The sequence below is a fragment of the Capricornis sumatraensis genome, chromosome 2 (assembly GCF_032405125.1).
Source record: "Capricornis sumatraensis isolate serow.1 chromosome 2, serow.2, whole genome shotgun sequence".
In the NCBI taxonomy this organism is placed as follows: domain Eukaryota; kingdom Metazoa; phylum Chordata; class Mammalia; order Artiodactyla; family Bovidae; genus Capricornis; species Capricornis sumatraensis.
The window spans coordinates 134,574,083-134,693,806 of record NC_091070.1 but is presented as its reverse complement, the minus strand read 5'-3'; the positions used below and the strand labels follow the sequence as shown (position 1 = coordinate 134,693,806).

Here is a 119,724-nt window from a genome sequence, read left to right as displayed (position 1 = left end):
TTTATTTAATAGTTTGATAGTTCTAGAATATCTTTAAGTTGTTTAAATATATTTTTTTTATTGCTTTCAAGGCTGTATATTTTTCTATGTGATATTTGTTCTGCCATTTTATTTGGAAATAAACTCTTCATCTCTGGCTACTTACAGTGGAATCTAGACACAAACTATATATTTGTATCAGTTCTTCCCTATTTTGGAATAAGCTGCTAATAACTATATTTTTCATGTATCTTTTGCTTCTATAGCCTTGATTTATACGTGCATGGGAGTGTCCATGCTGTGCCACTCCAGTCATGTCTGACTCTGCAACCCTATGGATGGTAGCCTGTCAGGCTCCTCTGTCCATGGGATTCTCCAGGCAAGAATACTGCAGTGGGTTGCCATGCCCTCCTCTAGATCTTCCCGACTCAGGGATCCAAACTATGTCTCTGACGTCTGCTGCAGTGGCAGGCAGGTTCTTTACCACTAGCGCCACCTGGGAAGCCTGTTTTATATGTATCTACCATAAAATTTAGAATAATCTTTACATATTCATATTTCTGTCTTGTCCTTAGTTATATTTTTCATTTCTTCAAGTCAGAAATTTATCACCTCTTCAAACATGAGACAATCACGTTATTTTTTTCCTATCTTAAAAATACTAGTGTGCATTTTACTTTAATGCATCTGAACTTTATTATTTATATGGTGCGATACATTACTCTAGAGTAGATAACTTCCCTTCTAGTATCCCACTGCCCAAATAATTAATAGCCAATGAAGTCTTGCCACATTTTTGTATTGTTTCTCTTTTGTTGTAATTAAGCTGCTAAAGTAGGACATCTAAGCTACAGGAATTTCTGTTTTGTTTCATTCACTCAGCAAATATTTACTGAGCATCTACTATACTCCAGGCCCTGTTCTATGTGCTAAGGGTAAAGCAATGAACAAAACAAACATACCTGCACTCCTGGGGCCAACATTCTGGTAGAGGAATGAGGGGAAAGAGACAAACTTTTAAAATAGATGGTAGATGGATAGATAATAAGTAAGGTGGAAAAGGGCTTCCCAGGTGGCACTCGAGGTAAAGAACCCTTCTGCCAATGCAGGAGACATACGAGATACGGGTTCGATCCCTGGGTTGGGAAGGTCCCCTGGAGGAGGACATGGCAACCCACTCCAGTATTCTGCGTGGAGAATCCCATGGACAGAGGAGCCTGGAAGGCTACAGTCCATGAGGTTGCAAAGAGTCAGGCACGACTGAAGTGACTTAGCATGCACACCCAAGGTAGAAAAGAATAATAGGGAGGCTGACATTGCGGGGGCGGTGAAAGTTGAATTGTTAAAGTTAATTTATTTATTTTAATTGGAGGCTAATTACTTTACAGTATTGTAGTGGTTTTTGCCATACATTGATCTGAATCATCCATGGGTGTACATGTGTCCCCCATCCTAAACCCTCTTCCCACCTCCCTCCCCATCCCATCCCTCAGGGTTGACCCTGGGTGCCCTGTCTCATACATCGAACCTGGGCTGGCGATCTATTTCACATATGGTAATATACATGTTTCAATGCTATTCTCTCAAATCATCCCACCCTTGCCTTCTCCCACAGAGTTCAAAAGTCTGTTCTTTACATCTGTGTCTTTTTTGCTATCTTGCATATAGGGTCATCATTACCATCTTTCTAAATTCCATATATATGCATTAATATACTGTATTGATGTTTTTCTTTCTGACATACTTCACTCTGTATAATAGGCTCCAGTTTCATCCATCTCATTAGAACTGATTCAAATGTGTTCTTCTTAATAGCTGAGTAATACTCCATTGTGTATATGTACCACAGCTTTCTTATCCATTCATCTGCTGATGGACATCTAGGTTGCTTCCATGTCCTGGCTATTGTAAACAGTGCTGCAATGAACATTGGCGTACACATGTCTCTTTCAATTCTGGTTTCCTCTGTGTGTATGACCAGCAGTTGGATTGCTGGGTCATATGGCAGTTCTATTTCCAGTTTTTTAAGGAATCTCCACACTGTTCTCCATAGTGGCTGTACTAGTTTGCATTCCCACCAACAGTGTAAGAGGGTTCCCTTGAAGCTGAATTTTTCAATGGAGAGCTTAAAGACCTCACTGAGAAGATGACATCTGAGCTAAGACCTGAAGAGAGGGAGGGAATAGGCATGTAAATAGCTGAGGGAAAGAAGGTTCCAGCTGACAGAACAGCGGCTGTAAAGGAATGCCCAGTTCCCTGAGGAAGGTGCCTGATGTGGGGTGGCTGTCGTGCTAAGACAGACTGTGGGAGAGCAGTGGAGACGGCTCATGTGTTAGGAGGCCCACAACAGTGGCACCGGCAAGAGGTCATGGGGACTTCTGTCAGGCTGATGGAGGTGAGGCAGTGAAAGGGGGCAATTCTAGATCTATTTTTGACCTCTTAGATGTGGACGGTGGTGAAAAAGAAGGTCAAAGATGACTTCTGATATTTGGGGCAGACCACTGGAAGGGTGGTTTTGCCATTTACTTAGATGGAGCAAAATCAGTTTTGGATTTGGAGAAATATTTTGGACTTTGGAATTGGTCCTGTTTTAAGTTTAAGATGCTATACCAAGTGGAGATGTTCCACGATTTATTTTTTCTGTTTGGGGACCTAGGGTTTTGATAAATATTTTTTTTTGTAATGCATTTTAAATCTTACGAGAGTCCATATTTTTTCCCACTGTTCTCTAAGGTTGATATCAATTACTCAGCTTCTGTAAGAACTTTATAAAGCCTTTAACTACCACTGCATTAAGTCTATTAACACTGTCACATTTATCAGATTTGTTTTCAATAGTGATCTGGTATATCTCTCCATTGGTTCACATCCTCCTTTTCTTTTCCTGTTATGGTTTAATAATTTTCTTGGAATAAATCTTGTGGCTCAAAGAAAGTCCTCAAACTTATTTTTGGTTTGTGGTTATAAATGGGGTCTTTCTCCCGTTTTTGTTTTATGTTTTTATTAATATGCAGCTGTATTTCACTGACAGATGGAAATGCCATTGTTCTATGTGGGTTTCTTCTGGCTGTATCTTTGCTGAATTCATTTATTAATTCTAGTAATTTAGGGGTTGCTTTTCTTGGAACTTTCAGGTGTATAATCATGTCAACTATAAAAAGCATGCTTTTTATCCCTAAATTTATATGTCCTTCCCAAATAGCTATTTGGGGCTTCCCCACTGGCTCAGCTGGTAAAGAAATCTTTCTGCCAGTTCAGGAGACGTAAGAGATGTGGGTTCAATTCCTGGGTTGGGAATATCCTCTGGAGAAGGAAATGGCAACCCACTCCAGTATTCTTGCTTGGGAACTTCCATGGACAGAGGAGCCTGGTGAGCTACAGTTTATGGGTCACAAAAGAGTCGTAGATGACTTAGTGATTAAATACTGACAAAATTTTTCTTATAGGTCTTGAATAGTTATATTTATCTTATAACCCAGTCTTTAAATTTATTTTCCCCTCATAGAGAAGTCTATCTCCTTAACATGTAATATAAAAAATATGATCTTTTATTGTGCACTTATTTTTATTGCACAATAAATATGGACTTCCCTGGTGGCTTAGACGGTAAAGCTTCTGCCTGCAATGCGGGAGACCCAGGTTCAATCCCTGGGTCGGGAAGATCTCCTGGAGAAGGAAATGGCAACCCATTCCAATATTCTTGCCTGGAAAATCCCAGGGATGGAGGAGCCTGGTAGGGCTACAGTCCATGGGGTTGCAAGGAGTCGGACACGACTGAGCGACTTCACTTTCCTTTCACTTTATTTTTATTGCACCATTTTTTACTTCCCTCTTTTCTTTAACTTTGTGAAGAAACAGAGGCATCAACCTTTATGGTAATATTCTGACAGTCTTGAATTCCTTTTGAAATTATAGATTTTTAGGTGGGATTTGGCAGATATTTGAATGTGGGCAGTTTTTTTCCAATAGTGTCTCATTGACATGTGTTAACAAATCTGGGAAGTAGATATTATCAGCCTCGCTTTGTATACTTTGAGGCTCAGGGAGGTTAAGTGATAATGTTTTACACCTAGTAAGTGGTAGAACCATAATTAAATTGTATTAAATATTATATTACCAGTTGGTTTTACTTTGATTCATTAACCTTGCCTTTCAGCAATGTCTCAGGTGGATTACTTTTTCCTAAGGGTTTTTCTGTTTTGCAGACGTTTTCATCCCTGGCTGTGGTCTTTGCCTCTGGGCTCTGCTGATAAATAGTATCCAGACTCTTCCTTGCTCTTCAAAAAGAGAAGCTGGAAGCAGTCAGTCTCACCTGCTTATTGGCAGAGGGGAGGCTCAGATCCAAATGCGCCTCTCTCCAAAGTCATGAGGTAACCTCCATGACAGTGTTTCTGTAGAGGCAGTCTAGGGACCTTGCCTTAGACACAAGTGAAAAATTAACTGCACACCAGCAAAACAAATTCCCAGACCACATCCTGGACTGACTGAGTCAGAAACTCTGAGGATAGGTCCCAGGAATCCTAACTTAATCTTAACAGACTCCCCCAGGTGATTCTTACACACACTAAAATTTGAGAATCTCTGCCAAGTTTGGCAAGTATGCTTCCTATGTGAACACACGTAGAACGGCATGTCCTTGTGTAACCTTCTCCCTTGAGTACGGGCAGAATATGTGCCCTGCACCTAACCAATAGAAAATGGTAAAGGTGACGGGGTAGACACTCATGTGATTTATTACAGTATGTAAAACTATATCAGAGGAGAGAGATTCTCCTTACTTGAAGAGGTAAGTTGCCACGAGAAGAAACGTGGGTGACCTCTATATGCTAAGAACAGGCCCCAGATGACAGCAAGAAAATATGGACCTCGGTCCTACAATCACAGGAAGTGAATTCTGCCAATAACTATGTGGCTGAAAGAGGACTCCAAGCTCCACAGAAGAATGCAGCCCAAGCTCAAATCTTGATTGCAGCTTTGTGAAATCCTGAGCAAAAGATAAAGCAAAGCGACACCCAGACTCCTGACCCACAGAAACTACCAGATAATAAACGCGGATTGTTTAAGCTGCTAAGTTTGTGATACTTTCTCTGAACAGCAATAGAAAACTTCTACCCCTCTTTTCTAAAAATTTCAACATCTAACTCTCCTTTTATCACATTAGTTATAGACTTGGGGAGAAAGGCTATGAATAATTATCCATTTTTAATCTAAAGTGTATCTTTTAAAGTGGGTAATTCACCATCATATACTCCTTATAAAATTTAAAAGATCAACACCAAGTATTAGCAAGGATGTAGAACAACGGAAACTACACTGCAGGTAGGAATGGAAAATGATTCAATCATTTTGCAAAACTGGCATTTCTTAAGAAGTTAACATACATATACCATACAGTCCTGCCTTTCCACTTCAAGGTATTTACTAAAAAAAAAAAAAAATGAAGACATAACTGCATTCAAAGGCTTGTACATAAAGGTTCACGACAGCATTATTCACACAGTCGAGATCTGTAGACAACCCAAATGTTACCCAACAGTTGGCTACATAAACAGAATGTGGTACCACTGTAAGATAGAATACTATTCAGTAAGGTAAGGCAAGGTGAAGTTGCTCAGTCATGTCCGACTCTTTGCGACCCCACGGACTGTAGCTTACCAGGCTCCTCCATCCATGGGATTTTCCAGGCAAGAGTACTAGAGTAGGTTGCCATTTCCTTCTCCAGAGGATCTTCCCAACACAGGGATCGAACCCAGGTCTCCCACATTGTAGGCAGACACTTTACCATCTGAGCCACCAGGGAAGGCGCTATTCAGTAATGAGCTATCAATACACATAACAACATGAATGAATCTTGAATCATTATGCCATGTGCAAAAGCCAGATACAGGAGTACATATTGCATGATTCAGTTTATATCAAATACACACTAACCTCTAATGACAGAAAGCAGTTCAGTGGTTGTGAAGGACCGGGGAAGAGAGAGAGATGGACAGCAAAGTGTCATGGGGAATCTTTGGGGATGATGTAAATGTTCTGTATCTTGATCATGGTGATGTTTTCACAAGTGTATAAAATTCTCAAAACTCATAGAATTGTGCCTTTTAAATGGATGTAGTGTAACTGTACATAACTAATTCCTCAATAAAGTTGATAAGGAAAAAATAGATCCATGTGACACAAAATTCAAAAGGCACAAAAGGTGTAAAGCTAAGACTGTCCACCTTAGAGGCAGCCACTGGTACCAGTTTCCTTCTAGAGATATTTTTACTTGAGATAAACTGAAAACCTTTACATATCAGTACCTTTAAAAGAAAAATACTCTCTCATTTTTTAATAGTTGTATAGTTGTCCTTTTACGGATGTACCAGAATTTACTGAACCAGTTTCTAATGGAGGGAACCAGTTCTTAATTATTTCCAGTCTATTTATAAAGAAAACAACAATGAACTTATTAAATTGTTGGGTTAAAAAGTATGCAATTTTTTTTTAATTTTAAAGATATTGTTAAACTATCCTCCTTAGAGATTATATAGATATATATTTCCACCAGCAAGGAGAGTGCCTATTTTCTTCACACCTTTCTGGCACAGTTTGTAATCAGACTGTTCAATTTGACAGGTGAAAAATATATATCATTTTAACTTTACCTCGTATTTCTCTTATTATGAGTGAGGTTAATCTTTTCATTAAAAAAAAATATTTCTAGTGTCTTTTAACGGAGAAGGCAATGGCAAGCCACTCCAGTACTCTTGCCTGGAGAATCTCATGGACGGAGGAGCTTGGTAGGCTGCAGTCCATAGGGTCGCTACTAGTCGGACACAACTGAGCGACTTCACTTTCACTTTTCACTTTCACGCATTGGAGAAGGAAATGGCAACCCACTCCAGTGTTCTTGCCTGGAGAGTCCCGGGGACGGCGGAGTCTGGTGGGCTGCCGCCTATGGGGTCGCGCAGAGTCGGACACGACGGAAGCGACTTAGCAGCAGCAGCAGTGTCTCTTAAAGTCACATTTTTGTGAACGACTTCTTCATATCTGCATACTTTTCTATAGCACTGTTGGCCTTTTCCGTATTGTCTTCTAGTAGTTCTTTATATGGGCTTCCCTGGCGGCTCAGATGGTGAAGACTCAGCCTGCAATGCACAGACCCAGGTTCAATCCCTTGTCTGGGAAGATCCTCTGGAGAAGGGAATAGTTACCTACTCTAGTATTCTTGCCTGGAGAATTCCATGATCTTGACTCAGATTCCCTAGGAAACTGGGGCTGAGACAAAGTTCCCATTCTCATGCTTTACTGGGAGTGCAATCCTATGAGAGTGAGAGTGACGGGGGAAATGGAAGTGAGGCGGGAAAGCAAATACAAGGTGGTATAGCATAGAGCTCCCACAGCTGCACGAGGAAACAGTTGCTCAGTTACGAGAATGCTGGGTGGAGGGAAGGTAGAAACGGGGATGGGAAGTTTATTCATATCTGTCATTTCCTCATCCCCTATCTGTAGTCTCTCATAGTTCAACATTTGCTCACAAGGCATCACGGCCCTGAACTTCGGGTTGCATCACCCAGAATAGCTGGTGGGGAAGCCAAGTTCCATGTCCCATAGAATGATGCTCAACCTGAATCCAAAAGAGGGGGGAATTACATCTTTCAGATCTGGGCACCAATGCAACTGCGGTTCTAGTCCAGGCTTCATCCTGGTGGAGGACAAGTTAGGCAGTGTGTTGGGGATAAGGTAACAAAGGCAGTGGCCAGACACTTCACTGAGCAAGAAACTGAGGTCCTGCAGGAGCAGGTAGATCTGAACAATTCTGGAGGGAACTGGAGAAAAACAAAACAAAAAAATATATATACATATATGTACGCATACACTATAATTTTGTATATTAATGAATATGTAATTCCCTCCAGAATTGTTCAGATCTACCTGTAATATCCAAAAATAATAATTATCTGTATTTTATATTAATAACATATAACTATATATTATATACTATTATATTAAAAGGATATTATATGTTGTCCTTTTTGCTAATATTAAGTTTCAGATATACCCTCATCCCAGTTTGCTATTTTACTTTGACCATTTATGGTGATTTTTTTTTTTGTCATGTAGAAATGTTTGGTTTTCATGTGACTAAATTTATCAACGCTTTCTATTATCAACAAACAGCTTTAGCTGTTTTGTACTGTAGGATCATGAAAAGGAAGACACAAACTCTCTCATGTTTTCCTCTAGCGCTTCTAGGATCTCAGTTTTAAAAGATTAAATATCTCTGATTCATCTTGATTTTATTTTGGTATATAGACATAGAATATGGATCAAATTAATTTTTTTCCAAATGGCCAATAGTTGATATAAAAGGATGCCTTTACCATGTATTAAATTTCCTTATTTCTGAATATCTATTATTGAATCTTTTACCTACAGAGTCTGAAGTGCAGTAGATCAAAAAAAAGATTCATGAGAGGAGAATCATGCAATTGGACAGCTAGACTTGGTCCTGCACTGTTACTCACTCTAAAAGAGGCAACAGGGGACAAACAGGCAGTTAAAACATAATTAATACTGCATTTTGTAATCCTGTGGTCAATGCTTCATCTCCCTCATTTACCAGATGTTGCTGGCTGTGGAGACATTGCCCCATCTTGACATACTGTGGCTTGAATTATAGCTTCTTCCTCTGGAGAATATCATAAAATATAAATGCAGTTTGAGATGGCCATTTTTATCTGGCAGGGTCTGTGGAATATCCTGAAAGGTGCTTAAAGTGCCAAAAGACTGGGGTGAATAGGAAAAAGAAGAAAAAAAAAAAAAACACTGAAGAAACTAGACCTCTGAAACAACCCTTGGCATATAGCATCAACGATTCCTTGTGCGCCCCAACGCAATATTAATGTTGAGTTATTTGCAGTCTATCCCTCTGGGCTAGACTGTAAGTTTCTTAGGGACACATACTGGATGGAGACTTGCCTGTGTTTAATCCCAGGGCTAAGCTTAAAGCCTGAAACACAGTAGTTGCTTAAAACATGTTTGGGGAATGAAGGAAATAAAGAGCAGGATAATGAATCAATTCAAACCACCTCCTTTGAAAGCTTTATCTGACACCAACACTACTCCCTTCAACCTGACCTGGATTCCGAGGTCCTAGTATGCCCTTTCACTTAATCATTGATTTCCCGACTTATCCACTTGTCTGTCTTCTCCATGACAGTGTGAACTCTTTTTTGTTAATTGAACTATAGTTGATTTACAATATTTTGTTAGTTTCAGGTATACAGCAAAGTGACTCAGATATTTATATATATAGAAAATTTTGGATTATTTTATAGATTATTAAGATATTGAATATAGTTCCCTGTGCTATGCGGTCAGTCCTTGTTGTTTATTTTATATGTAGTAGTGCGTATCTGTTAAACTCAGACTCCTAATTTATCCCTCTCCCCCTTTTGTAATGGCAGGTTTGCTTTCTATGTCTTGAGTCTCTTTCTGTTTTGTAAATCAGTTCATTAGTACCATCTTAGATTCCACATGTAAGTGTTATCCTATAGTACTCGCCTTCCTCTGTCTGACTTACTTCACCCAGTATGATAGTCTCTATCAACGTGGTCCATCCATGTTACTGAAGAGTGTGAACTCTTTAGAGACATGGACTCTTCTTCAGTTTCACATCCCTATAGCATCTAGTGAACACTCACCAAACATCTGCGCAATGGATGAATGGATTGCAGTTACAGAGGCAAATTATTAGAGAAGGCCTGCAAGTTATTAGGGGTAGCTCGTGTCTCTGGTTTTCAGGTCTGGAGAAGAGATGTCTTCCCAGAAGAGACAATATGGTTGAGAAGAAAGAGTCTATGCTTCAGAGAAAGAAGACTTAAATTCTGATTCCAACTCTGGCCACATTGGACAAGGTGCTTTTTTGTTCTGAGCTTCAGTTTCCTGCACTGTAAACTAGAAATAATTAGGACTGAAGATAAAGTTTGGAACGTTCCCCCACAGGGCATGGCATGCAGCAGGCCCACTATAATAGCTGGGCTACTGCTATTGTTATTAATCTCTACTATTATTGTTAATAAGTGGTGTAAAGGAAATACAGAGGAAGCTGTTAAACTTAGTTTCAGATAGCTTTGAAGGAGAGAGTTTGGGCATAGCTTGGAGTATGGCAGAGGGGCCTCCAGTTACCATCAAAGACACCTACTCTGTCAGGCACTCCACATGTGTCATTTCATTAAATCCTTGCAACAAACCTTAACATCAGTGGTATCATCCCAACTGTCAAAGTGAGGAAACTTAATCACAGAGCATTTCCCTGAGTTTCAAAGTCACAGAGCTAATAAGTGATTAAACTTAATACTTATCCTATTCTTAATAAGCCAGGAGCTGAGAATGTTCTGGGAATAAAACCTAGATTAGAGAACTCAAGAACCTAGATATTGAGTTAAGCTGGGCTAAGGTCTTAAGTAAGATTACAAGGCTACACATACTTATTTTTTCATTACCCTGAAACTTCTCACCCCTACTGTTATTAAAGATGCCTTAGCATTTTTAAATAACTGAGCTTGTGCTGAACCACATGGACTGCATTTAGTGTGGGAAGCTGGTCCTTAGAAAAAAATCTCTATGTACCTATGCCTTTAGCAGCAGAAAGTTACCAGTGGTTTTAGGAAAGCTGCCTTTTAAGGAACGGCCCTGGGCCTGGCTTATCACATGAAGAGAGACGTTCATTGGTTTGCATTTCCCGAGCACACATCAGATGTTTGCCTTAGCATACCACACACTCTCAAAGGGCACAGAACATGGAGACTCACCCCAGGCATGGTTGTCACATAGCATCATCTCGCTGCAGCTTCTCTGACCCCCTCTCTGGTGTATCTGCAGTATCTGACCTCATCTTGGTTATATACTGCTCTTCAGCATCAGTTCCCACGCATCGCCTGCCATTGTTGTGCAAGCCTTCTCTCCACCAACCAGATGGTCTTAAATGTGCTCTGACCACCCTCCGCCCAGTTCCCAATAAGTTGCAGAGTGCTTGATAGGTATTCCAAAAATATGCTCTGAACTGAGAGGTTCACTGAACAAGAGGACATGAGCAATGTCTCCTCTTGGCATCAGTTTTATGTGGCGTCAGTATTCAGGAGGGGTGGAGGGGGTTGTGGAGCAGGGGTAACTTCTTTAAAACCTCTCTGTTTGTATATATATCTCCCCTACAGAGAGTCCTGCTGAAAATAAACATACCCTCCCCTGTGTGTCTCCACCACAGGCGGGTCATAAGACATGGATAAGAACTGGCTTCTCTAGAGGAGCTTTTCCAAAGGATAGCATCTATTTACTCAGCAAATATTTGCTGAGCAAAATGGGAGGAGGAATGGCATTCCAGGGAGAGGAACAGTTTGAACAAAGCTAAAAATGAGGGAAAGCCAGGTGTATGTATGGGGTCCAGTGAGCAGAGAAATTCAGATGATAAAATCTGAAAGGCAGGAGGGAACTGATCAAGAAGAGCTTTGAATTCTTGGCAAAAGAGTTTGGGCTTATTTCAACAGGCAAGAGGGAGTCAAAGAAAGATTTTGAGCAAGAGATGGACAGAATCAAAGCAGCTCATTAGGAAAATCAATTTGACAGTAGTGGCTAAAATGAACTGAGATGAAGAATAATTATATAAAGCAGTCAGCAATGATAGAGTACTTACTATGTATCCAGCACCATGCCAGCCCTTTGTATACATTGTCTCATTCAATAAAAGTAATAGCGCATTTAAGATTCTGTGCCTGGCATGTGGTGTCTTCCAATCCTCATCATCACCCTGGGAGTTGAGTATTACCACCTCAATTTTACAGATGATGCTTGACCTCAAAGTAAGGATGTTAAGAATATTACGTTCAAGGTCAAAAACGGAGATAGTGGCAAAGCCAGGATTTAGGGTCAGATCGGGTCTGATTTCAAAGCTGACTTTTTTTTTTTTTTTTTTTGAGCTACAATGCATGCAAGAATCTAGTTCCCCGATTAAGCATCAAATCCGTGGCCCCTGGAGTAGAAGCAAAAGTCTTAACACTGGACCACCAGGAAAGTCTCCTGAAGCTGACTGTTATGGGAGGGAAATGTTAGGAAATAATTGTAAAAGTCCAAACAAGTGGTGATGAACTGGGGGAGGGGCAGAAGGTAAGGCAAAGCGGAGATGGATGCACAGCTGAATTCTGAATGCATAACAGATGCGACACGGCAACTGACAAGACGATTGGAAAGATAGAGTAGCCAAAGAGGCCCCAAGGTTTGGAGCGTGGGTAACCAACAGAAAGGTGGCACTATAATGAAAATCAAGAAAAGAGCAAATAAAGTAAGTTAAAAGGACTTAAAATATGCTGAAATATGTTGATGGCATTATCAAGTACAGGTATCTTGCAAGGATTTGGGAAAATTACCCTATTCCTTACATGCTATTTCTCATTTATAATTTCTAATTCTTTCCTTTGAAAAAATTCTTTATCGTTTAAAATATACATAATATAAAAGTTACACTTTAACCATTTTAAGAGTCCTTTCTTTTTTAAATTAACATAAACTGACTGCTGGTTTCTGGTCTAGCATGCAAGGAGCTTGGAAGTCATCACTCCATCATAATACCAAGTAAAAATCTGGACAAATTGGAAAATCAACAACTCTTCTTAGATCCATCAGAGAAATGAGGTCCCAGGGCAAACTGCAGATCTCCCCAGATTGGGGAGACAGACTGACAGACACAGAGCATCACTACTTCCCAAAGCAGGAACTTCTGTGAAAACCAGTATTGGGGTAGAACAACCTACACTGTAATTAATTAATTGCTAGACGCTCAGGATGGACAAGTATGAGAGCTTAAAACTCCAGGAGGTCCAATCAGGGGAGATTCCTCACACTTCTGTGAGTTTTAGCTATAGGAACTCTACTAGGCTCTCATGAGAGCCCTCGTGATTCTGGCAGGGGAAGGGGAAAATGACCATATTGAAATAAGCTAGCAAATTCTTTCTGTTCCTCTTAACAAGGCCTGCTCTCAAGAGGAACTGCTTTATCCAACTTATTCGGCCCAACTTATTGGAGTTTTATCACAGCTTAATCAACCTGGGGGAAGGGAAATACTCGATTCCACCCACTCTAGACATTCTATTCCACCAAAGGGGAGAGAAAACTGAGAATCACATATGCAATTCACAATCCAGGGGCACAGACTCACTAACAGCCCAAGTCCTAGTCATAGGAGTACAGAATGCTTACCCTGCCCCCCACACCTTACCTCACAACGCTAAAGGCCTTTTTACCAGTGTGCCTTTTATCCAGTACATCATGGCAGGCTTTCAACCAATTTTTTTTTTAAAGTTGCAAGGCATGCTAAGAGGCAAAAAACACAGTTTGAAGGGACAGAGCATACATAAAAACAAGATTCAGATATGGCAGGAAAGTTGGAATTATCAGACCAGAAATTTAAAACAACTATGACTAATATGCTAAGTGCTCTAATGGGAAAAGTAGACAACATTCAGTAACAGATGGATAATGTAAGCAGAGAGATGGAAAGTCTAAGATAGAATCAAAAAGAAACGCTAGAGATAAAAAAAAATACAGTAACAGAAATAAAGAATGCCTTTGATGGATTTGTTAGTAGACTGGATATGGCTGAGGAAAAAAACCTCTGAGTTTGAGGATATGCCAATAGCAGCTCTCAAACTGAAAAACAAAGAGAAAAAAAAAATGCTGAAAAAAATGGAACAGAATATCCAAGAACTGCGAGACAACTACAAAAGGAGTAACGTTTGTACAATGGGAATCCTAGAAGAAGAAAAGGAGAAAATAACAGGAAATATCTGAAGCAAATCACAGCTGAGAACTTGCCCCGAATTACTGACAAGACACCAAACCACGGATCAGGAAGCTCAGAGTACACAGAACAGGATAGACGCCAATAAATAAATAACCCTACACCTAAATATGTTATATCCAAACTGCATAAAATCAGAAAGGAATAGAAAGTCTTGAAAGAAGCCAGAGGAAAACTCCACTACACCTACAGAGGAACAAAAATAAGAATTAATTTGACTTTTCAGAAACCATGCAAACCAAGTGTAGACAGAAAAAAATCAACCTAGAGTTCTATACCTTGTGAACTTATCTTTCAAAAATGAAGGAAAAATAAAAGCTTTCTCAAACAAACAGAAATTGAGGAAATCTGTTCTGGTAGATCTGACTTGCAAGAAATGCTAATTTCTTCAGAGACAAGGAAAACTCCATCAGTCAGAAACTCAGATCTCCATAGAGAAAGGGAGAACATTAAAGAAGAACTAAATGGAAGTAAAATTAAAACTTTTATTTTTCTATTCTTAATTGATCTGATAGATAATAATTTGTTCAGAGGGAGGAATTAGGAATACTTGTTATTAGAAGATACAGCACTATTTCTGCAGTGGTGTAGTGTTATCTGAAAATGGACTTGGATTAGCTGTAAATGCATATTACAGATTCTAGGGTACATTAAAAAAAGGTTTAAAAGATCTATAATTGGGGACCTCCCTGGTGTCCCAGTGGCTAAGACTCCATGCTCCCAATGCAGGGGGCCTGGGTTAGATCCGTGTTCAGGGAACTAGCTCCCACATGCCACAACGAAAAGACTGTGCAGGCCACAAGGATGACAGATCTCATGTGCCTCAACTGTCACCTGGTGAGCCACATAATAAATACTTGTTTTAAAATATGTATAATTGGCATGCTAAGAAAAGAAAGAAAAATGGAAATATAAACATGGATCAATTAAAACTACAAAAGCCAGAAAACAAGTAAAAGAAATAAGAACAAAAAATAAGGGTAATGAGTAGAAAATAGTAACAAATATGGTAGATATTAGTCTAACTATATCCATAATCCAGAGAAGGCAATGGCAACCCACTCCAGTACCCTTGCCTGGAAAATCCCATGGACAGAGAAGCCTGGTAGGCTGTAGTCCATGGGGTCACGAAGAGTTGGACACTTACTGAGCGACTTCACTTTCACTCTTCACTTTCACTCTTCACTTTCATGCATTGGAGAAGGAAATGGCAATCCACTCCAGTGTTCTTGCCTGGAGAATCCCAGGGACGGCGGAGCCTGGTTGGGCTGCCATCTCTGGGGTCGCAGAGTTGGACACGACTGAAACGACTTAGCAGCAGCAGCATATCCATAATCACTTTAAACTGTTAATAATCTACCAAGTAAAAGATACAGATTGTCAGAGTGGATAAAAAACCAAGACCCAGTTACTATGTGGTCTATAAGAAACACTTTAGATATACAGGTTCTATATAAATATGATTAAAACTAAAGGGATGGGGAAAGATATACTCTGCTAACAATAATTAACAGAGTAGGAGGGACTTCTTTCACTCAGCATAATGCCTCAGAGATTCATCAAGATTGTTTCCTATATCAATAGTTTCTTTGTTTTTAATCCATTGGATGAACTATAGTTTTTTTTAGTTTTTTTTTTTTTAATCCATTTACTTACTGAAAAATATTTAGATTGTTTCAGTTTTGGCAATTGTGAATAAGGGTGATATAAATATTCCTGTACAGGTTTTCATAGGAACATAAATTTTCATTTCTTTAGGGTAACCACCTATGAGTGCAATTGCTGGTTCATATGGTAATCTGTGTTTCATTTAAAAAGAATTTGTCCAGTTGTCTTCCAGTACGGCTGCATCATTTTGCATTCATACCAACAATGTGTTGGAACAACATTCCACTGTATGAGAGCACCCATACAATGGACTTGGTATTGTCAGCAAGCACTTGGTATCCGTATTTTTATTTTAGCCATTCTAACATGTGTTGTGCAATTTCATGGAGGTTTTAATATGCATTTTCCTAATGATTAATGATGTTGAACATCATCTCATGTGCTTATTTGCTTTATTTATCCTCTTTAGCAAAATGTTTAAGTCTTTTACTCATTTTATTGAATCATTTGCCTTCTTATTGTCAAGTAAGAAACATTTGAGAATTCTTTAGATATTTTACACATCTATTGTTGGACATACAATTTGCAAATATTTTCCCCTAGTCTGTAACTTGTCTTTTCATTTTCCTTAATTGCTTCTTTTATAGCAAAAGTTTTTAACTTTGATGAGGTCCACTGTATCCATATTTTCTTTTTGGACCATGCTTTTCTTGTCAAGTCTTAGAGCTCTTTGCCTAACTTCAGGCCATGAAGATTTTCTTCTGTTTTTTATCTGAAAGTTTTATAGTTTACATTTAAGTTCATGATCCATTCTGAGTTAATTTTTATATAAGGTGTGAAGTCTGCTTTTCCTCATATGGATGTCCAACTGCTACAACACAGTTTGTTGAAAAAAAAGCTATCCTTTCTGCAATGAATTGTCTTTGCACCTTTGTAAAATATCCATTGACCATATTTATGTGTTTACTTCCTAAAGTCTCTATTCTGTTTCACTGATCTATGGGTCTCTTCTGTTGCCAATATCACAGTGTTTTGAATACTGTAGCTATGAAGTAAGTCTCAAAATCAGGCCAAATCTGTATTTCTTTCAAAACTGTTTTAGCTATTCTGGTTCTTTTGCTGTTCTGTATAAATTTTAGAATCAGATTGTGTATCTATCTACCAAAAATCCTCTGAAGTTTTGATTAGAATTTAGCTAAATCTACTTATCAATTTGGAGAGAATTAAATCTATATAGTGAGTCTTCTAATCCCTGAATACGGTATGTTGCTCCACTATTTAACTCTTGCTCAATTGCTTTCATCAGTGGTTTATCGTTTTTGGCACATAGATCTTATACATGTCTTAAGAGATTTATATGAAAATATTTCATCTTACTTAAGCTATTATAAATGATATTGGTTTTAACATTTTTTATTTCCAAATTTTATTTCTAGTATATAGAAATATGACTGATTTTTATGTATTGACCTTGCTTTCTACAATCTTGTTAAACTCACTTATTAGTTCTAGGTGATCTTTGTGTGTGTGTATGCAAATTCTTTGCGAATAGGGACAGTTATATTTCTTCCTTTGCAATTCACATTCCTTTCATATCCTTTCTAAAATCATACCCGGATTTTTAATTCTGTCAAATGCTTCGTGTGCATCAACTGCTATCATCATGTTGCTTCTTCGCTTTGGGTAGTGGGATGGGCTGGTTAATCGAACATTTAATGGGGCAGCATAACCTGATTGAGAAATTAGTTATATCTGGTTTTCTTGGTTGTGGACTCTTTAGAAAAGAATGTGAAGTATTTTTCCCACATCCTCCCAGGACGACAGCTGGGACTTCCAGTCCTGGAGGTCACAGAGGATTAGGGCTAGTTTTCCAACTGGGAAATGGGAGTAGCCTTACCTGTGGGGGGCACTGATTTCTGGTACCTGAGAAGAGGGTGGGGGATCATGAGCATGGCAGAAGTTGAGATCCAGCCGGAACACACACAGCCTCCAGCCTCTCAAGATGGGAAAAGCTGATATGAAGCTGGCCATGATGGGAGGCAGGAAGAAAGACCCCTAAGTGGTCAGCTGTTGGGAGAGGACTCTGTGAGTGGGCGGCCCAGCAGTCGGACTGGAGAAGCAGTGCCCACAGACAGAAAGCATCAGCATTCAACACCAGGTTCAAGGAACAGAGTCACCAAGGCTGTCTCCACTGAACGAGGACCAGCTTCCCCAGTCCTACAAGATCAGGCTCTTGGTGTGCTTGTTTAGGGAATTTTTTTTTTTTTTTAACCCAGTGAGCCAACAGATGGCTATCACCCTAATATGATACTAAAATTCTCAACAACTGTAATGGTGCTGGGGACCTGATTAAATAAACTTGGAAAAATAAAGAATATTGGCCTTTCTTTCCTATCCAGTCACATGGGGCTATTCATTCTTTGCTTACATGCAACATCATGAGGAACACTTGCTGTTAAGTCATTCGTGTCCAACTTTTTGCGACCCCATGGACTGTAGCCTGCCAGGCTCTTCTGTCCATGAGATTTCTCAGGCAAGAATACTAGAGTGGGTTGCCACTTCATTCCTTAGGATATCTTTCCGATCCGGGGATCGAACCTGCCTCTCCTGTTTGGCAGGTGGATTCTTTACTGTTGAGCCACCTTGGAAGCCCAAGTGGCTAAATTTTTGTTTTCATCCTTGCTAAGAGGTGGCAAGCTTGCTGGGTCAGTCAGCTCATGGATTAAGCTCCTTGGACTAAGGGACCTGTACTGGACCAAGACAGATAAGGGTGAGGGAACCTGGTTCTAGTCCTCACTGTATCACTAATGTATCTTACAGCTCCCAAACAAGTTTCTTCAACCTCTCTGTGCCTCTGTGTTCTGGTCTATACATTTCTCAGAACCAACACACTTTTGCCTCTTGGGAGCCCTCAGCCTGCAGCAAGGGGGGACAAACACACTGGTAAGCTAGATGACACACGCATGGAAGCTGGGAACATCTCAGTACTCTCCCATGTGCTCCAGTCCAGACTGTGGGCCATGTTCCAGAACATACTCTGAAGTTTCGCACTCCTATGTGTTGGCTCTTGCTGTTCCTTCCATCCAGAATGAATGCCCCTCATTTCTGCCTTTTGAAATCCTACTCAGTCTTTGAGATTCAACAAAAACAACTCTCCTCCACAAGTCTGCACCCACTCCTTACGCAGAAAACCATTTTTCTCCTCCTGCAGGCATCATGTGCCTCTGGCTGTAGTCACGGGGAACAATTTACAAGCTCCCTGAAGGCAGAGGCTGAACCTCATTCATCTCTACATCCCCTACAGGACCCAGCCTAGGATTCTGCAAGTTATGGTGAAGCCAAATGTTTGTGGAACTAAATTTGGGACCTGGGCCTAGGCTTGGATGAAGTTTCAGGCTATTTCAGGCCCTGAAATGGGTGGGGTAGTGAGAGGAAGGCTGGGGATGGGAGATGAAAGTTCTGAGCAGGAACGTGGCCTGGACCTTACTCACTGGAAGGGCCTCTCTGCCCTCCTTCTGTCCCTACCCCGCCCCCCATGCCTCCTCGCTCAGCCCCTACAGGAGCAGGGAAACACTGTGTACTTGGGACTCTCCTCTATCAGCTCCTTGGGCCCCTGAGGACCCTCGCCCCACCCACACCTTCCCTGGTCTCTGTAAACAGGGCAAAGGCCTGAGCGGGTCTGTAGGAAACGGTTAGGGTCCTATGGAGCCAGGCCAATGTCCACACGCCTGGATTCTGGCTTGGGCCCTGCTCTTCGTCTTGGTCTGAAACGTTGTGTTGACCCTTTGTCCGACTCTGTTTGGAGTGTGGAAGTGACATGAGCTCATGATGGAGGCTGAGAGTCTTTCCTCACTGCTGCAGAATGGGACAAATGCTCAGGGTGGGGATGAGGGAGGTTAACTCTTTTCCTGGGAAGAGGCGAGGCCTTCGTTGGGGAAGGTGGGGCCTCCAACCCCCAAAGGGCTGCCAAGGCAGAGCACCTGTGCATCGTGAAGCAGAAGGGATGTTTTTAACGTCTGGACAGGCAGGCTCAAGAGACAGCCTTGGGAATCCAGGTCTGCCAGAGGGAGGCCCAGGAGGATGAAATGGTTAATGGTTTGTTGAAAAACAGGGAGAGTCCCTCCTCCAGGGGCCCAGCTGGCTGCAAAGCCAGGAGCAGAGGCTCCAAGGGTGATGCAATGGGGCCCGCCCTGCACACCAGAGAGGGTGAGGAAGGCGAGTTCCCACCCAGCAGCAGCCTCCACACAGCAGCTGACCACTTTGTCTCCTCCAGCTCCAACAAACTGGCCACAGGCAGGATCTTTGGGGTGAACGGGGGCAAGACCCTGGCCACTTGAGATTTGGGAAGTTGCAGCTTCCACCTGTCCCACCAGTCTCAGTAGCACCTTTCCAATCAAGGCAGATGCCTCTACTAGCTCCCAGCAGGGTGTCTAATTGACCTGGCAAGGAGCAGGTAGCGGGCAGTGGGTGGGGAGGCGGTACGTGTGACAGGCACAGATAGGCCCTGGCGCGCCTGCTCTCTACACACTGGCACCTCCACCAGCCCAGTCTCCATTGCCTTGGGAAAGGATATCTGTCAGGGAGACAGTGTTCTAGAAGCTTCTAAAAGACTCAGGGCAACTCCAAGGGTTGGTAAGTCAATCTGAACTCGGGCTCGACTGCTGTCCTCCTCCCCACCCTGGGGTCTGGCAGCATCTCAGAGACATGGAGAAGATGACTTCTACTTCTAGGAAGGACTCGGAGGGTGGGACAAAGGGAGAGAGTAAAGAGGAGGGCTCCTCTCTCAGAAGGAACCCAGATTTGGAATCCAGATTTGGTGACCACGGCCTGCTATTGACTCTAAGCCCCATGAGGACAGGAAGTGGGTCTGTCTTGCTGACTCCGGGCTCCCTGGCACCTAGCAGAGTTGGCGATCAATAAATAACTGACTGGCAGAGACATGGGCAGAGGCTGAAGGCCAAAGCCAGTTTCACAATTTCTGGAGTCTGCCTTTTCGGTAAACTCCTCACCATAAACACACACACACAGAAAAGTACACAAGGCAGCACAAGAATCATCAGAACCGACTCCTTGAACATTGTTTACAATTACTGGATGACTTCTCAGCCTTAATTTTTATGAGCTTCAGCTCCAGAAACTGAAAAAAGATATATCAGACTCTCTGGTCCAACCTAGAAAAAAGTACCTGTGGAAGCCTGGAGAGGCTGCTAGACACACAGTAGCCAGACCCGGAGCCAAGTTGAGCCAGAGAAGTGACAGCTGCTCTCGGCTGGAGCAGGTCCGGCCCTCCTTTTCAAGGAAGTACAATCCCAGTGTAAACAAGTCCTCAGGATCAGCAGTAACAGTCCTTTTCTGCAGCCAGCAGGTTTCTGTTTATTCCTGTCATTCTGGGAAGCAGGGCACAGAGAGAGTTCCAAATTCTCAACAGTAACTCCATTCCCATCCAGGTTTTTAGCCTGGACCCACATCTTAATAACTGACATTTGCACAATACATGCAACTTGTTCAAAGCTCTTTGATATTTATTATTTTGCCGGACTGGGTCATCACAAGCCCTAGATGGAGAGCTATCATCCTGCTTTGCATGAGGAAGCAGAGACCAGGAAAAACACAGGATTCCAGTGGCCAACTTGGTAGTCGAGTCAAGACTGGAGGCTGCACCTCCAGTCTGCCTGGATGCCCAGCTTCCCTGCACACCATGCAGCCTCCACATGAGTCAGCCCTCATGAGTTCCAGGCAGTGGAACTCACATGCCCTTACGGCCAAAGTGGGACTTCTCCCAGGCCCTGTTTACAGCCAGGACAATTGACCCCACTGCTTAACATTTTTCCTCCTTCTCTCCAGCAGGACCTGGTGCTGTGACCCTGGCTTGTCGGCTTTGCTTGAAAGCCATTCCCATACTGTTCCTACCCTGACACACACTCTGTTTATATTGCACTGAGTTGGAAAGAACTCTAAGAACAAGAGGATAACGGTTAAGCAAACTCCTATGGCAATATGACGGCACCCTTGGGAAGCACTGACAATGATAAGTATGTAAACAATCTCAGTATGTGGTAATGTGTTTTTGAAATACTATAATTTGACCAAAACGGAATGACATGTACATACCGATCACAGGTATGCAAAAGCACACTTCTGCAAACTGAGAAGAACTGCAAGTGAACTTAAGGAGAGCTAGAGATTTTCATCTTCATAGGTTTTTCTTTCCTCTAAAGATTATGTTCAAAGTGAGCATAAATAGTAAAATAAATAATACATATGATCATCATAAGCAGAAGAGGAGGAGGAGCCTTTCTCCTTGGCCTTAGTCCTCGGAGAGTCTTCCCAACAGGGCTGGCATTGCAGAGAAGAGCAGGAAGGAGGCGAGAAGAGGGAAACGGAATTGAGGGAAGTAGGAGAAAGGCCCACCAGGGGATCCAGTGCCCAGAGCCACAGAGGTACAGCCTGCAGTCTTGCCCCAGGTGTCCCCGCAGGGCCAGCAGGACAGACCAGCAATCCGAAGCCATATTCCCAGGGCACCTTTCACATCACTTACTACACCTATGGTGCCTCCCAGGGTTGCACAATCAGGCAGCTCTGGGACAGAAGGAAGACAGCTAAACTGGGGCCAGTACCACAGGAGGTGAAGGGGCCCTAGGGAGAGCACAGCCCTGCTCTGGAGTATGCCAGACCAGCAGGGAGCAGGCAGGTGTGAAGGGTGCCACCCTAGGATCGCTGGGGCCTCTGGGATATGCATGCACTGCACACAAATTTAAAACTCAAACGGCTCAAGTTCACTCCTTATCTCAGCAGTCTCTCCATCTGACCTGCTTCTCCTCCTCCTCGAGTTCACCACCACCCACCCACAGCTCACCAGGCTCCGCAGGATCTTGCTCTCACAGCGGCTCTCATTCCACCCAGCCCTGCCCCTATGCCCCACCCACACTGAAATCTTTACAGTTCTCCTAATATGCCAGGATGCCTCAGGGCCCTGCCTTTTCTCAGGCTATTCCTTCAGCCTGAGATACCTTCGCTGGCTTATCCAGCTGCTTATCTGTCAAGAGTCAGCTGGAGCAGCATCTTCTGTATAAAGCCTTTCCTGCTCACCCTCCCATTCTCCACCCACCATCACTCCCAGGTAGGGATCGGCACTTCACTTGTCTCTGTGGTCCCAGCATCTAGTACTGCTCTGAGCACATCTTCAGCAGTCATGGTGTGTGTGTGTCAGCTGCTCGGTAGTGCCTGACACTTTGTGACTCCATGGACTGTAGCCCGTCAGGCTCCTCCGTCCATGGGATTCTCCAAGCAAGAATGCTGGAGTGGGTAGCTATTTCCTTCTCCAGGGAATCTTCCCAACCCAGGGATCGAACCAGGGTCTCCTGCATTGCAGGCAGATTCTTTACCATCTGAGCCACCAGGGAAGCCCAGCATTCACTGTAGATTTTATGAATTAAAAAAAAAATGAATGCACATGGAGTGTAATTTAGGGGGGTAGACAGAAGAATGAATTTGAGTAAGCAGTCCCAGCCCACCTGTGGTGGGCCACCATGCTTGTGGTGACAGCATCTCCTAGTTCACCTCTCTCTCCTCAGACTGCTCCTTTCTAGAGCATGGGCCCCCTCTGATTTCTACACCCTTTGGAGACTACTTCCCTCCACCACACACAACAAGTGTACCTGTCCTTGGGTCCCTGCTGTCCTCAAACCTGGGGTCCCCATAGCATCTGCCGTGTCTGTGTGGTTGGTGCAGTTCAGGGGAGTAAGCCCTGACTCACCCACCTGACTCAGCATAGAGGCTCAGTGCAGAGAGCTGGGTGGGTAGGCTGGTGGCCAGACCCAGGGCCAGGTTGGGTAGGATGTTTATTTGTTTCATGCATAAGCAGTCACAGCCATGGCCTTGTGGGGCCCTCTGGGGGAGGGAGGAGAGAGCGTGCAACGGCTCTCACCAGTGTCATGTCATCACACTCTAACTGGGTGAACGCTTTGATCTGCAGCCCATACCTGGCGGGTGGGATGGTAACTGCCCATGTCCTCTGCAGAGGGCTGGTTTCCAGGAATGCCCTTGGTGGCTCTCGCCTGACATAAGCCACCTAGGCCTACTGCCTTTCCACCCGGGCAAGGCGTGCTGGGTCCCCACCTTCAGTGCAAGCACTCTGACTCGCCTCGGCCAGCCTCCCCAGCCTCCCTTTGGGCCGGGCACTCGGGTAAGTGAAGTCACGTCTGTTGATCTTCCTGTGGCTCAGACTGCAAAGTTACTGCTTTCTCTAGGTCTGGCCCTGTTGTCACCATTGTCCACAGCAGCAGCAGGCAATTCTGTGAGTCTAGTATCAGAGAAAACCTGTTACTTTGGTTCAGGCAGAAATAAAAAAGAGGCTGAACTCCAGTCCCCAGCCAGCTCTCTAGCAGCCCGAACATTAACATGCATGGCAGAGCTGGGGCTGACAGACAAAGCTCTCAGACAACAGGAGTTTTAAAAAATCAAATCCAAAAGACACCTATGCTTTTTTCTTTTTTTTTTTTTCAAATAAGCTAACCTAAGTCACATGCTTTCCTATTCATGGGATATGGAGTTTTCACCTCTGTTCTAGCTGGCTCTGTCTCTGTTCTCTAAGGAGACAGCTCTGATCCCTGGATGCTGCCAACAGTTTGGGCAAACTCACACGATGAAAGCCATATAGCCAAAGAGTCCTGGGTGGGCAGGCATAGCTCCTGGCCCCAGCTGAGAAATAAGAAGAAAAGTGCCAGTCTGGCACCCTTATGGATCAATCTCGTATTCTGCTCCCCAATCTCTTTGTCCCTTCTGCTACACGAACACTTCTGAGAGGGAAGTCGAGGGGCCTGAAAGAGTGGGCATAGGCGGGATTTCCCTGGTGGTCCAGTGGTTAAGACTCTGCTTTCACTGTAGGGGGCTTGAGTTTGATTCCTACTCAGGGAACTAAGATCCTACAGGCGGGATGGGGCAGCCGGAAAGAAAAAAATGTATTTACACCATCTGAAACTAACAGAACATTGTAAATCAACTACATTTGAGTTTAATTTTTTTTAATTAAAAAGAGTGGGCAGAGGAGAGAATCCTAAAATGAAGATTTGCAGAAGTGCATCCTTCCAGACACTTCCACAACCTATTTCAAACAGGCAACCTCAAGGGGCTGGGCGGTTGGAACATGGGATTCTCTGACTAAGACTTCTGAGGCCCCAGAAGCAAGTATTTCACACTCTTCCCAACATTTTGTAAACCAGTGGGGAAAACGTTACTTCAGGCCACAACTTCTTTCTTCAGAGTTGAGCTGCTGGGTCTCTGAGGTGGGAGGAAGGTGGGATGGGAGGAATTTAGGAAAAAGGCCCTGGGAAGTCTTGAACACTCAGCAGAGTAGAGAGGGATCTGGCTTCCCGGTCAATCATAGAGGGAAGGGTGAGGCGGAGGGATGGGAAGGGAGGAACAGGAGGAAGGGGGATGAGACAGGCAATGGCCTAGGGAGCTTTGTGGGGTGGTGGGGCTAATGAGAAGTCCCGGGTGGCGAGATGGCCAAAATAACTCTTCAGAACATTTCAGAAATGTGACTTCAAATTGTTTGTGATGTGATGTAACCTCTCCCTTGTGGCCCACAAAACTTCATTAGAAGTTCTGCTACACGTTACAGCATTATTTTTGTGGTTGTTTTGGAATAGGGGTGGGAGTTGAAAGGAGAAGGACTGTTATCCACATTTGAATTGACAAGCAGGAACTAAAGAAACAGCCACGAAGATCAGAATAGTGACTAAAACTTCAGACGAGGCAGAAAACTAGAGCCAGAGGTAACCTTGAAAATCTCTGTCCCCCGAGTAATTCACAGAAATCGGGGAGGGGGGAGCATTGGACTTTCCACAGGACGTGGAAGTTTGAGCCAATGTCATTTGAATGTCAAAGGACAAGCAACCTCAGCTGACACTGCCTCACCAGCTGGACTAAGCCTTTAGAAACAAAAAACGTGTTACACACATCTGTACTATCCAGGGCCTTGGCACAGGGGTAGCACATAGCCAGGCCCATAAAAGCATGTGAATAGTTCATGAATGCCCTAGTGCTGCCCTGGAAGCTGGCAGAGCCAAACGCTTGGGGGTAGGGGGATGGAGGGGCACGTCGACTTCTTTTCCTCTCCCCCACCCCTTTTCCTCTCCCACCCTCTTAACCATCTTTAGCCCTATCCCATCAGCTCCGCGACATGAAGAACTTGTAAACAAGCAAGGCCCAGCGGAGACGGTGGTGGAGGAGGTCACAAAGTGTTGCGCAGAAACCACACTGCTCTGGTTCTGTTCTGCCCACTCTTACGGTGTCAAAGAGGCAAACGCTGCCTCTTGGGAAGGAGATTCTGGTTCAAAGAGCCTGACCATGGGGCAGTGAGCTAGTGGGCTACCTAGGGCGCCGGAAGCTTCCTAGGACTGGCTGTAGGCTGTGTTGTGTAAGGCTTTGGTACTCGTTCCCAAGCATCCCTACACCCTTCTGAGGCCTCCCCTGGCATCCCGCAGTCCAAAGGCCCTCCAGCACCGCGGCAACCTTGCGGGAACCGCGGGCTGCTCGCAAGGTAATGGCGCCACCTGGCGGCATACAAGGGTGCGACTCACCCCTGGAGCTTCCCTTCACCCGCGAACGAGGAAGAAAAGGTGGCTCCCGCGGCCCAGTCCAACGTGGTGACGTCATGACAGAGCGCCGTTCTCCCCGCCTCTCCCCCCGCCCGCTGGGAGCTGCCAGTACTCGACGTGGCGTCACCGCCCTCTACCCTTACTTTGCGTCCGTGTTTGCGTGCGGCGGAGGTGGCGGCGCGGGCCGGTCAGAGCTCCGCGTTGCTGCTTCTGGTGCTCCTGTCGCCGCTGTCGCTGTCCGGCTGTCCTGGACCGCGGAGCAGAGGAGGCGCGGGCCACAGCACCTCAGCACCCGACGCGGCTTGGCGCGGGGCCCGGCGGGAGGGTGGGCGAGCGCGTGTCGGAGGGCGCCGCGCGGGCAGGCGGGCGGGCGCCCGTGAGGGAAGGAGGCGGGGGCGGCGGGTCAGCCGCGGGCCCGGCCGGCCGGGGGATGTCTATGCCTGACGCGATGCCGCTGCCCGGTGTCGGGGAGGAGCTGAAGCAGGCCAAGGAGATTGAGGACGCCGAGAAATACTCCTTCATGGCCACCGTCACCAAGGCGCCCAAGAAGGTGCGGGGGCTCTGGGTGGCGGCGGGGGTCCGGGTGGGGGCCCCGAGGAAGGGGCGCGAGCCATCCCCGGCCCCGGGCTCCAGCTAGTTTGGGACTTAAGGGGCGAGGTTTCAGGGACCCAGGACTACGGAGGTGGTGTGAAGGGTGGAGAGTGAGCGGCCCCAGGCCTATCCCGAGCTGGAAAGGCCGACCCTGACCTCACTTTCCTTTGTCCCTTGGCCCAAGTCCTCCGGGATCTTTTCGAAACCCGGCAGGGCCAGGCCTTAAATTTGCGGTCGGCTTATCCTAGATGAAGGGCCTCAGAGACGGGAGTGGGAGAGAGGTGAGCGAAGTCTGCTGACCCCAGTGACCAGCCCCAGGGGATGAGGGTGTACAGGAACTCTCCCCTCAGGTGAGAGGGTAAATCTGATAGTGCTTCTTTGGGAGCAGTGGCCAGCTTATCCAACAACTGCGTGTGATCTTGGAGGCAAGATGGGGAAAAAAAAATTGCGTGGAGCTGGCTAGCTCTTTTATGCAGGTGAAAAGCATGAGGGCAGCATGAAATTGAAGACTAATTTTCATTTTCTGTGGTCGTCTGGTTGCTTGGACACATGTAAGAAATTAACATTTTGAGGTTGGTGACAGCAGACACCATCATGGATACAGGTTGATCGTAGAGTCGTGTGAATAGATGACTTCGGCATCCCTTGAGAAAGGAGCTTGGGTGGGTTGGAGGGGTGGGTGGTGAGGAGCGATTGCTCATTCTTTACTGCACTTACTGAGGCAGAACAGGTTTAGTCTATTATGCTGTGGGTTGAGCTCAGAGAACATCCTTCTAATTCTTTTACTTTGGAAGATTAAATGGCAGCCTTTGGAAGTATTAATCTAACCAGCCCTCTGAGTGGTGGAATTGGGATCCTTGGTGCTTTCTGAGTGATTGCTGCCAACCACATTTTGATTTTCTACATCACTGGCACCAGTTAACGGAGAACAAGAGAACCTTAGCAGAGAGGTGACCTTTCTGAAACCAGTAAGAACCTGGGTAAATATTTCCCTCCTCTATAAAGACAGAGTTTCAAGGCTGTCCCCACCTGCAGTGTTTGATGGGATGCACTGCTGGTGTAAGCTGCACAAAGCAAGATTTGTAGATAGTGACAGTCCTTCAGGCTGTGGGAGAGATGATTTTTTTGTTTGTTTTTTCTTTTAAGGAAATTAACCTGCCACTCCATAAATCTAATACAGGATTGAAAAGAGAGGTCACCATTGTGTACTGTAGCTCTGTCTTCCCACAAAATTTAGATCTTACCCAACAGAATGCCTTATAAAACCTTGCAGAAGATCCCTTGATTCTAAGAAGTCTGATTAATCTTATTATTAGTGCTCTCAGTTCAGCTGACTGCTTTGTTGGAGCAGTAACCCTTTGTAATCTGCACTGCTGCTAAGTCACTGCAGTTGTGTCCGACTCTGTGCGACCCCATAGACGGCAGCCCACCAGGCTCCCCCGTCCCTGGGATTCTCCAGGCAAGAACACTGGAGTGGGTTGCCATTTCCTTCTCCAATGCATGAAAGTGAAAAGTGAAAGTGAAGTCGCTCAGTGGTGTCTGACTCTTAGCGACCTCATGGACTGTAGCCTACCAGGCTCCTCTGTCCATGGGATTTTCCAGGCAAGAGTACTGGAGTGGGGTGCCACTGCCTTCTCCATTGTAATCTGCACTAGGTGGAGACAAAGTGTACATAAGCAGACTGTGTAAGGATAGGACTTGTGATGAGTTAGGGAGAAGAATGGGAACACCCTGGTACCCTCATTCCCCAAACTCTTCCTCTCCGCATAGCCTTTTGTCGGCCTAATGGCTTCAGGGATTAGGCCTCTTTATTCTTACTTGCCTTTATTTTAGTAAGGTTTTATTCCTGCAGGTGCCACTAGTAATAAAACAAAAGTTTGTATTGTAGACTGTAAATTCCATAAAGGCGGAAACGTGTGTTCACCATTGTATCCATTGTGCCCCAGCTCTGTACCAAGCATATAGTAGGTATTCAAATAGTAATTGCCCATCTGGCTGGCTAACTGGTAATTGAGATGTCTGTGTGGCTGCCTACCAGGAATAAATAACTCTTTCCCCCCTTTTTTTCCAAGGAGGAATGTTGCTAATGTGTATCACTGTCAGGCCAAGTACTAATGATTTTAGAGATTCATATTCCATTAGCTCAAAGGAGTGGTCTCTGCCAGGAATGTGGGAAGACCCTGTTGTAAGTCTCCATTTGCTGGTAAATGTACCCCTGTGTTTCTTATTAATCTTGCTCTTTCTGAGCTTTGTTGTTTAGTGTTTGCACAGCACTTTCTATTAAAGTGCTTTATGATGACTAATTACCCTTCCCCTAGTGATGATAAAAAAGGCCTTTATTTAGTTAATGGGTTCGTTGAGGACTAGTCAAGGTCACATAGCAAGTCCTAAGTAAACTGTTTTTTCATCACTTTAGCTGAACTGGACATTATGACTTAGGTCACTTTTGTACTTCTGCCATGTGTTGATAATGTTAGAAAGCGTGAGCAAAGTAAGAGAAAAAATTTTATCTTGGCATGCATTGAATGGTGTGAGAAAAGGCCTCTTCAAATAGTGCCGTCCTTTGCCTGTGAGAATTCAGCATGGCTCTCGACCAGCTAATCCTTGGATCATTCTAAGCCTGAGGCCCCTTGGGAAATGAGGACATTTCTGGCCAGCCAGAGGCTATAGGTTACTTCAGGGTGACCCTGATGGTCCTCAGTCAGATCAGATTCCTGTGTAACTTGTGAAGTTTTATTCACTTTGGGGAAGTTTGGGTGTCCTTCCATTAAGTGCATAAATAGCAAGATTCTAAAACTAATCACAAGTTACTCATTTTTGTATGCCGTGAGAGCTACCACAGTACTGTGTAGATAATATGACTCCACGGTCCTATTCAAAGCTTGATCTGAGTATCAGAAAGCCAGCTAAATGGGTCCCAACTTGAGCAAATGAGCTTCTGTGCCTCAATTTCCTTATCTGCCAAATCAGTGCTTTGTTTTTAGAACATGTGCAGATAGGTATATGTTGGGAGTAAGCAAAAATGATTTTTAAAAAAATATATTAGTGTACTTACACTCTCTGTCTTTAATGAGCATTTGAAATGACTTACAACACAGGACACATACAGTATAAATGAGGAGCCCAAACTATAGAAAAAAGGGAAAAAAATGTTGTTAACCCTGAGGGCTAAGACAATTGATGAGGCTGGCTGATCATCACACGCAACCCTAAGCTTCCTAGGAGCTGGAGAATGAATCAGAGTTACAGTCTCATTAGCAGACATGGGAAATAATCTATACCAATTCCTCAGGGAGGCAACTTCTGCTGACACTGAAGTTCTAAAGGATATTTTCATGTGATAGTATTAATAGCTATAGTATGATTCGTGTGTGAAGTCTTGTTCACCAGCTGTCACTGGTGATTTCAGATGGAATTGCCAGGAGAATTTGGGTGAGAAAAGGAGACCTAGAGTTGTAAGGTCCATGTACATTGTATCACAGCTGAAGAGGGTCCTTGTTTAATGTTGGCAGTTATCAGTCAAACTGAACAAGTCAGCCAGTTCTCCATCTTCGCTGGGTATTCATCCCTCTTTTTCTGCTACTTTGTATTGCAGTGGTAATATTTGTCCTTGGGCCTTTGGAAATTAAGATCGTGTCAAATTGGGTTGTTGGTTTTTTTTAATTTCCCCCCATAGTGTAAACCCAAGTTTGTTGATGAAGCCTCCTGAGATAGACATGTTTCTTTGGAAGGCCTGTTAGAACACCTGTACTTCTGAACGTATAGAGTGACTCTCTAGAGTGAAACATTAGGCATTTGACTAGGATCTATACAGTCAAACCTTACCACCAACATAGTAAGGAAGAAGAGAAAAAGAACACAACAGAACTACTTTTGCTTGTAGGATATTCTTTGTAGGATGTATTTGAATAAAACATATGTGGAACTAATTCATCAGAAGGGTCAGCTGAGACTTAAGGAAGCATACCAGATAGAGACCCAGTAAGGAATGCTTAGACATGTAACCTATTAGGTGAAATCCAGGATGATTTTTTTTTTAATCAGGATTTTGTTGTGGCTAATTCTTGGTGCAGTTTTATAAAATTCACACCAGCACTACTTAGATTCACTTAGATTGGCATTTCCTATCCTCTCCACATCATTAGTGTCTGTTACTTCTCTTTAGAATGACCGCTGTTTTAGTGCCAGTCTTTGAACAGGAGTCAGAGGTATAAGAAGATCCTATCTCTTTTAGATTTCTCCACAGATACTGGTTACCTCTCCTTTCCTTATTGGATTCTGTTCAGTTTGTCAGGCACAGATTTCGTATTACTTTGTTGTAAGTCCCTTTAGATTTTCAGCTTGTAACAGAAGTCTGTCCATTGCCTACATTCCTTGCTGTCAGTGTTATAAATCTGTACCTTTTGTTTCTTGAGGAGGGTGTCCTCTGGCTCCAGCATGTTACCCAGTATAATATTCTTGTAAAATTGTTTGTAAAAGATATTTTGATACATAGAATCATGTCGATCTTTAGTTGCCTGTGACTCCTAAAAGTTTATTCTGTCACCTCAAGTAGTTATAATCTGTAAATAAACACTTAAATGCTCTCTTGAAGCTGTTACTTAAAGGAACTAGCCAGTAAAGGAGAATCATGTATACCTGACTGTTCCTCAAGTTTGGAAATTTGAATATTAAAATTTTATAACGAAAGGCCACCCTTATACTGGATATAATAATTCAGAATACATCACATTGAGGTGGGTCAGAAGCACACCCCTCCTGCATGAAGAACAATCCGTTCACCTAGACTAGAATTTTTTTCCTGAAATCCAAGAATCCAAAGTTAAAGACAGAGTCTTACCACAAATTTTCCTTCCAACTCTTGTCAGTGCTATCAGTGCCTTGAATGTGGTAATTATTTAAAAATTCACCTCGATTTCTATTCACATGAATTCTGTTCTGATTCCATATTTCCATTTATCTCATTCAGGTAGTTCTCTTGCAATCCCACTTTGGTTTCGCTGTTACATAAGACCTCTTAATGTCCCCCTTTCTGTTTCTAAAACTGTGAGGAGTAGTACAATGTAAGTTAAACACTTGATTTTGCAGTAAAGTTTGCCTCCAGAATCTACCACCTTGAAATTGTGTGACCTTTGGCCAACTTGGGTGGCTTAACCTGTTTGAACCTTCGTTGTTTTTTTTCAACCTTGAAATGAGGAATAATGATAGTACTACAGGATAGTTGAGATTAGCATTTAATGAAGACTAATTAGTGTATTTATCCCAGCCTGCTATTCAACGAGTTCCTTCTTACACAAAAGTACCCTGCTTTATATGGAATTTCAAAATGCTCTCAAAGAGCCAAAACAAAGATGTTTCTATTGGAATATCTTTCAACAGGAAATTTCCCTGACAAAAGTGTTATTTTATGTAGAGCTTATTCCTGTTGAACACTAGACTGTTTGAGTTCCGGGAGGTACATAGACTGACAGTAGGAGAGCTTGTAACGGAAATGAGGTAGGTTCTACCTGACCACTCCCCCACCTCCTTCCTGTAACACACAGTGTACCTATAGAATATGGGTGTTTCTCAGACATGGGCCTAGCTGAGTCCAGGAGTTTATTTCCTCAACCTGCAATCAATAGTTTGGGAGTCTTCCCAAACTAGAATCCTTGAATCACATGAAGCAATTCCAAAGGCTCTTCTGAGCTGTAACCTTAGCTTTGTGTATACAGTCCCCTTCAGATCCCATCCCTATGTACCCCAGCTCCCTCCAAACCCACTCAGGTTCTGTTTCTCTCTCCTCTAACAGCCTGCTCTTCATTATGTGTAACTGATTTTCTCTTGCAGAAATGTGTGGCCTTTACTCCACAGCAATTACGGACCTAGGGTGGCTCACCCTTTGCCTTTGTTGACAGTCAAACGGGTTTCATTTTTGTTCCTATCTCTGTTCAGTTTTTCTAAAACAATTCAGTCAAGTACCTTAATCTCAGAATGTATATAGTGATTAGTACTGCTTAGTAATGTACAATGGGGTTAATCATTTACTACCCAAACGGGACACAAAGTAAAAAAGTGTAATGAACTGCTGGTAAAAGGTAGTATTTGTGATGTTGGGTAGAGACTGAGAAAGGACTTTGACAAAACCACAGATCTAGGGCTGCAAAGCTTGTTTCTGCTTTCTTATCTTAAAAGCCCCAGTGCCTCAGCTAATGTGCCTCTGTACTTAATTTCTCGGGCTTAATGGGCTTAAAGTGTTCTCCTTTACCAGCCCAAACCAGTTCAGTTCTTTTAAAATGGGCACCCTGTTCTTAGTTTTGTGCTAGCAGGGAGGTTTAAACAGGAAGGATTTGGGACTGCTCACTGTTCCATGCTGTTCATCTTGGACCTGCCTCAAGTTTAGTTCTTTACAATCTGAAGAACTGCCCGGCTCGAGCAAGCCCTGTTATTTCCGTGTTTGTCTCTTCTTTCCTGAACCTGTGTGTGTGCAATGGCATCAGTGGGATCCACTGTGCCTTTGTGCTCAAGGTACCAAGGAAAATGCTCACGTGCTGATCTGCAGTGTGCACAGCTCTGTGAGGTAGATGGTGAGCTGGTGAGTAGCAGAATGAAGGGACTGCAGGCTGGAGCAGATGAGTGTAACCATGTTTCTTTCATTTTGGTCTCCCTAATGAAGCTGTTCATATCTCTGAGCTTGGAGCAGTGTTAGGATTTTGGAAGTTCTGTTTTTCATAAATGGCTCCACCTCTTTTAGTACTTTTTAATTGTATTAAGGTGAACCTTTGGAGTATAGATTTCCATGGGCATAAAGGAAATCACTATGTCCCTTTACCCCAGGACTGGCTTGACTGCAAGTCAAAGTTTCGGGGCTATGACCTACTCCTATTATGGTTCGAGGATCCTGAGGTCAGAAGAGAGACCTGTCAGGAAAAATTAAGAGGACCGATTCTTCTCTGCCTCCTTTGACCACTCTGCACTGTTGCCTTACTCAGAGGCTTTAAGGGAAACCTTTTGGGGCTCTCATGATGGTTAGCTTTATTTTGGGCATGTAGAAAAGAGCTTTTTGCTTTGAATTCTCAAAATGCAGCATCCTGTCTCTAACTTCAAAAGAGGTCAATTAGTAGACAGATTTGTGTGAAAGCTAGATAAATAGGTTTCTCTTTTGCCAGTTTGAGGGAATGCTCAAACCAGTGAAGTAATCACTGGATTAGAGACTCTAGAACAGTGATTCCTATCTTTTTGAGTCATGGATCCCTTTAGAAATCTTACAAAAATCACTGTTCTTTCTTCAGCAAAATTCCAGAGCACAAAGACTTATTTATGCTTTCAGAGAATTTATGGGACTCCCTGAAACTCATCTCTGGATCCTGGCTTTAAAAACGTTGATTTAGAAGGACAGGGCTCTAAGCCATGGTATCTTTCTCCATTACAGATTCAGAAACAGCTGAGATTAAATTTCCAGGCTCGCAGTTTGTCCTTGGAACAAAGCTGAGGTTGTTCGTGTTCTTTTCACCCCCCTCTTTGGGATGCTCCTCAGCTTCCTAAGAGACTTATTATCAATGCCTTGAGGGTTCAACTCAGGAACTTGTGCGCACTGAAACCAGCATTTCAGTAACTTTGGGGGGTTTTGTACCTTCTCAGCCCCATTGCCCTCAAATGAACTTTTGATACCCCGAGAGCTCTAGAGTTCATTCCATAGGAGTATTTAGAATAGGGGGCTCACATCTTTAGGCTGCGTATCAAAACTCAATAAAATAATTTGCTCCACTGTGTATCTCAGAAGTAAGTTTGCTTTCAGTGTAGTACTTTTCAGACTGTTTTCAGTACTGACTTGATACCCGAATCTTTTCATTTGATTTCTATAGACCAACTCTATTAAGGACAAGGACCATATCCCATGACATATGTATAGTATGAAGGGCTTGATACCCCACAGTGTCAATAATTGTTTACTAAGTGAAATATTGTAAGAAGATTGTCCCTAGGAGAAAGTGGGTTGGACTCTCTTGGTGACTTTGGCTTACTTTCCCCTTCAGCTGGCCAGTGTTGTTTTTCTTGAACCCCTCTAAGGTGAATAATAATGGAGTACCAAGAACTGCAGGTAAGAAATTGATGGGAATTTCCGAAAGCTTAGTAATGCCAGAAATAGGTAAGAGAATCTTTGGAGCTAAGATGATGAGAACCACAAGACAGTAGGCTAGAAGCTTAGAGGTGTCCTTAGACATAATGGGAAAGGTGATTTGAATTTCCCACCAAGTTTTGAACGCTTAGCATTAGAAACACTGCCCAGAGAATACCAGTTGAAACTGGTATTCTGGTTTACTACTCTTGATTTAAGCTTACTCTTAGGGTCCTTGAGATCTGGGGGCCAATGATGAGTTGAACAGTTTCATTTTGGAGTCTGTGTTGGAATCCTAAAAGTAATAAACAACATCTCTGCCTGGCAGTGCTGAGCAAACTTGTGATTCTTCTCATTCTGCAATCCTGACTGCCCCTTCTGCACCAAAGGCTGAGCTCTGTGCTCAAAAGCTGTATGTGCCCTTGTTTTTTTTTTTGGCCCTTGTTTTTGAAACACACCTTCTTCAAAGTCACAGTCTTCAGGGAGCTGGGCCAGTGCTTGCCGTAATCAAGAACTTGGACTCTGGTTGGCACTGAAAATTCTGTGTAGGTTGTTTTTCTATAGTAGGTAACCCAGGCAGGATTCAGGGGAATGGAAGACCTCCAGAATTTTTCAGCTTTAAAAGTAGAAGTCTGTGCTTTGTAGAGGTGGCAAATGTTCACTTGTTCCGGTAACTAATTCAGTTTCCTATGGGTGGCCAGGTGGTATCCAGCCTCCAATACAATACTTGTTTCTAGTGTCCAGAGTACCAGACATCTTTGCAAGCAAAGCAAGAAGATTCCCAGTGTTCAGCTCTTATGGAGAATAGCCCAGCTGGCTTGTCATACTGAACTAGATGAATTGTGAATGTTAATTATACTGATCAATACGGTGACCTTGGTAACAGGCTTGTAGCTGCTGTAGAATCTGTTTACTTCGGGTTTGTAACAGAAAAGAGACCAAGCTGGTTGGGAACATGGTGTTTTAAGTGTAAGTCCCAGCACGAAGCATACTGGACAGACTGACCCTATCACACCCCTTCCCCGGAATTTCCCGGAGGGAAGCATTACGCTGGTGATGGTTTCTGTTCTTTTTGCCAGTTGAGAATGATCAAGGTTGGCAGAGGCTTGGTATTTAGTGTGGTGGGGTAAAGGGTGTTTACAAATCATGAAGGTTAAAGAGAACACCCATGTTGAGGGGCACCTCCTTTCTCTACCTTGTTTGTAATTAGGAGTGGAGAATTGATGGGATTAATTTCAACCTTTACTTTCAGGAAGAGGAACCTCTTCTATTTGGAGAGTAGAGGGTTCAGAATTCTGCACATTCTTTTCTGACTCCACAGGGAGGGGATTAGCTGAGCACTGGGCATGTTTGGAATGAGAATACCTTGCCAATTTTTACTGAATTTGGACCAACCCATTGTAAAAATACAGTCTCTCTTCCTTAGACAGGCTCTTTGTCATGTTCTGCTAAACTCTGTGGATCCATCTAATGGATTGTCCACAGCTGACAGATGGAGTTGGTATTAAAAGCAGATTTTCTATTTCCTTGGCCTTATTTATTTCTGAAGAATACTGTCTAACTCATTTGTTCCCTGTGTTCCTTGAGTCACTTTATCAAGAGCCTGCTAAACTCCACGTGCCTATGTTTGGTTTTTCAGATCCTGCTTAGATTGTCTCAGATCAGTCCTTCTTATGCAGTAGGAAGGAATAAAAGGTATCAGTCACCTAGGGAGGTTTGTTTTTTTTTTCCAAAATATTCATTACCTATTCATTACTGGAGCCTTAGCCTAAACCTACTTAATCAGAATGGGGAGGGGATGTGAAAGTAAGGGGCAAGTGGAGAATGGGGTGGGATGTGGATTTTGGTACAGTTTCCTCAGCTAAACTTGAGAGATCCCAGACTTAGAACACTCTTAGATTATCTAGCAAGGCTAGTCAAAATTTTGAAATCTGATAGTTGGGTGATAATGCAGCTACCACCTATCTTGGATGACTTTAACCTTGAGGGAAATCTTGTGCCCCATGTGAGAGGTCCTGAAAACAGCCTCTACTTGCTCTTCTTTCCCAAGGTGTACAGAGTAAGCCATAACCAGAAATCCTGCCACCCTGTCCGCTCAAGGTGGAGGACCTCCTGTGTCCCCAGACCTGTGCCGGCCACTTAGGTTACATCGGTGAACAAGACAAGCATCCCTGTCTGTCCTGTGGCATTCACATTCTTCTGAGGTTATTACTTGGGTCACATGAGTCTGGTGTAGTGGTTCTAACAATTTGGAGTTTAGAGCCCTATCAGAGCTATGCTTATCTTCCAGGAAAATTACATATATGTTAACAGTTCGCATATAAGGGGGAGTTGGCAGCCTGAAGCCCATCCATGGACTCCAGGCTGAAAACCTTGCCTGGAATTGAGAATGTCATGATTGGGATAAAGCAAGGCCAGGAGTTCGGGTGTTTGGACATTTTTTTTCTCCTAACAAGACTGGGTTGTGGTTTCTTCATCTATATAGCCAAGGCAGTTTGCCAAGAACTCAAGGGTACCTCTAGAAAAAGTATAAGGAATGGCTGGAACTCCACGAAACCAATAGCATTTCTAGAAGTGCAGAGAATGATTTTGACTCTCCATCTGCATTCCCACCTCTAGCTTCTGGTTGGCTGAGCTTCTTGGACTCAGTAGGTTAAAAATCAGGTCAGAGTATAAGATTTCCTTAACATGGTTATTTATATTGTGAATTCCTGGACTGAGGGTGATAGTAAAATTATACGAGAGGACGTTTTCATGAAATTCTGGCTTCAAAACATAGAAAAATCACCGGAGTTGATTGAGAGGCTGAGGCTATAGCCAAAGAGTAAAGATTGGAGAAAGATGGTAGAAGAAGAAGGAGGGTACAGCTCAGAAAGACAGTTAACTAAGCTGGGAAGCCAGGTAGTCAGGAGAGCAGCTTCCTCCTTAAGCCAGAGTGAATGGATTTGAGACTCAGACAAAAGATTAATCCTTTTTAGCCCTCAAGGGGCCTGTCACTATTGTTTTATTATCAAATAGAACTCAAGATAAAAAGGGGAGGGCAGATAAAGTTTGGCTGTTTTGATACAAATAACTAGAAAAGTTGGTGTTTGACTTGCATGAATGGCCAAACCATTGCCCAGTGTTAGTACAATGTGTAACATACTACAGAAATGTGAATGAAATTTCATTTGGGCAATAGGAGAAAGAATTACATAAGAAAAGACACAGCCAGATTTAGAGATTGGAACACAGTGCACTGCGGAACCCTGAGCCAATTCTCCCTTAACTGCCATGGAATCTGACCTTCAGTATAGACACAGGCCAAGACCTCTTTAAGGTGGTCTTTACAGGGATATTCTTGTTTCTAAGGGAAACTTTGCAGACCCACATTGAGGGATTGCTGAATAAGTGCTGTATTCAAGGCCCTTCAGGCCAAACTTCTGTAAATTCGGAGAACAGAGGTCACAGTCCTTCCCAGAGGAGCCGGGAGACTCTAAATGGTTCCAGTTGTAACTGCTCTAGCATATGGAAAAAACAGTTCTGCTGTGAAAACCTTACAACCTGCTATTTAACATAAAAGACATCTCATTGTTTGCTTAATGATGCATTGAAGCCAAAGCTACCTAATCTAGTGGAATATAATCATACTAGCAGTTGTCTTTGTTTTCTATTTTTAAAGAAACCCTTTAAAATGATCAAAGGAATTTCAGACCTCACTTCCTGCATCTGTTTAGATTTGTTTTGAGGTTCTATTCAGCTTAGGAAGCTTTATAGTTAAAACCTGCTCTTCAGTTTTTAGAAAAATTCTATTCTTAAAAACCATATAGCCAAGATTTTTTAATTTATTCATTAAATGAGTACTTTAAATAATGTCTCCCATGGCTATGAAACCAAGATCCAATAATCACATATCATGTCAAGTAAGTCCAGAATACTTCAATAAAATTAATAACCTTACAGGAGCTTTCTGTTACTTGTAGAGTTAGAGAAGTGGTACCAGAAAATGGGAAAGCATCAATGACAAAATGTATTTTTATTTAAAATTTTTACTGGGAGGTCCCCAAACTTATTGTAGCTCATTTTGAATTGGGAAAATACAACCTCACTTGGTCTTTCAGATATGTTTACAAGGTGAGTTGAGGTGGGTGTTATTTGAGTGGTATGCCACAGTTGAGAAAAGAACCTAGTAGAATGTTTTCAATTTTAGAACATGTGCTCTAAATACACTAAGTGTTGGTCTGTGAAAGAAACGTCCTCCCATCTGTATTCTACACAGGATAAATCTTAACACTGATAAAATCCAAATTTAAATAAAGTATATTCTCTTTTGCATGTTTCAAAGCATGGTCATATCTTATGAAAATAGCTAGCAGGTTTCCAAAATGATACCCCAAAAATTATTATTCAGTTTTTACCATACCAAACTGAAAATCTGCTTGTATAAATAAATACAGGTGGAGTTCTAAAATTGCTTTTGATTCTGATGCTAAACTCTGAGGTCATTTCTTTCATCCTAGTAAAGTGTCAGGATTGGGTCGTCTGGAAGTGTGTATCGGAGTGGAGCTTTTTGCTTCCACAATGTTTGGGCTTAATTTGTCTCCTCACCCTTTCCAAGTCTAAGGAGTGGTATCTCTCAATGGCAATTCATAGGCAACTTTAAAATGTTTTCTTTGCATTGTTTCACTTCTCCAAAGTCAGTCTGGACTTTGGAACTGAAAGTTCTTTTCCCATCCCAAAGCTTACCATGTTCATCTGGTATCGTAAGTTCAGAAAGCAGTAGTTCAGTAGTGGAGTGTTCTGTAAGCTAACTCTTTGGAAATAAAGGGAAAGTTGCCGCTTTCCCTAGATTATTCCAAAGAACGATAATAGAACCGTTTGGGGAGGGGTTTTTTCTTTTTGGGTTTTTTTTTTTTTGGTGCGTTTTTTGATTTGTTGCTTTTTACTCTTTGAGTTTATGTTCTTGTTTTAATCTTAATGTTGGTAGCAGATTGCCTTGACCAAGGCATTTAACCACTGTCCCTGTTCTGTTTTGTCATCTGTAAAGGGTAGATCCAACAGCCAAAGGATTCCAAAATGTTTCGAAAATACAGATCCTCTATAAGAGAAATCTTAGTCATATGCCACTAATTTTGAAAGTTAGTGAAAGTTAAGTTGCTCCGTCATGTCCGACTCTTTGTGACCCCGTGGACTGTAGCCCACCAGGCTCCTCCGTCCATGGGATTCTCCAGGCAAGAATACTGGAGTGGGTTGCCATTTCCTCCTCCAGGGGATCTTCCTGACCCAGGGATCGAACCCAGGTCTCCTGCATTGCGGGCAGACGCTTTACCCTCTGAGCCACCAGGGAAGCCCCAGTTGTGAAGCAGGTGCTTAAACTAGAAAGGCATAGAAATCCTGGCATTCCAAACCTTGGTTTTCACAGTACTATTAAATGTGAATTTCAAATTTCTAATCAGCTGTAAGTAAAAGTTCTAATTGAGTGCTCTCGGGTGGTTTTACTTGTTCTTTGTATGTCAAGATTTAAACAAACATGGTGTGAAAAGACATTTAGATGAATGTTATTCTAGCAGTGTTACTGTTAAAATTTGCTGAATAACTTTTCCTTTGCAAAAGTTGATTTTGACTTTTCATTTACTATACAGCCCAAAGCAAGAGACCTTTATCCTTGTGCATCTGACCGCTTTACTCATTAGAGAAGGGCTAGTCAGGAAGTCATAGATCAGGAAAACCCAGACTTTTGTCGTCTGGTCTGGGAGGCAGAGAGTGGAGGGGGATTGTACTGTATTCATTCTGGAGCAACAGGTATCTCTCATGTTTCAGTAGCTCCAAAGAAGTTGCAGCCGACAGTTTCTTTTCAGCCAGCTTCTTTCTTATAGGCTATCTAAGGTCATGATTTTAAGCTAAGATTTTTAACTAAAATTGAACATAAACACCTCAAGTAAGAAAGTCAAGAAGGATGGCAAATACTGCCTCTCTACAATTAAAAATACAATTATGTTTTTAATGTGACTGATTATCTTTATAGATTCTTGTCCATGTGTTGCTGTCTCTATTCTCCCTCTAGAAGGTTAATATTATGTATTTTATTTTTAAGAGCTGGGAAACTGAAGCTTGTGCTGCTTATCTTTAAAGGGTATCACCTTGTCCATTGAACTTGAAAATTTCCAGTCTAACTACTGAATGGATTCTGAAAGGTCCCATTGACCCACTCATCTTTGGAAACAATACCTGTTACTACATAGTTAGTATTTAATGTTAGGTCTTTAAAGTCAGATTGTTATTTAATATTGAGTTTTGATGGCTTTTTCCTTCCTTGATGGGAAGCAGTAAATGGTGACTAAAAAAAAGTCTCATTAACCCTTGTTGAGTATTAGTTCAGGGTTCTGGAAACTGATTCTTTTTAGAATCAGCTGTTACTTATTTGGAGTTACTTGTATTTCTTCTGCCATATCACAGGTGGGATTCACTCATTCAGATGAACATGTGAAGAGGACTTGTTTAAGTTCCTGAAATGCCACTGACTTTAAACTTTATTTAAGCTAGACTTCCAAATCAAGGAAGGAATGATTAATCTTGTTCCAACTTGATAGGCTAAGAAATTACACAGATGACATTTATTCAGTCTATGTGGCTTTCCTTCCAAAATGCCCAACTCCATCTTCCTTCTAGAGCTGTCCACTGATTACTTGCTTTCGGTGTTAACTCTTTTTTCTGATAGCGATTTGTTTGAAGAATACAGATTTACCTAATTTGTAAGCAGTTGACAAGTTTTCATCTTAAAGAACATTCCAGCATACTTTGCAGTAAGGTTTGCCAGTTTAACATCTTGTACGTGCGTATGCATGCTCAGTTGTGTCCAACTCTTTGCGACCCCATGGACTGTAGCCCACCAGGCTTCTCTGTCCCTGGGATTTTTCCCAACAAGAGTACTTGTATGAGTTGCCATTTCCTCCTCCAAGGATCTTCCCAACCCAAAGATTGAACCCACAACTCCTGCCTTGCAGGCAGATTCTTTACCACTTGAGCCATCACGGAAGCTCCCTAACATCTTGTGAGCTTTCCTTAAAATCAATATTGGCACCAAAGAGCAAATTAAGGCTGATGACTTTTGATTACAACATATACTATTTGTGTATGTAACCAGACTTGGTCTTTCCGAGCATTCAAGAATTGTTGGTTCTTGTGCTCTATGAACCAATACAAATGATTTCCAAGTTAAAAAAAAAAAAAGGTGCAGAATATTTTAGCATGCTACATTTTCAGAAAATGTAGGAAAAAAGAGAAGGAAAATAAGAGCATAAATTCATATTTGCTTTCCCCATGTCAAAAATGTACATAAGTATAAACCAGAAACTAATAGAGGAGAGTGGAACAGAGTTGGGGAGATGAGAATGGAAATGAGACTTCCCTGAGTATATCTTTTAAATTTGAGGTGTATTTCATATGTCAAAAATAAAATTAGAGAAGACAAAGGAAACCTTAAAATTGTGTATAAAAAAAAAAAATGAACCTAGCTACATATCTGGGAGATTACACAGTCACCTAGAAAAAAAGTACTTTGCTTATGCAATACTCTTTGTGAAATAATTCCTTTTTTGTATGAAATATATCCTAAGGACAAAAAGAACTCCAAGGGAAATATTGACACTTCACTGCAAAGATTATTGTTAATGATAATATTAGTCTTGTAATTTTGAAATTATTTTATGTACATTATAGGCTAAAGCAAATAAGTAAATATTTTATTGCTATTCAAAGTCAGGATTGTCACCAAAGAGAAAAGATATAAATAGGAAAATTAGAAGTTTAAAAAATGAGTGTTAAATTTGAAATAGAATTACTGATATGAATTCATGAGTAAAACCAAAAGATTAATTTTTCTCTCTACTGCAAGAACCTAGAAGCACAGACACCTCTCATAGCAATGGGCAGACCTTGTATCCAGATTTTAGTTTCTAAATACCTTTTCCCTCTGAAAGAAGTGAGGACTCCTTGGAGAAATGATTGATTCTAGATTGGAAGCAGAGAAAGAACAAGATGAGCCTGATATATCTTATGTCAGAAAGAGAGGAGTCATTTAAAGGTGATCACGTCAGAAGAAAAGTCAGCTTAAAGAAAGTTCCCACTGGCCTAGTTTGGGACAATTGGAGCGTTCAGTGCACTCATGCAATTGAGTGTAACATAGATAAATAAAAATATGGATGACAAGTTAAAAAAAAAGAAAAAATTTTCTTTGTGAAAGAATGCCAGCTAATATATGTGGAAGGAATGACAGAAATCATGGTTCTATAACCCCCTCTCCCCAATATAACTGACTCAGGCAAGGATTATGAACAGATGGTAAAGTCACTAGGGAACAGGACATTCACAGGCTGACAAGGATCACCGCACAAATTAACCTTTGCTTGCAAAGGAGAAAATACTCTTTTCAAAGACTGATGTTAATCACTTTAACCAGGGGTTCAAGTTAGTGTCCTTAATAGTGAAACAACCTGACTTTAGGTGCCTCCTGATGTGCAAGGTAAAGTATGTAATATCAACTATGGAATATTCTTGCCAAATTTAATCTCTCTCTAATCCAACTTCAAAGCTGAACTTTCAGTTCACAGGAGGGAAACAATCTGAAAAATTCAAAATGTGGGAGATTCTATAATGCAACTGACCTGGACTCTGGAGGAAAATTATGGAGGTGGGGGTAGGGCAGGGATGGAACTTGTTTAGATCAGCAGAGACCAAAAGAACCTAACAACCAAATGCATTTTGTGAACCTTGATTCCATCCTGGGATGGTAGAGTTGAGTTTACAACTATGAAAGATATACTTGAGAAAAATTAATTTGAATACAGATTGGATATATTTGATGATATGGAACTGTTAATGTTCCTAAGTATTATAATGTTATAGTGGTTCTGCAGGAGAATAGCTTTGCTAGAAAGTATGCGTGTGTACATATAGAGAAAGAAATCTAATATGGAAAAGGGAAAGTTTCAGTCTAGACGTAGGGTATACAAATGTCCTTTATATTAAACTTTTTATGTTGAAAATGATTATAATAAAGGGAACATTTCATGCAAAGATGGGCTTGATAAAGGATAGAAATGGTATGGACCTAATAGAAGCAGAAGATATTAAGAGGTGGCTTTAAAATTAAAAAAAAAAAAAAAATTAAAAAAAAAAAGAGGTGGCAAGAATACACAGAAGAACTATACAAAAAGGTTCTTCACAACCCGGATAATCACGATGGTGTGATCACTCATCTAGAGCCAGACATCCTGGAATGTGAAGTCAAGTGGGCCTTAGAAAGCATCACTACGAACAAAGCTAGTGGAGGTGATGGAATTCCAGTAGAGCTGTTTCAAATCCTGAAAGATGATGCTGTGAAAGTGCTGCACTCAATATGCCAGCAAATTTAGAAAACTCAGCAGTGGCCACAGGACTGCAAAAGGTCAGTTTTCATTCCAATCCCAAAGAAAGGCAATGCCAAAGAATGCTCAAACTACCGCACAATTGCACTCATCTCACACGCTAGTAAAGTAATGCTCAAAATTCTCCATGCCAGGCTTCAGCAATACGTGAACCGTGAACTTCCAGATGTTCAAGCTGGTTTTAGAAAAGGCAGAGGAACCAGAGATCAAATTGCCAACATCTGCTGGATCATGGAAAAAGCAAGAGAGTTCCAGAAAAACATCTATTTCTGCTTTATTGACTATGCCAAAGCCTTTGACTGAGTGGATCACAATAAACTGTGGAAAATTCTGAGAGATGGGAATACCAGACCACCTAACCTGCCTCTTGAGAAATCTGTATGCTGGTCAGGAAGCAACAGTTAGAAGCGGACATGGAACAACAGACTGGTTCCAAGTAGGAAAAGGAGTACGTCAAGGCTGTATATTGTCACCCTGCTTATTTAACATGAGAAACGCTGGACTGGAAGAAACACAAGCTGGAATCAAGATTGCCAGGAGAAATATCAATCACCTCAGATATGCAGATGACACCACCCTTATGGCAGAAAGTGAAGAGGAACTAAAAAGCCTCTTGATGAAAGTGAAAGAGGAGAGTGAAAAAGTTGGCTTAAAGCTCAACATTCAGAAAATGAAGATCATGGCATCCGGTCCCATCACTCCATGGGAAATAGATGGAGAAACAGTGGAAACAGTGTCAGACTTTATTTTTTGGGGCTCCAAAATCACCGCAGATGGTGACTGCAGCCATGAAATTAAAAGACGCTTACTCCTTGGAAGGAAAGTTATGACCAACCTAGATAGCATATTCAAAAGCAGAGACATTACTTTGCCGACTAAGGTCCATCTAGTCAAGGCTACGGTTTTTCCTATGGTCATGTATGGATGTGAGAGTTGGACTGTGAAGAAGGCTGAGCACTGAAGAATTCATGCTTTTGAACTGTGGTGTTGGAGAAGACTCTTGAGAGTCCCTTGGACTGCAAGGAGATCCAACCAGTCCATTCTGAAGGAGATCAGCCCTGGGATTTCTTTGGAAGGAATGATGCTGGAGCTGAAATTCCAGTACTTTGGCCACCTCATGTGAAGAGTTGACTCATTGGAAAAGACTTTGATGTTGGGAGGGATTGGGGGCAGGAGGAGAAGGGGATGACAGAGGATGAGATGGCTGGATGGCATCACTGACTCGATGGGCGGGAGTCTGAGTGAACTCCGGGAGTTGGTGATGGACAGGGAGGCCTGGTGTGCTGCAATTCATGGGGTCGCAAAGAGTCGGACACGACTGAGCGACTGAACTGAACTGAACTGAACTGAGAGATAGACAAAGTGCCAGAGTGGTGATGGGGGGGTGCAGTGGTTGGAGTGGGGAGGAGTTTTGGTGTATCTCTAAAAACATGGGTGTATTTCAGGAACCTAGATTTCTTCAGTCATCTATTACCCACCCACCGCCCCACCCCCCCAAAAAAAATTTAACCTGGATTAAAAGAATGACAGGCATGTTTTCATACAACATTGGTATTGATTGAAGACGAAAAACTAGGGACTGGCCAGGCAGATAGCTAAATAGGCTTTGAAACATAGTCTGGATGCATGTTATGTTCTGTTGTAATTTGTGGTTTTCAGAAGATTAGGAAGCCTTTCCTCTTACTTGTTGCCATTTTTTAAATCTTTTAGTTTTACCTCTAGTTGGCAGTCAGAGGCCTAGATCACTCATATTCACTGGTGCACTTTTGGAGATAGTATCAGTCTGGTATGAAGAGAGGGGGAGTAAGCTTATAAGGTAAAACCACTCTTTGGCAGAGTTTTTCAAGCTCCATGTTCCTTCCTTACATTTGGAAAAGGAAATGGCAACCCACTCTAGTATTCTTGCCTGGAAAATTCCATAGACAGAGGAGCCTGGCAGGCTACAGTCCATAGGGTTGCAGAGAGTCGGACATGAGTGGGCGACTTTCACTTCACTTACCATTTAAGTGACTCAACAGCGTGGGCCTTGCTTGGTGTTGCCTCACCCCTTGCTCCCAGCAACATTAAAGAAGGATCAGGTTGAGTTCCATTTTGAAAGGAGTGTTTCTTCTGACTGTAGAATGGGCTTCTGTGTGTGTGTGTGTGTGTGTGTGTGTGTGTTATCTTACTGCTGTTGAGACACAGTGTTTCTTCTGACTGCAGAATTGGCTTCTGGCTGTGTCTGTGTGTTATATCTATCCTATTACTGTTGAGACACAGAGCCAGGTGGAGTGGGGGAGGGAGATGTGTGCTGTAATTAGTCAGCTTGCCTACCCCCCTCCCTCTAGAAACTCAGGGCCCATCTGGGGGAACTGAGAACTTAAGAAACTTGAGACAGGGAAGGAGGAGAGTGAGCAGCCAAAATCTACCAAGTCTCAGAAGACTGGGTTCTGCACCAGGGAATGGAAGAAATGACTGGAGGTGGCTCTGGATTTGATATGTGGCCTGAGATCGATTGCCTTGAGATGAGTTGTTTTCTGATATACCTGCAGGCTACAAGATGAGAAAAGGATGTCCTTCATCTTTGGGAAATTTCTTTGGCCATTATAATTGCAAGTCTGAAAGATGGTCAGATTTATATAGTCCTTGTACCAAGAAGCTAGTGTTTATTGATAACTGTTTCTTTGGATTCGTTTGAAATGGGAATCAGACTGATCAATGGTAAGTATTAAGAACAGGTCTTGGACCTTTTTATCCTGATAGCCATACTCTCTTCTTTTCCTCTGAGGGGAAAAAAAAGGCAGATGAGAGTAAAGTCTGTAGAAGAAAGAATAAATTAGCCAGAAGATGTGTGGGAAAAAGATTAGAAAAGATGTGGTAGGAATCCTGGAAGGAGTTCTAGCATACTGCTTAATAATTGCCTTTGTTAAAATTTCTAGCTTCTGATAGTCACTTTTTTGCTCAGTTGACAAGGGTTAGCTAAGAGATGTGCTGACCATAATTTCTAAACAGAAAAGATTGCACAGATAATATGCTGGTGACAGTGGGACATCGTGTAAATTTGAGAACATCTGAGAAAACCAGTAGTGTACCAGAAAAGGTAATTGGCCCTTCAAATAATCCTCAGCAGTAAGGAAGACCAAACCCTCTATTCACTTCCAACCTATGCTTTCTTAATGATGTGTTTTCCTAATCATCGCTGTTTACCTTTGAGCCTAGTTCTTCACCCTTAGGAGAAAACCTTTCTGAGGAAATTAAAAACTATTAGATACGCATGCCTCACCTCTGGTTTTTGGAGGCCTCAGTTAGACAATATCCAGATTAGGCTGTGAAGACTACAGTATCTAGCATGTTCCCAAAGAAGCAGTAAAATTCTGTGACAAAGCCGTTTGTCATATGGCTTTGGGTTGTTATACTGCGGATCAGAACACATCTACAGATTGTAAGGGACCATATTTCCTTTCATAGCTCTTTCCTATAATAGCACCGACAACTTAGTTGGTGCCTCCTAGATGTGTTGACTAAATGAATGTAATACTCTGAGTGTTACCCTGATCACTGTCCATTGGCCATAGTATCATAGCAGAATTCTCGTGGCTGTTAATTCTCTGATTTAGGAGCTAGAAGGCAAAATCGGGTGGGATCTGGGAAGGAAGTGTAACTAAGCTATTTAAATACCTGAATAGATAGACCATGTGTTTGTGGAAGTAAACTTCTCAGCTTCTGATGGTAAAAAAAGTATCAATTAGAATCAACTAAGGAATAATATACAACTGTTTTTCTTCTCTGGAGTTGTTTTCAATTGCCTATGATTCCTTTTTCTTGCTAAGTTCTGTAGAGCAATTCTTAGCTCACTGTCACCAGACTTACCACGAGATAGTAGTATACCATACCCCAATTTGTTTCTTCAGTAGAATGTTTCTTTAATTCTCAGTGTCACATAGATAAGAGTCATCTTCTAAAAAGTGCTCTAAGGTAGCTAGCATGTAAAATTGGCCTGACATTTAATTGAGTGTTTAAGGCACAGCAAGTAGACTTCCATATTTGGATGTACTATTTGGAGAATGGGTCAGTCAGATATTTTAACCGTTCTCAGAGGTGATTGATACTAGTTCAGGAATAGAGCACTGGTGGGAATTCTCTGGTGGTCCATTGGTTAGGATTTGGTGCTTTCACTGCAGTGGATCCAGATTCAGTTCCTGGTCAGGGAACCAGGATCCTATAAGCCATGTGGCATAGCCAAAAATAAACCAAAAAAAAAAAAACCCAGAACACTGGTAAGTTTGTTGTGTGTTTGCTGTTTATGGAGGTGAGTATCAAAACAGAATAGTTCTTTAGCATAGAACTTTTTGGTTTTCAGATCCACTTTAGATTTCAACCTATCTTCTTTCCCCTCCCTTCCATCCCCATCCTATGTCATATTTAGACCTGGCAGTCTTTACAGATCTAGATTTGAAGAAATATGAAAGCATACCAGTAAAAACTTAATAATGGTTAGAAGAAATCATAATAGGAAGTAATGTAAACATAACAACTTTGTAGTCATTCTCTGTATTTTGTTTTCACCTAAATGACCATGTTTAGCTTAAATGGAGTGAGTCCAACCCAATTAGAAGGCTATTATTGAGATCTGGTTTCACTAGAGAGAAAACTTGTGATATCTGTAAATTGCTTTTGGCAGCACTGTCTTTATTTACAATGTGAAGGGGAATAACACTCCCGGCAGTACTTCACCGCAGAGAAGACAGAGCTTCTTGCTGTGAAGACAGCCAGTGGAGTTTGCAGGCCTGGTGGAATCTGGCAGAGAAGCTGCATTTCACAACAGCAGCTGTTGATACAGGTTCTCTTCTGCAAGTTATTCAGGGTTGGAGAGAAGACAAGGTTATTGTGCATCTGTGTGTATCTGAATCGTCTTACTTGTAAGCACTGAGATTATCAAAATGCTGCAAGAATAGACAGTAACCCATTCATGTCACGGCCTGAGTTAACTTTTTACCCACTTCAAATATGGACCATATTCATTATTTGAGAGTTGAGGTGCTGCAGTGATTAGTAAGCCACTTGCAGCAGTCTCATATTTTTAGATGGGAAAGATTTTGCTAAGCTTTAGGCTACCGATGAGCTGTATTAATACAAGGTGGGATTATGACTGTTAGTTGTTAGGTTGCCGAAGAAATATATTTCTATCTTGACACAGCAGGCCTTCTGTTTTCTGTTTTAAAAACTGTAAAGGTTACTGCAGTTCCCTCCCCCACCCTTCCACTCCTAGGTAGGTGGTATCTAAGAATATATCCAGAACCTTTGGAAGTAAAAAGATGAACAGGGGAGGGAATTGTAACAGTCATTACAGGAGAGTGGCTTCCAAACAGGCTGCCCATATCAGGAGCAGGGAAGCTGTTGTAGGAGCAGCTGCCTCTGCACAGCGTTGAATGGTGTTAACCTTGTGTTTTTTCTGCCACCAAAATAACTGCCTATTAGGTTGAAAGTCATTACCTTGGTCCTGGATTAATCCCTTCAGTAAAGCTAGCTTTGCTGACTGCAGAAGTCATGTGAACAGGCAGTGGGAAATCCTATCTAGAAGGGCAGATGCTGACTAGTGGTCACTTCAGTAAGTGGGTTTGTTTGGGTTTGGAAAGGCAATCGTGTTTTTGACATTTAAGTTATTTAAAGTTTTAGCACCTAAACTGAAAAAGCTGTTTCTTCAGATGCTTAAAGGTGCTTGTTGATTAAGTTCAGGTGTAGTATATGTAGTTCTGCTTGAGTCTTAATAGTATTTATTTTTGAAATTTGATTGGTTTGATCTTATAGAAGAAAGAAATTTGAAAGCTTCACCCACCCCACAGATAATTATTGAATGCTTTCTATGTGCAAGACCCTGGGCTAGGTGCCAAGAATGTAGCTCTCTTTCCCTTCCTCACCTTTAGGATCTGTCCTTACACTTAAAAAAAATAAAAAGTTTGGACTCTGCCTCCTCTCTATTTCACAAAATAACCTAAAGAAAACCCACAAAATTGAATACCTATGACATCAGTATTACTGTTGTTCAGTTGCTCAGTCGTGTCCAACTCTTTGCAACTCCATGGACTGCAGCACACTGGTCTTCCCTGTTCTTCACCATCTCCCAGAGCGCACTCAAACTCATGTCCATTGAGTCCGTGATGCCATCCAACCATCTCATCCTCTGTCGTCCCCTTCTCCTGCCTTCAATCTTTTCCAGCATCAAGGTCTTTTCCAATGAGTTGGCTTTCACATCAGGTGGCCAAAGTATTGGAGCTTCAGCTTCAGCATTAGTCCTTTCAGTGAGTATTCAGGATTGATTTCCTTTAGGATTGACTGATTTGATCTCCTTGCAATCCAAAGGATTCTGAAGTCTTCTTCAACACCACAGTTCAAAAGCATCAGTTCTTCGGCACTCAGCCTTCTTTATGGCCCAACTCTCACATCCATACATGACTACTGGAAAAACCATAGCTTTGACTATACGGACCTTTGTTGGCAAAGTAACATCAGCATGGTTTTTCCAGTAGCCATGTATGGATGTGAGAGTTCGACCGTAAAGAAGGCTGAACGCCAAAGACATCAGTATTCTCTGATTCTTGGTATAAAAACACGAATCTCGATTCTCTTGATTCCCACTTCCTTACTTTTTCCTCCTAATTCAGTAATTACCTTGTTCATGTTTAGCTGCCCATTTAAGCCTGACTCTTACACTGCCGCCAGATGCTGCCCTAGCTAGAGGGTACATGTGACAGGAGGGGAACCTTCAGCAGAGGTAAATAATGGACAGTGTACTAACGCTGGCTTCAAAATGCCTATAACCAGGCTGCCCGCATTATGGAGGGAAGATTTTCATCTGTAATAGGTTACATTTCCAGTTGTTTGCTGAAAACAGCTTATTGAATTCTCTGTGGGAACCTTTTCAGATTTAGTCAGATTGTGAGGAGAAGCTTGATTCAAGTTCTCAAACTTGAATTGCTTCTTAATTCAGAATCTCAAGTTCTGTTTTTCAGCTGAGGTTGAGGTTTATTTTACATTTCAAAGAAAGGGTTTATCAGTTTAAACAGGAATTCAGGAAGGTCTAAAACACTTAATAGAGTGTTTTCCTACACTTTAGAAACACTCATGAATTTATCTATAAATAATTTTAATTGTAAGCTATTTGCCATTTATTAAAGCCAGTTGTTCCAAGTATCCTTTCAACAGTTATCTTGTTCTGCTTTATTTCATTTAAGAAAGTTTAAAACACAGAGTTTAACGAGTTATTATTTTCTCCTTCCTTCAAATTAGTTGGAATTTATTATGGTGTGTGTTTTTGAATTTTTATTAGGATATTCTAGTATTTCACTGGATATAGCAGGCTCTGGTGTTATTCCATTGCCTTTGTAAAGGATAGGTATATGACTCGACTCTGGCTATTGGCACCCCCATGCCCATCACCACTTAAGGCATCTCTTCATAATCATAACAAAACCATTGCTAACTTCAGGATAAGATATGCTAAAAGAGAATATTCTGAAATAAAGAAAAAACAAGAAGCCGCCCTAGGAGATTATGCCTGCTTTTTGATAGAGTTGTGAACAAGGGGGTAAAGAGTTTAATGTGTCAAGGTTATAAGAGGAAAGAAAACTTTGTGGAATGTGAGAAAGAAGACCTGTAGAATTAGACAAATGCTGAACGAAGTTGGATCTTAAGCTTTCTCTCTCTGCTCCCCTTCTCCCTCCGCCGCCACCAACCACACCCCCCCACACCCCGTCCCACACCCCCCTCACCCCCCCCAGCCAGTTCTGCTGAAACCTTTGAGGAGAGATACTAGTTGGCATTTTGGGAGGAGTCAGAGAATAGCTTCTGCCACCCTCATTTCTGGTGGAAGAATTGCGGATTTAGTAGGAGCCACATGATATCATTAGGGCTTCCTTGATAGCTCAGTTGGTAAAGAATCTGCCTGCAATGCAGGAGATCCTGGTTCGATTCCTGGGTCAGGAAGAACCGCTGGAGAAGGAATAGGCTACCCACTCCAATATTCTTGGGTTTCCCTTGTGGCTCAGCTGATAAAGAATCCACCTGCAGTGCAGGAGACCCGGGTTCAATCCTTTGGTTGGGAAGATCCCCTGGAGAAGAGAAAGGCTACCCACTCCAGTATTCTGGCCTGGAGAATTCCATGGACTGTAGTCCATGGGGTCGCAGACTCAGACACGACTGAGCCACTTTCACTTTCACATGATAACATTAACTTTTAGAGGAGACGCTGTATGGCCTTTAAAAATGAAACATTTCATAGAATCCTTGTTTTAAGTTTCAACTTTTCATCTTCCCCTTACAGCAAATTCAGTTTGCTGATGACATGCAGGAGTTCACCAAATTCCCTACCAAGACTGGCCGACGATCTTTGTCTCGCTCTATCTCTCAGTCCTCCACTGACAGCTACAGTTCAGGTAGGTGTGAACTCCTTGTTCTCTCTGATCTCTTGTCCCTGTTCCAGAGCCTTGAGCTAGTGCTCTTCGCAGTTCTCTTCACTTATCTAGGGTCTGAAAATGCCTCATGTCAGGACTGCCCATCTTTGTGCTAAAAGCTGGTAACTAGCGGGTGGCAATGGAAATGGTCCCAGCCAGGCTTGTAGCTGGAGAAGCTTTTGTCATCTGGAGACTTTCCTCTTCTGATGATTTCTGATTGTGGTTTGTGGCCAGTGCGTGGTTGATAGTACTGGGCCGGTTCCCATTCCCACGTTTACTACCCACATTGAGAAGGGAGAGAATCATTTTGGCTGACAGAACTGGCCTTGAAAAAGAGGTATACTTTGGAAGCATAATTTCTGATTTATTTGTTTAAAATATACCCTGCCACCTATTGTTTTTTTTTTTTTCCTTGTCTTTTAACTGTGAATCATCACAAAAAATTGGTATTTTACTCTTTAGTTACTAGGCTACCCTTGATTTTGAAGTATCCTCCCCTGTTAATCTCTGGAGTGGGAAACAGTCCAATTTACATGGCTCCAGCTGTTTCTTTTTAGTTTTCCTCTCCTATCTTAACCTTATATAAGTAATCTTTTTTTTTTTTTTTTTTTGCTTTTGCTTTGAATTGTGATTACCATGGAAAAGGATATACAATCTTAGTTTGAGTACTGGAGGAAATGGGGCATATAATCTTACCCCCTCAATGTTCAACTTGAGGAAACATTGTTAAAAGATTAAAAGGCTTGCCCAAGGTCATAGATTGCTGTAAATGTCAGCAAAGGAATTTGTACCAAAAGCCATTTCTTCTCTTTTGCCAGAATCTTGTTTGCATTGTATTATTAACTTAAGGACTGGGCTTGAGGTACAAGGACTTTTAAAAAATAAACAAACAGTTTTGGGAAACTTCTTCTCTGCCCTGTGCCACTGCGCTGTGTCCCACCATGGACAGGATACACAGACAAGTACGAATGGCAGTGTATGCGTGTGGTCCAGTTTGAAAAGAAGGGAACATGCACACTCACTGTGGGCGTGTGTGCAAGGAAAGTTCCAAATACAATGGCTGTCACAAATGAAAAAGTGTCTTAGAGTGAAATAGATACAAACAGTGATAGGTGACAAGCAGGCTAGTTACAGCTAAGAAAGAAAAAATTTTGAAAGATTGAATTACCAAAGAAAGAAAGTTGAGATGAGCGACAAAAGCTTTAAGGAAGTTTTAAAGATCTTGATGGCCATGTTTTATGGGGACCTAGTAGAGTATTTTAAAAAGCTTAGTGATAGAGTTAAATTGTGCTAGTGGGTAGATAACCTTTAGTACTATTTGTGCTAGCTGGACAGAGGAGGATGTGTCTGTAGCACTCAGTGAGAGACCTGGTATACTGTCTGAGACAGTGATCAGGAAAATGGAAAAGAAGTGATTTGAAAGGTAAAGAGCGATTGTTATATATCCTCCTGCATGTCTACCTGAAAGGCCATTTTTAGTTTTTTGTGAGGCTGCTTTTATAAAGTTGAATATCTTGAGTGGTCTCAGGGCTGGCAATAGAACCAGAGCTGCTTATCTTTTGTGTCATTTCTCTGTTCCTCGGTGCGACCTAGTGTAAAATCTCTATAAGATTTTATAATAAAAGATTATCTTATTGTTTTTATCCTTTTGCATTAATGGGTCTCAGAGTTTGCTCTAAACAGCGATATCAGTAGCACTTGGGAACTTGTTTGAAATGTTAATTCCTGGGTGCCACCTGAGACCTACCAAATGGGAATTTCTGGCAGTGGGACCTAGCCTTCTGTGTTTCAATGAACCTTCCATGTGATTCTGATAGATGCTTTAGATACTTTGAGAACTGGTGATCTATAGAAATAGCATTCTTTATATGCCCTAAATTACTCTTCCATTTTCTCCATGTCTGGTTCTAGTCCCAGTTGGGACCAAGTACCCATGAGCTCGTGCATATTTTGGGATCAATAGCTTCTCATCACAGGCGCTGATGGCAAAATTATCAGGATGGGTAAAAGAGCCACAACACTGAAGGATCTACAGGAGTCTCATTCATACCATTTCTTAGACCTGAAGTAGAATGGAGAGTGATGTAAAAGGTAGAACAGAGAGTGAAGTAAAAGGTGGCTCCAGATAAGAGCGTTTGCTTAACTTAAATGAGAGTCCTTTGGGAACTGCACCCTGTGGAATTGGGGCCATTGAGGTTTTTCTTTCCTCATTTCTTTCTTTCCTGGCTTTAGCTGCATCCTACACAGATAGCTCTGATGATGAGGTTTCCCCCCGAGAAAAGCAGCAAACCAACTCCAAGGGCAGCAGCAATTTCTGTGTGAAGAACATCAAGCAGGCAGAATTTGGACGCCGGGAGATTGAGATTGCAGAGCAAGGTAAAGAAAGGGAGTGGGTCGGGGACCAGAAGCAACCCACTTGCTGGTCATCAGGATGCACAAACAACTTAAGGCTTGAAAGCTAACGAAAGTCTCCTGGGAAACTCCAGTATCCTGGACTTACATAAACAGCTCACTCTGTATGGAGCTCAAGCCTCAGGATTCTTGTTCTTATTCTCTGCTGCTTCCTGTTCCCAGCGTGTGGTAATTACACAGAGTAGTTTCTCTTTTCCTCCGCCATGACACCATATTCAGAGATCTGCTTGCAGAGTCAGCAAGTCCTGGATCAGTACATAGTGGTTAGTTCTGCGGGATCCTGCCATCGCTGCCAATCTCAGAGGCCCAGATTTCCCAGAAGTAGCAAATGTTGGGAGGGTTTTCAGCTAAGGATGTGGTGACCTAGGATCTCTTTTGATCTTTGATCCTGAGCACCCTCTGCTGGATCAAGAGTGAAAATAATTTGACAGTCAGTTAAATCTTGGTTTCTCTACCCAGCCCCACTCAAAATGTCTCTTTACTTTTCACACTGGGGACATGTTCTATACTGGGCATCAGTACAGAACTCAGAAAAACCAATGGAATAGGGTTAGACAGCATAGAAAAACAGAAGCAAGTGGCGTCTGTTGATGCAAAGTCTTTCTTCCAGGTCTGATGATTTTACTATGTAGGAATCCATTAGCCAGTGACATAACTACTCCTCCCAAATGAAGGATGACACTCACCTTCCGCTTTTGAGAATTTGACTACGTATAAGCCCTCTACGTGCTTCCCTGGTGGCTCAGATGGTGAAGAATCTGCCTGCAGTGCAGTATAGCTGGGTTTGATCCCTGGGTTGGGAAGATCCCCTGGGGAAGGGAATGGCTATCCACTCTAGTATTCTTGCCTGTGAAATCCCATGGACAGAAGAGTATAACGGGCTACAGTCCATGGGGCCACAGAAAGTCAGACACAACTGAGTGACTAACACTTTCACTTTTCACTTTAAAGCCCTCTACATATAAGGCAGAAACAGTAGAGGAAGAGAGGAATTCCAGGTGGTTAGATGACAACTCCCTGCTCTTGTTCTGCAGTTGAAGCTGCCAGACATCAAATAAATATGCTTAGAGGGAATTCTCTGGTGGTCCAGTGGTTAGGACTCTGTGCTCTCACTGACAAGGGCCCAGGTTCAGTCCCTGATTGGGAACTAAAGTTCCACAACCTGTGTGGCAAGGCCAAAAAAAAAAAAAAATAGTTTTTCTCCCTTACCTCACCATATCTCAGCCCTAGATGTTGCTGGGGCAGAAATTAATGATCTCACTAGTGCAGACCTAGCTCAAATCCTCTGTTCTTTCACAGACATGTCTGCTCTGATTTCACTCAGGAAACGTGCTCAGGGGGAGAAGCCCTTGGCTGGTGCTAAAATAGTGGGCTGTACACACATCACAGCCCAGACAGCGGTGAGTTTGATGGGAAAAAATGATGGGCTTCTGGTGGTGGGCTGAGGAGGGGCGCGGTGATTGTTTTTACTTGCTTTTCCTTCCCTATCTAACCTCCAGATGCTAACTATCAACAGAACCTTCCAGTTACACTATAACGGGTTTACTACTTTGATTGTATGGCTTACTTTTAACAAACCTGCCTTAGGGAGATCTAGATTTGCAAAATATGATAGCTATAAATATGTTATTCAGATGACCTATTTGGGGTAAAGGTAGATTCCGGTTTATTAAGTAGTGGATTATACCCTTTTGTTACTTCCCAGTGTTGGCGCCTGTTGCCGCTGAGTTCCTAGGTATTGTTGTCTTAATCAGCACTCCTGTCTGGCCCTCATCTTTCTCACTTTGTCTCTTCATACATCTACGCAGGTGTTGATTGAGACACTCTGTGCCCTGGGGGCTCAGTGCCGTTGGTCTGCCTGCAACATCTATTCTACTCAGAATGAGGTGGCTGCAGCACTGGCTGAGGCCGGTAAGTTCAGCTTTTTTTCACTGACTTTACCTCAAAGTAAATATCCAAACATAATTTTTACATACCAGAATTATCTTTACTGTCATGTATGTCTAGGAGCTATAAAATGTAGAGGGTAAGAAAAAATGTCAAAAGGAAGGAAATGGACAGTGAAGATCCAGATCCATAATGGAACATTATATAATCATTTAAAATGATCTTTGTACACATTCACTTTTTTAAAAAGTGATCTTTGTAAAGAACCTAATATGTGGAGAAATGCCTAATTCTAATATTAAATGAATAAGAACTTTAAACTATGTGAGCTATATGAGTATGAGCTCAGCTGTTCTCCTTTCATAAAAGTTTCATCACTTTTGAGAGGATATAAGAAGTACCTTGTGTTCATTAGATCTGATAGTTCATTAGATAATTTGGTGTTCAGTATTGCACTGAAAATATATGAACTAGTTATGAGTTCAGTTAAACAGAAAACAATTTCTATTGTTAAAATGTTCAAAGGAAAATCACTGTGAAGTTTTTTAAGGTTCTTCCACTTTCCTGTGATCCTCAGAAAGCAACTGTATCTCACTTTTGTTTTTCTTCTTTACTCTTTTCAGATGTTTATTGCAGAAAGTTTTAGAGGTTCCCAAAAAAACCTAAAATCCTGCTACACAAGAGATAATATATTATCTCCTTTTTTATTATCATATATGATAAATATATTGCCATATTTCTCATTTTTTCTGTTCACTTTTTACAGAGATGAAATAAGTCTCAGTGTATATCCAATTTTATAACCTAAATATAACATTTTCAGAAGTAGTTTCCATGTCACTCAAAAATTTGACAGTATCATTTATAATAGTCATGTGACCATGTGATTTTTACTTCACTATTTTCTTAAGTAGTTTCAAGATATTTGCTAACATAAACCAATGTAATGAACAACTTCGTTTTGATTCCCGCTTCATTTTATCTCCTTAGAAGAAAGTTCCATATAAAAAATGACCAAAGAGGGGCTTCCCTGGTGGCTCAGTGGTAAAGAATCCACCTGCCAATACAGGAGACATGGGTTTGATCCCTGATCCAGGAAGATCCCGCATGCCACGGAGCCGCTAAGCCCGTGCGCCACAACTGTTGAGCCTGTGCTCTAGTGCCTGGGAGCCACAACTGCTGAGCCCATGTGCTGAACTGCTGAAGCCTGTGTACTCTAGAATCCATACTCCAAAACAAGAGAAGCCCCCACAATGAGAAGCCCACCCTCCTGCAAGTAGAGAGCAGTCCCTGCTTGCCGCTACTGGAGAAAAGCCCATGTGGCAACGGAGACCCAGCACGGCCAAAGATAAACAAATAGAATCATTTAAAGGAAAAGTTGGCCAAAGAGAGTAACATTTTAAGGTTCTAAAATACTTTTAAAATAAAAATCCCTTAAATTCTTAACTGATTTCTGGACCAAAATGCTCTTTTAACTTTTTGCCCTTCCTAAGTTGTTTCCTTTCCAGAGTAATTTCCATAGCCTTTTTCTCTTCAGATCTCAGAGATGTTGGTATAGGACACTCCCCAAAGGAGGAATCAGCTGATTTGTTATCATCTCTACAGGAGTTGCAGTGTTTGCTTGGAAGGGCGAGTCAGAAGATGACTTCTGGTGGTGTATTGACCGCTGTGTGAACATGGATGGGTGGCAAGCCAATATGGTAATAATGCATATTCATCCTATACTTCTGACAATGGATTTCTTTCCTTTTTTCCCTCAAAGCATGGTTCCCTAAATATGTTTTGGATGTTTGGTCTTACACACTTACTTTGTTGCCAAAATGTTTAGCTTGATAGCTTTTCAGAATTGTTCTCAGTGCTGAGTGGAAAGGCGGGGGAAGGGTAAGACCAACTGAACACATGTGGCTCAAACACAGCAGAATGAAATAGAAGAACATGATATGGTATCTCTTTGGAGTAGGATTATGGTTTCTTTCCTTCCTGCCCCAGCTCTCCTTTTGTGTTCCAAGGGGCTGTATTTCAGGGCTCTAGACTAAAAATGAGTCTGTGATTAGCCTACTACTACTCTTCACTGTAGCCTAGAACAAACTTAGGAATCCTTTTAACCATTTTACACCAACAAATTTGACTGTGTTTCCACTATCTAAACCTGCTCTAAGGAGCTCTGAGGAGTGCTCTTCCAAAACATATAGGGCTCTCTTACTAGTGCAGAAAGTGGGTTCAAAGTTCCCCCCAGCTCTAGCAGCCTGAATGCCCATAGAAGTCTTCTGGCTGTTCTATAGATCCTGGATGATGGGGGAGACTTAACCCACTGGGTTTATAAGAAGTATCCAAACGTGTTTAAGAAGATCCGAGGCATTGTGGAAGAGAGCGTGACTGGTGTTCACAGGTAACAGATTCTGGAGTAGCTGCCCCTTGTGTCCTTGCCTCAGCAGATTCTTCTGGTCTCTTTTAGGCTTTAGAGCTGTGTTTCCGACTTGTAACTTAAATGGGAGTATTTTCATTAGATAAAACTTTTGAGTTTTTACCTTTAAAAAATCAAGGAGACCCTAAAAGAGGTTATTTCAGATTCTAGTTCAGACATTTTCTCACCCATTTATTCCACTGTGATTCTCAATCAGTGCTAGGAGGTAGGGAGCGAAATATATCTTGAAAAACTGTATTCAATTTTAGATTATACTTTTATATTTGAAATTTAAAAATCTATTGTAAAACTATATGTTATACATATTATAAAAAATAAACCTGGGCAAAATATGATTTGCTTGTTGTAATACCTAAAAATATACCTGAGAGAGTATTTCTCATTTGGGGGCACCTTGCATATGCTTAAACACACACGCACGGAACCATATCAGAATCATTGATAATCTTTAGCAGAAGTAGGCGTGGGTTTTTTTTTTTTTAAAGATTGAGAAAATGCTTGGTCTAAGGAACTATATCCCCTTTTATGGAAGAGAAGTAAATTTCTTAAATTGAAAGACTGGTTTTTTTCCTTCCAAAAAAAGGAGTGGGGTTGGGGAAGAGAAAATGAAAAGACATGAGGAGGGATAACAAGGAAATATCTTGTTTACTGATATTCTTGGGCAATAAATAAGACTGGGGAGGGCAGCACAGAGCCTGAAGATTAGGCAGACGTTGCCAGTTACTGTGTTTTACCAGCTAACTTTGTTTTTGTTTTTGTGGCTTTCTTCTCCCTTTAGGCTGTATCAGCTCTCCAAAGCTGGGAAGCTCTGTGTTCCAGCCATGAACGTCAATGATTCTGTTACCAAACAGAAGTTTGATAACTTATACTGCTGCCGAGAATCCATTTTGGATGGGTAGGTTGAAATGTATAATTATTCAGATTTGTAGGAGATAAATTTGGGTTGGGTTATAATGTTAGTCTGATACCATTCCAGTTTTGCCCCCTGGTCTTCCAAGGGCTTTAAAAGTTTGTTAGAGGGGTTCTGTTTCATACTGAGCCCAACCAGCTTCTAGTTGAAGTTTTCATGAGGCGTTGCCCCACACTTACTTTCAGAGGGACCGTGTTTCAGCTAATAATGTTTGAGTTGAGCCCTTGTCTATTTCCACAGCCTGAAGAGGACCACAGATGTGATGTTTGGTGGGAAACAAGTGGTAGTGTGTGGCTATGGTGAGGTAAGTAGCTGGGCCTTAGTGTCTGCCTTTTCACAGGCTTGTTACAAATGTTGAGTGAAGGAGATTTGTGTTGTCAGTGTAGAGTATTGATAAAGAGTATAAAATATGCTTTTAGATAAAGTATCTCAAAATTGTAGCAGAAGTCCTTTATTCACACTTACAAATACAGACATATGGAATGAATTGAGTTTTCAGATTGCACCACTTTGTCTTATGATATGGAATGTTGGCATCATTTCCCCCAGTTATAACAGTAACCTTTTATGAGACTTAAGTTAAATATGTAGCATTTTGGCCCCACAGGTGGCCAGTGAAGGGTAGAATCTTAAGTGGCATATGTTGATTATCTCTAAACTTAACAGATGATGAGATTGTATTTATCGTCATAAAGAATGATCCACAGAAGTTCCTGAGCTGCTAGACTGTCTTGAGTAAGATATTTCTCAAGTGACAGTCAATCAAGTTTTCCTAGAATAAGAATCTGAAGGTAACCTTCAGACCAAGCTGTTCTTCCCTTGGTCTCATTTCCCTGGTGGTGATACTTTTATTTCCTTTATCTCTTTTACTGTCCAGCCTTTGCTATGAAATGTCTGCTAAATCACTTCTCTGATCACAGTATAATCAGGATCAGTTTCTCCTCTGTTTGGATTAGAGCATCTTTGCAAGGATTTGCTAGATGATTGATGGGTTTAGGGAGGTTAATTCCCATCTCCCAGAGAGCCTATCTGCCCACATGTGTGTGTGCTGTGCTCAGTTACCCAGTTGTGTCCAACGCTTTGGACTGTAGCCCACCAGGCTCCTGTGTCCATGGGATGTTCAGGCAGGAGTACAGGATTGGATAGCCATTCCTTTCTCCAGCAAGAGTACTAAAATGTGTTGCCATTTCCTACTCCAGGGGAATCTCACAAACCAGGGATCGAACCTGCATCTCCTGCATTGCAGGTGGATCCTTTGCCGCTGAACCAGCAGGGAAACCCATCCTAAATACCCGTGCCTTAGTGCACCTGACTTCCGTTTTACGTCTGCAGGTGGGAAAGGGCTGCTGTGCTGCTCTCAAGGCCCTTGGAGCAATTGTCTATATCACGGAAATTGACCCCATCTGTGCTCTGCAGGCCTGGTAAGAACAGAATGGTAATACCATTAGATTCGCTCCAGGTACTTTGTATTTCCAAGAGTTTGTGATTGATTGTATTAACTAGTCCTCGGGAAAATTCCTCAAAGGAGGAGAGAGCTATGATTGCTCTGTTCTCTCCATTGTAATCATAGGGCATTCATAGAGCTTCTTGGTATTTCCCCTTCCTGGATGGAATCTTGGGGAGTCTGAAGGGGCCATTGTGTATCTTTCAGCACAGCTTATCACTTATCATTCCAGTGAGATAGCCCTAGCTAAATCTAACTTCAGAAACAAATTTGCCTCATTTTGTGACCAGCTTCTCCTACTCTTGCTCATAGTATTCCTTCCTTTTCTTCCAGCATGGATGGGTTCAGGGTGGTAAAGCTAAATGAAGTCATCCGGCAAGTTGATGTTGTAATAACTTGCACAGGTGAGTGTCAGAGCTTTGTGTTAGTCACTCAGTCATGTCTGACTCTTTGTGACCCCATGACTGTAACCTGCTAGGCTCTTCTGTCCATGGAATTCTCTAGGCAAGAATACTGGAGTGGATAGCCATTCCCTTCTCCAGGGGATCCTCCCGACCAGGGGTGGAAGCCAGGTCTCCTGCACTGCAGGGAATTTCTGTACTGTCTGAGCCATCAGGAAGCCCAGCAGTGCTTTGGTGTACATGGAAGAGTATTAGCTGAGGTTCAGTCTTGAATGTGATCTAGATGACTTTCCTGTAGGGTAGGTAAGGCCTGTGTCCTACATAAACGTCTGGAAACTAGAGTAAGCAGTCAGATTTTCCGGAACAAAGAACCTTTTTTCTTGCTGTCTTTCTGTACTGCTTGATCTTAAAATGAAATAACTGAAGCTAAAGAGCTGTTATGCAACACATACTTCTTTCCTCACAGTGTATACATGCTCTTCAGTGCCAGGAGTTCTCTTTCCCATGTTTTAACTGAAAGTCAGTCAGTACCTTTCCCCCACAGGATCTCTTTCCTCAGCTACTCTATTTTACTTTTAGGAAATAAGAATGTAGTGACACGGGAGCATTTGGATCGCATGAAAAACAGTTGTATTGTATGCAATATGGGCCACTCAAACACAGAAATCGATGTGGTAAGGTTTCTCTTACCTGTTACTAGACCTTTTCTCCTTCTTCCATTATAGCCAGTCAACTGTGCTCTCTTCCTTTCAGACCAGCCTCCGCACTCCTGAGCTGACATGGGAGCGAGTACGTTCTCAGGTGGACCATGTCATCTGGCCGGACGGCAAGCGTGTCGTTCTTCTGGCAGAGGTGCATATACTGTGGGCGCGGGCAGCACAGCAGCGTGCTTAGCACCCTTGGGGGAGGGGCGGCAGGGCAAACATGTTCGGCTTGCTTTTCCCTGAGCTCTATCTTTGGCTAGAAGTGTATTTCTCAAATATAGTCTGGTCCCCAAAATAGAATCACTCAAAAAGTATCTACTTTTTACTAAACCACACACTGCTTTCTGACCACAGCTGATTTATCAGTGTGTCAGACTCAGATGGACTCACAGAAAATAAGATAAAACCCAGAGTCCTGATTTGGAACCGTACTTCTTCCTCTACCAGCTGAGTCGAGAGGGGTGTGAAGTCCTTTCCTGCATTTGCCTAGCTTTCGTGACGTGACAGGGATCACACAACTCACCCCAGGGCTCTGTTTCAACATTTCAGGGTCGCCTGCTCAATCTGAGCTGCTCCACGGTTCCCACCTTTGTTCTGTCCATCACAGCTACGACACAGGTACGTGACAGAATATCAGCCCAGCCTGCACTGAGATGACTGGATCTGGGCCTAGATCCGAGTTCCAGTGATAGCGTGGCCTCCTATGTTCTTAGCAACCTGTTTTCTTCAAGTTACAGGTTGTCAAGATTTCGGCTTTCTCAAGTATAGAAAATAATAGTTAGGTAGAGTCAGTGTTTGTGTTCCTTTGCGTTAGCTATTTTCATTAGGAATACAGTGTTCCAGCTTAGTTGTATTTAGTCTGTTCTTTTATTAGGAACTAAAACAAAAGCACCAATAAATCCTCTTATGATGTGTGCTGGTGTTTATTACAGTTGAAGTCCTGGATGCTGCCGCTGTGGTAGTTCACTAAGTACTTACCCCAAGATCCTGTTAAACCTAGTTTTATTTTAATGTCCCTAAGAAGTGTTTTTGTCTTTTCTGACCCACTTTTCCTGCCTTAGGCTTTGGCACTGATAGAACTCTATAATGCGCCTGAGGGACGATACAAACAAGATGTATACTTGCTCCCTAAAAAAATGGGTGAGTGGAAACGGAAACCTGTGTTGATCCCTAGACTGTTGCGTGGTTTGGTAAAATGAGTATCATGAAAAGCATTGGATTTAGAGTCAGGATTATAATCCCTCTCCTGGCACTTAATGGTTTTTGGACCTTAGGACAAGTTCTAATCTCCATGAGCCTCAGTTTCTTTATCAGTAAGGTGAGAATACATACATTGCAAAATTGTAGCAAGAAATACAGCTAATGAGTAAAGGTGCTTTAGCACAGTGGTTTAGGGTAGATGCTGTTATCGCAAGTAGTTTATGAAGTTGAGTAAACTTAACTACCACTGATTACAGCCCGGGACCAAAATGGAAGAAACAGAAACCAAATACGGGTTTTATTGTCCATCCTCTATCAGACATGTAAACAGTCTCCTGTCATTCCAGCGGTCAGCCGTGCTGTGTTTACGTGACTAGTGCATCAGCTTTAGATCCTTACCTTTCCAGATATGATGCCACTCTCCCCTCTCATTCGTCAGCCCAAACCCCTGTCCTCTTAAAGCTAAAAACCACCTTGTTCTTGTCCCCTGCAGCAGCTTACCTCCGATTGCTTTTTGGTTTTTAATCCATATTCATAAAGGTAAAAGCCCAGGAAGCTTATCTATGGAAAACTAATACAGTTGTGCCAGCTGCCTTAGAAATCCATGATCCAAAGATTCGAGGCCATTATGGATCTTACCCTAAGTAAATGTTGATGACTTAACTCTTTTGAGCTCACTAGGATCCACCTTGATTCAGAATTTAACTATAGTTCAGCTAAGGAAATTGCTGCAGGAAGGTGAGGGTAGTACGTGTTATGTTGGCCATTGAGGTGAACCCAGAAGCTTTGCCAGAGAAGAATGGGGCGGTACAAGTTGCCCTATTTTGTCACTCTGCCAGATGGCTTTCATAATACATTCTGATTGTACTGAAAGATACCTTAAAGACAACGTTGAGTGGTTTTTTTAATTAGGCAAATATTCCAAGTTAGATTCTTTCAGTGTTATTCCAAGCCTTGTCCTCTCTCTCAGAAAGCTTCAGATGAAATAATGGGAGGCTATGCCCTGAGAGGCATATTTTATATGGAGTTTGCTCCCTGCTGCTTTGTTCTTCTTAGATGAGTACGTTGCCAGCTTGCACCTGCCATCATTTGATGCCCACCTGACAGAGCTGACAGATGACCAAGCAAAATATCTGGGACTCAACAAAAATGGGCCATTCAAACCCAATTACTACAGGTAACTCGGGGGAAAGTAAATGAAAAGATGTTCTCCCTGATATTATACCAAGCAGACTTTTCTAAATAGTATTATAGCTGATTTTGAAATGTACAAGAACTCTGCCCCACACTAAAAAGTAAACAGAGAAATTATTTATCTAGTAGTAGATGTGAAGAAGTCAGCATTTTCTAAAATTTTGGAGCTTGAGCCTCCCCCTCAGAGATTCTGATAGAGTTAGTCTAGAATGGGGCCCAGGCTTATTTTGTAAAACTTCTTCAGATTATTCTAACATATTGTCACATTGAAAATCACTGACTTATTAGGGAACAGGAGAGAAAGCTAGAGATGGCATTGTTGGAAATCCTGTGGAAACACAGTGAGAAATGATCCCTGGGGAATGACTGCAGGAATCCCTGGCCTATGCAAGGGAAGACCCTGGAGAGTGTTCTCTGTTTTTGATTCTCCTCTTGGAACTCTGATGTGGAAGACACAGGTGCTAACCAGTCACTCTTTCTTTACAGATACTGATGGACCATATTACCAAGGACCAGAACACATGAACCACACAATTCTAAAAGAAATATTTTTTAAGATAACTTTTATTTTCTTCTTAATCCTTTCCTTTTGATTTTTTTTTCCCTATAATTTCTTTCTTGTTTTTTTTTTTCATCTCATTATCCAAGTTCTACAGACCACACAGGAACTTGCTTCATGGCTCTTTAGATGAAACTGAGATTAAAGGTTTCTCACCCTAGTCACTAAAGAAGGATTTTACTCTCCCAGCCCAGAAAGGTGATCCTTTCTTTTCCATTTCTGGGGACTTAATAGTCTTAATTGGGTACCTTATTAATAGGAGACGCTAAGGTACCGTCTGTGTGGAACAATCTGCAATGTCTAAATTGCCTTAAAAGAGCCCATTTCTCAGCTGCTGGAATCAGTGCTCTTTCACTTCTTCAGAGGAGCAGGGATGGTACCTACCAGGCAGGTAGGTTAGATGTAGGTGGTGCATGTTAATTTCCCCTAGATATTCCAAGCCCTGTTTCCTGTGTAAAGGTGGTATGTTTGGTTCAGAGATGTATACTAGTGAGTGTTGCTTGTTAAGATCCAGTAGGCCCACTTGGATTTAGTACAGCCCTTCCTCCACTTCCCACCAGACCCTCTCATTTTCCAGGTTTTTAACCAGTCTGTTCTGTTAAGTTGAATTTTGTCCCCTAGCATTTATTTCTGTTTTTGTTTTAGGGTTTTTTGTTTGTTTTTTTAAGTAAGAAAAACGTTTAGTCTTAATATTGAGGAGCTGCTTGAGTGATTAGTTGTTATCAGTTTATCTTTTGAACCTTTGGAGCTAAAAGTGCAGAGTTGAGTCTAGAGAAATGCTGATTTCAAACTCTGATAATCCCAGTTTCTAGCCCATAGTTCGTAGCATCAATGAACTGTGGCCATAATAGCGGATTTTATCAGCTCTGCCCATCAGCTTGTGCTGGAAGCAAATTTCTTGAGTCATTAGTCAGTATATAGCACTGAACTCTCCTTAAGAGCAAATTTCTGATCAGCTGTGCTTCTGCAATTTAAAATATTTAAAGGGAGGTAGGTGTGGATGGGAGGAGGAAGGCTAAATTGGGCCAGGGTGAGGGAAATCAGCTCTGTTTAACTTGTCTGGGACATAAGGCCCCATATAACTTTAGTTTTACAGAAGCAGTACCACTTTTGATTTACATGTGACACAGAAAGTGTGTGAACTGAGACCTCAAAGGGCAGTTTGTGCCTAGAGTAATCGGTATGTCCTGGCTCACGCTCTGTAAGAATCCCCAGAAAGGCTCTCTTAGAGATCAGAGAGATGATATATTCCCCTGCCATGAACCCTGCTTACCAGCATTTCTGCATGGTCAGACGAGCTTTATGCTCATGAGCTTTAAATGCATAATTATCCAGGATTCTAAATCCTCAACTTGTTCTAGCTTGTGATCCTTCAAAGTTGGGTCAGGCATTAGTGCTAGATACTAGAAATTTTCATTTCCCTGTTGTTATTGATCAGTGGGACAGGCATTAATTAAAAACAGAAATATAAGAAAGGAAAGCTTCCACTCTGTGACTTCCTATCAGGGGACAGTGATCTTGCCAAAAATTTTTTCCCTTTCTTTTTTCTCCCTACCCTGCCCCTTCCCACTCCTTGCCAATGCAACCATGCTTTCTTCTCTGTAGATGCTAAAAGTTCAAGCCCTTTTCCCAGGGCATTTAACCAGCCAATCAGAACAGCACATCCTTTAGGGGAGATAACCTGGCCAACAGTGGTATCCATCATGTCAGCTCTGCTAGAGGGAAGGGGCTCAGGTCCTGCTGCCCTCTGGCCTGCCCCCTGCTCCCATATCTATTACTGTGTCCATAGGAATACTCGATAAGGGCTCCGTCTCTGTCAAGCCATGTAACAAAGGACACTGTGGGAAAATGTCTGGCATCAGAGGGAGCATGTGGAGAGCAACTTAGGAGGAACAAGTTTATTTTGTATTGAATGATTTTTAATGAATGCAATATTAATCCTTGCAGATGAGCAATAATCATTAAAGTCAATTAAAATGATAAGACCTTATTGGAATCCTGTGTCATTCTTGTTTGAACAACACCTTCATTTAGAATCTGTTTTCCAAGATGGGACAAGTCATTGGTCAGTTAGCAATATCTAAGAGATTTTTTAGGACCTAGTATGTAGAGGAAGAGGCTAGAGGCAGAGTTCCTCAGTAATATCTTAAATTTTGTGTCTGCTCTGTGCCCAGCATTGGGCCTACACACTTTCACTTTAACTTCGTTCCTGCAACTTGCTGCCTAAAATTCAGGCCGCCTCAGGTACACAGTCTCCTTCATAAGACCCTGTACCTAATTCTTAAAAAACGCCTCCAAAGTTATGTAAGCTTAAGCCCATCCCCACCCCACACCATACCTGTATCCATCGCTGAAGTAGTCTCCATATTTTCTGATTTAACAGTGTATCTGTTAATATTGTTCAAAATAATACCCTTTCTGTTTTATTTAACTGATCCCAAACAATGTTGATTTTGCAGTGCAGATTGGTAAAATGAATGTTTTTAGTTCTGCAAGGTTTTATCCATGCAAATAAATCCAAATATAAACTTCACGTTGCCTAGAGTTAAGTTTTTAAAAAACTGTTTCTGAATCTGTTTGATAACTTTATAAAAAGTTTATTATGGGAAAATATTTGAAAATTAAGTATTTGAATATAAAGTATTTAAATGAACTGTTGACTGTGCAGTTTTATAAAATTAATTCTTCAAAGTGTCTTTTATTGCTTTCCATGCACTAGAATCTGTTTTAGATATTTGGGATACAAGTGAAAATGAGGATCTCTTCCTTTACCCACAGTTCAACATTAGGTAGCACTGCTATCCAAATGGGTTCCCAGCCTGGGATGTGTGGGTGAGAGCTGGGATGTGGCCTAGTGCTGGGAGCCTCCCTACACTTGGATGGGGAGGACATCCATGCAGGAAAGGGATGGCAATGTTGGATTGTGTAGGAACAGGGAACTTGATTAAACCAGAAGAAACACTAAGGCTAATGAAAGCCAGCTCTCTGATTTTTAGAGGAGTTGTTAGAAAGGGAAGAGACGAGAACAAACTCTAGTGTTGAGTTTGAATAGGAGCTACAGGGTTTGGTGTGAGCTCATGAATTTCAACATAAAGAAATAGGGGAATGGATTATGTACAAACGCTCCCTGGCTCTGTCTACTAAGTGAGCCTTGGAGCAGCAGTCCCCCTCTTCCCCCAGTGCAGTGCATGCTCCTAGCATCCAGATTCAAGCTCTACATTCTCCACTTAAAGGAGTGAGGACTCTGGAGAAATGGCTGATTCTGTGGCTGTGCAGAAGTGCATGAAGAGCAGGAAAGCAAGGAAGTACTCAAAAAATGATTGCATGTCAAAAGGACACAGAAAACGATCTTTAAGGGACTGACACTGGGCAGATCTGGAAAAATCTGAGCATCCAAGTAATGGTTTATAAAGCTCTGAACAGAAGAGGAAACTATATACTGATATAAATGAATCAGTTTAATAATAAAGAATGAGATATATAAGTAACTTCAGAGCACTTCTCTGTAAAATGCTTCTTAACACATTATTGACCAGAGACATTAATATGCCTTTTGTTACCTGAATGTTATTGGCCAGAGACGACATCAATACGTTTTTAGAGAGTGACACAATTAACATTACCATGCAAAGTTGTTAGAGCTTGAAATTGATCAAGGGTTCATTATACAACTTAACAATTGTCGTTATTATTCACATTTTGCTTCGTTAGGTTTTTGTTCCAACCTTGTGTATATTATTAACACAAAATTATTATTGTAAAATTTTCAAAAGTGGGCATCGTGAACTTTTGAGTGAGGAATTTTTCAGTGAATTTTATGCAGTTTCTTTCTCTGATTGTCCGAGCAGTATATGTACTAGTGTCTCAGAAGATGGTAGTTCTTCAGAATCTAGTTCTGATTCAAACAGTCCTGCTGCTGCTGCTGCTGCTAAGTCCCATCAGTCGTGTCCGACTCTGCGACCCCATAGACGGCAGCCCAGCAGGCTCCTCCATCCGTGGGATTCTCCAGGCAAGAATACTGGAGTGGGGTGCCATTGCCTTCGTCAGACAGTCCAGGCGGGGTTCAAATTTCAGTGTCCATAAATGAAGTTTTGAACACAAACCACACTCATTAGTTTATGTAATGTCTGTGACTACTTTCATTCACAATGGCAGAGTTGAAGAGGCACAACCAAATGGCCCACTAAGTCCGAAATAGTCCTCAATGTAAAGACTTTGCTGACCCTAGGCATAAAGGTTATGTTAGGGATAAAGGAAAAGATATGTCTGAAGGCATTTACTGCTGCTGCTAAGTCGCTTCAGTCGTGTCCGACTCTATGACCCTGTGGACTGTAGCCCACCAGCTCCTCAGTGCGTGGGATTTTCCAGGCAAGCATACTGGGGAGGATTGCCATGCCCTCCTCCAGGGGCTCTTCCTGACCCAGGAGTCGAACTTCCATCTCTTATGTCTCCTGCATTGGCAAGCAAGTTTTTTACCACTAGCACCACCTGGGAAGCTCCCTGAAGGCATTTGACTTGCGTTCTATTAGGTAAGAAGAGGAAGTCTCTGTGATAGCAGAAAAAGAGAGAATGAAAGCATCAGAAGATAGCATTAAAACATCTACATTACCATATGTAAAATTAGATAGCCAGTGGAAATTTGCTGTATGATGCAGAGAGCTCAAATCCAGTGCTCTATGACAACCTAGAGGGGCAGGATGGTGTGGGAGGTGGGAAGGAGGTTCAAGAGGGAGGGGACATAAACATATACCTATAGGCGATTTATGTAGATAGATGTATGGGAGAAAACACCATATTGTAAAGCAATTCTCCAATTAAAAAAGTACGCACATTTAAATATACATGACGTTCTAAAAAAAAGAAAATATCAGAGTATTCTAGTGTAAGTGCATGCATGCTAAGTTGCTTCAGTCGTGTCTGATTCTTTGTGACCCTATGGACTGTAGCCCACCAGGCTTCTCTGTCCATGGGATTCTCCAGGCAAGAATACTGGAGTAGGTTGCCATTCCCTTCTCCAGGGAATCTTTCTGACCCAGGGATTGAACCCCTGTCTCCTGCATTGGCAGGCTGATTCTTTACCACTGAGGCACCATGGATTAACTGCTTTTTTCTTCCCTGGTGGTTCAGACGGTAAAGAATCTGGGCTCAGGAAGTCTCAGCAAACCAATAAAGCAATTTTAAAGTATTTTAAGGGATTTCACTGGCTGTCCAATGGTTAAGACTGCACTGCCAATGCAAGGGAGCAGGGGTTTGATCCCTGGTTGGGGAACTAAGATCCCACGTAACCACATGGCCAAAAGATAATAATTTTAAAATTATTAAAAATTTTGTGACTCCAATATAGAGTGTGTAATCGATTTAAACTTAGTAATCAATTTTAAGATGCAGTCAATTTTTTGTATATATGCAGTATTGGAAGTTACACAATTGGAACTTTTAATAATGGTATTTTGTTTATTCTATTGTTTTTGTTTGTTCTCCACTGCAACCACCAGATGGCGAATTTTCTCACATTGTCTGGTTGTTGCACAGGGTCTCTGGCCAACAAAGGATAATAGGTTCACAATTCCTTCTCTGAAACTCCTGTGTTTTAAAATTGAGAATATTTCAAATTTTTAGGAAATACACATATATAATTTATGATGTTATAACTCTTATGGGGATGTGGAGCAGCATTCCATAGACAAGTTCAGTTCAGTTGCTCAGCCGTGTCCAACTCTGCAGCCCCATGGACTGCAGCACGCCAGGCCTCCCTGTCCAACACCAACTCCCAGAGCTTACTCAAACTCATGTCCATTGAGTCGGTGATGCCTTCCAACCAACTCATCCTCTGTCGTCCCCTTCTCCTGCCTTTAATCTTTCCCAGCATCAGGGTCTCCCCTCCCCAAATCAAGCCTCCAGAAAAGACCACAACCTTGGCCAATAGCTTGACTATAACTTCAGGAGAGACCTTGACAGACTCTCCACTTGACCAAACTCTAGTTAGGGTCCTCCGACCTTTCTTCTTGACTAGGCCTTGACCTTGGCCCCGTCTTGCATAGCTCAGTTGTAACAAGGATCCAGCTAGGTCACTTTAGCAAAAATCCCTTCACCCTTGCTATCTGATCATATTCCCCATCCCGTACCCATGCTATCTGATCACCCTAGCCTGTCTTCAGCAAGAATTCTATTCAATTAACTTAGCAAGAATTCTCCTACCCTTGATGTCTCCTCTGAGTAACGTTTTTCCCACTGACCCCTTCATTCCACTTGTTGGCTACAAATTCCCAGCTGTCTTCGTCATACTTGGAGTTGAGCCCAACCTCTTGCCTATTCCAGTAGCATTGACACCTATCACAGTTGTCCTGAATAAAGTCTTTACATTTTAACAAATGTCAAGAATAACAACCTTGAGCTGGAGGCACCCGGCTAAGCCATCCCCAGACTCTTGACCCATAGAAACTATGAGATAATAAATGGGTTTGTTGTTGCTGTTGTCTGCTGTGTTTTTGTTGGCTGCATCAGGTCTTAGTTGCAGTGCATGGGCTTAGTAGTTGCAGCTTGTGGGCTTAGTTGTCCCTTGGCATATAGGATCTCAGTTCCCCGACCAGAGATTATTGAACCCGCATCCCCTGAATTGGAAGGCAGACTGAAACCACTGGACCACCAGGAAAGTTGTTTGCCGTGGCGGTCTGAACACAGGTTGGAAAAGAATTTCCAGACACAAGGCAGAATGAGAGGAGAATAGAGTTTATTAGAGTGGGTGATGCTGTTACAGCAATGGGCTAGCTCAAGGGAGAGCTGATGTTTTTCGTGGGCTAGTAGCCAATTTTCATAGCCTCAAGAGAAAATTCCTGCTGGAAGGGTGGCATTAGATGATTCGTTAGGGTGCTATATAGGGTGAGTACTGGGGTGGGTGTTTTTGACTAATGGGTCAAGAAGCTGGCTAGTGATGATGAGGGGGGCTTTTGGCAATGGTTACAAAGGGGATTAGTCAGTTTCAGAGATGACCTTGGTTCTGGGCTCCATATCTATGTCTTTGGCACAAAGCCTCACACCTGTGGCCTTGGGATAGGAGTCCACACTTGTTTTAGTCCTCTGTTAGAGTAATTTGCTACACAGAACTGGAAACTAATGTGTGGTGTATCCTGGATACTGTAATGCTGATGCACTGCTCAAAATCCCCCTCCAGGACTGCGGCTCTTATTCTTCTACTGCCAGGAAAGCTGGCTGCTGGTAGTTCATAGATGTATGAATGTGAAGCACCTTGCCCAGTATCTGACACCCTATAGACACACTGCTGCTGCTGCTGCTAAGTTGCTTCAGTTGTGTCCAACCCTGTTCGACCCCATAGACAGAAGTCCATCAGGCTCCTCTGTCCCTGGGATTCTCCAGGCAAGAATACTGGAGTGGGATGCCATTTCCTTCTGCAATGCATGCATATGCTAAGTCGCTTCAGTCATGTCCGACTCTGTGCCACCCCATGGACAGCAGCCCACCAGGCTCCCCTGTCCACGGATTCTCCAGGCAAAAATACTGGAGTGGGTTGTCATTTCCTTCTCCGATTTAATCATTAAGTCATGTCAACTCTTTGGAACTCCATGGACCATAGCCCACCAGGCCCCTCTATCTATGGGATTTCCCAGGCAAGAATACTGGAATGGGTTGGCATTTCCTTCTCCTCTATAGACACACAGTATGTGCCAATTTCCTTCTACAGAGCCCAGCTGGAACAACTACTATGTTTTTACAGTACCTACAATGCTATAATAGCTCATACCTGAAATTTCATTTCCTCTGGTTTCTTGAACCATGACCGCTTCTGGTAAAGGAAGGGCCTTCTCATAGGCATCACCTCTTGGTAATAAAAATAATTCTCTTTTGAAAACAATGATTTATTATTTTTAAAAAAAGGTTTCCCATAAATTAGCTCATTTGATCCATAGCCTCAGAGAGAGGTGGTATTATCCTCATTTTGTAGGTGCGGAAAGAAGATTGGAAATTCATCAAGGCACTTCTGCAACTTCTACCCTCTACTGACTGAATTGTGCTTCTCTGAAAGTGTCTTAGCCAGTGAGGGAGGGGGAGTTCACCAGCTCCACTTCAGCTCCTTCGCACTGGAGATTCCTCTTCCTACCAAATGCCACATGGACTACAGTTCAAGGAGTTTTTCCCAGGGTGGAGTGAGTACTCTCTGGAACTCAAAAGTGGTACTAATTTAAGTAGCTCTCCAATTTAGAATTCTTGTGTTAATCACAGCTTGGAGACCCTGCTTTCATTCAGGAAATATTTTCACACAACCTGGGACAATTCTTATATTTTTTTAAAAAGGCATGTTACTTCTCAATATTGAGTTTAAACAAGCAAGAAAAACTGGAAACAACCCATATATTTATCAACGGGTGATTGGATAAACAATGGAATACTATTTATGTACTATTGATATCAGGCAACAAGATGAATGAATTTCAAAATAATTATGTTGAGTGAAAGAATCCAGACAAAAAAGAATGCATATGGTATGATTCTGTTATTGTAAAACTGTAGAAAACGCAAACTAATCGGTAGTGTCAGAAAACTTAACAGTGGTTAACTGGAATGGGAGAGGGACACAGGAATGAGTAGGAGAGAGGATTACCAAGAAAATTTCTGGGAGTGATGGATTTATCTTTTTAGAACTGTTTTTGCTCTTTGGCTGCACTGGGTCTTTGTTGCTGTGCTGTCTTTAACTGTGGTGGCCAGGGGCTGCTCTCTAGTTTTGGTGTGCAGAGTTCTCTTTGTGGTGGCTTCTCTTTGCTGTGGAGCATGGCTCTAGGGCCTGTGGGATTCAGTGGCTTTGGTGCACAGGCTTAACTCCCCTGCAGCATATGGGATCTTCCCAGACCAGGGATCTGAACCCATCTACCCTAGATTCTTAACCACTGGACCGCCAGGGAAGTTCTTGTCTTGAATATGGTCATGATTTTATGTGTTTATGCATATGTCAAAACGTATCAAATTGTATATTTCAAACATATGTGGTTTATTGTACATAAATTATACCTCAAAAAATAGCACCTTAATAATAAAATTTTCAAAAACACAGAAAAGTATAAAGAAGGAAATGAAAATAATGTTGTTCCTACCATCTAGAAATTAAACCTACTACAATTTTGTGTATTTCCTTCCAGTCTTTTTTTCTATACACACACACAAACACAAGCACCATGAGAACCAACTGTACATTCAATTATATCATAAGTATTTTCCTATGCCACTAAAAATTCTTAATATTAAACATAAATAATGACTTCTCCATATTCAATCTTTTGCTTGCCCCATTACTTACTTAGCTGTTTTCTTACTGACTATTCTTCAAATTAGGTTGTACCAACTTTACACTATTGAAAATATTACTGCCTGGAAAATCATCACACAATATCTTTGTCTAAAGTTTTATCTCCTTAGAACTTATCACTAAATGTGGAATTACTGGGACTTTCCTGGTGGTCCAATGGGTAAGAATCCACCTTCCAATGCAGGAGATGCAGGTTCAATCCCTGGTTGGGAAACTAAGATCCCATATATCGGGGTGTAACAGCGTGCCACAACTACTGAGCCCTTGCACCAAAACTAGAGAAGCCCCTGTGCTACAAGGGCCCCATGCAGCCAACAGCCAAAAATAATAAAACAAAATTTTAAGTGGAATTACTAAATCAAAATATCCCTTATTCTGAATGTAGCTGAAATAGTGTACTGTTTAAAGGTCTACATTTTTCCCCGGGTGATACAACTTGTGGTAATAAGCCTTGGAACTTGATCAAAGCTTCTAAGCTTTTGGTCAGTCTTAGAACATGACCAAACTGTGGTCACTGAAACTAGATGTCAGGTGTTCGGTTGTGCGGGGTTTGCTGGTATTACCTAAGAATTCTCTCAGCTTTGGTCCTTTTCCTGCAAATTCCTTAGTTTTTCCTATCAGCTCGAACCAGCTCAGCTTGGATGAAATGCTAATTTATAAAATATATTACTGGATTTGAGAAGGAACAGAACCAAAGCACAGGAACATAGGTAGGAGGAAGTACCAACATAGCAGCTTGGGATTTATTCATTATTTTGCAACAAAGACTTTTAAATCAACTACCAGGTGGAACCTTGGCAGAAATCATACAAGAGTTGCATCACAATGACTTTCCAAGAACTGAGCAGCCAAAATGTAGTTCTGGAGAAACAAGGATAACTAAAATGCTTTTAAGGATTTCACAACACAGGATCAGGTAATTACTACACATCACCTCTAAGATGTCAAATGGGCATCTTAAGCATGACATGTCCAAAATAGACATCTTCATCTTCCTCCAAACCTATTTTCCTCTGACTTCTCTATTTTAATAAGCAATACAACCACCCACCCAGCTGCTCAAGCCAAAAATTTAGGACTCATCCTTTATTCCTTCCTATCCTGCTGATAGGATTCCAGTCTTTCAGCAAATCTACCTACACAATACAGAAATACCACATCAACCCAATGTTCCAACCTGGCGTAAGACACCATCATTTCCATCTATATAGTCTCTGAACCTGTCCTCCCTCACCTACTCTTGCAACACCCCAATCCTTTCTCCAAAAGCAGCAGCAGGTCAACACTTTCTGATGGTTTTCCATTTTACTTAAAATAAAATCCAGAGTACTTTCTATGCTTTTCTAGGCCCTGTATTTATCTGCCCCCTGCATTTACATGGCCCTCATCTCCTACTGTTCTCCTGGCTCACTCAGTTCCTGCCAAGCCACCTAGGAGGCTCTGCAGTTAGCTGGTCCCTCTATGTTACCTCCATGGATATTGGTATGGCTCTCCCTCACTTCTTTCAGAACTCATTCTAAATCACTCTCAGCCCCTCCTTCCCTGAGCAGCCTGCCTAACATAGCCCAGCTGTACCTCAATCACTGTCACCTTCCAATGCCTTACTCTCTTTCGTTTCTTCTCAGCACTTATTTGTGAGCGCATTGTCTGGCTCACCCACAGGTACAGATCATTTCACTTTCTTCATTAGTGTAGGAACTTGATTTTGTTCCCCATTCTCTTGCACTGCCTTTAGTCTAAGAGACATTCATTAAATGTTCGTTGAATGAATGATTAAAAGAATGTCATAACTGTAATTGCTTCATTGATTTACTCATTCCTTTCCCACATCTCCCCCACGTGAAGGTAATCTCCATGAAGGCTGGGATCGTGTCCATTTTGTTCTCTACAATATCCCGCAAGCTTTGGACAGATCTGTGAAAGTAACAAGTGCAAAGCGATGTTAAAGGAAAGAGAGGGGTTCCACTAAACTGGCTGAGGGGGTCAGCGAGGCTTTGCAGATAAAACTGCGATCTCTAAACTGGAACCGAAACAGAAACCACAAGAAGGGTAAGATTTCACAAACAGAGAAAATCTCGCGAGGTGTTGGGCAGTCAAGATGGCGCTGGCATTTGCCGCCACACTTAATATGGCGACCAGGGCGCGTTCCGGGAGGAAATCACGCGAGAGTTGCATCACAGCCACAGTCAGTGAATTGAGCCGGGGGTGTGGAGCCGCCAAGATGGAGCCGGTAGCCGGTACTCCCGGCCCGCTGATCATGAACAACAAGCAGCCTCAGCCGCCGCCACCTCCGCCGCCTGCAACCGCGCAGCCTCCACCTGGGGCACCGCGGACCGCCGGAGGTCTCCTGCCTGGTGGCAAAGCCCGAGAGTTCAACCGCAACCAGCGAAAAGACTCGGAGGTCAGGAGCTTCGGGGGGCGAGGCTAGCACCAGGAGGGCGGCGGCGGTGGACCCCGGCCCCACTTCGGGGCCACTTTCGGGTCCAGGCTGGGTTTCCTGGAGGGTTCGGCAGGGGAGTTGTCATTTACAGCGAAAGGAGCAGGAAGCAAAGCTGACATCCCCGGGAGTTGGAGGCGTGAAGCTGGGGTCCCCGCCCCGAACTCTGCCGACCGGGAGAACCTCCCGGAGCCCCTGTTGGCTTTTCTGAGGCCCGGGCTGTGGGCGCGGTCTCCGGGCTCCAGCCCCTGGGAAGTCCGCCCCCTGCCCCATTTCTCGGGTGAGAGTCAGTGACCTGCGTGTGCTCTAGAGGGCGGGGCGGCTACACCCCAGACCCCCTAATCATCTCCAGCTTCTGGTCCTGTGAGTTCCGCGGCGCACGGTGGCGGGCGTGTGTGGGCTGGGAAGGGACTGGCGAGGGTTCGGAAGGCACCTCCGAGAAGGACTGAGCTAATTAATTAGCACTAATAGTATCAATACTACGCGCCTGTAGGTCGCGATGGTTGGAAAGGCGAGCAGTCTTGTTCTGCTCTGAGCTTAGCCACTGCAGATTCAGGCCACGGTTAGACAGTGCCCGGTGGTTGGTGTGCCCAGTCCACCCGATGCTGAACTGTTAAAGATCAGAAATAAATTAAACAGGCGTTGAGGCTCAACATCTCTCTTCTCTTGTTTAGTGGGCTGTTCCTCCCATTCCGGAGACACCGTAGTCTGGAGCTGACTAGTCACCTCACCCCGAGTTGAAGAATTACTCCCACTGCATTCCATTGTAGAATTCATGAATGAAGACACACACGTAGCAGCGTTTTAGGGCTTCTTAATCAGCATGTTCCCAGAGCACTTACTAGGAAATTTCTTTCACCTGAGACAGCCCTGAGGCTGATTAACAGTGAGATGCTTATTAATGAGAAGGCATTTTTTCTTGTCCAGATATAATGTATCAGGTCATACCTGACTGATGATGCTATCTTTAGACACCTGAAATCAGTACCTCTCAAGCTCTTGGTTTTGTTGGCAAGAACAAACCTCTGGTCAAACATCAAAATTTGACAAGTTCCAGTCAGATACACTTTGAGCTTGAAGTGAATTATTTGAAAAAGCAATGAAACCGACCTTTTAGTAGCCCTTGCATGATGGGCTGATTGCACATCAGTGGTGACTGCTTAATAATTTTTCAAGTATGGAGGATTTTAAAAGTGGTAGGGATGAATCCAGTTTCATCATCAGAGGCATCATAGTTGTTCAATAGTTAACAATTTTCCTAAGTGTTTCCATTAAATGTACCTTCTACCCTTTAATTTCTATATAGATTCAACACATGGAAGGTCATTCAGTGAACACACTTAAGCTGAGAGACCTGTCAAAATCTATTTTCTTAGAAATACTGATACAGCTCTCTTTTGAGTCAAAGCTGAAATCAGTAGGCTGGGAGCCTGAGGCGTGCCTGCAGAACAGGGAGGCAGGTATTTGACGAGAGCCCACTGTGCTGCATTGTTTTAATTAGTCCTTAAAAAACCTTCAAGATAGATTTTTGTCATCCTCATTACATAAATGAAGAAACTGAAGCTCGGGAACTTATGAAACTGTGCAGCCTGTTGCCTCTGAATAAGAAGTAGAGTTATTTATGTTACTCATATTTGAGGGTATGTTATGTCATTTTGTGGGTGGTCATTGTCTTCCCAAGTAGATTGTAATTAAGCTGAGGACTACCTTTTTCTTCACCTCTGTTCTTTTCCCAGAACAAGGCTTCCCAGATGGTGTATTCTCAGTACTCACATATTTCCAGCAGTAAAAAGATTCTTTGCCATAATCTCTCCTATGTGTGGGAGGGAAACCATTTCTGTTCAGCTGCCGCCTTCTCTGTCAGTTCTTACTGAAATTTGAGAGAAAGGCAGGAAGACTGAGGGTGTCAATACTTATTTTGTACTGAGCTGTTGATAGCCCACTTGCTAAGTCACTTCAGTCATGTCCGACTCTGTGTGACCCCATAGATGGAAGCCCAGGCTCCCCCGTCCCTGGGATTCTCCAGGCAAGAACACTGGAGTGGGTTGCCATTTCCTTCTCCAATGCATGAAAGTGAAAAGTGAAAGTGAAGTCGCTCAGTCGTGTCTGACCCTCAGCGATCCCATGGACTGCAGCCTTCCAGGCTCCTCCGTCCATGGGATTTTCTAGGCAGGAGTACTGGAGTGGGGTGCCATTGCCTTCTCCGTGATAGCCCACTAGCCAGAAAGAAACGAGGCTTCTAAAGCCTTAGTACCATGTGGAATGATCATTTCACTGCATGGAACACATGGAAGCTTTAGTGTTCATTTATCCAACAAGTTTTTATTTGAGTATATGCTCTTCATTCAGTCATCCATGCCAAGGACTGTGCTGAGCATTGTGAAATCATGGGTGAGAAGAATGGACACTAAACAGACGCACAGGCGCATGTATAATTATGAGTTATGATAAGTGCCATGAAGGAGTAGTGCAAGGGGCTCTGAGAGGGCTTGGTAGGGAGAGCCTAACTAACCCAGAAGACAAAACATTGTGAGAAAACGTCAGAACAGTGAAGGCAGCGATGTGCTGTAACACAGTGGAGTCTCTGGAAGCGTGTGTGTTTGTTCCTTTGGAAAACACTCGTGGTGATCTTTTACGTAACTCTCCTTTTCTCAACAGGGCTATTCTGAGTCTCCAGACCTGGAGTTTGAGTATGCTGACACAGACAAGTGGGCTGCAGAGCTCTCAGGTAAGGCAGAGGCCTTCTATTATTTGGTCTTTAATAAAATTGAGAGTGAGTATCATTTTGGAGTTCATTTTATCTCCTAGTTAGTGCTAGTAATGATATATATATATATGAAACTTACTATTAGATTCAAGCCCTTCGTATCTCATAACTTTGACTTGTCCTTTACTTTTATGAAACGTCTCCACATGGTCAGCTCGATTGGCTGTGGCCCAGTCCCACTGTGGACATTGATGTTCTTTGGCCATACACAATCCCCCTGACAGTGGTTTCTCCTCGAACGAGGAGTCCTGAGGAATGCCAGTGAGTGGGTCTGTCTCTGTGCCCATCTGTTGTTGCCACTGCTGCTCATATGTAGTATGAGATCAGCCTGAGCTGCTTCTCAGGCCTCCATAGTACAGGCCCTGTTCTCACGCCACTTGAGAGAGACATGTTCACGGTGGCAGTCAGCCTTTGGCATGGCATGGTGGGATCAGTGCGCATTGGACTGGAAATGCCAGGCTTTATGCCTAGCTGGCATCTGGTTATTGGCTGCAGGGGTAGTCAGCATTCTGTTGTGCACATTAGAGCACTGAGAACCCCTTAGTAATTAGATAGCATCGTCCAGGAGTCACTGTGACTCGGACAGAGGTGGGCCTGGAAGCAAACACCTTACCTTCTCTGCTACTTGTGGCCCTGTGATGGGACCTGGACATGGAGATAATGACCTTTTTTCTTGACAGAGCTCTATAGCTACACGGAAGGACCAGAATTCCTGATGAATCGAAAATGCTTTGAGGAGGACTTTCGGATGCACGGTGAGATGATTCCCCTGCTTCTTGGCTCCTTTCACCCTGCATCCTGAGAGCTGCAGGTTTCTGTTAGTCATCTGAATGACCTCAGTCATCGTGGAGTGGCCAGAGAAGCCTGCTGAACCATGGTTTTTCAAGGCTGGATGTGGCATGTAGGGTGGGCTTGCAGGTACCCTGGTGGGGGCTTTTCAGAAGTATGTATCATGGGGGGAACTTTATGTAATTAAAATTGCACCCAAAATAGCAGTATTTCAACCACACTTCAAATTCATGGGGCAGTGGTGTGACCTCCTCCCTTATATAAGGAGTAATTTATTTTTCTGAGCTTCTGGTCCTGTGGCAGTCCTGAATTTGATGGGTTAACACGGTGTCTGTTTCATTGGGAGGATTTTTCTGGGCTCCAGTCTAAGCAGTCTCTCTCCTGACAGTGACAGATAAGAAGTGGACTGAGCTGGACACCAACCAGCACCGCACCCACGCCATGAGGCTCCTGGATGGCTTGGAGGTCACTGCCAGGGAGAAGAGGCTCAAGGTGGCTCGGGCGATTCTCTATGTTGCCCAAGGTACTGAGTGGACACCCAGGGACCCCTGACACCAGCTTCAGTGATGCTGCCCAGTTAGATGCAGGGAGGGGCGCAGCGAGCCGTGCCCTGTGTCTGCTGCCGGGTCAGATGCGGGCAGGGGTGCAGCGAGCCGTGCCCTGTGTCCGCTGCCGGGTCAGATGCGGGCAGGGGCGCAGCGAGCCGTGCCCTGTGTCCGCTGCCCCGTCAGATGCGGGCAGGGGCGCAGCGAGCCGTGCCCTGTGTCCGCTGCCCCGTCAGATGCGGGCAGGGGCGCAGCGAGCCGTGCCCTGTGTCCGCTGCCCCGTCAGATGCGGGCAGGGGCGCAGCGAGCCGTGCCCTGTGTCTGCTGCCCCGTCAGATGCGGGCAGGGGTGCAGCGAGCCGTGCCCTGTGTCTGCAGGCACCTTTGGGGAGTGCAGCTCAGAGGCCGAGGTTCAGTCCTGGATGCGCTACAACACCTTTCTGCTCTTGGAGGTGGGCACCTTCAACGCTCTGGTGGAGCTTCTGAACATGGAAATAGAGTGAGTTCTTCTGAGGGGCTTAAGTAGAGGAAGGGGGCAGAGGGGCAGAGCTTGCAGAACTAAGCAGTTTTGAGAGGGTTAAATGGGCTGCATGGGGCTCTGTTCTGACCAGGCAGTTTGAATAATAGGCGAGATGCTGACCCAAACCTTGAAGACCAATGAGGGGCCCCGCAGCTCGCTCATACCAAAGAGCTCATTAGACAGTGCAGCTCCTGCCCAGGCCTACAGTGTTCCTCCAGAAAAAAATAAAGGTCTCTCATTGTGAACCTGCACGCTGCCTTGAGTTTCCCCTGAGCAGGAGACCAGGCACAGGCTGACACGTGGGTTCAAACAGCACCTGCTCTAGCCTTTGTCTCCACTAGTCCTTTGTTTGGTGGACAGGCCAGCAGTTGCTCATCTAAGGAAAACACCATCAATAGTAAAAGCACTCCTTGGGTGCTTGCATGTCCCAGGCATTGTTCTAAGGACACTATACATACTAATTCATTAATGACGGAGCTGCTGTTACCATCCCCATTTTGCAGATGAGGAAACTATGGCATGGAGAAATTGAGTGTCCAAGGGCACGTGGCTAGGCAGTGTTAGAGCCACGATTCCAACCTTGGCAGTCTGGTTCAGGGCCTGAGTTTTTGCCCACTGGGTCCTGTGGGCTCTTGTGCAGTTTAAGTGCATCGCATAGGGTTTTCTCACCTTGTTGGGCAGCACTTGCTGGGGGAACCACTTCTCTTGCTGCCTGGGGGAAGGCACTGACTCTCACGTCTCTCCCAAAGCAACAGTGCTGCCTGCAGCAGTGCGGTGAGGAAGCCAGCCATCTCTCTGGCTGACAGCACGGACCTGAGGTGAGGCGAGCAGCGCCCCGGGCTCCCTGAGCGATAGCCGGAGAAGGAGGGCAGGGCAGGCAGAGGCGGGCGCTCTGGGTTTCCTCGCTGTGTGTGCTGTTCTTCTGCACGCGCTAATTGCAGATGTGATGGGCTCGGTGTATGATGAGCAGGCCCTACTGAGGGCTCCCTGGGTGGGCCTGGGATGAGACCCCCAGAGGAAATCCAGGGTGGAGCCACTTAGTAGAAGTGTGGCCTCCTACCCACGCTGCTGCCAAGAGGCTTGGTGGAGTGGCTTTTTGTATTGGGATGAAGCACGTGATGTGGTTCCTTGTGTCAGCCATGTACAAGCTGTGCTTTTCATGCACAGCTTGCCCATCTGCATGGGGTTAGTCCTGACAACATCAGGATGTTTCCTGGCTGTGTCCAAAGGTTAGCAGCTGCTAAACAGCAAGATCACCTTTCCGTTTTTGTGAGGATTAGAATCCACCTCTTTTTGTGAATTTGGAAGTTTTCAGATTAGATGCTGGTGGCATTCCCTACTGTAGTTAGGGTCCCTGGCCATCGTCCTGTTCGCTACTGTTTCTTCTCCATCACGGGGTAAACACTTGCTTGTTCTCATCTTGACCATCCTCTACTTTGTCTGATCCAACACCCACTTCCTCATCTCACTCCTGCCTCTGTGTTTTTCTCATTCCAGGAAGCTTAGGGTAGTAAATGCTTTGGGCCATTCTTGCTCATATCTGGATATCCATTCAGTAGCCATTTATTAAGCACTGCTTTGAGTAAGCACTCATACCCTAGAAACACAGAATAGAAGGTCTGGTCCCAACCTTAGCACCAAGGACAAAGAAGGAAACATCACAGGTGTTTTGTGGGACTGAGTTTTCAGTGTTTTCTACCTTACAGTCCCTGCACCCCTGCCTCCACCCCCGCCCCAGCCAGCCTTTGTGTGCAGGCTTTCTCATGTCAGGTGGGATGTGAGGAAGCAAGGGGGGCTCCCTTGATTCCCCCATCCTGCCCCCTTATGAGCTGCCTCTTGTTCCCAGGGTCTTGCTCAACATCATGTACCTGATTGTGGAGACCGTTCACCAGGAGTGTGAGGGTGATAAGGCCGAGTGGAGGACGATGCGACAGACCTTCAGGGCTGAGCTGGGTAGGACGCTGGAGGCCCTGGCTGGAGGCCCTCCTGGGAACGGAGGCTGGAGGGCTTTGGGAGGGTCCTGTTGCTGCCGATGGCCCTGATACCTTGGTGTCCCCCAGGTTCCCCGCTGTACAACAATGAGCCATTTGCCATCATGCTGTTTGGGATGGTGACCAAATTTTGCAGTGGCCATGCGCCTCACTTCCCCATGAAAAAGGTTCTCTTGCTGCTCTGGAAGACAGTGTTGGTGAGCACTTCCTTGAAGGGGAACTCAGGTGCTAGGGGACAGGGGTAGAGGGAGACTTTCACTGTGTATCCTTTTGGATATTGAATTATATGAATACATAACTGCTTTAGTTGAAAAAAAAAAAAACTCTGAAAGAAGGGTCCTGGAAGGAAAGGACAAAAAAGTGTCACTTTGGGTTCACAGCAGCCAAAGAGGACTTGGTGTTTGAATCAGAATAGGTGGTTGGTTCCATGGTTTCTGGAAACTGTTTTCTGCAACCATGTAACACCTTCTCCCCAGACAGGCTGCTCTTGAACCTGGAGCTTGTAAAATGATTCGAGGCAAGATTAAAGCTGGTGTAATGGGGCCCCTCAGTCAGATGTCACTGGAAAGAAGAAAGGTTGAGCCCTAAGCCTACATTAGCCTCAGGGTATGGTGTAAAAGCTTACTTTTTTTCTAGCTAGGGAAGGATTGGGTGCAGGAAAGCAGGCTGGCCATCACCCTTGGCTTGGGGGCCATGCCCAGTAGCCAGACCCATGCCAAACCAGGAGTCCTTTTTGCTGGGAGAGCAGAGGACCTGGAGTCTGTACTCTTGTTCTCCCTGGGCCTCACCTTCCCATCTTCCATAATGGGCCAACTCTGCGGAGCCAGAGCTCAATGAGTTTAGGCCCCTTTAGAGTAGTCTACACATTTCATCTTGGCCAGAAGCCTGTTGGTTGCCTATGAAACCTCATTGAAGCCAGAGTGGAAAGCAGTTGAATTGCTCAGAAACAATGAAATGAAGCAGCCTAAAATCATTGAGCTCTACTGGGGTTTTACTTGTAGGGGGATGTTTAGATGAAGTTTTTTGTGTGTTTTGTTTTCTTAATTTGATCACCCAGCATTGTATTCCCAATTTAACTTCGAAAGACTAGCATTTGAGTGTCACCTACTTTTCTAAGAACTTGAAGGCCCTTCAGGCAGCTTTGTTGTTACTTGATGAGTCTGTGGGCCACACAGAGCCACGTGTGCTTCTGCACCAGGCTTTGTCAGCCCGTGTGTCTCTCCTCCCTGACCCCCTTTCCCCTCTCCCATGATGATGTCACTTGCTTCTCTTGGAGGTGGGCCGAGTCCCTTGTTCAGAGGTTGTGTGGTCTCTGTAAAGATGTGGTGTCACAGATGCTTTCGAGCCTGACACAGACAGGGACTGGCTTATGGACATGTTGACCTGGCTCCACACCTGTCTGATGCAGTGCACTCTGGGCGGCTTTGAGGAGCTGCAGAGCATGAAGGCCGAGAAGCGCGCCATCCTGGGGCTCCCCCCGCTGCCTGAGGACAGCATCAAGGTCATCCGCAACATGAGGGCTGCCTCACCCCCGGCCTCTGCCTCCGACCTGATTGAGCAGCAGCAGAAACGGGGCCGTCGGGAGCACAAGGTGAGGGCGACAAGGTCCCCATGACTCCTGAGAGTTCTTGGGGTGCACAGGTGCAGTGGCATGGTCCCTGGATGAGCCCTAGGTTGTTGCAGGTCCCCTCTGATCAACGAGTCGGTGTGCATGCCTTAGGGCAGGGACACTGTGTCCCCAGCCCAGGGGCCAGGATCTAGTGGGTGCTTAGGACGTGGCACTTCTGAGGGACTCTGGGGCAAGAGCTGATGTGTCACTTGGGCCCAAGACCGTGACTTGCTCTCAGGTTTTTCCCACTGCTCCTGGCTCTCTTCCTACCACCTTTCTATGTAATTGCCTCTCCAGCCTCCGTGCCCCTTTCTCGTTCGTTGGTTGGCTCTTGTCTGACCTGCCTTCCCTCTGCTTTCAGGCACTGATAAAGCAGGACAACTTGGATGCCTTCAACGAGCGGGACCCCTACAAGGCCGACGACTCTCGAGAGGAGGAGGAGGAGAACGACGATGACAGCAGTCTGGAGGGGGAGACGTTCCCCCTTGAGCGGGATGAGGTCATGCCTCCCCCAGCGCAGCACCCCCAGACCGACAGGCTGACCTGCCCGAAGGGGCTCCCGTGGGCTCCCAAGGTCAGGTGCGTCTCAGACCTCCCGAGCGCTCTTCACTCCTGAAACCAGAGTCACCATTCCCGCAGGCCTGGCATCTGGCCTGAGTTGTCACATGAGGTCCTGTGCAAGGCCAGGATGTCCTTGGCCTTGGGATGAGCCTCTCTTGAAGTGCCCAGTGCTGGCCCTGGGGGGTCAGGGTGCTAGCCTGGTAAAAGAGGCTCTTACGTGGCTCTCAAATCAGTAACGTGGATTAGCTCTTGGGTAGACGTGATGCTAGTAAAAGGAAATACGAAAAAAATTAAAACAAGGACATTTAAGTAAACCCATCTCCACTCTCCCAGGGGTTGTGTATATTTGAAAATTATAGATTAAGGAAGAATTTCTTCAGAACCATCATTAAGATGTTTGAGACACATGTGTGTGAATCTATGGATTTGAAGGTTCCTGTATGCTTATAAATGTAATCTGTTTGAAAGGGCATCGACTTAAGAAACAGATGAACATGGGAAAGGATATAGAAGTCATTTTATTGATCTAAGTAAAGCCCCAGTTTTCAGTGATCTGTGATGGGAATACAGAACAAGTCATCAGAAAATGCAAGCTAGCCTAATGGTCTGAGACAGAACAATATGACTCATATGAAAAAATGAGTAGTTTACAGCTCATTCCCATTTTAAAATTGGAAATTTCATAAATATCTGAGAAATTCTGTTGACAGACTTGTTATTAACATCAAATATGCTTGAATAAAGTACGCTTTTAAGTTTGATGTAGCACCTTGACTTTATGAGTAAATTAGTTACACTTAGTATATTTTCAGAGTATTGATCCAACAGCATTGTAAAGGACCTTAAAATAGTCTGAAGGTTTCAGTTCTTTTTTTCAAGAAGAAAAACAATTTGGGAGACTTTTTCCTTTGACTTCACAATTTCTGGACGTTCTGTGTTTTATTAACCATAATCCCTTGAGATAACTTGTAAGAAAGCCACAGTCTTTTCTTTTGGCAGAGAGAAAGACATTGAGATGTTCCTCGAGTCCAGCCGCAGCAAGTTCATAGGTTATACTCTCGGCAGGTGAGTATGATCTGAGTGCCTTTTAAAGAAAGGTAGTGGGAAGGTCACCCTCCCAGCCTCAGGTGTTTGAGGCCCAGACCTAACACAGGGCCTTTGTTCTTCTCCAGTGACACGAACACAGTGGTGGGGCTGCCCAGGCCAATCCACGAAAGCATTAAGACTCTGAAACAGGTAGGTGGCTTCAGGTATGCTTTTGGCCTAGTTTGGTCCCAAGTGAGTAAAGTGAGACCATCCTGTTGGGAGAAGCTTTTTTAGACTTCTGTCTGCCTGAAGGAACCAGGGGTGGAGGAATAGGTGGACAGTGGCAGTATCCTTGAAAACACTTTTTCATGTGTTTTACTTATTTTAACTGAGCGTTTTTTATTGGGTACTTACTGGGGTACCCATTAAAGATTATATTAACTGACAGTTGGCGTTTTAAGGGGCCTAGGAGATAGCCTCCGTTTTCCTTGCCCAAGTTCAGGGAGTTGAGTTAGAGGAGCAGGCAGGTGGAGATTCAAATGCCAGCTTTGTTGCCGATGGAGTGATATGGAGCACAGCTGCAGGAGGTGTCCTGACACCTCCCTTCCAGAGTTAGGCAGACTCGCCTGCCCAGACCAGAGAGGGCTGGAGCCCTGCTCAGCCTAGGCAAGGAGCAGAAGAGTGCACAGGCTTTTCTTTTTCCTTAAGAGAGAAGAGAAAGAGGTTGAGTGAGACTGTCCTGTTCCTCCCCCCATGCTGGCCAGTCAGGAAGGGGAGGAGTGAGTGGGGGGCGGTGGGGAGAGACCAGGGTGTTTGGTACACACGTGTCTCTCCAATGGGAGGAAACAGTACAGTGAGGAAGAGGGCTGTCCCCTAAGAGTGTATCTGCAATATAAGTGTTCATATGTTTTTGACATATATTTCCGAAATTTGTAGTACTAGGTGGGCCTCAGGCAGCTAGGCTTCTTGAGTACTTGAGTCCTTGATTCTGCTTTTAAGTTTCCTCCTATAGCTGTAGCTATCTGCAAGTCCCCTCCTCTCCTTTAATTTGCCTGTTTCCCCCTAACCTGTTCTGTGCTTTCTTTATACTAGTTTTAAGAGACAGGTGCCCGCTTAGAAAAATATTTTGGGTTGGGGTTTTAGTTCAGGATCTCTGTGGTGACTTAGCCCTCTTTGAGAAGATGATGTTTGAAGAAAACTGCATGGGGTCTTTCCCAGGTGTGGGCATTTGGCCAGAGAACGCGAGGTGTTTGCCCTAATGTCTCTTTCCCTCTCTTTCTAGCACAAGTACACGTCGATTGCAGAGGTCCAGGCACAGATGGAGGAGGAGTACCTCCGCTCTCCTCTCTCGGGGGTGAGTTGGGGGCCTTCCTCAGCTCACAGGATCCCAGCCGTTCCCAGCACTGTATAGGCCTAGGCTGCAGAGCATCCTGGCCTGCCCTCACATAGCTCCCAGTCTGGCTCCCGCTGCAGGGCTGCTGCGTGTCGGGTGCAGGGGTAAGAGCACAGACTCTGGGCCCGCCACCTACTTCTCAATCCCAGCTCCACCCCTTGGTGGATGGTGACTTAGGCAAGGTACTCGATCTCCTCCTGCTTTCCCTTCCTAGCCTGTTAAATGGAAATAACGATGGTGCTTTCTTCATAGAGTTGTACTAAGGATTCATTGTGTCTTTACAAGTGAAGTACCTGGCACATTTTGTTATTAAAAGTTTGTGATCATCATTAGCATTGTCGTTTACGTCCATACTTACAGATTCTCCTCCAGCCAGCTAGCAGGCTAGCTCAGGAGAGCATTGTCAGGACCAGGCTTTGTATCAGTGCCCCTTGTATGCATTGTGTTGAAAGGGAGAAGAGGAAGTTGAACAGGTCCCTGCAGAAACTCTCTACCAAGGCTTGCTCCCCAGCCTGCCACAGTACATGGTGAGTGCGCACCTCTGAGAGCTCTGCCTGCCATGTGGTCACCGCCCCACAACAGGCCTTGAGAGCATGCCACCGGTGTCCTTGAGCCCCTCCTTTTGCCCCCTAAGCACCTCTAAAAGCACCGCCTCTCAGGAGTTTATGCTGCCTGGGGCCCTCTCAGCCATGCTGTGTGAATGTCTGCTCCTTGCCAGATAGCGCTACTAAAGATCCTGCTGGCTGCAGCTCCCACCTCGAAGGCCAAAACAGACTCAATCAACATCCTAGCTGACGTCCTGCCTGAGGAGATGCCGTGAGTATCAAGTCTTGAGTGTTGAGGATGTACAGAAAGGGGACGTGTTTGCTGGGTGGTGGTGGTTCTTTGTTTTGTTGTTGCTGCTGCCGCTGCTGTTACATTAGCTCAGCTTCTCTGCAGATTAACTTTAGGGTATTCTTGGTTTAGAAGAAAGAAAATGTACTGGGTAAAATAATTAGTTTTACGGCTTGTGGGGACACTTTCATCTAATTGGCCTGGATTCTAGTGTAAACTCTGCAACTGAGTGAATAGGAGACGTCACTTCCTCTTCCTCCTCTGTTAAATGAATAGGGCTGTGTCTGACATTTTCCCAAGTGCTCCCTTGAAAGCTATGTGATTAGGACATTCAGGACATACAGTTTAAGCTTCTGCACAAAAATCAGCCACTGGAGCTGGGTGTAGATTCTGTACTATTCACCAGTGAACTGGCGTGAAAAATATTTTTGAACGTCCCAGGGTAATAGTGAAATCTCTAGGGGTTCTTCCTCCCTGAGGCCCTGACCTCATGTTTTTGATCTGAGAGTACAAACTCAGATCACGTTCTACTTTGAGAAGGACCTGGGCACCTGATCTCCTGCCTGCCTGCCAGGACTGCCCCGCTCTGAGCCTAACTCCCTGGTGGGCTGGCCACTTGAGTCTAGTGGTGACAGCCAGTGAGGGAGTAGGCGGGTTGGCTAACACCAAAGGGGATGTTAGAGAATGCCAGGGCATCTGATGGGTCTTGGAAAAAGGATTCCAGAGTCAAATATTAAATCTCCTCTTACAAAGATTTATAGTTAACTCCTTAATTAAGAACTTAACTCCTAAATTAAGCAACTGATTTAAGTAAATGCTTCCTAAATTTATCTGACTCCGAACCCCTTTTCCCCATAACAAGAGCCATCTCAATATGCTGGTATTCCAACAGAACATGCTCTGAGAAACACAAGTACGTATGATGGCAGAAGCCTAAGGAAGATCTTGAGATGAGAAGTTCAGTTTTGGAGGAAAAGCAGGGAAATAGGCTAAGACTATGGGGCATCAGAAGGAAGGAGTCAGGTGTACTGAGCTAGATTGCTTGGGAGGTGGGTGGGAGGAGCCAGGCCTAACCTCTGAGATGTCCCTAGGGTGGAGGGTTAGGTGGGAGCTCTGCCCCGAGAAGGCTCAGGAGTCCTGTCTCCTGGGAGCGCCAGGCAGGAGGTGCTGCACATGCTGGGGCCTCACCCAGGGTTGTGCTTCTAGCACCACAGTGCTGCAGAGCATGAAGCTGGGAGTGGATGTGAACCGCCACAAAGAGGTCATCGTTAAGGCCATTTCTGCCGTCCTGCTGCTGTTGCTAAAGCACTTCAAGCTGAACCACGTCTATCAGGTATCTACAGCCCCTTCCTTCTGTCCACGGGTCAGGGCCTTGGGCAGTGCCGCTCCTCCGGCCCCAAAGAACAGAGGCTTGGCCTTCAAACCTCCCTGAGCTCTGCGCAAACGTGCAGATAAACAGTCCTCTACTCGAGGCTTTTTATCACGAGAGAAAGGGTGAAATCCCAACTGCTGCTGCTGCTAAGTCTCTCCAGTAGTGTCCGACTCTGTGCGGCCTCATAGGCGGCAGCCTGGCAGGCTCCCCCGTCCCGGGGATAAGGGGCATGCTTATTTTTTCTCCTGTTGCTTTCAGTTTGAGTACATGGCTCAGCACCTGGTGTTTGCCAACTGCATCCCTTTGATCCTAAAGTTCTTCAATCAAAACATTATGTCCTACATCACTGCCAAGAACAGGTGATAAGGACCAGGGATCAGGAAGGGGTGGGTATGGCCAGATGGCAGGGCTCCTAGCTGGCCTCTTCCACTGAGCCCAGTCAGCATCCACAAGCTGGTGCTCTACCAGATGTCAGGACCCAAAGATGAAAGAGACGTGGTCTATAGAAAACGCCAGTTTGTCATACCTGAGTCTGGCTAGTCTGGTGACATAGGGGGCTCAGTCTGTCTGTGCCTGGGTGGGAGGGTTCTCATCCTGGGCTCTAGTACTGCCCTCAGTCCTTCTGTGTCCCCCATTCTTTTGAGGAGCCTGGCGGGGCTGCCTGCTGCTCCCAGGAGCTCGGCCATGTGCACTGTGATGGCTTGTCTGCTCTTACCCCACCCCGTCACCTGGTGCCAGCTGTACTTCACACTGACTGCTTGTCACTGTGATACACCACAAGCTGAGCTGTTAGCCAGACACAGTCTCCAGGAGGGGTTTGGCATAAATTAATTGCCTTGAGAAATCAACCACCAGCCCCAGGTTTATTGCTGTGAGGGATACCATGCTCTCTCCACCCCTCACAAGATTACAAGCTTGTCTCTGGCTACAAAGGGGTCTTACGAGCGCTCTCGTAGCAGGTGTTTCCCTGTCAGGGTAGAGCAGACAAGGCAGTTTGCTGTTTCTGCTTCGGCACGCCAGAGAGGAAAGCCAGGAGCCAGCGGCCGTTCTGCCAGGCCCCAGCCCTTGCTCATGGTGGGTGCCTTGTTGTCTTGCTCCCTGCAGCATCTCTGTCCTGGACTACCCTCACTGTGTGGTGCACGAGCTGCCAGAGCTGACTGCCGAGAGTCTGGTGAGTAGCTGGCCTCTGCCCCAGTGCTTCCTCTGGGTAAGGGCTGGACTGGAGAGCCTGCCCCCTCACCTGGGGGAAAGGTGTCTTCACAGGTCAGCTCACTGTTGAGTGCCTGGCTTTTGAAGCACTGACATTGCATAGGAGGACCAGGAAGGGGACCTTGTAGGAACATTTGGATTTAGAAATTGTTTTGTCAGGACTGTGGTCTTCAGGGGCTGCTGACCCAGAGCTCACCTGGTCGAGTTGTTTCCTTCTCCCCACGCTGGAACTCTGGGGCCACAGCTCTGAGGGAGCCTGGGTGCCCCAGGTAGTGGGGCCTGAGGCCAGAGCCCCCAGTGTCATGCTCCACGTTCCCTGCAGGAAGATTCTCGGGAGCACCCCCTACCCTCTGCCAGCTTCTGGGATGGCATGCCCCTGGGCTGAGGAGAGGAGAGAGTTCCTGGTGCCCACGTGGAGTGACCCGCAGTGCTGAGGTCATATATGGGAGGGCCTGGGAAACTGGGGGCGCCTGCAGCTGTGCAGGAGATGATGGTTGCTGGGTTTTCCCTGCAGGAAGCAGGTGACAATAACCAGTTTTGCTGGAGAAACCTCTTTTCTTGTATTAATCTGCTTCGGATCTTGAACAAGCTGACAAAATGGAAGCATTCGAGGACGATGGTGAGTCAGCACAGCCAGCAGGCATGAGTCCCGGAGCTTAAAGCAGAGTGACACCCACCGTCCTGTCCCCTTCACGTGGGGGCAGGGAGTGCCCAGGGTTGCTGGAGCAGCCGCATCCTCCTCACCTAACTTTCCTGTAGCCACATCTTTACATGTTGAGGTGGATCCCTGGTTCCTCGATGAGTTGAACTGGAAGCTAGAAGAGGCGCAGTCAAGCACTGACACAAATTCACGTGTAATATAGAAGGAATTTTGAATAGCCTCTTAATCTCCACTGGTAACATAACCAGGGTTCTGAGAATCGTCTCAACTCTGAGTCTGTGGATGCCTCAGGTGGGGAGGCCCACTAACCCCCTGGAATTGTATGTACCTGCACATAGGGATACTTTGGGTGATGGACTCCATAGCTTTCTTCAGATTCCAGAACGACCCATAACTCGGGTGACCAACCATGCAGGTTTGCCTGGGACTTGCCTAGTTTTAGCCAGGAGACTTTAGTGGAAGTCATATGTCCCAAGAAACTCTTTAGTCTGAGGAAGACTGCGACAGTTGGTCGCCCTGCCTGTAACCCGGAGGGGCAGCAGTGGATTTATTTCTGCGCTCAACACAGCCTCCCTCATGCCTCTTTCCAGATGCTGGTGGTGTTCAAGTCAGCCCCCATCTTGAAGCGGGCCCTGAAAGTGAAGCAGGCCATGATGCAGCTGTACGTGCTGAAGCTGCTCAAGGTGCAGACCAAGTATCTGGGGCGGCAGTGGCGAAAGAGCAACATGAAGACCATGTCTGCCATCTACCAGAAGGTGCGGCATCGGCTGAACGACGACTGGGCCTACGGCAACGGTGAGGCTCCGTGTGAGGCGAGGGAAGGGAGTGGGGCACGGTCACAGCTCTTCCTTTGCTCTCAAGTTTCCCTCCGAGCAACCTGGAAGTGCCCGCTCCTGCTTCTGTAGCATCAGAATGGGACGCCCAGGAAGGGCTTGGAGAGACTACCAGGCTTGTCTGTGGTCATCCCTGCTCCTCTCTGTGCCTCCGGTTCCCTTTCCAGGAATTGTCACAAGCCTTTATCCAACCTCTCGTCCTTTCTTTCACCCCCGCAGCTGCCTTGGTTCTGGTCACCGAAATTCTCGCAGCTCCTAATGGCCTCCCTGCCTCTGGTTCCTTTCCCTTCATCAGTGCCTCAGACTGCCCTAGTGATATTTATAAAACCCAGACCCGGTGGTGGTATCTCTCTGAGTGTAATCCTTCTCTTGACTTCTGATTTCCCTAAGAATTAGAGCCAAACTCTTAGCACATAGGGCCCACACATGGTCCCTCCCTGTCCTCTGTAATCTGGTCCACTTCCTCAGCCCAGCCTCCATCACACCTGGGGCTCTGAGCACGTTGGCCATCCTGCCCCGGACTTTGTCCCTCTCCTGGCAGGGTGCCTCCCTGTAGCCCTCTGTACATGTTCCTCCCCTCCCGCCTTGGCCTCCCTGGCAGAGTGGGTCTTCCTGGTATCCCCAAGCATGCTGTCGCACCCTTAGACTTCCTGACCACAGCACCAGGGCCACGTGACCGCATCTGCACTCCCAGCGCCCTGAATTTGTAGAGGCAAGGTGGCCCACAGCACCCGGTCAGGGATTTGAGAGAATAAGCAAACGGGGGTATCTGCAGGTTCCTGCTTCTTACCTGGGAGAGCCAGGGGGAATGTGACTTTCAGAGAAGTGTGCTGTCCTCCTGGCTTTCCTTCAGCAGACCCACATGAACTGCTGTGTAGCCTCTTTCTCCGTAGCTCTGGCGTTTCCCCTTTGACCTGACCTTTCCTGTGTACCTAGGAAAGAAGTCCTGTAAGTCTTCCCGAGGGTTGGGCTTGGAGGTTTCCTGCTATTGGTTGACATTGAACTGGCCAAGCCCAGGCCCGCATGGCCCTGGGCTGCAGTGACCCCAAGGGGAGCTGCCGCAAGGCTTTGGCTCTCGACATAACATGTCCTCCTGCTTCGTCATAGATCTTGATGCCCGGCCTTGGGACTTCCAGGCAGAGGAGTGTGCCCTCCGTGCCAACATTGAGCGCTTCAACGCCCGGCGCTACGACCGGGCCCACAGCAACCCCGACTTTCTTCCTGTGGATAACTGCCTGCAAAGTGTCCTGGGCCAGCGGGTGGACCTCCCTGAGGACTTCCAGATGAACTATGACCTCTGGTTAGAAAGGGAGGTCTTCTCCAAGCCCATTTCCTGGGAAGAGCTGCTGCAGTGAGGCTCCTGGGTGGGAGGCTGAAAATGAAAGAAGGGGTGATCTCCAGGTACCCCAGGGGCTGTCCTGGTTCCTTGCTGCAGTGCTCCCTTCCTCCTGCAGGTGGCAGCACATCCCTACTGTGCCCTTCCGAGCCAGTGCTGGGCTGGTGAGCAAGTCTGGCTCTGGCTTCTCTTTGATTCCCAGGGTCCTGCTCGGGAGTGGCCATCTCTCTGCTTGAGATCCTCTCTTCCTTCACTCTTCCTTGCCCTCCTCTCTTGGACATAGTTGGTTGCAGCTCCTTTGTCATTCCACCGAAGGCTGGAATGGGCTGGGAATGCACCGTGTCTGAATTTCAGGGGTCATGCTCCCTCTTCTGAGACACAAATCCTTGGCATGTCAGCTTGCCAGAGAAGGAGGGCTTGGGATTAGAGTGGAATCTTGGCCTTGCTCTGGGGGTTTCTGATGTCATTCCAGCCTCTTGCTAGGTTTCATCCAGAAGCAATTACAGAGGCTCCTGCAGCTGCCTCAGCACTTCGGTTTTGGATAGGGTTAGGGGAGGAGAAGCAGCTTCCCTTAATCGGAGGGGCCATTTTCTTTTCCTGGTGTGCAAGGTTTGTAAATATCTATATATAAATCTGTGTATTCTCGTGTCATGTTGAGGTTTTTAATGTGTTTGTGTATTCTGTTTACATTAAAAGGAAGCAAAACCAACGCCCATTGCCTTGTCTGCAGGAAACATGGCCCCTGAACATCTCCTCCAGCTCTAGAAAGTGGATTTTCTTGCCAGCATTGATAGATCACTCCCTTGTCCCTGCCAAACTGCCCACTTTTCCCATCTGAGGGGGAAGCAGAGGGGGAGTTGGTACTTAGCCCAAGTGTTCTTGTCCCAGTCAGTCTGGTTTTGCTCCAGGGCTTCCAGCCCCAGGGCTCAGGGTTGCTGAAGTGATAAGTTGTCTGCACCCCCCTGGGCTAGAGAGAATTCCACTAGGAGCCCCAGGTTTCTCTGGCTCACACCCTTGAGCTGGCCTCAGCCAAACCAATTCCAGTACTAGGAGGGGAGGGGCCAGGTCAGAGAAGGGGTGGACTGTCCTGGGCCCTCACTGGGCAGGTGCTTGAGACTGAGAGGAGACTTAAGTGCCCAGAGCCTGGGGAAGCAGACCATCAGGAGTCCTGGGAAAGAGAGGGTCTGCAGGCCCACGTGGCTAAAGAAGCAGCAAGGCGCACCTTTGTGCCCAGCGTCAGTGTGAGGCCTCCTGGAGCCTGCCTCCGGCCTTCAGGTCCCTGGATACGTCTGCCTCCACCTTGCTTGATCTTGAGGCTCTGCTTCTGAGGATCTTATGTTCTGATGCTGGGAAAGGGTGTTCCCTTTTCAGAACTGCTTCAAGTTTCCTTATCTTATTTATAGGCCATGTATGGGGTTTTTCTAAGTCTCCAAGGGGTCTTGACTTATAAAGGAAGTGTATTCTGAGGGAATTCTCCCCTTTGTTCGCTCCCCATTCAGTACCTGCCCATTGAGATTCAGTCCAGGCCCAGAGCTGGGCTTCCAGGACAGGCCTTGACTCACCAGCGTGATTATGAGCAGCCTGGTGGAGCCAGCGGTGTGCTCCATATGTCAGTCACATGGCCTAGGAGATGGAAGGTCCCTGCAGTTGTCCTTTACCACAAAGTAACTTGCACGGGACAAGGGGATTCAACACAATTTATGTGTACATTGTGGATTCTCTGCTGTTTTGTAGTAGGATCAATAGCAAGTGTGTATTTTGAGACTGCAGTTTGAGTAAGATAAATTTTCACATTCTTATTTCACCATGTAGCCTGGCTCCCTGAACCCACCTAGCTGAGGCTTTGACCTCCTTCCCGGTTTTTTATTTCCCCAGTCTCTCCTCTGAAGCTTCATCTTAACAAAGGTGCCATTTTCTCTCTTGGTTTGCAAAGGTCTAAATATCTTCCTATATATCTATACAGAATGGACACACAATATCAAAGCTGCACGGGCCAGTAACGCTTGGGCAGGTGAATCCTACATCTGCTGGCCTGGGAGGGGAAAGGCCTTAACCATGGCCACAGAGAGTGCTCTGGGCAGACTGGCCATTTGAAGCCAGGTCTGGGTGTCCTGAGTGTCCAGGTGAACAAGACACCACGCTCTTACTTTCCTTGAGAAGCTCACAGTTGATGGAGAGCTGGCCGGAAAAGCAAGTGGAAGCAGTATGTGGTGGAGACAGACGTCTGGGGGGCCTCACAGGGCCCGTTGCTCCCAGCCAGTGCCCTCCTGCTGGGCAAGGGGCAAGGCGAGGGGAGCCTTCAGTTGTTGAGGGGAAGGCGGGGGCTCCAGCACCAGGAACAAGGGCTCCCAGAGCGCATGCTTTGTGCTCACAGCAGGGATGAGCTGGTGGCCAAGGCTGTTCTCCCCCTGCTACATACAGGAAATGTCCAGTTCCTGAGGATGCTGGGCTCCGTTCCTGTCCGGGGCTACAGAGTCTGTGCATCGGGTTTATAATTCAGGCTGATGTGTAAAGGATTGGGAGCGCCTGGGGCTGAAGATTGAATGGCTGTAATAAGCAGCATTTCCTGATGCTGGATTGAGACTGGAAGCTGAGACTGAAGGGCATGCTAGCTAGGGCTCTCCTCTCCGGGTCTGGTGTCTGAGCCCCTGCCAGGATCAAGATCTAGGGCTTCTCTGGGTGGGACCCACAGGAGCAGAGAGGAGCCTTAGCAGAGGGAGCCCAAGCCTAGCTCCTCTCAAGATTCCAAGTGGGGCCACTTCCCTTCTCCTTTTCTCAAAGGGTGGACTAGAGCCCCCAACCTGGCCTTGACTAGGCTGAAGAGTGAGGCTGGGGGCAGGGGCGTCTGGAGACCTGGGGGCTGTGTCTTGGGGTGAGACGCCTAGGGTGTGGAGGAGGAGGAGGGGAGGACGGGAGGACGGCTAATGGGAAGCAGGTGGAAGGGCTGCCCGAGTCCCAGCCAGGGGACAGGCCGGCTGGGATGGCCCAGTCAGTGGGAGAACCCGTCAACTCGCAGATAATCCCAGCGAACAGGCTCTGGGATGCCCATTCATATTCATTATGTGTGAAGTGGGCGGTTGTAAAGTTAGCTTTCTCTTCATTTGGCTGTCACTAGACAGAAAAATATGAGCTGTGGGCAGATGCCCCTGGATGGGGGCCAGCAGCTGGTCTCCGGCCTCCCTGTGCCCTCCCCCACCAGGGCCTCCCTCCCGCACAGGGCCCGCTGCGGCTCTGCCCGCCTCTCCCGCCCTTGCTGCCTTGATCTCTGACTCGACTTTGTGTTCTCTTTCTGTCTCTTTCCCACTTGTTTCCTTTGCTTTCACAGACTCCTTCCTCTTCCCTCTTTCTGAGCTGTGAGAGAGAGGGGTCGTGGTTTTTCTTGACCACCGCTCTGTGTCTGGCAGCCAGCACAAGACATGGCTCAAGTGGGCACTTAGTATCTGCAGAACTAATTTTTCTCTCTGCATCTCTGACTTCTGTGAGACAGTCCAAAATCTTGCTGGCTGCTGCTTAGGTGAAGAAGCTTATAGTGCAGTGCTCTTAGCCCTGGAAGTAGAAGGGTGGGTTTGCTCCCCAGTTCATCTTTGACCCGCTGGGTGAAGGTGGTGTTGCTCATCAGTGGTAGCTGGGACAGCTTCTTCCTACTGCCCAGGCTCTTCCCTTCCTGATGGACATGGGCTCAGGACACCTGGGCCTCAGAAGCCAGGCCCTCAAGTGAAGGGACGAGAAGGAAGACACTGGTGTCCTCGGGGGCGGGGGGTGATTAAGCCTTTCCATCCATCTGACAGATCTGCGCCCTCCTCGGGAAGAAGCACGGCGCTGGCCACTGGAGTCTTTGTGTGCTTGGGTTTCTCTGCGCCTGGAGGAGGCCCTGGATGGGGGGAGCTGGGCTGCTAGCTGAGGCCAAGCTGCTCTGAGCAATGTGGTTGTGTTTACTGGGAGGATGGGAGGGCTGGGCCTGCTTTTTTCCTGCCTTCCAGGAAGATAAGGCAGAAAGCGGGGATGAAGGATAGAATGGGTAATACTCTGAAACCACAAGAAAGGGTCCTGGCTTTTGTCTCTCCCTACAGCTCAGACATGTTCCTGGGGCGTCTGGGAGCAGGGGATGGCCCCACCCCCACTACTCTGGGGTCCCTGCCCAGGGAAGCTCAGAACCCTCTGGGCTCCCCAGACTTCCATCTCCCCTCCAGTGTCCATTCACCCACAAGCTATTTCAGCTCTCTCACTCCCCTTCCCACCCCTGGTTTTCCCTTCCAGATGAGCCCAGCAACCCTAGAGCCAGGCTTTTCCCCTTGCTTTCCTGCACCAGCTGAAGCCACAGGGACCCTGGGCAGGTGACATGACATGCATGGGCCTTGAGGGCTGGCTGCAGGTTCATCTTCCCCCTAGCCTCTAGGATCCCTGCCTGGACCCCAGGCACAGACCAGCCCTAGAGCAACAAAGTGCCAAACCCTGTGGATACACAATCACCTGGTATAAAAAATACTGCCACCTTTATTATTATGCTGGGCAGCACATTTTTTTACAAAAGTATCTTTACCAAAGTGGGGTTTAGAATCTCAAGGGCTGAGTCTGGGGAAATCTGTTTTATTCTTACCAACATCCAATGAGTAAACCAAGGGAGCCTGTGATTTCCAAGGCATTTCTCTGGCCTGATCTCATGGAAGAGAATTCAAATACTGGTGTTTCTGGTGGAATTTCTGCCCCTTGGAAGGGGAAGAGGTCTCCACAGCATGTTGCAGAAGGGGCCACAGGACACGAGGAGAGGTGGCGGAGCGGGGAGAAGGGGCGCCTTCTACACTGACCTCCAGTTTCCAGGCCTTTGTCAGCACCAGACCCTGGGTGCACACCCCCCTGTGGTGGTAGGCCATCTGCGAGGTTGTACGAGACTGATCTCCTCTACGTGGCAAGGAACGCCTAGTTCAACCTGTTTCATCCTCCCATTTCCCTGCACTCCCTGAATGAGGTGCCAGTTGTTTCAGCTGGAGGGTTGACAGTTTGAAGGAAGTCTGAAGGAAGTAGGGCAGTATCTTTTTCCCTCCTGCCCAGAGTTTGGGGGAGGGGACCCAGTGTGTGGCAGGAAGAGTCCTACCTGCTTTGAAGCCCCCTTTCTCCTGGGCAGCCTCGCCTTATTCTAACAGGAAAGATTCTGTAGCTCGTTCCCTGCGGAAGCCTGAGGGTCCCAGCTGCTCTGCCGGGGCCTCCAGGAACCTTCTGGGCTTGGAGGCAGAGGTGCGTCCTCTCTGGCATCCAGGCCGGGGTGGGGTAGGAGCAGCTGGGAGCAGAAACGGGGTTGGGCAGCTCAAGTCTGCATGTCCACGAGACAGATCATGTGGTCCAGTTCAGCAGGCTGGGCGGCTCCTTGGGCTTCACCCTGAGTGAGATGAGGCTTGGAGACTTATAGTCACCATCCGGAGAAGGCTCAAAGCTGTGGCCCCCTAGGGCGGGGGAGAAGCCATGGATGGAGTAGATGCCAGGGTGGGCTCCAGGAGAGGCTGGCACCCCCATGAAGCCAGCCACATTCCCATGAGGGTGAGAGTATGGAGACATGCATGCGGAGGGGACGCCCTCTGGACTCACGAGGCAAGGACCCCCAGGGCTCCCAGACCCTGAACTGGGCCACAGGGAGTTCTGTAGCTGAAAAGAGAGAAGAAGTAAGCCCATGAATCAGAAGGCCCAGGGGCCTCCCTAACCTAGAGACTCTTCTCTTGCCCTTAGGGCTCCAGAAGAAGCTTTGGAGAGAGCTTCCTCTTGGCCCAGGTCTAGAACCTACCCCCCAACACTCACAGTGACATCTCAGAAGGCCCCTGCCGTTACTTCTCAAACAGATTTCCAACTGCTCTACAAACATCCTTCATGAGACTGGTCAAAGCCCATCTCGCAGAGGAAGAAGTGATTCACCCACAGTCACATGGAGCCCTAAGGCTTCTCCTGGTCTCCCTGGGGCCACAGCTTACCCTCTGGCTGGCTTTCCCACAGAACTGCCAGGCCCTGAGTCTGGGTGGGGAGAGGTCTCACCTGGGGATGGCTGTCAGTTCGGGGCAGCATGGAGATGTCATAGGCAGACGTGAAGGGGTTCCGCCCCTCCTGGATCTTCCCATAACGCTCACGCTTCCGCCACTTGGCTCTGCGGTTCTGAAACCAGACCTGGGGACAGGTTGGGAGAGGTTGAGAAGGTGACAAAGCAGCCACGAGGCGTGGAGCCCGCTGGGGAGAGAGCTGATGGCTGTGTCCTCCTGTGGGTGGTGGGGAGCTGGCTCCAGGCTGGTGACTCTGAATCGCAGGAACTTACAAGTTCACATCGTTCTCAGGGCCTGGGATGGGGCCTAAAAGAAGCCCAAACCCAGAGAGGGTTTACTGGCCCTGTGGGCCCTCCCCTGCTCCCCAGGCTGAGTCAGACTGGTTCTCCAGTCTGGCTGTGTCTGGTAAGGGTAGTGTTGGGGTCTGTGGCCTCAGAGCCCCGGGGCAAGTACGCGTGTTGGGCTTCTAGTCTTATCTCTTTCCCAATGTCTGCACCTGACTGCACCTGAGAAATGCAGTAAGGTAACCTGAAGACCACAGCCTAAAGCCCAGCTCCTTAACATGGTCCCTTGGCACTGACCCCTGCCCCTCCCTACAGCCTCGTCTCCTGTCGGGCAACAACACTCAGTTCTTCCTAGTGGCCTCTCACCCCAGCTGCGTCTGAAACACTGCTATCTGGCTCCTCCTGCCTTTGCCTAGGTTTTTCCAGCTTGCATTACCCACCCCACCCCCACCCCCCAACACACAGCTTTGAGCTGGGCACCCTCTCCTGGGCTTCCTGAAAAGCCCAGCATAGCTCTCATGATACTCATCGCACCCTACTGCCGCCATCGGTTTTGGAAGCTCTTCCCCACTCTACCGCGCTGGCAGGTGAGGGCGGCTCACCTGTGTGCCGCCCACGTAGCTGGCTGGATTCGTCACCTGGCCGTGCTCTGTGTGTGCCAGTGCGCATGCCAAGCTCTAGGCTAGATACCGGCACTATCGAAACCAAACCAAGCACTTTCTCCTGCTTTCCAGGGATTCCGCTGGGAGCCACAACAAAAGGAGTTGCATGTGTGTGAAAGTAACCCTGCCTGAGTCCCTCACTCCCCACACCCCCTCTCACTCAGGGAGGGAAGGCCCGAGAGAGCTAAGAAGTTGGGCGTACTCCCGGCCCTTAACCCAGGTTGCAGATCCCAGAGCAGGCCTGGGTCAAGGCTAGGGAGGGCCCACCACCGGCTCCTCCTTGCTCCTTAATTTGCTCTCCCTCCCCTGCAGTCCATGGGGGTGCAAAGAGTTGGACGTGACTGAGCAACTGAGCAACAACCACCTCTGCAGACAGATGGAGGAGCCTGGATTTGCTGATCACTTTTCTTGTAATTCTTCCCTGTCACCACCCGCTCTCCCCTCTGAGCTCTGAACCTGCCCCCTGCACTGTCCCGTGGGTGGTCCCCTTACTCCTCCCAGCGAGGCGGGGTCTATGGGTGGTGTCATGCTCCTCTCAAGCATCACTGCACTTGGGCCTCAGTCATCATGGAAGCTTCTGGACGAGGTCTGGGGGCCTGTGGCCATCCCTCCACCCCTTTAGGGTTGAGAAGGCCTAGAAGGGCAGTGGGGAAAGTGTGCACTGCCTCCCCAAAGCACTTCCATGGGGCAGCTATTCAGAGCATCCCCCGCCACGATCCCCACTGAGGCTTGCTGGGCTGTCTGGAGATGTGACATTTGGACTGCCACAGCTTATGCGATCTGGGGTTATCTCGAAAGCTGGGCCTCTTACCCTGATGGTCCCATGCCCTGAGGAGCCCTGGGGAACAGTTCTGAAAGTCTGTTTTGGGGGCTACCTGGTAGGAACATGGAAGCAGGAAGACCCAGCAGAAGAGTCCTATGTTGCATTCAACTGAAGGGCATTCTCTGCTAGGCTGCAGTTGGCCTCTTCATAGGCTGACTGCTGGTTCCCATATTCCCTGCCTCAGGCCCTCCTCCCCTCCCTCTGGAGGGGCCCCCACCCAGGCTGTGATAAGCATGAGCTCTGCCCTGGGTCCACTGGGACAGGGAATCTCCTTTGCTTAGAGGTCACCTCCTCGCCTTTCCCAGGAAGCCCAAACCCAACCCTTCTCCTGGGGCCTCCAGCTTGGCATCAGGGAGCCTGCTGTGTATGAAGCAGATTCAGAGCAAGGCAGCAATGACCGTCTTCCTCTTGGGCCAGACTCGTGTTGAAGCCCCCTTTTCTGTCCCCACCTCCTGCTCACCACCTTCATGCTCTTTCTCACTCCCAGCACGCCTTGGACATGGATTCCCTTCCCTTCTCTCTTTCCCAGCATCCCTCTGTCCTCCCGCCCCATCCACACAGGCTGGGCTCCACCCAAGTGAAGCTGGCAACAGCTCCATCCAGCCCCAGGGCCTGATCTCTGTTGGGAAGAGTTTGTTGCTGTGGGCAGGGGCTTCCCGCCAGGCTCTCCCAGCCATGGTCTGGGAATTGGCAAGACAGGTCACTGGCTCAGGCTGGCTTTAAGCACCACTGATCCTGAGACCCCGGGCAAGGACCCTCCCCATTCTGGGCAGCTACCCTGGGAGTGGCCCTGAGACATGTTTAGCATTTCACATCTTCTAAAAAGCTGTCACACCTGTGATCCTCCAAGACACTCCTCCTCAGGTGGTAGTACTATCATTCTCTTTTCCTAAATTGGGAAACCAAGACTGTGACATGCCCCAAGTCACCTGGTCAGCTAGTAAGTGGCAAAGTTAGGACACACATAGGTCTTTTGACTCCAGGAGGCTGTCACCCTCATCCCATACAGGAGCCTCAACTTGGGCTGCAAGCCTGTGGCTACAGATGAGCTGGGCGTGGAGGGGAGCCCAAGAGGGCTGACCAGGGGCAGGCGTGGGGAAGGGCAATGCTGTGGTGCCAGCGTCCACCTTTCCTGGCCCCCGTGTGGCCTGGCTCACAGTCTAGGTGGTCAAGGCAGCCAGGGAGCCCTGTGGCCGAGGTGCCCTCACCTGTACTCGGGCCTCGGTCAGATCCGTGCGCAGAGCCAGCTGTTCCCGGGCATATACATCAGGGTAGTGGGTTTTCTGGAAGACTTTCTCCAATTCCTCCAGCTGGAACGTGCTGAAGGTTGTGCGGTTCCGGCGCTTCTTGCTCTTGTTCTTGGCCACCTCCATGGAGTCGGGGAGTCCCGGGGACAGAGGGACACGCAGGCTGGCCAGGCAGGGGCCTGGGGAGCCTGGCAAGTTAGAGGTCCCGTCTCGGGGGCCCCCTCGGCAGTCCAAGGGCAGCTGGGGGAAGCTGGCAGCTTTGGAGGCCTTCTCCTCAGCTACAATGGAAAACACAAAAAGGAGGATGGAAACCGAACCAGGGGGTTTTGTGGGTGGAATGGAGGGAGGGGGAAGAATGTTGACGCTTCAGTCCCCGCCTCCCCCTTCCTTTTTCCTCCGTCCTCCCAGCAGCCACCCTTCAAGGGAGCCTGGCATTCGGAGGCCTGCCTGCTGAGCCTACAGCTGGGGAGGGGGCCCTGGGGAACCATGTGCTCTGTGGTCTGGGCGGATCTGCTGGGGCCGGAGGGGGTTCATTTCGGGGAAGCGCTCTGTGGTGGCGCATCCCACAGGGTGTGGAGGTGCCAGGATTGATGCCACAGCAGGGCCAAGCCCAGGGGTGGGAAGAGAGGGTAGGGATGCCCCTGCCCCTGCCTCCTTAGCCCTGACTGCGGGCCTTGGCTCCCGTACCCTCATGCCCAGGCCTCTGCTCCAGGACCAGACAAGGATGCCTTATTCTCTGAACCCCCAGTCTCGCGACAGTGTCAAATCCTCCTGTCCTGGGGTAGAAAGGGCAAAGAAGCTTCAAGAGGGATTGTCAGATTCTTCATAAGATATTGATGTTTGGGCAAGCACTGAAGCTCCAGCCTCAGGGAGCAGGAGACAGGTGACAGGCTACTCTCGGAGAGGGAGAGGTGGGGAACAGTGGGGAAGAGCATAGCCTCAGAGCCTATCATTCTTGTTGTCGTCTATCCCCACTCCCTGGGTCTCTGACTCCCCCATTGCCCATGATTAACCAGCAGCCCCACTCTGACGTGCTCATCCTCATTTGGGAAGCTTGGTGGAGCTCCACCACGACGGAGTATGGTGGAAAAATAGGTCACCCTGATCACCCCGCCCTCTCCCTCTGGCAAGGACCCCCAGCAGCGTCGCCATGAAATCTCTTCTCAACAGTCCTCTGGGATGTCAGCAGCGACGCCACACAGACGCCCAACTGATTCACACAGCCCCTTCCCTGGCCCCAGGCCCATCTCCAGTGGGGGCTTGGCCCCCAGGAAGCCCAGGAAGCTGGCACCGAGAGGCAGTTTCTTTCCCAGGACTTGGTGTTGGCTCACTAAAGTGGGGAGGGGCAGGAGAGAAAAGACTGAGAGACAGGATCAAAGAGATAGGTTCTGGAGCTCTGGATCTGATGCGTCCCTGTCTCCTTGTGGAGGACAAGTTGGGTGAGGTTCACCCCCTCCCTGCTCCCCATAGCTGGAAGGTGGTGAGTGACCTCCCAGGACTCCCCAGGCTGTGAAAAAAGCTATGCTTCATGAATGTGTCCTGGAGGCCGGGGAGAGTCAGGAAGGGCCTGCCCTTGGGCTAGGCCTAGTGACAACCCAGACACTTCGTTCATGATTCAGGTGGAGCACAGGTGGGGAAACTGCTTCAGTCCTGGGCGATACATTTGGTTCTAGTGGTAGTTCCGCCAGGTAGGACCTAAGGAAGGACGACTCAATGGTAGTTTGAACCAGATAATTTTAAGTGGTCAGGAAGACCAAGGGGACTGGGAGGGGCACCATACACTCTGCAGGGTGGAGAGGGAGGGGTCTTGGTATCTCAGATTCAGAGGGAGGGATGGCTGGACTCCAGGCAGAAAAGGGTGAGGGTGGCTCAGGGATGGGGGTCAGAGGAGCTCTGATGTCCCTGCAGAGGGCTCCCCAAAGCTCCAGGGCTTGCTCAGCTCTCACCTGGCCCTCAGTGTCTGTCTCGATAGGATATGCCCAGATTGGAAGGGATCAGTCCTGGGGCTCCAGGACTTGCCTTCTTGACATTAAGCCACCCACCTACCAGGAATGAAAATGTAGCAAGCCTTCTCAGAATAGCTACCCCCCAAAAGAGCCAAGCTGGCTGGCCTCTGCTGGCCTCCCGGGACTGCCCATTCTGCAGCCCTCCCAGACGACCACAGAACTTCTCCCCTCCTCAGTGCCACTGCCCTGAAACCTCCATCTGCCCAGAGGACTCCAGCGGGAGGCCAGAGAATTCCCTCTGGGGACAGGGGCTTGCGTCACAGAACACCAAGCAGCCTCCTGAGAAGCAAGGCCCGGAAGAGAAAAGAGGTGGAGATGGGCTAAATGGAGGGCAATGGTCAAGGAATGGCAGAGCGGGAACAGAGGCCGGTAGTCTGAGCTTGTCATGGGAACGATGCACTGTAAGCCCGGAGTACATTCAAAGTGTGCACGCGCTCTGTACAGGAGTCACTTGTACCTACTGGGGCCACCGGGAGATTAAGGGGGTAGTGCCCCTGTTGGAGACTGGAAGCCTGGAGCCCAGCACTGAGGAGGTGCCGGGTGGCCTGCACAGCCAGTCTGCCGGCCTGAACGACAAGAGTCAGGAACAGCATCAGCAGAGCTCGGTCCCTCACTTCCTTCTCTCCAGTGCACTCTCCCACCCCGGGTCCTGCTAGCGACTGACTGGAAGCCATGGCTGCTTGGAAGCCGCACAACTCGGGCTGCCTATAGGGAGCCGCGCTGTCCTCCATGGACGGCGTCCACGATGCCGCAGGACCAGCTAGCCGGCTTTCCGGCTTTCAGCTTTCGCAGGAAAGCTTACTCCCCGCGTGCTCCTGCGCAAGAGACCCGCAGAGGTCTCTGAAGCCTGAGGTTCCCCAGCTCGGCTGAAGATCCGAAGCCGGTGTAGACCTACACGCGGTTTGGAAACATCCAGTGGGGCCTTGGGGCTCTCCTGAGAGGTTTCCAATCTTGCTCTAGTCTTAGCGGGGCTGACGACTGGGTACTCTTCTTAAGTCCGAGGCCGGCCCAGGAAGCGCGGCCAGCCGGGTTAGCCGGCTCAGGGCTTCCGCGGCGGCGAGCGCGTTTTGAGATCAAGAAGCCAAACTAGAGAACAGACTGGAAGGGCCCCGGCAAAACAGTGGGGGACGGCCAGGCACCTCTCTGGCCCGCTGAGCAGCCACGCGCTGAGGGCGCGAAGGCTGCTGGCACTGCCCCGACACTACCGCGGTCCAGACCCGGGCTGCGCGCTTTCCGCAAACGGCGGCCACGGGCTGGAGAGGAGCGCGGTGCGCCGGCTTTCGAGCGCTCCATTAAGGGCCTCGCCGGGATCGCGCAAAAGAGGGGGCACAGCTGCTCGCTCACGGTCTAAACTGGAAACGCCCTGAGCTTGTTATTTTAAAAGCCGAGAAATTAGGTGGGTTCTCCCTTTTGACCAACATTTCCCACCAACCAGACTGCACGGCCCGGATTCCCCGGGCCGTCTCTCCCTAGCAGCCCGTCTCTACAGCAGGGACGCAAGCCACCCGCCCACCAGCCGAGTTCCGGCTAGGGCACCGGGGAGGCCACTGGCGGCCGGGGGCTCTACCCAGTTTCGGCTCGCATCCGCCGCGCCTCCGCGCCTCCTTTTCGTTCGGTCTGTCCTCTGCCCAACTCGCACGGTTAATTTCCCTCTCCTGCTTGTTCCCATTTTGCTGTTTCCTGCACTTTTAGGATGCCTCTTTTACTGCATATTGTCTGCTGCTCCTCTTTCCGTCCATTCCCTTCCTATCCGTTTACCCTCTTCCGTCGATCCTCCTCCGCTTTTTTTTCGTTCGTTCTTCATTTCTTTCCGTTCTGCCCAGTTCGCTGACCGCCTTTTACCTTTCTTTCTTTCCTCTCTCCACTGTTGTTTTGTCGATTTTCCTTTTCCCTCTTTTTGGTTGTTTACACTTTTTGGGTTTTTTCCCCCACGCATTTCGTTGTTGACACCGTCGCGGTCACTAGATTCCTCCTCGCCGCTCTTTCTGCTCCAGCGCTCTCAGCAGTTTGCTCGGCGCCGGGGTCGGTCGCGATCCCGGCTGTCCGTCTGTGATCAATCGTGCCCAGCAGGGACGCTGAGCCCGCAGGGTGCGTCCTGCCGAACGCGGCGCGTCGAGCCAGGCCAGGTACCTGTGTCCCGGGCGGTGCTCACGGCGCTGCGCGGCCGCCGCCGTCTGGCTGGGATCAGAGGAGCCAGGCCAACTGCTTCTCATTAAGTCCCAACTGTGGTTTTTATCAGGAGAGCCTCTTTCAAAGGGCACAGACACGAAGCTCCGCGGACTCGCTCATTTCCTCCACTGACCCCCACACACCTCCCTGCCCTCCCTTACACGTTCTCACCGCCCCGACTGGGCGAAGGCCGGAGCTGCCTGGCCACTCCGCAGAGGCCCGCGAGGCGCCAGCGGGGCAGAGGCGAGTTGGGAGGCGATCTCGAAGGATTCAGCTCCGGGCCTAAGCTTCGGGATGTGGCAGCAAACATGAGGCGGGCGCGGGCACCGACACTTCCACAGGTCAGCTGGTGCAGCGGCAGCCGCGGGGTTGGGTTCAGGCCCGCTTAGGCGCGCTCTTTGGAGACCGCACGGTCCAACTGGCGTTAGCGCCCAGGGCATCAGCCCAGGAGCAGCCCAAGGCACCCAGAGCTTAGGCCCACTCCCGACGGCCCCGCGGTGATCATCCAGCGTGAGGAAGCCAAGACTGCTAGAAGGGCGGCCATCGCCGTGCATACGACGGAGAGGCCAGGTTAGTCTGGGAAATAAGAACACAGTTATTCTGCTCTGAGAATGGCCCGGGACTGCCTCAACAACCGCGGCCACTGTACCGGGCGCCTTAAGGCGCAGACAGCAGCGCTTCTCCCGGGGGAGGCCAGGCCGCAACCTCCCTCGGCTGAGTCCGGCTTGGCCACTGTAGATCGGGGCCACTCTCAGGGCCGCCAGACACAAAAGCCGCGCTTCTCTCCCTGCACCGGGGCCAAGAGTTAAGCCTGGCTCCCGGGCCTCGGCGTCAGTTCCCGCCCAACTCCGGCAAGGCACGATCTCTGCTTCCCGGTTCCGGCCGTCTTCCGGCCCAACGGGGCCCGGGGCCGTCGCCACTCCAGCCTCCCTGGACCTCCCGCCTCCCTTTCCCGCCGCCAGAGGCACGCGTGGCTCTGCCGCCCCGCACAGCGCTAGCTTTCGCCCAGTGTGGACCACCTCCGGTCCGGCTTCAGAGAGAGCCGTGCCGAGGGGCGAGAGAGGCAGAAACTTCTGAAATAGGCGACCGGGAGAGGGAAGCGGGGAGGCCCCGGCGGGCCCCGGGTGTGAAGAGGGAGAGCGCCCCCGCGCCGCGCGTTACCTTCCTCGGGGCTCTCGTAGAAGTGGCCGCCGTTGAGCGCCGGGCCGGGCCCGAGGTCCTGCAGGTACTTGGCGGGCGGCTTGGCCGGCTCCGGGAGGTAGGGCTCCAGGGGCCCGCCGGCCGGAAAGCGGGTCAGCCGCGGGCCGCGGGGTGGCGCGGGGTGCAGGTGAGGCGCGGCGGCGGGGGTTCCCTGGGGGCCCGGAGGCTCGTCCCCGGCGGCCGCGTAGGGGCCAGGCCCGGGCCCCACGCCGAAAGGCGCGCAGCGCTCCGGGTCCATGCCGGCTCGGGGCGCACAGGCCGCCGGGGGCTCCGGGGCTCGCGCTGCCCGCGCGGCCTGTGAGCGCCCGCCAAGGGGGAGGGACCTGGGCGCGGGGGCGCGGAGCCCCCGGGAGCGGCGCGCGCCGCAGGGGGTGGGGGCGGGGGGGGGGGCAGGGGAGGGGGCCGCACTCTGACTTAATGCTGGAACCATCCACGTCACGTGCAGCCCCGCGCGGGTTAACCCCTCGGAGCCCGGTAGCCCCCTGGTTCACTCCAGTCCCGGTACCAGAAGCAGTGGGAGAAGGGGAGGAAGCCACCCCCTCTCTCGAGGGTAGAGTCCCTTTTGTCTGCATCTTGGCGAGACCCTTGTTTAGAGCAGCACTGGCCCAGACGCCCGGCCCGGAGGCTCTTGACTCTGGAGGGTGAGCCGCTTCAGGGTAGAGACCCCATCCACGCCCAACAAATCCTTTTAGGTCCGGTCTCCTGACTTGTAGTCTGGGATAATGGCCAGGGAACAGGTAGGGCCTGGGCTGGGACGTTTACTCTCTTTACTGGGAGTTGGAAAAACTTGGCCTTCAGCAACAACACCTCCGTTATAGAAATATCTTGTTTTTTCTCCAGGTGAGGAGTCATTGCTGTGTGGAAACAGCTCTAATCTGGTAATGGGTGCTGGGGGCTGGGAGCAGGGTGTGATAATTAATTAGCTGTGGGGCCTTGAACTAGTCACTTAGAGTCCTCATCTGCCTGTGGACATTGGACAGTCAGTCTTCTGAGTCTACATATATTCCTGGTGAGTTTCAGAAGCAGAGGCAGGGGCAGAGAAGACAGCTGGGCTGCAGAGGCATCTCAGAACTGAACAGAGTCCACCAGAGGTTACCTTAGGAGCAGGTGGAGGAGTTCCTAGCGGGTTTTGTGTTTGAACAACAGGCATGGAGTGAATGCCTTTTAATGGGCAAATGATCTGAAAGTGCCTAGGGACCGCCTGGAGAGGGGCTGTCTGCAGCTAAGACCTTGGGTGCTGTTGCCCCAGGCCTGCCACTTTAAAAGGACAAAGTAGGACCATGTCACCTAATAGCTGGGTCTCCCTAGCCAAGAGGAAGCCCAGGACTAGGGCAGTAACTTAGAATTTTTTAAAAGTGAAACAACCTCCACCTTACCTAAGATCTGGGAAGAAATACCTGTGGGCCCTAGAACCCTGCTCACTTTTGTGGATTGAGGAGTCCCTAGTTCTGGGTCACACAGTTTTTTATTTTCACTGCCTCCAGAGATTAGCAAGAAGGATGGGGAGTCGAACATCATTTGTATTTCATTTGAATTCTCAGTTTTTAAAGGAATCCAAGGGGCCTGGTGTGAACACCTCCCTCTTCCGCTGGGGGCTTAGAGGGGGTTTCTTGGCTGTCCTCAGCCAGAGTTGGGCTGTAAATCAAGGGCAAACAGGAACCAGAAGCCTTGCATCTCACAAGTAGTCATTAAGCCATTATTAAACATACCATAACTTCTCTGAAGCCTTATTGGTTTAAACACCACATTGGAGGCATTATGGCCATTAGGGCCCCTAATCACAGACTGCAGACTGGAGTAGTGAGATGGGAGCACCTGGAGCTGCTATTTCCAGCCAAGAGGGAGGCTTAGCTTGGAATTAAGCTTTCTCTTTGGCCTTACCAGGGGCATCCATTCTCTAGGATCCAGTGGATCCCAGCTCTGGGCAGCCAACTTGTATTGATCACTTTTGCCCATTCATAGGGGTTTTTCAATAGATATTGAGTTAATAAATCAACTTACCTCAGTTTAGAAAATAATAGTTATTGGGTTAGGGCTGTAGATATTGTTGACTTTTTTCAGGAGCACGTTAATGTCAATTCAGGACACGTTTTCTGTTCAACAAAGTAATCAAGTAGCTTACTGTGGAAGACGAAAGTATGACAGAAAAACATCATCAACAGTCTAAACAGGGCAGCCAAATATAAGTGCCAAGTGTTTTGCCTCCAATGATAACCTTTCTGAACCTCAGTTTACTCATCATAAATGTGGGCCCTACCCATGAACAAGGAGTATTTGAGGAACACTTATTTGACGGATGTGATGAACTGTGTTCATTTAAGAGATTTTTATTATCATTAAGAGATCCAGAAACTGCAGCCAGATTTCTGGGCTACATCACTGAATTGGTGGAGGGCTCCATGGGCTCAGATGGAAGGTTCTATGATTGGGGGCTGAGCAGAGAGACCTAGGTACCCACACTCTTTTCCAAACCCAGAAATTCCTTCTGCCTTTCTCCCCCTCTTTGAACAGAACCAATTTCCATGCTGAGATGGTGTTCCCAATTGAACCGAGGTGGCAGGAAATCCCAGATTCCATTTAAGATGGGTCAGATAGATAGGGTTGCCCCTCTGGCAGGGTTTTCTTCCAGGACCATGCAAAAGAGTTCTTAAAGGGGCCCTTCCTGCCCCCTCTTAGCCACCACTAGTGCACACTCATCTTTATCCATATGTGGTCTGGCCAGTCTGATGGGGCAGGAGCATAGGAAAAACAAAAATGTAACCTCAGAGTTTCAAGGTTTTCTTTCTTAGGAGAGCTGAGAAATCATGAAGTATCATAGGGGACCTCATTTTACAAATAAAAACAATAGCTAACACAGGTAGTGTCATATAGTGTGCCAAGCGCTGTCTAACGTATTCTCTATTGATTTACCTGACCCTCATGACAACCCCAGGAAGGAGACACAATTATTATCCATATTATCAGAGAGAGACTGAGGCCACAGAAGGGTGCCGTTTGTCCAATGTGGATATCAGTGGCAGATCGAAAATTTACACTCAGGCCCATGGTTCCCACCAGCTATCTCTCAGTGGTTCTTCAGCGAACATAACAAAACTGGAACCATTAGTTACACACCTCCTTCTCCCAAGGGAAGGTCAGGACTTCTTTTTTTTAGTGGATTTTTTTTGGCTGTGCCGGCTCTTATTCGCGGCACACAGGCTTTCCCTAGTTGCAGCACACAGTCTTCTCCTGTGGCACAGGGGCTTCTCTAGCTGTGGTGCTCAGGCTCCGTAGTTGTGACATGTGGGCTAGTTGCCCTGCAGCACTTGGGATCTTAAGTCCCCCGACCAGAGATCAGACCTGCATCCCCTGCATTAGAACGTGGATTCTTAACCACTGGACCACCAGGGAGGTCTCAGAACTTCTTCCTGATGCAATTTGAGGCCAAAGTGGATGGGAACAGAGTTGGTCCAAGATGGAGCCATATTGCTGCCTTTCTGATCACCAAATGACAGTTTATTGAGACTTGCCATGCCCAGCTGTTGGTGGTTGGGACAGTAGGTGGAAGGGAGTTTCTGCTAAGCTGAGACCAAATGAAACAGCATCTAACACCTGAGAGGTTTTATGACCCACCAACACAGCCAGATGTGGGGCAGAGTTTTAAGAGAATTAGTGAGTTCACCATTTGTGCTGTTTAATAACCAGTTGAATTACAATAGCATTATGTCACTGATAGAGTGTCCAGAGACTCAGTGAGATGAGCTGAAAGGATGATCCAGATAATTGTGGGTCCTATCTTTAAAAAAAGAAGGAAAAGAAAAATCGCTCCACCTGCTGAGAAAAACTACTTTTAAAATGGACATGATGCTTACTGGCTGTTTCTAGGCAACTGCTTTACACTGGCTGATTGTTTCATTCATTCATTTAATAGGAGGACCTACTCTGTGACAGGCATTTGCTGGCAGTGGGATACAGCAGAGAGCAAGACAGACGTGACCCCTGCCACATGTCAACTTTGCTGGAATGGAAATGTCTCCTCCACAATGAAAAAAAAAAAAAATCATCATTTGGATGTGAATCAAAATGGAATCTGGTCTCCAGAACAGAACTCCTGGCCTCTAGCCTCAACTTTAAGGTTGGTTCTTGAATTGAGCATTGGTCCCAACTTCAGCTTTCTTTCTCTTTCTGCCTGCCCTCAGCCTGTGCCACATGAAGGTGAATGTGCCCCTTTATCTCCCAGGGGATGTCCAAGAGCAGTCAGAACAACAGGAAAGATGGAACCTCAGATCTGACATTTCTTTGACATACAAAACTTCCTTCCAGACAGGAAAAACTCAGTTGCTTTTTCTTTTTTTTCTTTGAAGGCAAGACAGTCAATATTACTCTTGTCCTGTTTAGACTTTGAAATCCTAAATTGATCCCTATGAAAATTCTGGGATGGGGAGCCCACGTAGATTGTTTCTCATTAGTGACATTCTTCCTGGAAGGTCAGACTAAGGAATGGTAAATAAACCTTTAGATCCGGTACTTCCCCCTCACCCATGATATTTAAAAGAAAGAAAAGAAGCGGGGTGGGGGAAGCAGCAGCTTTGTGCTGTGGATACCCAAGATCCTTGGTTGTCATTCTGACAACCCAGGCTGAAGTCTATGCTTTGGGATAAAATTTTTGGAAAGTTAGGGAGCTACTTTTTTCTCTTCTGTTGATTTGATCTCTTTCAATGGGAGAACCAGTTAATTTGTGTGTACCTCAGTTTCTTCCCCAGAAGAAGGAGGGGAGTGAGGCTGTAGTTCAGCTTTTCTGGAATGAATGGGTTCACAGAGATGTTTCTTGAGCCTGAGTCCCCCCAACCCCAAACTTGTATTTCTCTGCTCATTTTCTCCACCCATCCTCCTCGGGGTCGGGCTGGTATGGGGGCAGGGGTCAGAGAGGCAGAGCTTCATCTGGGATGTGGCAGTGCCCTGCAGGCCAGGTTTGCCCTGACATCTGCCTTGGTGTTACAGTAAATGTGTTCTGTGGCAAGTGCTGGCTTGGACCAAGAGAAGTTATTTTGTGGGAGAGTTTTTCATGAACTCTTTCTTGGTGTGAAACAGAAGGGGGCCGGTTTAGACCTCTTGGCAGACTTTGATCAATTGATTTTATTCATTCGTTTGTTCATCAGGCATTTATTGAATGCCTGCCATGTGCCAGAGAGTGGGGCCACACAGTGGGAGTAGACTCCGGATGCAGACCATTTATTCTCAGGGCTTTTCCACTCTAGCAGGAGACACAGAGCAACAGGCAGGTATCCAGCAGGGCATGTTGTTCTGAGGCAGGAGAGCACAGGGGGCTGTGGGGGTCATGAGATGGGCACCGCCTTGGGCTGGAGGCAGCTGCCAAGGAACACTTTCAGGATGAATCTTGAAAGTTGAAGGAGGGTCAGCGAGAGGAAGGTGTATGGAGGTGGCAGGGAGGGAAGGCATTCCAGAAAGACAGCCCAGAGGTGAGAAAGAGGAAGCCAAGTTTGGGGAACTTGGATTTGTTGAATATTGCTGGAGCCTAGGCAAGAAGAGAGTTTGGGGTAGGATGGGAGGAAGATAGACAAAGGTAGAGAAGTCCGTAGGAGTCAAGGGAAGCTCTCGGAAGGCAGGCTGGCGCCACAGCTGTCCACCCCCAGCACCTGCCAAGCCCAGCTCCAAGCACTGGATTTGCTTATGAGAGCCGTGGAGGAGGGAGCCTCAGGCCTGAGAAGTCTCCCTACGCTAAGTGGGAAGCCACACCCAGAGGGCGGATATGAAGAAAACATGAAAACAGTTGCAACTAAAAGCAGAGCCATGAGGTGCAGCGCTGAGCGAAGGAGCTGTGGGATGTGGGCGGGCGGGTGGTCTGCAGGGCCTCTCGGGGCCAGGCTCTTACCGGGAATGCTGGTCAGGGCACCTCTTGAACTCATTTCAGCAGGAAATCCATTGGTTCCAGAGTGTAGATTCCAGATTTGTTATTTTACAGGGCTAACAAGTATGTAATTATCACATTTGGGGCCCTTCAAAGGAAATGCAAACACACACCACTGAACCCCCTTAGAAATGTGCGTGGGACCCATCCCAGAATTCTGGATGGAGCTCACCACCATGTCACATAGAAGTACACTCCAGCCCAGGGTCTGCTCCTGTGCTGGCAGAAGAGAATACGAAGACTGGGCCTAAACCTCACAAGAAACTGGGAGAAAAGCAAGTGAAGATGGTGGAAGGGCTCTACCAGCCCCTTCTGAAGTCTCTTGAGAAGGAGAGGGAACAGGATGGGTTATAATAGTAGGATCCACTCAAAGGTCACCTACAATGTGCTGGTCAAACACCATCTCATATCTTCTTTATTGTGTTATAAGGTGGATATTAATATTCCCATTTTACAGAATGGAGAAGCTGAGATTGGTTTGTATATTAGTTATCTAAGGCTGCACAAGAAATCACCCCAAAACTTAGTGGCTTAAAATAGCAATAGTCAGTGTGATTGTGGGTCAGAGATTCAGGAGCATGTTGGTTGAATGGTCTGTCTTGGGAGTATCTCAGGACCCCAAATCAGACAGTGGTCATTCTATGGAGGATTTGCTTCCAAGGTGGCCCTCGCACATCACTGGCAGTTTGGTGTTGACTGTTAATGAAGGCCTGAATTCTTCCCCATGTGAGCCTTTTCACATGGCTGCTGCAAGCAGCCCTCAAAACCTGGCAGCTGGCTTGTCCCACAGAGAATGAGCCAAGAGACCAAGGTGGAAACTGAGGTGCTGTTTATGACCCAGCCTCAGAACTCACACAGCATTACTGCTGCCATATTTTACTCAGCACACAATTCAGTCCTGAGTTTGTATAGGAGAGAATTCCACCATGTGGCTCCTCGGGCCACTGTTGGGGCTGCACTGATGGGTTAAAAAGGAGACCTGATGAGGGGTGGGGGTATTATATTAGCTATGACTGATTAGCATTGTTGTATGGCACAAACCAGACTTCCCTGGTGGCTCAGACAGTAAAGCGTCTGCCTACAATGCAGGAGACCTGGTTTCAATCCCTGGATGGGGAAGATCCCCTGGAGAAGGAAATGGAAACCCACTCCAGTATTCTTGCCTGGGAAATCCCATGGATGGAGGAGTCTGTTAGGCTACAGTCCATGGGGTCGCAAAGAGTCCGACACGACTGAGCGACTTCACTGAGCGACTTCACTTTCACTTTCATGGCAGAAACCAACACAACATTCTAAAGCAATTATATTCCAATTTAAAAAAAAGAAGGGGACCTGAAGGGGCATGACGGGGTGCCTGGCAGGCAAGTGGCAAAGCCCACTGGGCAGTGAGAGCCACACTGCCTGTCCTGAGGGAGACAGGGGAGATCCCCAAATGGGGCAACACTTGTTTTATGTACCCCAAGTGATCAGCTGTCACAGCAGGCAAACTCCTAGGGGACTCCCTCAGTACACTGAGCTGATCTCAGGCTCCATGGGGGCTCTTTGTTCACATGGGTGAAGGAAGGAAGCAGACTCACCTTTAACATGAGAAGAGAATTCACTTTCCCTATTTGCCTTGCGATCGGTTGGGCAGAGGAACTCTGGTCTTACACCTTGCACTGAGTGACGGGGAGAAAGATGGTGTTGAGAGCCGATTGTGAGGTAGGTCTGAACCAGGGAGGTCTACATTTTAAAATTTCATATAATCTTTTCCAGAGGTAGCTATTATTATTTATACTTCACAGATGAGACTCAGAGAAATGAAGCAAGTTGCCCAAGGTGTCACATACTTCCTGAATGACAGAACCAGGCAGGTAGCCTGGTCAGCTTGCACCACCTCCAACAGGTGTGCTACCTGAATCCTGGCAGACAGGCAAGGGCTGCATCTGCCCCCAGCCACTCAGTGAAACTGAGTGTTCAGTGAGGCAGATACTGTGCTGGGCAGAACTGCGGGATGCAGATGCACCCCCACTCCAAGCCTGGGCAGATCCTCCTTACGGAATTTTTTTCTCCTGGGGAGACAAGATTAGTACACGTGAACAATATTCAGTCCTCTAAGATGACTACTAAGGGTGAGACAGGTTGAGGAACAGATGTAGCAGGGAGGGGCTGGTGCCCTCTGAGGTCACTTCCAGGTGCAGAAGGATGCCACTGGGCAGTCGTGAGTACATCAGCACTGAGCCCTGGATTCCCAACCGCACACCTTGAGTACCAGCACACAGGACCATTCCCCCTTGCAGGGAATCCTGGGAGATCTCTGAGCAGCCTGAGAAAATGGGAGGGGCCAGGAAATTGTGGGCTGATGGAGAAGGGGGCAGCTAGCTGCTGAGTCTGGGTCAAGTGGGTAGGCATTTCCAGGCACGAGGAGCTCAGCTGCCCCCTGCAGGGGGTTTGTGAAGGAGGAATAGACATGACAACACCTAGGCTGGGTGGGGCCAGCGGGTGGCACATGTGGAATACAGAGCCTACTTTGTTTTGGGCAACAAGGAGAGTATGGAGAGGCACTTGGAGCAGGGCCTGACCCATCGTAAGTGATCAATGTGTTAATATTATTATTGTTGTTGTTATTTAGTGGGAGAGTGAGAGGTGTGCTTTAGGAATATAATTTTGGTAGCTTGAGCGGAATAAAAATAGTATGGTGGTATCTGGCTCCCCAGGTGGCTCTAGTGGTAAAGAACCCACTTGCCAATGCAGGAGACGTAAGAGATGCAGGTTCGATCCCTGGGTCGGGAAGATCCCCTGGAGGAGGAAATGGAAACCCACTCCAGTATTCTTGCCTGGAGAATCCCATGGACAGGGGAGCCCGGTAGTCTACAGTCCATAGGGTCACAAAGAGTCGGACTGAAGCAACTGAGCACGCATGCACAATGATGGTACCTAAAATTTATTGAGCACTTATGCTGGGCCACTTCTTTTTTTAAAAAATATTCATTTATTTGGCTGCATCGGGTCTTAGCTGTGGCGTGCAGGCTCTTTCTTTGAGGCGCATAGACTCTGCAGTTGTGGCACTTAGGCTCCAGAGCACGGGCTCAATAGTTGTGGCTCACGGGCTTAGTTGCTCCGAGGCATGTGGGGTCTTCGTTCCCTGACCGGGGATTGAACCTGTGTCCCATGTATTGTAAGGCAGATTCTTAACCACTGGACCACCAGGGAAGCCAGTCTAATTCTTTGTGAGGAAGGTAGCATCATTTCCCCAGGGACATGGGAGAAGAGGACAAGACAGTGTATAGGACAGTGGTCCAGGCACGAGGTGTCAAAGATGCGACAGGATGTGGCCGAGGAAATGAAGAGGGATGGCCAAAAGTGAAAAAAGTGTTAGTCGCTCGGTCGTGTCTGACTTTGTGTGATCCCAGGGACTGTAGCCCACCTGGCTCCTCTGTTCATGGGATTCTCCAGGCAAGCGTACTGGAGTTGGTAGCCATTCTTTTCTCCAGGGGATCTTCCCAACCGAGGGATTGAACCCAGGTCTCCTGCAATGCAGGCAGATTCTTTATCATCTGAACCACCATGGAGGAATGGCTGAAGGGAAGAGGTATTAATATTTAGTGGGAAGGAATGACCCGACTTATTGCCACATTGGGGTTGGGGTGTATGGATGACCTGCAGCCCAGATAACGGGGGCTGCAGAGACCAGGCAGAGAGGTATGGCTTCAGAGGACATTTTGAACCGTGAGCCAGATTTCCATTGTGAAAGGGGTTCTTCACTTAGCACATATTGTCAACTGTAAAGCCAGGGCGTCTACAAAGTTCCTGTTGGAATTTGGGGAGATCCTTAAGAGGCAGAGCAGGGAGGGCACCAAGTGAACTTCCAGGCTCTGGAAGCCCATGATCAGTGCCATCCTGGCAACAGCACAGGGCATACCAGGTGCTGAGTGGGCCCTCTTGCTCTTCAGATAGCCCTGGCTGGTAGGCCTCAGGTAGGTGGGGGGCTATAGGTAGGGAGCCTAGCCCTGGAGTAGGCATGATTTCTGGGAAGCCAGCACGATGCTTGGAGTGGGTGGTGGTCGGGGGGAGAGCAGCAAAGACCTCATTCTGAGTCAGCCTGTGGAAGGTATGAAACCTTTGTCCCTTTAAGTGGGTGGAGAGGGCCTGAGTCCTCAGCCACAGGGGAGGTGGGTCCTTCCACAGAGCTCCCAAACTTTGGGATTGAGATGACAGCAATGATTTTAGAAGAAGCTTTGTCCTTTGAGGGTGAGGGCGCCATGGCAGGCCTGGAGAAGGGGCGACTGGGGTGGGGCGCAGGGCTGTTAGTCTGCTGTGGGCTTCTGAGGCTCTGCTGGTGGAGTATGAGCAGAGCCCATGCATGTGCGGAGTATATCTGGCTGGGTCTCCTGATTCAGGAAGATGCCTCTGAGCCCTGCAGCTGCTTTGGGGGGCCCCTTGCAGCATGAGTAGGCAGGCCCTGAATTTTGTGGGGTCCTCTCAGGGGAGGGTATATGTAACCACACACAGACCCCAGGGCGTCTGGGAAAGGCAGTTCTGTAG

At 46.2% G+C, this 119,724-nt stretch overlaps 3 protein-coding genes across 5 annotated transcripts; 2 read left to right on the top strand and 1 right to left on the bottom strand.

Annotated features, from left to right (window-relative positions):
* The first annotated feature begins 26,455 nt into the window (after window positions 1–26,455).
* AHCYL1 (adenosylhomocysteinase like 1) lies at window positions 26,456–67,645 on the top strand. 2 transcript variants are annotated; one of them, XM_068966677.1, is made up of 17 exons: window positions 26,457–26,575; window positions 52,418–52,529; window positions 54,780–54,923; window positions 56,259–56,359; window positions 56,768–56,870; window positions 58,452–58,546; window positions 59,129–59,235; window positions 60,050–60,166; window positions 60,422–60,485; window positions 61,514–61,602; window positions 61,959–62,029; window positions 62,606–62,700; window positions 62,780–62,878; window positions 63,280–63,348; window positions 63,792–63,870; window positions 64,987–65,107; window positions 65,611–67,645. In XM_068966677.1, the coding sequence occupies exons 1-17, from the start codon at window positions 26,462–26,464 to the stop codon at window positions 65,615–65,617; spliced, it is 1,587 nt and encodes a 528-aa protein (XP_068822778.1). In that variant the 5' UTR covers window positions 26,457–26,461; the 3' UTR covers window positions 65,618–67,645. The 2 variants fall into 2 exon arrangements, with proteins under 2 accessions (XP_068822777.1, XP_068822778.1); XM_068966676.1 differs by lacking the exon at window positions 65,611–67,645 and having other exon boundaries at window positions 26,456–26,575; window positions 64,987–65,111.
* Window positions 67,646–77,220: 9,575 nt separating this feature from the next.
* STRIP1 (striatin interacting protein 1) lies at window positions 77,221–95,514 on the top strand. Of its 2 annotated transcripts, none has more exons than XM_068964294.1 (21): window positions 77,221–77,400; window positions 80,095–80,164; window positions 80,884–80,958; window positions 81,381–81,515; window positions 81,915–82,035; window positions 82,806–82,874; window positions 83,903–84,009; window positions 84,117–84,244; window positions 85,456–85,638; window positions 86,018–86,235; window positions 87,217–87,282; window positions 87,390–87,453; window positions 88,526–88,597; window positions 89,089–89,163; window positions 89,355–89,452; window positions 90,677–90,803; window positions 91,101–91,201; window positions 91,947–92,013; window positions 92,566–92,670; window positions 93,303–93,507; window positions 94,653–95,514. In XM_068964294.1, exons 1-21 carry the CDS (start codon window positions 77,221–77,223, stop codon window positions 94,898–94,900), a joined length of 2,514 nt encoding a protein of 837 aa, XP_068820395.1. In that variant the 3' UTR covers window positions 94,901–95,514. The 2 variants fall into 2 exon arrangements, with proteins under 2 accessions (XP_068820395.1, XP_068820396.1); XM_068964295.1 differs by having other exon boundaries at window positions 77,232–77,400; window positions 85,456–85,644.
* A 4,695-nt stretch (window positions 95,515–100,209) lies between these two features.
* Window positions 100,210–109,530, bottom strand: ALX3 (ALX homeobox 3). The gene is made up of 4 exons (XM_068966770.1): window positions 109,254–109,530; window positions 103,879–104,195; window positions 100,900–101,028; window positions 100,210–100,518 (listed from the first exon to the last, which is right to left on the bottom strand). Exons 1-4 carry the CDS (start codon window positions 109,528–109,530, stop codon window positions 100,210–100,212), a joined length of 1,032 nt encoding a protein of 343 aa, XP_068822871.1.
* Window positions 109,531–119,724: the final 10,194 nt, after the last annotated feature.

What these genes read in the sequence shown, in the direction of transcription:
- AHCYL1 (XM_068966676.1), top strand. Translation starts at nt 26,456, where the DNA reads ATGTCTATGCCTGACGCGATGCCGCTGCCCGGTGTCGGGGAGGAGCTG. An exon ending in TCACCAAGGCGCCCAAGAAG is followed by an intron (nt 26,576 to 52,417) that starts GTGCGGGGGCTC and finishes TTCCCCTTACAG; the next exon opens with CAAATTCAGTTTGCTGATGA. An exon ending in CAAACACAGAAATCGATGTG is followed by an intron (nt 62,701 to 62,779) that starts GTAAGGTTTCTC and finishes TCTTCCTTTCAG; the next exon opens with ACCAGCCTCCGCACTCCTGA.
- STRIP1 (XM_068964294.1), top strand. Translation starts at nt 77,221, where the DNA reads ATGGAGCCGGTAGCCGGTACTCCCGGCCCGCTGATCATGAACAACAAG. An exon ending in CTTCTGAACATGGAAATAGA is followed by an intron (nt 82,036 to 82,805) that starts GTGAGTTCTTCT and finishes TCTCTCCCAAAG; the next exon opens with CAACAGTGCTGCCTGCAGCA. An exon ending in GCATTAAGACTCTGAAACAG is followed by an intron (nt 87,454 to 88,525) that starts GTAGGTGGCTTC and finishes CTCTCTTTCTAG; the next exon opens with CACAAGTACACGTCGATTGC.
- ALX3 (XM_068966770.1), bottom strand. Translation starts at nt 109,530, where the DNA reads ATGGACCCGGAGCGCTGCGCGCCTTTCGGCGTGGGGCCCGGGCCTGGC. An exon ending in TGACCGAGGCCCGAGTACAG is followed by an intron (nt 101,029 to 103,878) that starts GTGAGGGCACCT and finishes ACCTGTCCCCAG; the next exon opens with GTCTGGTTTCAGAACCGCAG. An exon ending in GAACTGACAGCCATCCCCAG is followed by an intron (nt 100,519 to 100,899) that starts GTGAGACCTCTC and finishes CTCTCTTTTCAG; the next exon opens with CTACAGAACTCCCTGTGGCC.